Raw genomic sequence first — 144179 nt, 5'->3', positions numbered from 1 at the left:
CATTTTATTTTTTTAAGTATTTAACATGTTCTCATTACAAAGCTAAAAATAATAATAAAAAAAAAATTATAGGAGCTTATATGAGCTTATACGAGTCGAGCCAAGCTTAAATTTATATGAGCCTAAATTTTTTGTTCAAGCCCTGTTCGTTTAATAAACGAATTGTTACGTGCATGCGTAACGGATCTAGTAACTCGATTTTCGGTAAGGATAGGAGTAGAATCCTGCTTCTTGTTCTTACCTATTTTGCTAATGTGGGGAAACTAGTGGTAGGAAATTAGAGGATCCTAGAACTCTTTGTCAAACACAAGGTTTGGGTTAATACTTTTTATTCAAGAGTTCATCTTCTTAAATAGATGATCACATACTAACGTAGGATTGAACCACGGCTCGAAACACTCTTATTACGACTCAACAAGTGTGGATAAACATCCACTCAAACCTATCCATTAGGAAGCATTAACATATGACTCAAACTTATCTATTAGGAAGCATTAACATATGACTCAAACTAACTTAATAGAAAGCAATAACATAACTCTGCAAATAATGATAACATAAAACTGCAGATAACTTATCCTTCTTAGAGAAAGACTCCTAATTACATACACTTAATAAACCACTCACTATACGACTCCTGCCATACTTCCTTATCCCTAGCACGTCCATATCATAACATGAACCGATCTCGAGCAAAGCCCAATCATATTCACGAGTAGCTCTACTCGCTTAAAGCCCTAACTAAGTGTGATGTAAAGTGTCAAAAGGTGAAAAAAAAAAAAAAAAAAAAAAAAACACACACACACAACGCTGTTTGTGTTGATGCTAAGTGTAACTAAAAAGTTAAAAAGTCTTTTCTTTTTTTCTTTTTTAATTTTAATGAATAAGACATTTCTTTTTTGGTAAGTAAAAAATAAACAAAATAGAAAATAATAATTCAAAATATTACCGTTAGGAAAAAGATAAATATTTTAAAATATGATTCTTAAAGAAAGAATTAATAAATCTTTAAGGTAAATATATAATAAAATTCCTGAGTTGGAGCACCTTTTTTTTAAAAAAAACCCCTCACTTTTTTTTTTTTAACATTGGATCATTTAGTTTTTCGCGAATTTGAAACCAGTCCTCCGTGAGTTTTCCGTCCATTTTCGCAACCTCCATTAGTACCACATCAGCATTTTCGCCACATTATCTTAACATATATTTTTTTTTTGTAATTAAAATTTTATTTTATATATTTTTTAAAAAAAAAATGGAAAGAGGGGTTTGGACCAGCAGCCACCCCCTTTAGGGTAGGGGGTGGCTCGCAGGTGGCCGATGCCATCTCTGGGTGGCTCGAGGCCACCTCATAGGTCCAGGAGTGGCCGCGCTGCCACCCCCAGGACCTGGGGGTGGCTTTCGGGCCACCCTGAAATGGGTATAGGGGTGGCCCAAAAGCCAACCCCAGGGGTTGGGGGCAGCCACGCGACCCTATACTTATTTCAGGGGTAGCCCAAAAGCCACCTTAATGTGAATTTTAATTGTACTAGCTCGCAAGTGTATTAATCGTTTGCAATAAAGAGTTTTGTAAGTGCGATGTCGATCCCACAGGGAATTGTGTTTTTGAAAACAAAATTTATGTCTAAACTAATTAAATCTTAACCTAGTTCCAAAAAAGGTTTGATTTTGATAAATAAAATAAAACATAAATAAAATAAAATAAAACAAGAGAAAAGTAAAGGTACTAAGGTTTTGGAATCCACACTCACCGAATCATAACAACATACTCCATGTTCATCAATATTAATCTGAAGTTCTCATAATTAAAATCCTAAGTATGTTCTACTATGCTTCAAACAGTTAATCAAAACCATCCCATGTATCAATTATTTACACAAATCACAAAAGAAATCCAATTTAAATCAAATTATCAAGTGTATCCGTAAATCACAGCAAGATATTCGATTTAAATTAAAAAATCAATTGTATCCGTAAAATAAATCACAAAGGATATCCAATTGTTTTATAAATGACCAAGCAATCAATTAAGTGAAATTATCTTAAATCATCAAATGTATCATTGAATCACAAAAGATATCTAAGAATCATGTCACACATTGAAAAGAAGTAAAATATTGGAAAAATTAAACCAAATAAAATCGGATAATAAAGACTTGCATGAAAATATTATTGTTCTTCATTGATGAAGCTTCATCCTCAACCTTAGTTGAGAAATTAGCTACACATGATTATGAAAAATTAAACCTAACCTAAAGAAATTTTCTTTGGTCTCCAACTCCTCCTCCTCCTCCTATTTTCTTGAGGCTTAGCAGTCTATTTATAAGGAGCAAACAAACCCTAGAAGCCTTCGAGATCCCATAAAAATCGTACTTCAATCTCCTAGTCAAATTATGAAGCAATCATAGTACAAATCGGAATAGGATTCAACCAGATTTACGTTATTATATTGCGGGAAACTTTTGGCATAGCAGACGTCTGAATTAGGAAAATCCTATTTCACAATGATTTATATTATTTTGAGTTAGCTTTCCAAGGCCACTAGTTTCACTTTAATCCAATACTTGAGTGGAATGTTATGACCGAAATACTAAGACGTGTGCAGAATCTGAAATTTAATCTAATCTGATTTTGACTCCAATTAGAGAAATTCCGATTTAATCCTTTCATTGATTTAATTAAATATAACTACATCATCTAGGTCTTCTCAAAGTGTGCTTTCTTTCAAACTTTGCATTTTTCACCTTAAAGCTGTCGTTTTGCTTTAGCAACCTACAAAACAATGAAAACACAAATCTAACACAAAACATTAGATTAAGACACAGCTAAAGAATTGACTAATGTAAATTAAGAGGTTTAAATATGCAATATTTTACACTCATCACACCCCATGGCCTTGGGGGTGGAGCGCGGCCACCCCCCTCCCTAATGTTTGCCACCCCCAAACCCCACTTTCCATTTTTTTTTTTTTTTTTAAAAAAAAAAAAATTTAATTACAAAATAAAATAATATAATAAAAAATATATATTTTAAGATGATGTGGCGAAAATGGACGAAAAACTCATAGAGGGACTGGTTCCAAATTCGCGAAAAACTGAAGGATCCAATGTCGAAAAAAAAAATGTGGGGTTTTTTAAAAAAAGCGCTCCGACTCAGGGAATTATTATATATTTACCCAAATCTTTAAAATATAATATTTAAAAATAATAGTAAAAGTAGATAATTAAAATGTTGAGATTGATAAGGTGCTTTGAAAAAAATGAATAGCTAAAATATTTTTTTTTTTAAAAGAAAAGAGTAAATTTTTAACTATTTTGACTAATAATTTTGTTGAGGCTATGTGAATGCTACTTCTTCACTTTTTCTTTTGTTTTTTTTTTTGTTTTTTTTTTGTTTTTTTTTTTTTTTTAAATAGATGAGATGAAACCAGAAACATTGCATATAAACCATAACATTAAAAATACAAGAAAATAAAATGACAACAAAAACAGACCAAACAAACAAAACATTGTACTGTGGTTTGCAACATTACACAGCAACAGGGGCCGGCTTGATAAATTTTGAGGCCTAAAGCGATAAGTTTAAGTGAGACAATTTTTTTTAATTAAATATTAATTAAATTACATTTATTTTAATATTTATATATTTATTTTAATATGTCAATTAAAGCACTTTCTTCTATTTGTAAAATGTATTTTAAAACTTTTTTTTAATAACTTATTAGATATAGAATGACTTATCACTTGATTCAAAGACATAAAATAATAAGATTTAAAAAAAAAATAAAGAGAAAAATTGAAATAAGTTATATAAAAATTGATTTGTAATAAAACATAATGTGCGTGGAAAAAATTGTTGGACATTGAAGACTCACTAAGAGTGTAATTCTATTTATTATGCACAATGCATACAATGAGAATTTATGCACTTTAAATACTTTTCATATTTTTCTAAACATTCAATTCAAATAAACGTTGGAGAAAAAATTATGCATGTTTGACTAATTTCATAAATGTAAAAATGAGACATTTAAAAAGAGTAAATAAGTGAGACTTTCAATTTGTAATTATTTTTACCATGATTGGGGGCTTTAATTAGAAAATATTTATTAGATTTTTAACATATTAAAGTCTTAAAATTTGTTTTGGAAATAACTTGTATTGTACAATTATTAAGTGAGGGCCTTAATTAAAGTGTATTTTATATTAGAGCCTTATATATATATATATATATATATATATATATATATTGTATAATTATTAGTTGGGGTTAGGTTAGCATGACCTGCTTATTTAATCGTGTCATGTTCGGATTACGGGTTGCAACCCAATTAACAATCGTGTCGGGTTCGAGTTGGCAGGTCAAACAAGTTGACCCGAACTTGACACGACAACCCGAATTGCAAACCCTACGCCTAAGGCTCAAGCCGCCCATGCACAGCAGGTCCCATATCAACAATCCAACTACATGAGAAGGAGGATCCAAGTTCCAATTAGGCCAACATATTACCAACTTGATGGTTTGAAATTTTCATCAAGCGCAAATAGCTAGGTTACTTTTGCCAGGCTTAGGATGTAATTAAACCTGTCTTTTTAGGTGTTGAATAATACAACCGGTGGGTTCTTCGAATCTTCATTGGATAGAAGATTATTATAAAAATGCCTCAAGATTCAATAAGAAAAAGAAAAAGAAGATGATATTTTGAATAAAGCTGAGGGCCAATCACAAATTTTTGTCTTCTGTAAGGTTAACGGCCTGCAAAAGTAACAAATTGGTAGGTCTTGCATGATTAAAGAAATATGGTTAATTAACAAAATAGACAACTTTCCTTTTTTGGGGTTCCAAATTTTTTGAATTAATTAATTTGGTTATGGACCCTCTCCAAAGTATATAATTTGTGACATATAATTTGCACATGTTTTAATAGTGAGGCTTGTAATTTGTGAGTGGTGGGTATGGTGGAATCCAACCACTGAATATAATAACATAATATATATAATATGATATTAAGATGGGTATCTTTTGGTGTACGTCATTAACCAAATCTTTGGCACATTATTGAGATGAGTGAGAGGGAAAAGGTGTAGATCAGTGATGATAGCAGAAATATGGGGAGGGATGCTCATAATTCCTTTGCACATGGACCAATTAACCATTGTTGTTGCATTCTTTATCCTCTAATCAATGGATCCTCAATGCCAGAAATACACTTAATTTGCTTTTAATTCAAATTCAGAGCGGGATTTACTCCCTTTGATTGGAGAAATGTCAATCTATCCCATGATGTTTCTGGACCTTGCCTAATGCCCTATTCCACCACCAATGAAATATGTTTGGGCCAAATCTGAAAACTCTGGATTTTAGAGGTCCCTCCAAACTGTTTTCCTTTTGGTATAATCGATCGCTTTCAGATACATTTTAGATGAACTCTTTCTTTTTCAAAGCCCACTATACTACCTCTTTACGTATCCTATAATAATTAGGGATGAATGCATTTTCAATCCATGCGGTGTGAGGTTTTGACAAATAGCTCATTAGATTTTAGAAAGTGATTAATTAAGAATAAAAAACAAATTAGTCTTTACCGTTAGAAAAGTTGATAGAATCTATTAATGTGTCACATTAACACCAATCATAGGGTGACACAATAAAAAATAACTTTTTTTAAAAAAATAAAAAATAAAAAGCTCAAGGACAGGGAGTACTGGTTAGGCCACCCCTTTGACCAAATGGGAGTGGCCGAACCACCTCATGGCCTTTGATATTTTTTCTCGAACCCAAGTGTTGCAAGATAGTTTCTTGAACTTGGCCTTTTTTCTCTTGGTTGCTTTCAATCACAACATTCCTATATATAAGCCAAGGATATATAGTTGCAGTGGTGATTTATCTTAACTAGCCATATCAATTTTGTTTCCTTTGTTGTGGACCCAAGTCTCAGTTTCAATGTGTCATCTGTGTTCTTGATCCTTAGAAACTACCTAGAGGTAAAATGGTAGGTTATTGAAACTTTGAATATTTCACTTTGCAACGAAAAAGCAGCACTTGAGTTGGAGATGGCTATTGGATTATCACCTGAGTTTTGTTTTTTTAATATATATTTTAAATTTTTATATTGTAAAAATGACATGTGTCACACTATGATAGGCGTTGATGCAACACATTAACGGATTCTGACAACTTTTATAATGGTAGGGACCAAATTGTTTTTTTTTTTTTTTTTTTCTTATCCTATAAAGTGATTATTCACTTTTTAAAATTTAGGGAGCTATTTGTCAAAACCTAAAACCACATGAACTGAAAATGCATTCATGATTTATCCCTAAAAACCATATGAGATCTTTACTCATTTCTTTATATTCCTCCACTAAACACCTAAGTAAGAGAATCGTGTAGATCGTCTTGGCATAAGATTTATTGTTGCATTATGTCTTAAATTATGTTTAATCACCCTCTAAAAAGTTTCATGGCGTAACTCATAAGCTTAATCCCATGATAATTCATGCAGCTGCGGATTTTTAATTTTGTTATTGTATATAGATTAGCAAAGTGCTTTTCCCCACTCATCAAGCATTTGTTTAGCACTTAAGATGTTATTAAGAAGATTAGTCAATATCCTACACCAATATCACCTAAGTACTTCCAAAACTTCAATAGAAGTTCCATCAGGCCTAAATTAAGCTTTTCCTGTTTTCACCGTTCTCAAAACGTCAGTTACCTCAACTGTTTTAACTTTGTTTATGGACCTACGATTTTTACTCCATATAAACTTTAACTTGGTACAAATATGAAAAACGAGGCTTATTCGATATACCTCACTTCAAGCAAATCCTTCACTGGTCGGATTCATTACTTGCCTTACTGCCAGGGACGGAGCCAGAGCATATTATGGGTAGGGGCCAGAGGCCAAAAAAAAATTTGTTGCTAGTGATAGTAAGCTATAATATATATGTATACCTTAAAAAAATTTGCTTCTTAGGATTTGGGGGACCATGGCCTAAAAAACAACAACAACGAGACCTCAACAACACTAGCAAAGTTTGGCACCTAAAAGCCTGCATCTGATAAAAGAGGATGAGGTAAAACAGAAGACTGGGTCTAGCATTTGGATTAGCGATCTGAAAGCTATGTCCTAAATCGGCAACCCTAACCTGTCCGAAACGTTGTAGCATATGGGGCTGCACTGTAAGAAATTACATATGTGTCCCTTAGACACATTTAATTCATTGTAACGGTTGGAATTTAAATAATTATCATAACGGTAATTATTTAATTTGTAACGGTTGGAATTTTAAATAATTATCATAACGGTAATTATTTAATATAAAGATTAAATATGATTTATTCCACATTAAGTTATATGAAATCATAACGGTTTAAAACGGTTTTTTATATTAATTTTCTGATTTATTCTTCTTGATGGGAAGAGAATAATCAGCCATCTAATTAATAACGAGGGTCCCTAGCCTACCTATATAAAGAGCCATGTGTATCCATCTATTGGCACACTCATAGGCATAGGCCAGAAGAACTCTCTAAATTTTTGTTAGAATACTTTATATTGCAGAAAATTCATTCGTTTCTTTGTTCTTTGTTCTTCGTTCTTCATCAAGCTTGAACAAAATATGGCTGGAGGTATTTATAATTCCGCTGCTTATTATTTTATAGCATTTTATTTATATATTATGTTTACATGCACGACCTGCACTTGATGGTTCAAAGAAGAGGAATTTGCCCCTTGTATTTGTGGTCTAGTGGAAAAACTGCTCCAAGATATGGGTAATACGATAGGAAGTGTTGAAACTGTACACTGGCTGAGAATTGTGGCCTGTTGTACAATATGATTCTTCGCATGTTATGGAAGCTGGATTCGAGGTTGTAGGGGTGAAGAAAATTGGTTGTGAACCGAAGGATTTTGAGTCACTGTCAAAGCTTGACTTTTGATACGGATAAGGTAACTTTCTTGCACTTTGCATCAAACCTAGGGGTGTAAACGAGCCGAGCCACTCGCGAGCTTATTCGGGATCGGCTCGGTTTAAACTCGACTCGTGCTCGAATCAATTATTAAATGAGCCGTTTGTGAACACGAAAATAGGCTCGATTATTAAACGACACAAACTCGTATAAACTTGGCTCGACTCGTGGATATATATATATATATATATATATTAATTTGTTAATATATAACTTATTTTTATAATATAATATATTAATAAACAATATACTATATGTAAGCATAAATTAAGTAACAAATAAAAATGGTAAGTAAATATTAATTAGTTATAATTGTTTGGTTATATCAATATGTATATAAAATAGTAAAAGTGAATAATATCAATACTTAATTGTTAATCACTTAATCATATGAGATAATGACAATTCATATACTTAATCATATGATTCATATTATATTATTCATGTAATATATTAGGACTATGTGATCATATAATAATATAATATTGCGGTATATGATATGTAATCATTGATTCATTATATTCAAATTCCAAAGTTATAAGTATTAGGGGTAATTACCTTTTCCCCCCATGAACTACCGACCAATGTCATTTTGCCCCCACGAACTACCACTTCGACCAAAAGAGAGCATCAAACTACCATTTTTATACACTTTGCCCCATTCCGTCAGGAATTCCGTTAATTTTGGATGGAATATGCCATTTTTTACCGTTAATTTTGACTTAAAGACCAAAATACCCTCTACAGTAATTAATAAAAAATGTTAAAATTAATATATTTAAAAAAAAAAAAAAACCAAAAACCAAAAACCTGAAGGAAAAGGGGTGGCTGCCGCCACCCCTGAGGTGGCCGGGTGGCCTGCGAGCCACCCCTAGAGGTGGCTTCGGCCACCTCTGGGGTGGCTCGCGGCCCACCCTGGCCTAAGGGGTGGCCGCACGGCCTCCCCAGAACCTGGGGGGGCCGCGCGGCCACCCAGCTTTCGGGGTGGGCCGCGAGCCACCCCAGAGGTGGCTCGCGGCCACCCTAGGTCATTTCTAGGGTGGCCGCACGGCCACCCAGCTTTCGGGGTGGCCGGAGCCACTTCTGGGGGTGGCTCGCAGGCCACCCGGCCACCTCAGGGGTGGCGGTAGCCACCTCTTTTCCTTCAGTCTTTTTTTTTTTTTTTTTTTTTTAAATGAGGGTATTTAAGTCATTTTTGAAATTGAGTTAGGGCATTTACGTCTTTGCATGAATTAGACTGACAGAAGGGGGCAAAGTGTGTAAAAATGGTAGTTTGATGCTCTCTTTTGGTCAAAGTGGTAGTTCGTGGGGGCAAAATGACATTGGCCGGTAGTTCATGAGGGGAAAAAGGTAATTACCCATAAGTATTATTATTAGATACTTATGAATCATTACATCACCGTCATCAAGTGATCTAAGATCATATGAATTGTTAGTTAATACCTAGATTGTATGATCATATGATTTATATGATATTAATATTATTAGTAGATAGTTAGGAATTATAATAATTATGACTTATAATGATTATACTTATCAATGTTATCATAGATAATTTATAATCTCATAAGTCAAAGGATATGATATGATTCATATGAACATACACATATATATCAAGCTATAAGTATAAATTGTAACACATAATGTTATATAAGTATATAAATACAATGATTAAGTATTAAGTATTTAGATACTCAGATACACTGATTAAGTATGATGTAAGATTTTAAGTATCTAATAATTATTAATCATACTTAGATACAATGATTAGATATATAAATTACATAAGTAAGAATGAATTTACATTAATCATATGATATAATGACAATTATGAAACTTAATCATATTATTAATACACAATGACAATGTGATTCATATAATCCCAAATTAAGTGATTATGATTGGAATCAACAATATGTTAATTAAAATAAAAAAAAAAATTAAGTGTTACATTTAGAATTTAGATCAAATGATTATATGATTGTACATATTATCATTATAATTTAGATCACATTATCATATGATTTAACATTGTGCCATATAAATCATTAGATCATATGATCTAAGTATTATAATTGGATAAAGAACAAATATTATCGTGATATATATATGATCATATAATTAAATAATAATTATCCTTGTTAATGTTATTAACTTAATATATGTGTTAGGGATAAAATCAACCCTAGAGACACGTGGATCCAATGACACCTCGGAGTTATGTCTCGGCTGCTTGTTCCGCATGGTTCCATCCAGCGAAGGGAAGGTCGTTTATGACCGAAGACATCTCGGAGATATGACGATGTCTCGGTCTTGACATTCCAGGTTACGGTATGTAAAATATCCCGAGATCTCCCAGCTAAGATGGAGTCAACATATCTCGGATATTTGTGCCTCGGAGTAATAACACCTCGGTATGATATCGAGTCGGTGCGGTATCTCCTCGGGATGATATTCATTGGATGAGTCAACATCTCGGAGTATAAACATCTCGGACTTACACAACCCTGTTATGATGCGGATATATCCCGAGATCCCCAGGTAAGAGTAGAAACGTCTCGGATATCATCACCTCGGAGGTCAGCTGAAATGTGCTACAGTCTCCTAGGAAGGTGCCATGCGCCACACCCGTCTCAGAATTCGATAAGGATAGAATCCCAGGAGATCAGGGATAAACTACAGATCCATGATTTATGGGATAAGATGATTATTGACATGGAATCGAATTTAAAGAAGTACAAACGCAATCAACTGCGGATTCAACACTCCTACTCAAATTCCCAGAAGATATGATTAAAACTCAAACCGGGCTAGGACTCCTCAAACTCCTAATCCAACTCAATGTCAAGAAGGTCCGGCCTATAAATAAAGACCGTCACACCAGGTATAAGATACGAATTCTCTAAGCTCTTGAGATTAAGATTAAGGATTCTATACAGAAAACCTTTTAGACTGACTTAGGCATCGGAGTGGGCGTGGTCGGCACCCCCGACGAGTTGTTTGTTCCTTTTTGCAGGGTTGAAGTGTTCGGTAAAAAATCAGGCAGCGAATCCTTAGGCGACACGTCACCATACCGGAAACTGTATCAACAGTTTGGCGCCGTCTGTGGGAACGATCAATTGTTCTTACGAAAAACAAATCCGCAATGGTGACAACGAGACGTTCCAAATCGATCTTAAACGAAGTGCCGCCAATCAGCCGAGACGATGCTCGTGGAGAAGCAGAATCTGCGGATCCAGAGGCCCGGATAACCCAACTGAGTCAACAGTTAGCCCAGGCGCAGAAGAATGTGGAGGATTTGTTGGCTCAGAACGCTGTGCTCCTAGCTGCACGAACTCCGCCGCCCAATCATGACGTAGCCGATGGGACAAACCATGAAGGTTCAGGAGAGAGAAACGGGCGGAACGAGAATCATGACGGGCGGAACGAGAATCATGACGGGCGGAACGAGAACCATGAAGAGAGAGCCGGGCGGAACGAGAACCATGGAGAGAGAGCCGGGCGGACCGAGAATCGTGGAGAGCCCATCAATCCGGTTCCACCCACGGAGGCAGAAAGGAGGTTGCAGAAGATGGTCCAGGATCTGGGCGCGAAATATGATATGCTGTCAAAGACGATTGACCAGAGGCGTGATGGGAAGGAGTCCCTTGTTGACAACCTCTTCCAGCACAAGGAGTCCATATTCACCGAAGAAGTGTCCAACTACGACTTACCTGGAAGATTCAAGGTACCTGACATTCCTGTCTTCTCAGGCAGCGAAGATCCAGTGGAGCATTTGGACAATTTCAGGTCCCATGTCTCCCTGCACAAGACACCAGATGCTGTGGCATGCCGAGCTTTTCCTCTCACCCTGTCAGGAAAAGCCCGAGACTGGCTCAGGAATCTCGCACCAAGGTCGATTGATTGCTTCGACACCCTTGGACGAAAATTCCTGGCCCAGTTCGTATCCGGGAGAGCTAGAAGAAAACCCCGAGGGTACTTACTCTCTGTGCAGCAGGGACCAAATGAGTCTCTAAAAGACTATCTGTGGAGGTTCAACCAGGAGAAGCTGAACACAGAGAGTGCACCAGACGACTTCATTTACGGTGCAATTTTTCAAGGCTTGAAAAAAGATGGACCTCTGATGGCGGAATTGGCGTTGAAACCGCCGAAGGATCTCCAAACCTTTATGGTGAAGATGGACAGGTACATCAACCAGGAAGAAACGCTCCGAGCCCTCCTCAGTAATTCCCAGCAACAACAGCAGCCGTCCACCGAGAAGCCTAAGAAAAAGAAGAATCCTGAGCCCGTACAGGATGCTGGTCCCGCAGAATATAAGAAGGTAAAGAAAAATTTCGGAGATTACAAGTGGACACCGTTGAACACCTCCATCACCGAGGTGCTCATGGAACTCAAGAAAGATCCGAATTACCAGAAACCGAGACCCATTCAAGGAAATCCCCCTCCGTACTTGGCTCACAAGTACTGCGCTTTCCACGATTCACACGGTCATCTGACCGAGCAGTGTGTTTCATTGAGGCAGTTGATCGAGAAATTCATTGAGAATGGGAAGCTAATCCGATTCCTCGCCAATGAGAGGAATCAACAGGAGCGAGATCACTATCCGAGGCCTAGAAGGGAAGAAGATCGGGATAATAGAAGAAATTATCAACCGAGACAAGATGAAAGAAGAGAAAGAAGCCGAGAGCCAGCACCTCGGCCTCGGAGGGACGAAAGAAGAGAGAGAAGTAGAAGCAGGCCTCGAGGGGCGCAGCAAGGCAATATCCCTATCATCCACACCATCTCGGGAGGATTCGGAGGAGGAGGCGAGTCCAACTCGGCTCGGAAAGCATACGCCAGGCAGCTCGATGATTTTGAAGTTTACTCGGTCCAAAGGCCCCCAAAGTCTCGGAAATATAACCCTCTGGTTATAGGGTTTTCTGATGATGATTATGCTGGAGTCTCGCTTCCACACACAGACGCTCTTGTGGTCACCTTGACCATAGCAAACTATCAGACCCGGCGGATCCTCATTGACACTGGGAGCTCGGCTGATATTCTGTTTAAATCAGCTTTTGATCACATGGGTGTTCCATTAGAGAAGTTGGTTCCGGTCTCGTGCCAGCTACAGGGTTTTGCCGGAGAGAAGGTGTTGCCTCTCGGTTCTATCGATTTACCTGTGACAGCCGGGACCTACCCAAGGCAAAAAGTCATTATGGTGAAATTCCTAATAGTTGATAAGGTCTCGGCCTACAATGCAATTATAGGACGTACGGCTCTTAACGATTTCAAAGCGGTGACTTCAACACCACATCTCAGCATGAAGTTTCCAACAGAAGAAGGAGTTGGAGAGGTAAAAGGAGACCAGAAGGAGGCTAGGAGATGCTACAATCTGTCCTTGAAAGATATCCCGAGGCAGCACGGTCGGGGGGAGAAAACTAAGGAGGATGGAAAATAGCAATCACCGTTGGGGGAGCCTGTGGAAGCCTTGGAGGAGTTCGAGATAGGCGACTCGGGAAACAAAATTCATATAGGCTCACAACTCCCTCAACCCATGAAGGAAGATCTGGTGGCGTTCTTGAGGCGCAACAAAGATGTATTTGCCTGGAGCCATGAAGACATGCCGGGGATTGATCCCTCGGTTATAGTCCATAAGCTGAATGTGGACCCAAATTATCGCCCTGTGAAGCAGAGAAGAAGAGCTTTTGCTGCCGAACGAAATATGGCAGTTGCTGAAGAAGTAGAGAAGTTGCTGAAAGCTGGATTCATCCGAGAGGTGGATTATCCCGAGTGGCTGGCTAATGTAGTGCTGGTGAAGAAGTCTAACGGGAAGTGGAGGATGTGCGTAGATTTCACCGACCTGAATAAAGCATGTCCGAAAGATAGCTTTCCCCTGCCTCGGATTGATTTATTGGTGGATTCGACGGCTGGGCATGAGCTCTTGAGCTTCATGGATGCCTTCTCGGGGTACAATCAGATCTGCATGGAAGAAACAGACCAGGAGAAAACTGCTTTTATTACAGACCGAGGACTTTACTGCTATAAGATGATGCCATTCGGATTGAAGAACGCTGGAGCCACATATCAACGACTGGTGAACCGGATGTTTCAAAGTCAAATTGGCCGAAACATTGAGGCATACGTAGATGACCTGCTGGTTAAGAGTGTTCGGGCAAACAAACACATAGAGGACCTCCGAGAAACTTTTCGGACTCTAAGAGAATACAACATGAAGCTCAACCCCGCAAAGTGCGCTTTCGGAGTTTCTTCAGGCAAGTTCCTGGGGTTTATGGTGTCACAAAGGGGCATTGAAGCTAATCCAGAGAAGGTCAGAGCTGTCCTCGAGATGGAGGCCCCGAGAACAACAAAACAACTTCAACGACTGACAGGGAGAATTGCAGCCTTGAACCGTTTCATATCACGGTCGACAGATAAGTGCCTTCCCTTCTTTAAAATTTTACGAAAAGCATTTATATGGAGTGAGGAGTGTGAGGAAGCTTTCGAAAAATTGAAGGAATATCTGGCCAACCCACCACTGTTGAGCTGCCCAACCGAAGGGGAGATTCTCTATCTCTATCTGGCAGTCTCTCCCTCAGCAGTAAGCTCGGTGCTAGTCCGAGAAGATTCAGGGGTTCAGAAACCGGTCTACTTTACAAGCAAAGCACTTCATGGTGCGGAGGGGAGGTACCCTCGGATCGAGAAGTTGGCGTTCGCTTTAATCATTTCAGCTAGAAGATTGAGGCCATACTTTCAAGCTCACGCTATCCGAGTTTTGACCGAGTATCCAATGAAGAAGGTGTTGCAAAAGCCTGACCTCTCGGGAAGGTTAGTCAACTGGGCGGTGGAGCTCGGACAGTTTGATATCGAGTTTCATCCTCGGACGGCTATCAAAGGACAGGCTTTAGCAGATTTCCTGGTAGAATTCTGTAACATTCCTGAAGCAGAAGAACTACCTAAGGAGTCAACCTGGGTTGTGTTTGTAGATGGCTCCTCTACACAGAGCAGAAGCGGAGTAGGAGTCCTCCTCAGGAATCCCGAAGGGCAAGAATTCGGTTTTGCTGTGAAACTGGACTTCGTTACAACAAACAATGAAGCTGAGTACGAAGCGGTGATAGCAGGTTTGGCATTATCCCGAGAGATGGGGGCAACCAATGTCGAAATCCGGAGTGACTCTCAGGTGGTCGTAGGCCAAGTCCAAGGGCAATTCGAAGCACAAGAAGATAGAATGGCCAGGTATTTGGAAGAAGTACGGAGATTCCAGTCCTATTTTGAAAGGTTTGTCATCACAAAAATACCTCGGGAGGAAAACATTCGAGCTGATGAATTCTCAAAGATCGCGTCGGGAACAGAGGAAGAGATGGAAGCGTCAAGAAGGCAAATTATTATTCTGACCGAGCCTTCGATAGCCCCGAGGACCAAGGTTATGGAAGTAGACTCAGCACCGGAGGAGCCAGAGTGGGCTAGGGACATTATCCAGTTCCTTAGACATGGGTTGTTGCCCGAAGATAAGGTTGCAGCTCGGAGGGTGAAGATACAAGCAGCACGGTTTTGCCTCCTCGGGGATACACTGTACAAAACAGGATATTCCGAACCCCTTCTCAAATGCCTCTCCAAGGCCGAGTCGAATTATGTCCTCAGGGAAATTCATGAAGGAGTGTGCGGAGACCACTCAGGAGGAAGGATGCTGGCGCAAAAAACCATCCGAGCAGGTTACTATTGGCCCACGATCAAAAAAGACTCAGCTCTTCTTGTCAAAGCCTGTGATAAATGCCAGAGATTCGCAAGAATCATGAAAGCAAGTCCCGAGAAGCTCATCCCCCTCACTTCCCCATGGCCATTTGCAAAATGGGGGGTGGATATAGTTGGTCCGATGCCGGTAGGAAAAGGTGGACGGAAGTTCTTGATTGTAGCTGTAGACTACTTTACTAAATGGGCGGAAGCAGAAGCATTAGCAGCTATAACTACTGCGAATGCCATAACCTTCCTCTGGAAGTCAGTGGTGTGCCGGTTTGGGATTCCCCATGCTTTCGTCACAGATAATGGGAAGCAGTTTGACTGTGAACCGTTTCGGAAGTGGTGTTCGGAGCTCCGTATCCGAAACCATTATGCTTCGGTACAATACCCGAAGGCAAATGGTCAAGTAGAGGCGACAAACAAGACCTTGGTAAAGATCCTGAAGAAAAAGCTTGATAAGAAGAAAGGAGCATGGGTTGATTACGTTCCAGAGGTGCTGTGGTCGTACCGAACCACCAGAAGAACTCCAACGGGCGAGACACCATTCTCACTTACATACGGAACCGAGGCGGTGATTCCTGTGGAAGTAGGATCTCCAAGCTTCCGGGTGGCTCACTACAATCCAGGACTCAACGACGAGAATGCTAAGGTACACCTGGACCTGTTGCAGGAGAAAAGAGACGACGCTCATGTCACATGGGCGGCATATCAGAATCGAACGGCTCGGTACTTTAACAAACAGGTGGTGCCCAGAAAGTTCCAAATCGGAGATTGGGTACTCAGGAAGGTGAGCTTGATGACGAAAGATCCAACGGAAGGCAAAATGGGACCCGGATGGGAAGGCCCCTACAAGGTAATAGGATGCCATCAGAAGGGAGCTTATCGCTTGATGACCGAGACCGGAAAGATACTTCCAAGATCATGGAATGCCGAGCACCTGAAAAAATATTTTATGTAGTTCATTGTTCTCTTTTTTCAGTTTTTTACAAACAATTTCATATTCAATAAAGAATGTCTATTCCCAGTATCTACTGACAATCGCAGAAATCCAAGAATCAATCCGATTTACATACTTAGGAAAAGTCTCTCGGTCACTCAGTACCGAGAGCAGGAAAAGCCTCTCGGTTTGTCCAAAACCGAGAGCAAGAAAAGTCTCTCGGTCACTCAGTACCGAGAGCAGGAAAAGCCTCTCGGTTTGTCCAAAACCGAGAGCAAGAAAAGTCTCTTGGTCATTCAACACCAAGAGCAGGAAAAGTCTCTCGGTCACTCAGTACCGAGAGCAAGAAAAGCCTCTCGGTTTGTCCAAAACCGAGAGCAAGAAAAGTCTCTTGGTCATTCAACACCAAGAGCAGAAAAAGTCTCTCGGTCACTCAGTACCGAGAGCAGGAAAAGCCTCTCGGTTTGTCCAAAACCGAGAGCAAGAAAAGTCTCTTGGTCATTCAACACCAAGAGCAGGAAAAGTCTCTCGGTCACTCAGTACCGAGAGCAGGAAAAGCCTCTCGGTTTGTCCAAAACCGAGAGCAAGAAAAGTCTCTTGGTCACTCAGTACCGAGAGCAGGAAAAGCCTCTCGGTTTGTCCAAAACCAAGAGCAAGAAAAGTCTCTTGGTCATTTAACACCAAGAGCAGGAAAAGTCTCTCGGTCTTTCCAAAACCGAGAGCAAGGAAAACCTAAAGGTCAGTCCAATAAAGGCTATCAATGCAGGATTGCAGGTTTTCGGAAGGACAAGAGCATCCAGGAAAGAATCTGCCCACGTCCTTTCTTTAGACAACCCGAAGTGGTTATGAAGAGAACACTAAGACAAGAAAACCTCTCGGTTGGAGGTCTCCAAATGTTGAAAGATTGAAGCCTTCAAAGATAAAGAAGTTAAAAGGTGAATATTTCAAGTTATGATTTCATTTCAGTAACATATGAGGTCTCTTACAGGTTACAAAGATTTCCGAACAGAAAGGTAAAGCTCAACAACCTTACTACCTACCCCGAACGAATTAGCCTGCGGTCGCAGACTAAGGTTATGGGGGGTAGCTCTTTAAGGTGAGCAGAAAAGTCTCTCGGTTTGTCAATCACCAAGAGCAGGAAAGGTTTTTCGGCTTGTCCAACACCAAAAACAGGAAAAGTCAATCCCTCAGAGAATACGAAAAGACCACGGAAAAGAAAATGCCTAAGTAAAAGGCTTCTTTGAACACCATGATCAGAAAGGAAAGAATTAAAAGATAGAAATTTCATCCAAAATATATCATATTCAAAGTTTTGTACAGGTAAAGGAAAAAGAAGATAAAATTCAAGACAAGAAACAGCGTCTAGCTGGCAGGATCATCAAGAGGGTCATCCTCGGGATTTGGCGCGTCAAGACCCCAATTCGGGACGTCAGGCATGAACTCCTTACCAAACTCCTCCATCTCCTGGATGGCTTCTTCAGGAAAACCCACCAGCATCGGACCAACCGTCTCAGGATCAAATTTGTATTGGGGATTCATCACCAAAGTTCGAAAATTTTCGAAACCCCAATGACAACCCCGACACCAGCTCTGATCCCGAAGATGTGGTGCATAGCTCAACTGCTTCTGGTAACGCTTGAGCTTTACCCGATTGGCGTCATATCTGGTCCTGAGCCGAATCAAGAGACTCTCCGAGTGATCCTGCGCTTTGAGAGCTTTATCCCTCTCGGCTGTTAGTCTTTCAACTTCATCTTTGAGCTTGTCCTTTTCAGCTTCGGCACTCAAAGCATTCTTGCACGCCTCGGAGCATTCGTTCTGCACAGCCGACAAACGGGTAGACAATTGATCTGCGCGATCCAGCTCGGAAGAAAGACTTTCAACAGAGCGAGTGTATCGATCGTTGGCCTCCAGTACTTCTTTCCTCAAACGAGTGTTAACAGAACGCATCTCGGATATAATCGAGTTCCGGGAGGCGAGTTCCTCGTCCTTGGACTGAAGAAGAGACTTCAGCGTCGCAACTTCATTCTCTAAACCCGAGATACGAGCTTGCACTTCGGGGGCAGGAGTAGGCGAAGGCGCAGGACGATTCTCGTACTTCTGCCAGAGGGCTGTCATCTTCACAAGGAGCTGTAAAAAGAAAAGTAAGCAAAGTCAGAATCAAGATGCAAGTGGAATGAAAAGGCCCAGCTCCAGAAACTTACTTGATAATGAGAGATAAGAATGCCTTGAGCAATTTTCTCGGGAGAAGACACCCCTGCACTCCCCAGATATCCCTCGGGGATTAAGTTCTTTATGGCCTCCATCGGATGACCCAGAAGACCCCTGCCCAAAACATCGAAACCGACCGAGACCCTAGGGGAAGGGCTGGGACCCGCATGAGGTTCAACCCCTACATTTGGAGCCGCTTCAGACCCGACAGATCTTAGTCCAGAAGGGCCAGCCTCGGCACGAACAGAAGTCTCGGGAAGCATACCTGCTTCAGGGATAACGTTCTCGGGGTCGATCCGAGGCTCCTCAGGCACTTCGGTATGGGGAGTTATTTCGGGCTGACCAGAACCTTGAACTTCAGAAACAGAGCCCAGCACCTCCTGATCAACCGCTTCCTGAAAGGTGCTAGGCTCTTCGACATCCTCAGCCTCGGGTACTCCAGTAGGAGTCTCAGTTTCTATAGGCGCAGAACATGAAGCTTGGGGGGTGGAGTGCCCCGTTTCACGATTTTCTTCAGGGGGTGGTGGCGTCTCTGGACGTTCTGAAGAAGGAGTTCGGGGAGTACTTTCTACTTCAGACTCTTCAACCAGAGGCTCGTCTCGGGGGGTACCAGTTTCCTCATCCATCTCTTCAAGAGAGTCACCACCTGAAGCGACAGGATCGGAAGGTATTATAACCGCTTTACCCCACAAACGCCCGGCGTCCGCGAGTCTTTGAGCCATTCGATCCTGGCCTGTGAGTTTCCGCTTCTTGGCCAGATGTTTCACCCTACGCACGACTGGGACGTCTCGAGCCTCAGGTACATTTCCTTCTCCTTCTCCAGAGCCCTCAGGCGCCGCACATTGTTCACCATGGAATGAAGCCTCAGAGCCAGATTCATCCCGTAGAACAAAAGAAGGAGCGGGGCTAACCTCGGGAATGAAATCCCGAAAGCTGGCAGACCCCTCTTCAACGCTCACCCTAGGTGATGGAGCCGAGGAAGAAGTCCTCCTGGCACCCGAAGCGGCCAAAGGAATCTTCTGTTTCTTTTGTGCAGGAACATCCCCGAGAACTTCCTCAGAATTTTTGAACGATCTCTTCTTAGTAGCAGGCCTCGGAGATGAAGGGGCGTCATTCCTCTTCTTGACAGCTCCCCTCTTGGTGATTAGCTGTTTATCTCTCGGAATGTCGTATCCGAGAAACTGCCTCAGATTCTCCTCGGTGACGAGATTATCGAAATCAACCTCTTCAAACTTTTCGGCTTTGACCCTGGCAGCGGACCACCCACTTATCTCCTTAACGTCCTCCAGTTCGGATACAGTGAGTGAAGGGGGGTCGCTTCGGTCAGACCGCAGCAATTGCCAAGTTCGAGGCATCATACGGTCTTCAGGAAGAAGAGTACCTTCGGGGCATTCCCATTCCCCGGAAACTCTGAAGAATTGCATCTCCCAGAACTTATTGTTCGTCAGCCCACTCTTGAGCTTGATGAAGACAGGCGGGTGACGAACGCAGAGTTCTATCATCCCCTCTGCAGTCTGCCTCGGCCTGTAGATATTGAAGAACTGCGGAATAGTCATCTCCTTCTTCAACACAAGCCTCCACAGAATGTAAGAGGCAAACAGATATCGCCAGGCATTGGGCATTACCTGACTGGGCGCGATCATCAGAAAGAGAACGAAGTCTCGGGCAATCTCCGGAAACGGTAATCGGAGCCCGGCAAGAAACATCCTCTCATAAAGGGTAATGTCGCCGCCATTAATGGACCGAGCTCCAGGCGCCTGATAAAACATCTTCACAGTTGGAGAAATTTCATAGTTCGAGCGAAGGACACCCTCATGCTTCGCGAAGATGATGGAATCGACCCTGTTCTCCAAAGGAGAAAGATCCACAGAGCCGTCGGATCTCTTTGTCCGAGCCCGAGACGAGGCTGAGACAGCTTTCTTGGGAGCCATGGAAGAAAGAAGAAAGGCAGAAACAGAAAAATACAGAGAAAGGAAAAGTTTGGGGAGGAAGACGACAATGGAGTATCGAGAAAAGGAAGTATCAGTGAATGAACAGTAAAATATCCCAACTTTAAATGCCCCCACTACCACGTGTCCGAAATGCCAAAGGGCGCTGTCGATTCAAAATTTCCGAAGGTGAAAAGGCGCGCCTTCCGTAAATTCAGCATTAAATACGCTGCCTCGACAATACCATTTAATGATGACAAAAAGGCGGCTGTGCAGAGATGACGTCGACACTGAGAAAAGGAGCGGTCAAATTTAAAATTTGAACTGTTGAAAAGACGCACCCTGCACAGACATCAGATACAGACTGGCAGCCGGAAAGTAATTCTCTTATTTCCGTTTATTTCTGAAATTAGAGAATTAGGGGGGTAACTGTTAGGGATAAAATCAACCCTAGAGACACGTGGATCCAATGACACCTCGGAGTTATGTCTCGGCTGCTTGTTCCGCATGGTTCCATCCAGCGAAGGGAAGGTCGTTTATGACCGAAGACATCTCGGAGATATGACGATGTCTCGGTCTTGACATTCCAGGTTACGGTATGTAAAATATCCCGAGATCTCCCAGCTAAGATGGAGTCAACATATCTCGGATATTTGTGCCTCGGAGTAATAACACCTCGGTATGATATCGAGTCGGTGCGGTATCTCCTCGGGATGATATTCATTGGATGAGTCAACATCTCGGAGTATAAACATCTCGGACTTACACAACCCTGTTATGATGCGGATATATCCCGAGATCCCCAGGTAAGAGTAGAAACGTCTCGGATATCATCACCTCGGAGGTCAGCTGAAATGTGCTACAGTCTCCTAGGAAGGTGCCATGCGCCACACCCGTCTCAGAATTCGATAAGGATAGAATCCCAGGAGATCAGGGATAAACTACAGATCCATGATTTATGGGATAAGATGATTATTGACATGGAATCGAATTTAAAGAAGTACAAACGCAATCAACTGCGGATTCAACACTCCTACTCAAATTCCCAGAAGATATGATTAAAACTCAAACCGGGCTAGGACTCCTCAAACTCATAATCCAACTCAATGTCAAGAAGGTCCGGCCTATAAATAAAGACCGTCACACCAGGTATAAGATACGAATTCTCTAAGCTCTTGAGATTAAGATTAAGGATTCTATACAGAAAACCTTTTAGACTGACTTAGGCATCGGAGTGGGCGTGGTCGGCACCCCCGACGAGTTGTTTGTTCCTTTTTGCAGGGTTGAAGTGTTCGGTAAAAAATCAGGCAGCGAATCCTTAGGCGACACGTCACCATACCGGAAACTGTATCAACAATATGTTAGTTGATATTTATATTGACTGTTGTTACAATTTTCTATCATTTGATACTTAGGAATCGTTAGATGATATGATCTAGGATCAAATGATTGATCATTAGATCTATATTAAGTATGTAAGTATATAGAATCTTATTATAGATGAAATATCTAAGTATGTAGATTATGATTAGATATTTAGATTATAATTTGTTGTATCATAATTCATAAATATATAATTAGGAAATAAGCTATAAATTTGAGTTCACATAAGCACATTATTATAAATATGAGTTCACTTAATTATAAATTAAGCTATTAAAATTAAACAATTAAGTATAATTACATATCATATTTATTTATAACTTAATTAATAGTTCACACAAGCACAATCACATAATTTTGATTAATATTTATAACTTAAATATTATTATTATTGTATCATAATTCATAAATATATAATTAGGAAATAAACTATAAATTTGAGTTCACATAAGCACATTATTATAAGTATGAGTTTACATACTTATAAATTAAGCTATTAATATTAAACAATTAATTATAATTACATATCATATTTATTTATAACTTAATTAATAGTTCACACAAGCACAAGCACATAATTTTGATTTATATTTATAGCTCAATTCATAATTTATAACTTAAATAACATTATTATTATTATAGTATAATTTATAGCCAAATATAAGAAGTTAAGATTATAAATAGCGTTAATGCTAAAACTTAGTATGTATATATATATATATATATATATTATTTTAATGAAGATTATTAGAAAAACTAGATTATTTTGTTAGAAAAAGTTTTTAAAACCTCTAAAATATTGCATTATAAAGGGCCTAAAACGCGGCGTTTCAATGCACATGAAGCTCAAAAAAAGGCAGCCTTCAAATGATTTTTATTTTTTAATTAATGACCATTGGATATGGACTGTTCGCTTTTTTTTTTTTTTTTTTTTTTTTTTTAAAGATGTGGGCTGCTCGATTTTTTTATTGTGGGAACAACTGCTACGCTGCCTACGCGTGAGTCCACTGTCCACGTGAGAGAGTTATGGTATTTCCGCATGCAACTTACAGCTTACAGCTTACTGATCCAACAACTAAGATTGAACCATCTAACTCAAAATCATAATTGACGGTCAGGATTACCTATTCGGCTGAAGTGGCTCCGGTTTCACCAAGAGACACGAGTGGAGGATAACTATTTAATCACATTTTCGAACGTAGGCACGCGAACCAAATCTGACAGCCCCATGCATTTTTTCAGCTTTTTATATGCATAATTCAGCCGTTGGATAACTTTGATTAAACTTTGGTCGTTGGATTTATTTTATGGGTTACAGTTGTAATGCATAAATAGGTGTAAGGATTATATGGTGTTTTACATGACTCCATGAGGTCATTGATCCAACAATCTGTATTGAATGATAAAATAGCAAATATTAATCAACGATCAAGATCACTGATTGGCAAGATGTAGCTTCGGTTTCACTAAGAGAAGCGCGTGGAGGATTATTTAATATTCCTTGTTTTACGCATTCACGCTTTTCGAGTTTACTGTAGCATTAAAAAAAGGAGATATCATCGTTTCACCTCCAACGTCTCTCCGCTTTTCGAGTTTGCTGTAGCATTAAAAAGGAGATTTCGTTTTACCTCCAATGTCTCTCCAGTATTGACTCTTCACCATTTGATCCATAAAGTGTAAGTCATGCTCCCTCTACTTCTCTCTCAGACTCTCATTGTCTCTTTCTATTTTTTTTTTCCTGCAACCTTTTTGTCCCAAGTTTCCTTCCTCTCTCTCTCTCTCCAACATTTCAACAAGCCCAACCATGGTTGAGTGCGGCGGTAGTGACCGGAGTGGACTCAAGCGAGGTTTCGGTGGTGGTCCCCAATAGGAGATCGTGGTGGGTGCAAGTCTTGCCGTGACAAGGGGAAGTGGGTGCCGCCGTGCCGGAGACAAAGTAGGGTGCTTTTGTCTATTATTTTATTTTTTACTTAAATCAGAAAATGAAAGAATATTACTCGAGTCGAGTGAGCCGAGTACTCGATAAGTTACTCGGCTCGCACAAGGATTTCTCCTAAGCGAGCCGAGCTCGAACCAGTTTCTCAGCTCGTCACGAGCTCGAGCTCGAGCTGGACAAAAAATCAAACGAGCCGATCCCGAACAACCAATACTCGCTCAGGATCAGCTCGTTTACACCCCTAATCAAACCAGACTGCATCTTGTTTTGTGCAAGAGGGGGTAGCCCAGGAAGAGTTTGAACTGCTGGCTATCATGCAATGGAGGCTGTGTGGGATGACCTGAAGCTTGCCGAATATTTGGCATCTGCATCTGCAACTGCAAATTTTTTTTTCAAGAAATTGGGGGGGGGGGGGGGGGGGTGTGGGCCCTTCCTCCGTCATTGCTTACTACCCATGCCTAATGCACGATCTCACGAATTAGAGCTCTTCTTTGTCACCTAGGAGGCTACTAAGGTCTCCTTAGAATTTTCACACTTCAAGTTCTAGGGTTCTTGATGGTAACCTTAGAGATTATGGATGTAGAGAGAGAAACATAAATTTTTATCTGTTTTCTGAGTGATTTCATGAACGTTGGTTTGGTTCCTTTTATAACCAACGCAGTGTTTCTCTACTAGAGTCCTAAGAAGGGAGAAGTTCTAGTATAGAGATTTATCAACTCATGATCATAGAGTTCCATCGAATCCAAATTAGCATAGAGTTATCAAATAACCACCTCACCTACTTTTTTTTTTTTTTAATCTCAATTTGGATTCTAACTCTACTAACCCATGTGGATGTTCCATTAATTTCCAATATCTCCCACTCGTTCACATTGGGCGCCATATCCATGAATTGTCTCCTCTTGATCTTTTATCCAATCATCTCCTCTTACAAAAAATGAAGCTTCTAACTTGACGAAAAGGCATAAGGTAGAAGTGCTATATTAACTTACCATCGAACTAAAATAGCACATCACCCGTTATATCTTGTCCATGCCCCATACTATTTGATCATACCAAATCAAGCATCTTTTATCCCTCATGAGCTTACAGCTCAAAGCAATGCTCGACCTTGTACTATGTGATATGCTTATAATTATATATATATATATATATATATATATATATATATATATATATATATATATATATATATATATATATTTAAAAAAATTGCATAATTGACCGAGCTATGAGCTATAAAATAAAGGTGTGCTTCAAACAACCTACCCTAGACACTCATCTCAATTCATTTAAACTTGACCGCTTTCCTGCACATGCTCTGTGAGACTGTATTAATCATGGTCCTAAGATAACATGCTAAAGTAGTGACATCAAGTTTCCCTTCATAATATAGTTTTAGGTTCAAAGGGCATATGATATACCATCCTTTTTACTCTATCAGGGCTCACATGGTGATGGAGCAGGGATCCATATAGTCACTCCCTTAATTAGTTGTTTATAGGCTATAACACATACAATATGAAATGTTTGCTATGACAGAGCTCCCACTCAATTGGGCTTGTTGCGCTCTAACGTCGTACGAAACTAAGTTTAGTCACCATAATGGCACCCTAACTTGAGTTTCTTAGCATAGTAGTTTGTTGAGCGCCTGTCTAAGATCTCACATTCGGCATTATTTGGGCTTCATGAAGTTGTAAAAAACTTCATGTGCGACTCTTATAAGTCTCATATTAGCCGAGCTAAGGCGCGCAACATTTCAAGAATTTATCTTACACTCTCTTGAAGTGCCAAAATAATTACTTGCTCTCTTTCTAAGCATCAAAGTAATCATTTTGTCTCATCTAACCCACTATTCAAACGCTAGGTTGTTCATCCATGTGAGTGAACTAATCTTAGCCTGGTGACACGTTAGTAATGTTTGCTTTGCATATAGTATCAAATCACAAAGTGAAGCAAAATGAACAATTCCATTAATGCAAAAGATACTAATAATTGCAAATGTCCAGTAAGGTATCCTTAAGAGAACACATGTCAAATCCTACAAAGTCCTATACTTCAAACATGAGTTTGAAAAACATTTTTAGTAAGATGATCAACTACCATCTTGTTAGTAGAGATATGTTGTAGGATCACCTCTTCTCGCGCAACAACATCACGAATGTAGTAATCTCGAATGTGTGTGTTTGGTTTTGCCATTGTATTTGGTATAATTAACCGGTAGCGAATCTAGGAGTTTGATTCACAGGGGCAAAATTATATGTCGGATTTAATATGGCCTTGGCATGTTCCTCCACTAGGAGTTTTAATAGTGTTCAAAATGTTTGATTTTTATCCACGACAAGAATATATTGTAATCTGGCCAAGGCATGTAATTCCTCAACATGTTTTACACCTAATAGGAGCTTTTTTTCTTAATTTTATTTTGGCAAGGTCATTAGGTGTGTATATATATATATATATATATATCTTTGGAACTCTTAGAGCACCCAACTAATCTCTTATGAAAAATTTGAGTTCAGAACAAATGCATAGTATATACTTAACCTTTGGGATTCAGGCTTGAGGAAATTTAGGAAATATGTGTTCCAAGGGATGCGGTAGCGCCCTTGTAATTCTACGGAGAGGGCTAAAAGAACCAATTTTAGTAAGTGTTAAAGAGTAGTTAAACCAAGTGGTTCTATGATTTAAGAGATCATTATTATATGTTTTAACTTGGCGGGTTAAGGGGGTTGTATGCCCCTTCTGAGCACCCCTGGGTCCGCCATTGTCCTTGACATATACCTGAGTTGTCATACTGTCACTGTGTACCTTAAAGACATCATCTACAAGAGCCATAACCCTTAGGTGTTGAAATAATCTCCTCAACCAAACAACCTCTTGTACTACTGTTGAACAAGCAAAATACTCTAACTCTATCGTGGATAAAGCAATGCATGATTGTTTCTTATTGCACTAGGAAATAGCTCTGCCCCTAATTAGAAATGTGTAACCCGTAACGAATTTACGCTCATCTCTATCACTGGCCTAGTCAATATCACTATATATATCCTTTCAATCTAAAATATCCACCTTGATATCAAAGAACGAGATCCGATGTCCCATGAAGGTATAAAAAAATCCTTTGAAATGCTTGCCAATGAATAGCTCTTGGTTACTCTAATAACGACTAACCATACCAACCGCAAAGCAAGTGTTTGGTCAACATAGCGCACATCAGACTTTCAATTGCAGTCGCATATGGAATCTTAGCCATTTCTTTCTTTTCCTCATCATTCCTAAGGCAATGTTTATGTAGTACCCCTCATTGAATTAGAATTAAAAGGACTCCCTATTAAGTGCCTAAGTGTTAATATAAGAAAATGAGATTTTAAACACTTACAGAGAATTTCACTTAAAACCGTTCAAAGGGTATCTAAAGGGAAAATAGGAAAGTCTTTTAATCACCATCAAAATGATCCACATTTGAGGTGACACTTAAAAACCATCCTAATGGTTCAAGGCCTGTTCGAATGGTGATAGTCTACGCGCAAATCAAATGAAGCTAAGTCTGCACAGACACATGGAGAGTTTATGAAAAGCCCTCGAAAAAACCCAAAATGACACTTAATTTGTTTCTCAGCCTCTCAGACACCAAAGGGAGAGAAAGAAAGAGAGGTGGAGAAGATGTGATTTTTGGAGTTTCGATCTTCTATCTTCAAAGAGGTAATCCCTTACCCTAACCCTTGATATATTTCGACTTTACCTTGTGTTTAGGTTGTGCTTTAAGTTTTGTAATATGTTATTTTTCGTGGGTGTGTGTTAGAATTTTTGAAGAGAAAGTAATGGTTTTTCTTAAGAAAAGCTTTACCTTTAGGGTTAAAATGATGAGTTTTGAGAATGGTGTGTTCTAGAATGTCTTCCACACTACAAAAAAATAGAGCTTTAGCTCCTAGATATGTTGATGTGTAGATCCTTCGATCTTTTGAGGTTTTGGTAGAGGAAAGTTGAGATTTTGTTTAAGGAATATGTGTTCTTGGGACCAAAACTTGTGATTTTGTGTTAAAGGTTTCATTTTTAGGCTTTACAAATAGTATAAGGTAGGAAATGAAATTGAGCAAGAGCCGTCCTAATGCTTCAAAAATTATCCTAACGGTTTTCAGGCAAAATGCAGAAAGTTGAATTTCTTAGTTATTAGGTTAGACTTTTGTAGTTTAGAGGCTTAACTAACAATAGAATACCTTAAAGACGGGAACCAACCTGTGCAAGGGAGATCTTTGATTTCTTGTTCTTATGAGTGCAGTCCTTAATTTCATCAAGGCTTACTACGTATAATATGAGTAATTCTCGCATGGACCCTAATAGGTTATTTTTTAGCATAATTATCTTGATATGAAACGTGCATCTTTATAATATTGTAAAATTCTGTCTGATTTGTTATTGTGAGCCCTAAAATTTCTAAGTATGATGAAATGTCACTTACAATGGTTGATTGTGTGATACTTACACTATGATTTACATGCATAAATGAAAAATAAACCTATAATTGTATGACATGGCCACCATGTTAAATGATGAAAAACTTTCGCAAGTGACATATGCATAACAGCTATATAGACTTGAATTTATGGCCTATAGTTTTGTGAGTAAGTTCTACCCTAGATTTGATGGCTATTATGACTAGCGCAACCACCTATGGGTGGAGTCACCCCCTACAACATCACTAGTTGAGTGGATCACTCAAGGTAGGACTCGGTCGGGTAACTAGGGAATAGCTTGCTATGTATATCGTCGGGGTGCCGTAATTGTACCAGAGGTTTCACTTCGCAAACTCTATCATGAAGGGGTTAAGGGCACAAATATGCCATATCAAACATAATTACGAACCTTAATATACATATGTACCTATGTATTGCATCATCATGATTTCCTAGCTTATCATATTGACATGTGTATTGTTGCATATGATGTTTTACTTTTATGACTCAAACTAACGAGGGTTCACTACATAACTGTGTTTCGCGCATGATTATACTCACTAAGTTTTGGACTTATTACTTATGTGTTTCCACTGGTTTAATATCATTATTTTATAGATAAGCCTTATTTTGACAATGGTCTGAAGCAACCCAAACCCAAGGTTGACACTCAGGAACGTTATCAAGATGTTGCGACCTGAGTTGGCAATCTTAGACGAGCATGTCATGGAGTAGGACGACCCTATCCTAATATTCATGGTGTTATGTTACAAGATCTTTGGACATACTCCACTTTGATGATTGAGTTTATATTATAACTTATGATGTCCTCGTACTATTTGTGTATTTGATGACTTAGCGTATCTATAATACATGACTTGTACTTATGAACAAATTGTGAAAAATACTATTATGATTACGATATTGTGAGATATTATGGTTTAGTCGTTGCTATAACTTAAATTCAAGATGATTATTTTATCTATGTAATAGGAAAAAAAAAAAAATAGATATACACTTTCCGTTTCAATTATCTAACAATGAGGAGTTAGTTATAACACTTTAGATTATTTATTGTTAAATAATATGGGGGTGTTACAGGCCGGGGCTCAATGCATATCCCTTCTCAATTGGAGTGCCTATGAGTTTGAAATTGTGCATACGGAATCGCTTTAAAACCTTCTTGATATAAGTCTTTTTAGACAGGCCAAGACGTTTTCTAGATTTTTAAACAAATAAACACAATGGTATTTTGGAAATTTTGATAGGATTTAACAGAAAATTCTAACAGAGAGTTGAAATTGAAAAAAATTAAAAAATTGATACCTAAATTGATACTTTTTAAAGTTTGGGTACTTTTTTTTTTTTATTTCAAAAGTGATGAAAGATCAGGGGTTATAAGTGAAGTTTTTCATTATTTTTACTTAATATTGCAGTGGAAAATAACTTATCTTTTATTTCCCACTCTTTTGAAACCATAAGCTCATCTTTAAAAACGTAATTTAAACACTAGAGCATATAAACTATATGGAAAACTACATTTTACCCCCCCCCCCCCCCCAATGTTTCACCTAAATTGCAATCTTGCTTCCAAAATGAAAAAACTTGCAATGTACCCCAACCAAGTTTTAAAAATTTGCAATGTAGCCAATTCTTCCAAAAATATCCCTAAAAAAAAAATCAATTTATTGCTAAACACCTCTTAGCACACTCAGAATTCTATACTGAATTCCTTACAAAACAGCAAGCTAGGAGCCCTTTAAATAGGCTCTGGAAAACCTAATTTTATATAAACTCAGATTTCTCTAGGCGGCGTTCGGAACTGATCTCTCGCGTCCGGACTTGCAACTAAAACTGCAGGCAAAAACAGAAGCCTGCCCGAACTGAAACCCTAGTGTCCGGACAGTTGCGCAAAGTACTTCCAACGTCCACAGTCGTTGCATTTGCGTCTAGACCTTCATGCAAACAGGTGCTCTCTGTGACTTGCGTTTGCTGGGCCGTCCAGATCTTCTTAGGACTTTTTCTCTCTATGGCTCGTGTCCATTGAGCCGTTTGGACCTTCATAGGACTTTTACTCTCGGTGTTGAGCGTCCGGACTCTAGCATCTTGGCGTCCGGACAGGCTGAAGGGAAAACTGACTTTCTGAGCTGTAAAGTCTTCAGAATCTTGAGATCTTCAGAATATTGCCTTCTCAGTGATCATTCTCTGCAAAATACTTTCTTATTCAGCCATTTCCATAATAGAAAATAGATTCTGCAATAAAACTTCTGGAATTACAGTATCCCTGTTATAGTAGTCCTTGAAATGAAAGTCCCCTGATATAGAAGTGTTTTTGTCGACTATAATGTAGTCAATAAAAATAAACCAACAAAACTAAGAGACAGTTTTTGACTCAAAACTTTTTTACAACATAGAGAGTAAGAACATGATGAAAATATACTCAATTCTCAGTTCTAACATGTCACATTTTTAATAGGTATCATTTTCTAAACGTTTTGATTCATAAAAACGGTCTAAATTTCATAATTTGATCCCGATCCCAAAAGTTCATTCAAGCTCATGAAAGTTTTTAGCGGCCGCTAGATGTTCATGGTAATTATTTTTTGAAAAAAGGTTTTGTGCATAATTTTTTAAAAAGTGTTTTGTGAAAAATGTTTTTTTCTTTTTTTTGGAAAATATTTTGTTGTTTGTTTTGAAAAGTGTGTTATTGGTGTAGGACACATTTAAAAATCCATTTAAATAACTGATATTTGAAATAAAAAATAAAAATAAGCGTTTACAAATAAATAAATAAATAAATAAATAAATATATATATATATATATATATATATATATATATATATATATATATATTTTAAGGAGTTTACCAAACAGACCCTCTATTATTGTTTTAACTTTGTACATTTTCGCGCCATCTTGTTCCTTCATGACACGTTTCCATCTCACAAAAACTCCGTAACACCTCTGGTGACCAAACATTTTAGTGGCACGTGTTCCCACATGACCAGGGTCGCATGCATTACCTGTGCACCATCGGTAGAAACCCTAGCTCGCTGGTTGTTAGGGTTTTAAGAGCCAGAGCTATGCTCGTCGTCTAGGGTTTTAGGAAAGCTTCGAGTTCATTCGACTCTACGAACCGTTTTTACCAGAAAATAATATGGGTTTCTGGGGTTAGTTTCCGGATCAATTTTCATTATTCCCCTTTAAATTTTTGCCTCAATTTTTATTTTTTTTCCCTTTACGTGTTTGGTAGCTAAGAAACTGCCCGAAAAGAAAACATAGGAAAGAAAAGTGGGGCTTGTAATAGGATTCCCGATTCCATAGCTTTCATACATTTTGCCATGATATCTCGGCAACCGAACAGAGCGTTATGTTTTTGTTTGCTCATGAATTATTCATTGCTTGTATTTATCTCTGTGCACGTGTTTCTCTTTTTGGTCCTCAGGAATCGAAGTCAAACCGGGCAAACCGCACCCTTATCACTCGGACAATGTGCAAGGAAAGCTTCACATTACTCAGGTCTGTTCCCGCAGCCCAATCAAACTCATAGTTCTTTTAAGGTCTGGAAAACTATTACAAATTCGATATTGACATTTTGAAAAAAATTAGCTTCTTCATAGCTTTGATTATTTGTAAAAAAGAAAGTCTTATGATTTGATATTTTTCCCGGAAAAGAAATGCATAAGTTTTAATTGGAATATTCACCGAAGGTAATATTGGAAGCGCAAAAGACTTTGAATTTCTTTATTATGTTTTGGAACTATGACTTAACTTACCTGTACACGCTTTTATTTGGCTTGAATTGGGGTCATATGAGACAAAAATCTGATCTCTGTTAATTTTTCTTTTCAATGCAAAATAAAGGTAAAAAAGATAATTAAGGAACAAATTTGCTTGTTTCTTCTTTGAGAAAATAATTTACTAGGGTATGAAGATCATTCAGAGTTTTTACAACTGTATGAAACTATATGCTTTTGGGGGATTGAGATTTTTCCTGAATTGGTTATTTGAGAGTTTGAAAATTAGTTTTAAACTCGAATGGCTTATATTAGCTGCTATAATTTGTCCGTCAAAGTTTTGTAAGTAGGGGATTTATAAATTTTCTTGAACTGGGTGTGTTATGATCACTGAAGGTTTTAGATATATATATATTTTTATTATTATTATCTTAAATTTATTAATTGTCAATCTGCTTGTTAATCTATGTTGTTTGCTAATTCAGGCAACATTAGGCCTTGGCTCGTCGGCAGAGAGGTGCATACTTCAGTGTTTTAAAGGACACAAGAATCCAATTTTTTTGTGTTCTTTGTTACCGGATAAGAATGAGTGCTGCCCCTTAAATCTTGAATTTGAGAATGATGATTTATTTGCCTTCTCGGTGATTGGCCCCCGAAGCATCCATGTCTCTGGTTATTTTGTGGCTGATGATGGAGGTTTCGTTCAAGATGACTATGAATTGTATCCTTTTGATTAACATCTCAAATAGATTCAAATGTAATTTTTCACTGTTTAAATTGCTTTGTTTACTCCTGTGTATACTGGGGCGCCTTACGCTTTTTTAATAAAATTTCTTACTTATCAAAAAAAAAAAATTCTCTGTTTAAATTCCTTTTCTTTTCTTTTTTTTCTTTTTTTTCATATAATTGGTGGGATATTGTTGAAGGGAGTAGGTATTAATATTTATGATTTTGTTTTGCTGTTGTTATATATTTCTCTTACTACTATGTGAAGAGATACTTCTGGGGAGGATATTGCTGAGACTGAGACAGAGGACTCATCTGAGTTTGATTCTGAAGGTGATTATGACGAAGACTTCATTGATGACAGTGATCTTGAAATTTACCCGACTTCACCTGTTCCAAACAGTGGAGGTATTTTGAGACTTCTCTAACTTTGACCAGCATATAATTCTAAGATTCATTTTTCTTCTTGCTGCTTGTATGGTCTACATCTTCCAAGCTACGGTATATGAGATATTTACTGTGTTTCATATAAATTGGTATAGCCTTGTTAACAGTTGTGACTGACTTAAAAGAATTGTGTTTGGTCTTAAAGGAAGCATCAAGTTGGTGGGAAGTTTTAGATAAAAAAACTTAGTCTCAGACTTTATCAAAGTTTGTCCTGTTTCTGAATACTGGAGGAGACATTTTCTACAAGATTGTTTTGACATATGAGCCAAAAACTAAAAAGGGATTATTTGGAATTATGGATATTGGCTAGGTTTGTGGTATGTCTGAGGTTCAAATCTTAACTATTACAATTTTAAAAGAGGTTTGAATCTTATCTGGGTTACGGTGTACATAGACAGAGAACTTAAATTATTCTAATTGTGAATATTGGAAGTTGAACCTGAGAGCACGGTGTTTTAGGAGAAGCTCCATGACCATCAAGCTTAAATGGTTTTGTTGGCAGTATCTATATTGGTATTGTTTTGTTGATATTGTGATATGTTTTTGTTATTATCATCATTATTAACTATCGCAAAGTGTAGAAGATCAGATTGCTTGGCTTTTCAAGCTTGCTTATCTAGTGAGCGTCTATTCAATATATATAGAGTCTACACAGAATACAAGATAAGTTCTATCTTCTAGCTTTCTAGTCTAACACTAACTCTTAGAGAACCTGATTACAAGTATTCTATTCTAATACAGAAACTGTAATCGGCAAACTAAATACAAGTAAAACTCTTCCACTTAATCTTAGCCTTATCAACCGATTGTGTTATCAACACTCACTAGGAGTTTGATCAACCGGGAGTCTTCTCAACACACTCACTAGGAGTCTTAATTGTTTGAGAACCACTAGGAGTCTTAATTGTTTGAGAACCACTAGGAGTGTGTTGTGCGTCAATACAAAGAAACTAAGGTAACAAGGAATCAAAGTTGGATGATGGAAAACAGTAAAGAGGTGCCCCCTCCCCTGTTATTACAAAAGGCCATCTGCCATGGTTTCCTTGTGTCAATGTGGAGTCCTGTATATTCACCAGCTTCCTTTGATAATTAGTGTGCTTGCCTCTCATCATTTTGGAAAAAGCTGGTGCTTTCTGATCTATAATATAGGATGGGCTCCCAGAACCTGATGTGAGCGTATATGCGTGCATGCATGTGAGTGTTAATCACAAGCTACGGAGTGGTCTTGATTTTGATTGGTTCAGTTTTTAGAAGTTCTTTGTTTGGTTTTGGCTGATATTTTTCGAACCAATCATAATTTCTTTGTTTTACAAGTTTTGAAATTCAACCGAACCTGACCTAACTTGCATCTCTATCATACATCATGTACTCTAAGCTGATGTTTTAATATTTTTCACCACATTAGGATAGTCTCATTGAACTGCCTTTGTAATCATGTACTTTTGCCTCAGAAGTTTTGTGTTAATTCTTTGATGTGCAAGACTTACAATCAAATGGTCATTAGTATGTTGTATATTGCAGTTAAGATATATGCTGTCTCTGAAATTTTTTTATCGTGCAGTTGTAATAGAGGAAATTGTGGATGATGATAAACCTACAAATGGCAATGGTCAGCTACATCGAAAAAAGAAGAATCAATCAAGTGACTCCAGGGATCATAGAGAATCTCAACAACAAATTGTTGTCAAGAATCGTGGAGTCTCTGTTTTGGAAAGTGAAGATGAAGATGGTTTTCCTGTTTCTACCACACATAAAAGCAACTCAAACATTCAGGAGCCTGAGGGAGAAGCAGAACAGACAGAAGAGAAAACAACTGAGAAAACCAAGAAGAAGAAGAAGAAGAAAGCCAAAGATGATGATAATGCTACTGGATTAAAAAGAAAGGTTGAAAGCGTTGACCAGGATGATCATCAAGAAAGGTGTGATGGATACACCATTTTGTGTTACCGTTTATGCTTGCTTCCATTTGCTACTTTTTGTTGTTTCTGTCTGTCTTTGTTTTTACTTTTATCTTTTGTTATTTGTTCTGTACTTGATGCATACGGGGAGATTGTTACTTAACTGAGGTTGCTTCTCTCTTACTATTTGTCATGTGAGTTAGGAAACTTGTGAAATAGTTAATTCAGTGCATCACTATACTAAGTTATTCCTGAAAACACTGTCAGGCAAAAAAGGAAAAACAAGAAGCAAAAAGAGCAGGTTAAAGGGGGAGAAGCTCTTGAATCTGGTAATGACACTGAGATCAATGTGCCTATTGAGGATGAAAAGCGGCCTGAGGAGTTGAAAAGGATCCCCAACCTGAACCGGGTTTCACCTGTTGTGAATGACGGTGATCAGAAGCTATCTAACAAGAAGTGAGAACAGCTCTCTCTCTCTCTCTCTCTTTGAGTGTGTGTTATTTATATGTTAATTATTTGGACGTTTTGCTGTCCACTCACACAGGGGCCTTGATGTTAATGTGGATGTTGTTCCTGGCAAAAATTCCTTGGAGGAGAAAAAAAAGAAGAAAAAGAAGAAGAAGAAGACAACACAGGAGAGTGAAGGGGGAACTAATACAACTCAAACTGCTTCAGCTATGAAAAATCAGGAGATAGAAGAAAAAGAAAGTGAAGCCAAGTCATCTCAAGTGAGAACCTTTCCGAATGGGTTGATTATTGAGGAGCTAGCAATGGGCAAACCAGATGGCAAAAGAGCTTCTCCTGGAAAGCAGGTTACTCTTTGTTAACTTTTTATATGTTCAAGTGTCCTGTTTAAGCCTTGGCCATTCATGTATCCCACATAAGGGAATTGATGTTGTAAAAAGAGTCGATCTATATTGCCTTTTGATTTACTGACTTTTGAATGCTTCCTTATAACAAGGGGAGATATTTAAAGTACGATTTTTAGAGCGAGTACCGATTCCCTCTTAGCCTATGGCTGCTAAGAAACTTTAGTGAGGAGAGATGGGGAGTTAAAACTGACCGAGTAATCACTCCAGTCAGTGTTATGCTCATCCAGTCCATTGCTTCAATGGAGCTGGGGGGCTTCTATTGTTTAAGCCTAAACACTTACTCGCTATAAACACCAATAAATTACATGGTGTAATTTGGCCCGTTGCATTCTGGGTTCTTTGTGGCTGCTGTTTTATCCAATTCATATGACCATGTTTCTGAAATGTGTGCATGGCATGATATGTGAAAGAGTTTAGTGAATCTTTAAAAATTTATTGATTTCCTGCATAAGCAGTGGTTGTTTCTAAAACATTGCTATGGATATTTATATTAAGCTCTTTAGGTTTGTGTAGAAATATGCATGTGCAGAATCTTTTTCTAGATTTATTTGGATGTTATTTCCAATGAATTTTTCTCCTCTTTCAAGTAACAGGAAAGTATTATTTGATTCCAGGTCAGCGTCCATTACATTGGCAAGCTAAAAAATAGTGGCAAAATTTTCGACTCGAATGTTGGAAAGGCACCCTTTAAATTCCGCCTAGGTACTATAAAATTTCATACGATAAATGACACAAACTCAATTTGTTATCTGTGTCAAATAATTTTCTCTTGATCTTGCAGGTATAGGACAAGTTATAAAGGGATGGGATGTTGGGGTTAATGGTAATTTTCTGAAGAATTAAGACTTGATTCTGCTTTTTATCTGTACATTGAATATCCTTTGCAAAGTGGTTATTACATATTCTTGTGTGTACTAAATCCTCAGGCATGCGTATTGGGGACAAAAGAAGACTCACAATTCCACCATCAATGGGGTATGCAATTGCTATCATATATTTTTCTTTGCAATTTATCGTCTTGTTTCTTATCTAGTTCGACCAAGTCCACTGTAACTTTCTTTTTGGCATTTTCTCACTCGTTGATATTATGATTACTGTTGATCCATGCCCCTGGCTCCACTTGTTTTTGAGTCTAACAAAGGCCTTCCTCTGCTCTTTTTGGAGATGCAAATCAGGCATATTGATACAAAATCTTTTTATGCAGCTATGGAGCTAAACGGGCTGGGGCGATACCACCAAATTCATGGCTCATGTTTGATGTAGAGTTGGTTGATGTTCGTTGATCACACTGCTTTCATGATTTTCCTTTCAGTTTTTTGAGGTTGTAAAGGTGGGTCTTGAGAAAAGGAAAAATATGTCCAAGATGAGAAAATTTTGTATCCATCGTGTCTCAATCTGGGAACTTGTTATGCTACTGGTTGAGCAAAAATTTTGTGAAATTTCAGGTTTTTGAACTAATATTGTTCGTTACACAGTGAGTTATGTGAATTACTTTTTTGAATAGAATTATCCAACTACATTATGCAATTAAAATGGTTTTTGCTATGGATCATGGATTATATACAATAATCCTCCTAGAAATGTTTATATATATATATTTATTGATTTATGGCTTGAAGTAATTGGAATATGTGAAACTATTTTGGAATTAGAGCTTTGAACTTATGCGTATATTTTCCAATGTAATGAGAGTATTTCTAGCGACACCCGCTATCTTATCTACTCGAATATATATATATATATACATTGAAAAGAAAGTAACAAACTATGAAACCAGGGAACTAAGAAAGAGATAGAGGAGTCTATTCCAAAACAAGTAGGAGCAGATCCTGAGAATAAAAAAAAAAAAATGGGAATGTAGCTAGAAAAACTTTTGGTCGTGGCCCAGTTTGTTACATGATAGGCATAGAAGTTTGCAATTCACTTAACAGGACTAGCTGTCCTGTTAGTTGTTGATGGAATGATCTCAAAAACTTTAGATATTGTAGTAACAATATGTTAGTCTTGCGTAATGTCTAGATATTGAAGAGCCATGTGTATTGTTTGGATATTGAAGAGCCAAAGTGACTGTGAGAGAATCACCTTCTAAGATAAAAGAAGTAGCATCAAAAGAAAATGCCAAATGAGCTGTCAACAAAGCTGCCAAAGCTTCACCATGAAGAGCTGTACATGGGGGGCTAATTAGAGAGATGCATTTAATAATAGTGCCTGAAGAATTCTTACAAATCTTCCAACAAAAGCCTGGGCTGAGAAAGAATCACGGATAGCAATATCATAGTTGATCTTTAAGTAGGGGGAATTGAGCTTCTTCCAAACCTCTAGGGTTTTGATCAATTTAGAAGACCAGCCAGAATGATGTTCCAAAGCAAGTTTATTAATAGTAGCTGATATAACAAGTGTATTAGGAATCAGATCCTCATGGTGAGCTTTATTCCTTGAAAACCAAAGTTGATCACAAGCAATCATGGCAAAGATTTGAAACAGATGAAAATCTTCCCGAGGAATACCAATGTGCTCGTGATTTGGAATAATAGAAAGCCATTCTGCCATGTTAGTAACATTTAAAGCAAGTATATCCAATGGCCAGAAAAATTGGTGCCAAACTACTCAAGCAATAGGACATGAAAAAAAAGATATATATGTAAAATAGAATCCAAAAGAAAAGAGCATAGAGAACACGAAGTATCTATCAGAGGGGAAGATAAGGTATGTGAGATCCTAGTCTTTGTGGGAATAATTTTCCAAACCATTTTCCACAAAAAAAGTTTTAAGCAATGATTAAGTTTAAGCTTCCATAAGGATTTCCAACTAGATTTGGGAAGGGGCAAGAGTGTTGGTGGTGAGAAGAGGTGAGGAGATGATGAGCTGATTTTGTAGAAAAAAACCCCTGTGGTGGATGGAGTTCATAGCAGTAAATCTTTATCATTTCTGATAGACATTTTCAAAATTTCTAAGACTGTCTAGATGGAAAAGAAAATGCAATAAATGAGGCATCCAAGACACAGTAGTAACATGGATGAGATCTGAAATCATCAAAGGATGCATAGGCATAAAGTTTAGAATAGTAGGAATCCAAGGAGAAGACCATATAGGCAACCTAGAAGCATTGTATGGAATAAAACAAGCACCAAATGATAAAAGTGGAACTGTGGACTTTATTCCATTCCAAATCCAAGAACCTAAAGCAAGAGGAGATGATAAGAGATTACCATATTTGAAATATTTTCTAGGAAACAAGGAGACCCAAAGAATATCATGTTGTGTGAGAAGTTTCCATCCGAGCTTTGAAATGAGAGAAACATTAATATCCTTCATGAGACGGAAACCCAAGTCACCCTGATCCTTTGGCAAGCACAAAGAGCGCCAAGATTTTAAGGAGAGATTTCTAGATTTATCCTTTGGAAATCCTCACCAGAAGTTCTTAAAAGCTATATCTAGCTTATGACAGAAGCCATCTGGAAGCAAAAATGAACTCATAGCATAAGAAGTAGATGCAACAACTTTAATAAGTATAGTTTTACCTGCCTGAGATAAAGTTTTAGATCTCCAACCTTCAATTTTTCCTTGTACCTTATCCAAAATCTCTGAGAAAGCAGCCATTTTAGATCTATCAAACAGTAAGAGGAGACCTAAGTGTTTGGCAGTTGCAGGAGTAATGGCATAAGAAAGAATATTATGGATCCCTGAAATTGTGGAAGCTGCTATGGTTTTGTTGAACAATATATTAGATTTGGCAATATTAATTGTTTGCCTCGATCAGGAGCTGTATTTATCTAGACAATTCTTTATGATAGTAGCTTCACTAGAAGTGGCCGTAGTAAAGATCATCAAATTATCAACAAATAATAAATGATTTAAAGGAGCACAAGACCTAGCAATTTTGAAACCATGTAGATTGTTGTATAGAAGGCGGGAGATTACCTCAGACCCAAGTATAAAAAGGAAAGGTGAAAGTGGGTCACATTGTCTAAGTCCTCGAGATACTGAGAAAAAACCATAAGAGCTCTAATTTAATAGCATTGAAAATGAGGATATAGAGATGCATAATCGAATCCAGTTGATCCATTGAGGATGAAAACCAAGCTTGTGGAGAATATCCAATAAGAAATTCCACTTAATTTTATCAAAAGCCTTATTCACATCAATATTAACAGTCATCAATCCCCTCTACCACACCTTGCTTTAAGAGTATGGAGCATTTCATGTGTCATAATAGAGTTATCCTGGATATGGCGATTAGGAACAAAAGCAGTTTGATATGGAGATATAATATTAGTGAGAAAAGGCTTCAGCCTATTGGCAAGCAATTTCGAAATGATCCTGTAGATAATACGTTTTCAATACAAATTTCAACAAATTATCTATTTTATTCTCTGTTTTGGTTAAAAAAACATTTAATTCTACTGTTTTCTTCTCCCCTCTCCCGCCTCCCTCTTGATGAGACCAGTGGAACAAACCAATCAAATGGATCTCAAACACTCGAACCTTTGAGAACCTAGAAATCAGATCCTCGAAAGAACGAAACCCACCAACCATGGCTGGTAGCCACCATAAGAACTCAACCGGATTTACCTTTACCAACCCCCAAACGACATAAGACCACCACCAAAAGTGATTGTTTGCCCTCTTCTGTGCAGTAACCCAAGTGTTTGCTCTCCAAGCCCACTAGCAATCTTCTTCCTTTATTTTTGGTGAGATCATCAGACTCAACGCCCAACCCCGACAATGAGAGCTCCTTGGGTTTTTGAAGCTCAGAGACGGAGACAGACTCATTTTTTAAAGAGAGGAAGAGACAAAGAGAAAACAATAAAAAAACTTTAAGCCCTCATTATTTTATTCCCTTCATTGTGCTACAGTAAACTTTTAGATGTAGCTATTCACTGTATACTTTGACTATTTTGTTGGAGTAAAATGACTCATATGAGCTAAATATAAGATGTGGCTATTCACTGTAGAATAAATTTACTTTGACTATTTTGTTGGAGTAGATGCTTCATTATTAGCCAAATATGACTATTAACATGATCCATTTGGAGCATTTGCTAGAGATGCTCTAAACATAGAGTCGGGATATAACTGCTGACATTCCATTGGACCCAAAGAACTTCAAGTAAGTCCTCAAAGACATAGGTTTAGAATGGATTGATGAATACAAGGCAGAATAAAAATCAAGGAGGCACAAAGGTTCTTAATTGGGCTTGAGGGAAAATGGCTATACATTATTGCCGATGAAGTAACATGTTACCAACCTTAGTTACTGATATCGTATAACAGGCCTATCCACAGGCAGTTTGCTATGGTTGTGACGGAATAGATGAAGAGTGGACTGGAGAGGTTTTAGAGGTACCTCTAAATTAATGCATGCAAATCAAATTCAAAGTCCAGAGGGGAGATTCTAAATATAGTGTCAATTTAGAAGAGAAAATACAATTTACCCACATTTCAAGGGGAAAGAGCCCCATCCCGTCATGCAAAATTTATTCAAAGATGCTCAATATATAATGCGACTATCATGAAGCAACAACATTGCTCCTGCATATAAAAGATCTTGGATGAAAAGAACAAGTTCCAAAATAGCATTGCCCAAGACAACACAAACCAGTTGGAGAAACACTCTCAACCACTCGCAGGCATATGCCAAAAAGTTCACGCTAATTATAAGTTGTCAAAACCATTTGCTAGTAAAGATGGTTAAGCACCACAAAACTACACATCTCATAAAGCCCAAGATCATAGAAGCTTTATTTAGATACTGCCTAATGACTCTGATAACAACCTCAGTATGGCTCCACAGGTGCTCTGAACTTTGATCCAGCATATACAGCTGCAGATCCAAGCTCTTCCTCTATCCTGAGAAGCTGCAAAATCAAAGTATATTTTATAGTTAACTATAATTAATATTATTATTTAAAATCATAAAAATGAGCGTTTGTGTGCTTTTGTCCATTGGAGAGACATACAGAATGAATTAGAGCCAATACGTCTCACCAAAAGGGGGTAAAATTAGTAACAGTTGCTTTCAGAATCAACAAGGATGATGATGACCAAGCAGATAGTTTAGAGAGAGAGAGGGAGGGAGAGCAGGCTGATCCCAAAAGAAAAGTTTACCTGGTTGTATTTGGCAAGGCGCTCTGATCTGCAAGGTGCGCCAGTCTTGATCTGGCCCTGTTTAACAAATAGGGATAAACGTAAAAAAAAATCACATCAGCTTAAGATAAATCCTATGACTAATAAAACCCAGATGTTAAGCACCATATATAGCAAACATAACTTACACACAAGATAGATTATGTTCTATTCTACAGCTATACAAAGTGGAATCCTTTCCCCCAAACAAATCCTATAAATCAAATTCTCCTATAGCAAGCAACAATGTTCACACAGAAAAAACTGGGAAAAACTAAGAGCAACAACCCTCCACCCAGAAAGAAATTTAAAAGTTACAGCAGAAAAGAATGGCGTATCACTTACAGTTGCCAAACCAACTGCAAGGTCAGCAATGAAGGTATCCTCAGTTTCGCCACTACATTAAACAAAGAGCCCACATCAGAAACACCAAAGCATCATAAGTAACATTTAATACAAGCCAAGATTAAAAACATTTTATGGGGTGGAGTTGGGAACATAATGAACATGACATACCTTCGGTGGCTTGTCATGACACCCCATCCAGCATGTTTAGACATTTTGACAGCTTCAATACTTTCAGTTACAGAACCAATTTGATTCACCTGACCAATCAAAAATAAGGGGTCAAGAACTTTTCTACTTCCAGTCACATGATCATCAACATAATTATATGGCTGCTGATGCAACTAAACCAATGGCCATCAATAACTTATCCAAAAAATTATGTAAAAGCCAATCTATGGCAATAAACAAATGGCTACCTACAAATTATCCTAAAACATCATCTACCAACAAATCCTTACATGCTCGATTAATGAGAAAGGTAATGGATACTACCTTCAACAGAAGGGCATTGCAACTCTTCTCCTTAATTGCTTTTGCCACACGCTGCGGCAGCAACAATGAACAAAGTCAAGTCAAAAGACTGCCTCTTTTCTAAATCTGAACTCCAAAAACTGTTTTTCTTTTTGGTACCTTAGGGTTTGTGACAAGAAGATCATCACCAACAATCTGCACTTGCTCGCCAATTTCACCGGTAAGCTTTGCATAGTGCTCCCAGTCATCCTGATCAAATGGATCCTCAATGGAGACAATTGGATAATCAGCCACAAATGACTTGTAAACATTCTTCAAGCTGTCCCCTGATATTTTTTGTGATCCGTCATTTTTCTGCATCAGACAAAGTAATCATTCAAAATGAAGCAAATCTGAGTAGGAAAAAAAGAACATAATACACACACACACACACACACACACATATATAATGTATGTATTACCTCTTCCTTGAAATTCAAATCATAGGTCTTATCCTTGTGATCATAGAATTCTGATGCAGCAACATCCATCCCAATCACAACCTGTTAGGAAAAAGAAATGCGGCAAAATTGTCAAACTAGCATTGCTACTAGTGGAGTTGATGAAGTAACAGCACTAAATTAGATTAAAAAAGATGAATGAACTAACCTTTCCAGTATATCCAGCTTTTGCAATAGCAGTCTTTAGCAGTTCAAGACCCTCTTTATTTTCCTGAAAGTCAAGCATCAAAACATTATTCTATCCACATTATACTTGTTGTCTTGTTTTTAAATCATGTGAAGCAAAATTGTCACTAGTTATGTAATCAAAAGGTGGAAATACATATTAACAATTAATTTGCAAACATATTTTACTAAATGTCCGCCTTAACTTGTAGTATTAGGTTTAAACAAGGCGCAACGAATAGAACAATGGAGGGATTGGCTTAGGGGCTTACGCCTATACGATTTGATGTGATAAGCGTTGAATGTTTACATTCAAAGCCTCGTAATTCACATATGTTAAACCTTAGTATTTTAGCTTATTTTTAGGTCCTAATGGAAAACACAAGCAAAATCATTGAAGTTAGGCCTAAAATGCGTCAAAGAGAGCTAAAGATCGATCACTGCCAAATTGAAGTCGATCGAGCGCCTAAAGTAGTCGATCGATCTTCCCTACGATCAATCGCCAAAAGATGGCGATAGAGCGCCACCGGTTCTTCCAGAAGCGTCAAATATCTGCAGAATTTTTGTGCGGTGGAAATAAGATGTTGACACAATTTTTGTGCAGTGAAAAAAGAATGACGTCTCCTTTTTGATTGTGCAGCTGAAATTCCTCTTTCTTGATATTTTGTAACTCTTCTCTCCCCTATAAAAAGACCACAGCCGAGAGAGATATGGATGCATAATTTTTAGTGCATCCTTTTGTAGTATAATTTCCAAAGGATATCTTTAGATGCTTAGCCTTAGTTTTATTTTCCAGTAGCTATAGTTTTTCTTTGACACAACTTTTAGTTCACTTTTTCCAGAGAGCTGCTTGTATTAGTGTTTTTTTTTTTTTTTTTTTAAATGTTAGTAATTCTATTTTCATACTACCCATAGCTTCCAAGTGTTCTAAAGAAATGGTTTTCTCTTCTTCTATAAGAGAGTTACTTCTTCATGAGTAACTAAATTTATTTTAGGGTTTTGATGAAATTCCTTCCAAGTGTCGTGGCTTGATTAAGTTTCTCTAAGGATTTTCTGAATATATATAATGATTGTGTAGCCTAGAGGATTGCAAAACAATCGTTCTTAAAGTTTATATTTATTCTTGAAGAAAAGTTATCTTGTCTATGAGAACTCATTTTAGATTGAAATAAATTAAAACGTTGCATTTTTATGTGGTTGAGGGAACGATGGCTATGCAATGATGCTTTTTGACATAAGTTTAAGTGAGTTTGATGAGCCATGCTAGAGAACACGAATCACTCCACATCTTTGTAGTTTAAATAAATGTATTTCATTATAGTATAATTTAAATGTGTTTTCATTGTAGTTTTAGTGGATGATTCGTGTGAAACTAAGATGCATCATGTTTATTTCTTGAAATATGTATGCTTATTAGAGAGATTTTATAAGGCATGCCAGGGTCATGATTCGTTTCACAAGTAAATGTTAGGTGAACGATTAGTGCGTAAAATGCTTTATCATTACTTCCTAACAAAATTGTTTTCATGTCGAGGGCGTCGTATGGTTGACAACCATTACGCGCTCATATTATGCATATAAAGATAATCCATATGCGAGACTCAATCTACCATTAGTATGCGGTTTGGATGAAATCAATTCCCTATACTTCTTCTAACTTTATCTTTACTTTTCTTGCCATTAGTTTATATTTTCTTTAGTTTTAAATTCGAAAACAAAATAAATACCGTTTCCTGAATTGAATTGGATAAAGTCCTGAATACTTCATAATTAAATAACCACTACAGTCCTTGAGGTTCGACACCCTCCTATAGTCCTATTCTGCAAAGATTCGTTCTATTGCGAGTGGTTATAAATTTAAAATTCATGTGTTATCAAAACCAAAACAAGTTTTGGTACCATCATGATGAAGGGGAGGACATGAGTTCAAGTCTCCATGAGCACAATGCTAAGGGGAAAAGACTCATGCCATTAATCCCTCACCAAACTCATGCCCATTAATCCCTCCTCACCAAACTCATGCCCATTAATCCCTCCCCACCAGACTCCTATCACTATGCCCTAGATGGGTCTGGGATCAAGCTATGGCCCGATCTTTCTTGAGGGAACCCGTGCAGATCCCCCACATTGCGAGCTCGTCTAGGCCCCTCTAATTGTGCCTCAATGGGTAAGATAATACATTACTACTATGGTTATGCCCAGGTACAGAGTTCCAACCTTACGCTTTTTGCCGAAGAAAGAAAAAAGACAGGGAAGGAACAAGTACAAAAAAGTGGAAATTGAGTCAGTTTTCTTGCTTTTGAATAACAATTACTAATAGCCTAACACATCATCAAAAGACAATACTCACCTGAATATTAGGAGCAAAGCCACCTTCATCACCGACGTTAGTTGCATCTTGTCCATACTTCTTCTTAATTACAGCCTGGAGGAGCAAAACAAGTACTAGCAAGATAAGCCCTATGATCATGCCAATTTATTATTAAAAACAGGAATCCAAAAACAGAACAGCCACCTTCAGGTGATGATATACTTCTACACCCATCTTCATGGCTTCCTTGAAACAAGATGCCCCAACAGGGAGAATCATGAATTCCTACATTAGAGACAAATAGTGAGAACTTCCACTGATAACAATGAATAGAATATAAAAGGTAATCGTATAAAATTGAAAGCATGCGCGGTGCAGCACTAAGGTCTATCATCAAAGTTCGATCATAAAAAAGTTACCTGCATTGCCAGTTTATTGCCCGCATGGGAACCTCCATTAATAACATTGAAAGCAGGAACAGGCAGCACTAAGGTCTTGTTCCCAGCAAGATTGGCAATGTGCTGCAAGGTTAAAATAACAAAAACAATGAACAAATAAGCATGCGGCTAAAATTAACAGGGAAGTTAATCACAATCTCTAAAACCAAGTATACCTGGTAAAGGGGGATCTTCTTCACCAAAGCACCAGCCTTACAAACAGCAAGGGATACTGCCAAAATAGCATTTGCTCCAAGCTGTAAAATAAAGAGGGAATAAATATCAATTAGCATGAAGTTAATGAGCGTCACAAAATTTAAACAATGTGCTGCAATAGGACTCATTACAGCCACTGAGTTCAATATACCTTTTGCTTGCACCAACCCCATTCATTAACAGTTCCATCAAGCTGCTGTACCATATAATCGTCAATTTTGGTCTGCTCTGTTGGGTCCTGCAAATCCATAAAACAAAACACCGGTCCGGGTGCATCAATAACAAATCACTTCCAAAGATATAAAAATAGTATTTCATAGAATATAACATTTATCGTACCTTGCCAATCAGAGCAGGTCCAATGATTTTATTCACATTCGCCACAGCCTAAACCATCAAGAAAACAAATCATCATTATTAGTTTCACTCACTCCATCCCAACAAAAGAAAGGAGAAAAGAAAGGAGAGAAGACACTTAATGAGAACAAACACTGCAAAAAAGAACAAAAAACTAATTGAAACCTGAGAGTAGGTAAGCATCTCATTTACAGAGACGCTCCGCTCCTACCATGCAAAATATGAGAGAGAGAGAGAGAGAGAGAGAGAGACGCAAAGATTTTTAGTTTCTGAACTTAAAATCAAACCCATAGAACGCTTGTGCCATTAATTTGGAGACAAGATTGCGGCAGTGATGATTGATCACATAATAATAAGTAGGACCACAGTTGTTAACATCGAAGAGTTCAAAATTAATTCAGAGAACATAAAAGTAATCGAATACCTTGAGGACACCTTTTCCAAGGTAGTCTGATCCTCCATCCCTCAATTCCAGGGCTTCGTAGACACCTTTTGAAAATAAATCATGTATGACTCAGTAAGCACTGGTTTTTAGACATTCCAACCCATACAGACATAAGCATATGCAAGCAAATCCACATGCACAGATAATAGACATACACAACTAAGACAATAAAAATCATGTAGTCGAAAAATAAAATGAAATGTGGCAAAAAGAGAGTTAAATTTAAAAGAAAAAAAAAATCAAGTTCCTAAACACTACCCTTCACACATTAGGCATGAATGAAAATAACTAATATCAAATATAAATAAATTTGCCTAACAGTAATATACAGAAGAAAAAAAGGATACATATGCATGCTTACACACTAAACAATTTCTTTGACATAGATATTAATATATACATGCACATACATGCAATCCATCCATGATCTATCCAGCATGCACACACAGATTTAAGAAATCAAATATAAACTGGCATAATGTGCATGAGAAATGAATAAAATACAATAAAACGGAAGAGAACACTAAGTGTTTACCAGTAGAAGCACCACTTGGTACAGCAGCTCTAGCCATTCTATCATCGGAAAGAAAAACTTCAACCTGAGAATCAAGTGAACATTCAGACTTTAATATTTTCTCTTCTTCTTTTTTTAAAGCGTAATAAACTAATTATTAATTTCCTTTCTCTTCCCCATTTTTTCACAGAAAACAAACAAAGTAGTAAAGAAGAACAGAAAACGGATCAGACGGGTAAGATGAAAGGAAAACTCACTTCAACGGTGGGATTTCCACGGCTATCGAAGATCTGACGGGCTTTAACAAGCTTGATCGTAGCCATTGTTCGATCCGCTCTAGGTTTCTCACACTCTAACTGTGTTCTTTTTTCTATAGAAAATGACGACGAGTAGGTTCTGGGATTCACAGACATATATATATAGTCGTGGCACGTGGTTTTCAACCATAGGTTATTAGATATCCGCCGTTGATTGTTTGAAATACGTGGACGGCTGCAATTGGTATTTCTTGGGCATCACGAGAAGCGGGTTGAAAATCCGAAATTAGAGGGGCATACAGAAGCGCACGGAATGGAATAAATTCAGAATATGCGGTAAATGTTAGGTACAGTATCGCGGGGCTGCGCAAGAAATGATTCTTTTCCAAATAGTTGAAGGGTAAAAAGGGTAAAAAGTGCAAAATTTGTTTCTGGGTCACTAATGGTTTGGGCAAACCCAGGGGCCACTAAGACGGTTTACTTTTTAGCTTCGATTGCTCGGTAGGGGCAAACCCAGAGCCCTACTGTCGGTGATTCCTAGCAGCCCCGGCAATTACTGTTGGAGAGAGGTCTTTCGGTGGTGGTGGCGCATGATCTTCACGCGCTGTCATTGACGACTCCCAGCCCCTTCTCTCTACCAATGTTGTGTTGTGTTTGTTTTATCTCTGTATTCTAGGCCTTTTGTTTTCTGTATTTTCTTCATGTTTTTCTTTGTATCGGTGTTTGGATCATCTATATTCTTTATGCACTATCAACCACCTTTACTAGTGGCCCGAATTCTTAGCATTCGTGTCAAGCATCAATAAGCCTGCATCTTAATTTAATGCATTGCTTCCAGGCATTTTCATTTCTAATTATTGTTGGATAGCCCAAGCCCCTTTTTTTTTTTTTTTTTTTTTTTGGTCTTTTTCTTTTTCTTTCTTTCTTTAAGCCGCAAGCTTAGCTTTGGCTTTAGTTTGTAGTTCTTTTTCATGTATCTATAAAAAAAAAAAAAAATTATCCATAAGAGCATTCTTAGTAATTTCATCATATTTTATTAGTCAAAATATTTAAAAATTACTTTTCAATATTTTATTAACTATTCATTTTTTTAAAACACGCGCAGCAGTCTAACTATTTTAACTAACTACTTTTACAATTGTATTTAAGTGTTAATTTTTAAATATTTCTTTATTCTTTCTCTAACATTTATATTTTTGAATGTTTATCTTTTCCTAGCAGTCATATTTTTTAATATTTCCTAACATTCATATTTTTTAAATTTATCTTTTTCTAATAGTCATATTTTTGAAATATTTATTTTATCCTAATGGTCCTTTTTTTTTTTTTTTTTTTTTTTTGTAGTGGTCATATTTTTTAACTTTTTTTTCCTTAATAGTCACATGCTTTCATTACAAATAAACGTTAGTATAAGAAATATGGGATTTGATTCATGCACTACACCAACACAACAAATGCACAACAATCCCTCACATGAGAGTGGACCCCAGTGTGTGGAGCCCACCCTCGTGTGAGAGGTTGTTGTGCACTTGTTGTGTTGATGTTGTAAATCTAACATTTTCCTATATATAAAGAAAAAAAATAAAAATAAAAATAAAAATAAAAATAAAAGTTTGCTTTGACTATGAAAAAAAAAGGAAAGGAAAGAGATAAATTTTTTAATTTTTTTATTATGTACTGTGAATGCTCTAACATGTGAGAAGTAAATATTTTTTCATAACTTAAAGAACATATATCACTTGTTTGTAGGAGTTTTACAAACTAGTTTCTGAGATATTTTTATCCTTATTTTGGAAAGTGTATTTTTTTTCATTCGAAAATGTATTTTAGTATAATATAAAGGTGAAAAATATTTTTAGTTGATCTAAATTTGAGAAAACGTTTTATGTAACATTTGCTTTTTAGGGATTGTTTGGTTGTGTTTTCGAAGAAACAAATACTAAAAACATCTTTATTTTGATAAAACACAAGCAAGTAAAGAGCTGACTTCTTACTTGTGTATATATATACATATATTTTTAAAAAAAGTGGTTGTATGGCCACCTTCAACGGAAGAGAGAGGTGGCTTTGAAACCACGTCGATCTAGTTGGGGTGACTACCAGTCATTCCTATTTGGCCAAGGTAGCCATGCGAGCACTCTTGGCATACTATGTGTTGGAGAATATATTTTCAAAGAAATATATTAATATGATATTGTACGTTACTTATATTTTATAGGATTTATTATAATAAGGTTTGACAGTAATCAAAATTAATTGATTTGATTACCATATTTATTTGTATCAACTCTCTTTTAAATAGGTTTATTCTGTATTGTAAAATCGTCAAGAGAAATAGCATAATGTAGCCCTTTTGGCTTTATCCTATGAACGTAAATTATAGACCGAACTACGTAAAATCTCTTGTCTCAATTTATCTTTATTTCGCTTTACTTTTATTTTTCTATTTGATTATCAATTCTTTCACTATGGTGGTCTTGCAGCCACCACTCTCCTCCAATAAGGGTGGCCACCCATCTCATCCAACACAACTCATCTGGCTCTCTTTTGTAGAGCTCTTTTGGCACATAAGAAATTTCATATTCCAATCTAGGCCTAAAAGAAATTTGATCTTGATGTTTCTCTTGCCACTCCGCCCTAAGAGTCTCATCATCTGTTGTTCATCTACTTCTTAGTCTCTTTTAGAAGCTGGACATGAACTAAATTAAAATGGGTACCTTTTGTTGGCACCCAAAATATTCATCAAAGACAGCTACAACTAGCTTTATGGCAGTTTTTCCGATCACCTCTTCCATCTACTAGGATTTCCACCGGAGGTGTGGTTGGATTGCTGTAAAAGATTCCCCCGCACGCATTGCCTATCCATAATTGTAAAACGCTATAAATAGGCTTAAAAGTCTACTATGTTAATTAGTTGCTCTCTCTCATTCTCTTCCAGCTTTTGTTTGACTAAATTTTTACAACCATGTTAGAGTTGGTAACTCAGGCTGCTTCCAACTCTGTCTTCATCTTCTTCTTCTGCAATTTCATCATTGTCGTTATCTTGGTGGGCTCCAAATCCAGCTCCAGCTATGGGCAAGAAGGAGAAATCCCTCTCTCAACGTTCACAGACACACCCACAAGGCATAAACGAGGAATAAACAGTAAGCAGTCTTTGGATGACAACCAAATGCCAAGAAATGTCAATATTGGAGTAAATGGCAGCAGCAATAACAAGGACGAGAATGATGATGATGATGATGATGAGCTTAGGAGAAGAGTAGAAGAATTTATAGAAAAGGTTAACAAAGGATGGAAAGCAGAATTATTGGGCCTGTAATGTTAATTTGTGAGTTGTTTTGGGTAATAAATGCCCGGAAATTTCATATATTTGTAATTAACTCTGATGAGATTGCAATGAGGAAATTTCGATTGTATTCCTAAAAGCAATAATCTTAGGATTAGTGCCTAGTGGTCTAGAGCATGAAATTTTCCCTTGCATAATATTTTTCAATCAAAAATATTTTTTTTTCTATTTTTCATTCAATCATATTAATTTATAAAAATCAATTTTTATTTACAGCATAAAATATTAATATAAAAAAATTAACTTAATAATTTGAGTTATAGCAGTGGTCTCGCGGAAGTCCATCAATAGTTCGGTGATGGAACAGTGGTGGCCAATGATGGCTTGGTGGTGGTTCGACGGTAGCCTCGGAAAGACTCGACTGTAGTGGTTTATGGTGGTCCAATGGTTTGAAAATAAAGAACTCAAACTCGAAAAATGATTTATAAAATTTAAAAATAAAAATAAATTCCCGAAACTAAATAAGCTTTTTGGTCAAATCAAAAATATTTACAATTGTATCAAATATTGAAACTATTTTTCAAAAAATAGTTTTCACTAAAAAAAAAAAAAAAAAAAAAACACCTAACTTTTTCTTCTAAAGGGTAAGTGACCAAACCATCACTATCTGATGTAAATGAATACAACAGAGTAATGAAATAAAGACTTTGTCAGTCAAATTCTTAATTAAGACAAAAAATATTTTAAAACTTATATTGTCTTGACAGACCTAAGCTTTGCTTATTTTGAAATCAATCTTCATTTTACTTTCATTGGCCGTTCTTAAGGCTTCTTTAGACTTATTGTAATACTTTATAGGGATTAACCCTTCTTGTACACAGTTTAAATTAGCATTACTGTTGATTAGAACGGTAGTCGTGAACTCAAAATCTTCAACTCAGATCTTAACTCTCGAATACCATTTTCTAATCTGGATTCTGTTAAGAATACTTAGACAATTTTCTTCAAATTGTGATATGCTTGCTGTTGCAGTTTTCTCAGGTGGCTCTTCATCAGAAGATCCAGCATTGGTTTCATCATCCTGATTACTGGAAGCTTTCTTAAACTTTTGATCAATTTTCAAGAGGTTTACGTCTTATATATATATATATATTTTTTAATTTAGGGTCTCTAAACTCTAGCTCACGGTTAAATTATAATAATCAAATTTAACCGTGAGCTAGACATGTTAATCGAAGTGCAAACTTCTGTGCCCATCATGTGGCAAACTGTAATATCCCATATTTTAAGATATTGAATAAAATATCTTAAAATATGATTTATGACCTAATATTAATGTAAAAGAATAAATATGAATATTTATGAAAATAAATATTCATTTAGAAGCATTTATATTTTTAATTTGATAAAAATTCAATCGAACTTTAAACTTTGGAATGATGGAAACATGGTCAAACGAACTTCGTTTTGGTCGATTCAAAGTTCAAAACGCTCATCTCAAAGTCCTCTAGCTACTCTCCGAATTTCATAATTTTTTTGACTCCGTTTAGGGTGCGAAAATACTTGTGAAATATACCACTCCTGATTTGGGCGAAAATTGGATATTAGTAATATGTGGGCCCATTTTAATTCTTCATAAGCCTAGTCCACGCGTACAGCCCAGCCCAACCCACATCTGGCTTCACGTTTAAGCCCAATCCATTTTTAAGTCATTAGAAAACTAAAAACAAACAACCGTAGCTTAGTTAATAGATTAAGTTAGATTAGTTGAATTTGAACTTCTTGTTCGTTAGAGAGATAAGTGATATTGGTCGATTTTGGGATTGCGATTTCGTAGATAATAAGTGCAATTTTAAATCAAATCGCAGAACATAAATCGTTTGAGAACTGTGTTTTTAAAAATTAAGATTTTTTTAAAACGTAGAAAATCTGTTTTTTCAAATCGCAGGTAAGATGTGTTTTTTTAAAAACGTAGAATTTTAAAGACTAATTTGTAATTTTAAATGCTTATCTGCGATTTCGCCAAACGCTTAACTGTGTTTTTAAAAATCACTTTTTTCAAATCACACATTTTAAAATAGTGATTTTAAATCGCAAACCCAAACAGACCTTTTAATTTTTTGAATCTACCATTGATCACCTGCAAGGCTCTGTCCATAGATTGAAATTGTGCCGGATGATCCTCACCTTTCAGGTCTTCTATGTAAAGAGAGCATGGGCAATGGGTCTTGCACACACAAAGCCGAAGCTCTCTTCCCTTCTTCCCCATTCTCTGTTTCTCTCTGCAGGAAGTCTGCTTCTCTCTTTCTCTTAGTTTTTCTTTTAGTTCCAGCAGCAATTCTCCCTCTCTTGCTCACGGTTTGGAGCCCAGAAAAATAGAAAAGAAAACAAAGCGGAAAACTAGAAAATTCTCTCCAAAGCTCTCCCCTTCTTCCTTGATTATTTTTCTGCAACTATTTTCTTTCTCTCTCTCTCTATTTGAACTCTCTGGCTCACTCTCGGTTTTGGGTCCAGCAGCAAGTAGAAGATCAGAATACAAAAGGTAGTCTCTCTCTCTCGGACTTTCTTTCTCTCCCTTTCTATTCGCTGTCTCTCTCTGGTACGTGCTGTGTGTGTGAGTCTTGGTGAATAAAAGAATAGAAGAAGAAAGAAACAGGAAAGAAAGAAAAGAGTAGAAGAGGAAAAGATAAAGAAATAAAAGACAAAAGAATAAAGACCCACTTCTCTCTCTCCCTCTCTCCCGTAAGTCTCTTTTCTCCTTTTGTTTGGTTTTAAGTATTTCCTTCTAGATGTAAGGGACTTAGCTAATGTATATATTTATACATATATTCTCTTTGTGTGTGTGTGTCGGTGGGTAAAATAAAAGGAACAAAGAAATGAAAAAGAAGAAAAGATACAAAAAAAAAAAAAAAAAAAAAGGGGGATATTTAGTTTTATGTAAAATGTTATTTTAATATTGGTAATTTCATGAGCTTTATTTATCTAATATTTTGTGTTGTATTTTAAACAGGGTTTTTTAAGTGGTTCGAATAATTTATAATAAATCAGTCATTGTGATGCCCGAGTAAAAAGTAATATTTTACAAAAGTACTGTTATGTCATCAAAAAAATTCTAAAAGTATTTTTAGGCATTAGTAACGTTATTCCACTCAAATTTTATAATAAGATTAAAATAAGAATTATTTATATTGTACTGTTGATGTACTTTTAAAATATAAAACCCATTAATGCTTATGAAGCACACAAGAAAACTCATAACTTTTAAATGCGGAACAAAAAATAATTAAAAAAAATAAAAGTGAAATATTAAAATTAGAGAAAAACTTAAATTTTCAAGAAATAATTTTTACAATTACTTACCTTTAACACAGCCTAGCATATCCTGCAATAGAGAGTCTGGAAGTTAAAAGGAACAAAGAAAGGAATCCTGCACCAGCAGAATAGGGGGGTATATTATCGTATCAAGGAAATACGTGTTCTTGTGTTTTATACCGTTGACAAACTTTTTAGAGATATCCTCCTTGACATCAGCGGACTAACGGTCAAAATAGGGACATTTTTGAAAGACTTTGGTCAATTTTGATTTTTTTCTTTTTTTTTTTTTTCTTTTTTTTTTCTAACATAACGGTCAAGAATCATCATACTTGTCGGTTCGTGATTCTTTATCAAAAATAAAATTAGTTGAGAGGACTAAATAATATTTAACTATTTTTTTTTTAAAAAAAAAATCTCTTTCAAACTTTTTCAATAAACACAAATTCTAAAGGAAAGGAAGGCTTTAGAGGAAACTATACTTGGAATGCCTTTTATTACAGATTAAGGGGGCAATTAAAGCAAAGAAAAGAAAAACAAAATAGATTCTTGCTTGCCGCCCACCACAAGTTCACTAACATCGATTAGAAGCCTCAAAACTTCACTAGAGAAAAATGGAAGAAAACACAAGGCAACTGAAATAAGATGCTAGACCCACCAGAGAAGGAAAAATCTGTCTAATTAAGGAATCTTATGTGTCTTTGTTACCTTTGAAGGCAAAGCAGCAAGAGGAGAGTGCAAGCCTCAAGGCACCCCAAATTTTTCTAAGGTATCAAATGCGTACCTATATATATATATCATCACTAAATGTCAAGCATTATAGCAAGGATCGATACAACCAAACCAAACACCATCTACGTACGCTTATTACATCTTTTTTAATTTCCTTCAGCATCAATGGCAGAGCAAAGGCAACCATTCCGTTTTCGACTCCCTTGGCAATCAGCACAGAATGCTCCTCCACCTCCACGTCCTTCAGTTGGATCACAGCCCCCTCGCCCTGCAGTTGAAGTCCAAAGACCTGCCCAACCTACCACCACTGTTCTGCCTCAGCAGCCGCCCTTTAGGCCACCCGGGATAGCCCCGGTACAGCCCCCTCCTTCCCAAGCTCAAGCACCACAAAAAACTGAACCTGCGCCACCACCATCTAGTGCATCTGCCGAAACTCAAGCTGCTGTCCAGCCAGCAGCACCTGCATCTCCTTCAAGAACGCAAACCCGGGCAGCGGGTTCTCTGCCTCCATCACCACCATCGCCTGCAGCACCTCAATCCCGAGTTGCCTCCGTGCCCTCATCGCCATCTCGCACATCTCAAACACAACCAGCACCGCAGACAACCTCTCAGCAGCTTTCGTCTCCCCCGCCTCGTTTTTCCTCTCAACTTGCTGGCCAAACGGCATCACAATCCTCTTCTCCAACTCAAACAGCCACTCAGTTACAACCAACAGGTACTGTTAATTCGCCATTTATCCCAAAATCTTAAACTGATCGGAAATGGTTAATTTGCTCATTTAATTAACACTTTAATTGAAATGTGGTGAATTGATAGAGACAAAATTTGAACTCAAAACTTTACACGTTGATATCATGTTAAAATCATTATTTATCATAAAAACTTAAGTTGATAAGAAATTATTAATTATTAATACTTTAACAGGTACTACAAAATTACAACAGACAATTCAAGAAAGCTCTCAGCCTACTCCCACTCCTACTGATCCCCAAACATCTGTTTCTGAGCAAGAACCAAAGCCAGCAGTGTCTCAGCCCCAAACATCTGTCTCTGAGCAACAACCAAAGCCAGTAGTATCTCAGCCCCAAATATCTGTCTCTGAGCAACAACCAAAGCCAGTAGTGTCTCAGCCCCAAACATCTGCCTCTGAGCAACAACCAAAGCCAGCAGTGTCTCAGCCCCAAACATCTGTCTTTGAGCAACAACCAAAGCCAGCAGTGTCTCAGCCCCAAACATCTGCCTCTGAGCAAGAACCAAAGCCAGTAGTGTCTCAGCCCCGAATATTTACCTTTGAGCAACAACCAAAGCCAGCAGTGTCTCAGCCCCAAACATCTGCCTCTGAGCAAGAACCAAAGCCAACAGTGTCTCAACTCCAAACATCTGTCTTTGAGCAACAACCAAAGCTAGCAGTGTCTCAGCCCCAAACATCTGCCTCTGAGCAAGAACCAAAGCCAACAGTGTCTCAACTCCAAACATCTGTCTTTGAGCAACAACCAAAGCCAGCAGTGTCTCAGCCCCAAACATCTGCCTCTGAGCAAGAACCAAAGCCAGCAGTGTCTCAGCCCCAAACATCTGTCTCTGAGCAAGAACCAAAACCAGTAGTGTCTCAGCCCCGAATATTTACCTTTGAGCAACAACCAAAGCCAACAGTGTCTCAACCCCAAACATCTGTCTCTGAGCAAGAACCAAAGCCAGTAGTGTCTCAGCCCCGAATATTTACCTTTGAGCAACAACCAAAGCCAGCAGTGTCTCAGCCCCAAACATCTGTCTCTGAGCAAGAACCAAAGCCATCAGTGTCTCAGCCCCGAACATTTGTCTTTGAGCAAGAACCAAAGTCAGTAGTGTCTCAGCCCCAAACATCTGTCTCTGAGCAAGAACCAAAGCCACTAGTGTTCCAGCCCCGAACATCTATCTTTGAACAAGAACCAAAGCCAATAGAGTCTCAACCCCAATCATCACAAGAACCTCAATCAAAGGCACGAGTACTGCCATCTGAAACTGTTTCCAAGCTCGATGGTGGCGATGCAGAGCCCCTACCAGAGAGAAAGCGGGAGGAAAGTGAAGGAGGGAAGAAAGTTGTGCGAGAAATAATTGAAGAAAAGAAAACAAGTGTTCCAGCTAATGAAGAACCAACAAAGAGCACAATCACGGAGCTTCTTACTTCAACAGCAGTTGCTGCTGGAACAAAGACTAAAGAACTCCTGAGTGCAGCATTTCCGGCTAAACAAAAGCAGAAGGAACAGAAGGAAGAAGCTTTTGACAGAAAGGAGGCAGTGGTCATCCAAAAACAGAGGACAGGAAAACGGATGGACATTGCAAGTTCAACACATTCGAAGGACGGGAAAACTACACAAGAACCCAACGAAGAACGACTTCCACTGCATGAAGAGGTAAGGAAAGATATTTCCAAAATTGTTCAAAAGCTGTCCACTGGCCATCTGACGGCAGAAAATCCAGCAAGTGTCGTAACCATAACTGGTGAAAACAGAGGAGCATCAATGCACTTAGGCTTAGACTCGGGCAAGAAAGAAGAATCTGTCCACATTCACCGCGGTTACAAGCTCAACCCAGATGAGAGCTCTGAAGCCACATCGGACGAAGAGGGGAGCTCCAAGGTTAAAAAGTCCAAAGATCCACAAAATCCGGCGCCGTCAAGGGTATATATCAATAGCAATATACAGAGTGTCAATAACTCGATTTTGATCAACAGTTCTGTCACTGAAAGGAACCCTGGCGTTAATTTAGTTGTATCTCATCGCCAAGAAGAGCCCATCAAACCAAGTGGTAAATTGGAGCCTCTTGAAGCTCGTAGGGCTGAATTCAACATCACCCCAGCCGAGAAGCTTACATATGATCCCGCGGTAAAAAGACGATGCCTCAGAGGCCTTTTTATGGAATCCAGTGACTCAGACCCGGATAATCCTGAAAAGCCCCGACGTCATGGTTGCCGGTATAACTGTGAAGTGAAGGACAAAGATGAGGAGATTGGGATTCACTGACCAAGTGAAGACGAAGAATATATATGTTTGTTGGAACAATAAGATAATAATGCATGTTACGTATTGATAATAAGGATGCTACATCATCCACTGACGTTCGTCAGGCTTTCTACTCTGTTTGAGCATGTTATCTAAGAAATTAAATATGCTGTGTACTGTAATTAGCATTCTAATATCAAGAATATATTGTATTACAATTTACACCAAATTCCTTTTGCACTGGTTTGTTCGTCGTCGGGGAGAAATGATAGGCTACCAAAAGGAGTTCTCCAAACTGACGTGGTACTATTGCATGGCTTGGCATGCAGCGACATGGATGGTTCTTTGGAGCTGGTTGTTGTGGGTACCAAACATCGCCACCGTAGACTGGAGAATCAGAAAACAGAGCACATCCATAAGCCAAACAGAGGAGATTGACAAAGATCTTCTTTCTTTTATCAATTTAAACATATTAGATGTCCTTTTGGCATTTTTCTTGAGGCTGATTGAAGTTGAGCACCTTCTGAACGAATTTTCAGTTGTTTATTAGTCTGCAAATAGGTTTCTTTGTCTATTATTCTCTTATTTATGGTGCTTTCCGAGTGTCTCCTTAATCTCTTACTCTTAGTCCTGTGATAGGTTTGATCAACCAAGCTCGCCTGGAGCTTGACCCAGATTTTACATTTTTACTAGTGCAATGACTTGTTGTTCAAGTATATTGGGGTAGGTGCAAATTTGTTCATGTGCTGATTGAATGTTTTTTCATTAGCTTCTGTATTAAATGTTAAAAAACTAAATTCCATAATTGCCAGCGGTATTATGGTTTTACTTTTTTTAAAAATAAAATAAAATTTTATGACTATGTACCGGTTAATTCCGTGACGGTATGGATATTGTCGCCCACCAAATCAAAAAAGTCGGTTAATTAACTGATTTCATTCATATTGACAATAATAAATTTCGACTATTTCGGTTAATTCGGTGAAGTCCGTTAGTCGTGGGCTTTTTATATTGGGCCAAACCTATTTTAATGGGATAAAATAGTTGTTTTTGGGTCCAAATGGTTGTTTTTTTGGACTGAACAAGTGTTTATCAAACATATTTTTGGGCTCAACAAGCGATGCAAGAAACTACTAAAGGTCAAAGTCGGTTCGGTTCAGTTAACCGACGAAATAAAAATTTTATCGCCTATCGAGCCGAACCGAACCAACGTTGAAACAGTTTTTTTTATTTCGACTATCAACAACCGACAACTGAAAGTTAGTGGGTGATCCATAAACGGCAATCGAACATTCTGTCCAACCCTACCTTTTTTTTTCTCTTTTTTTTCAACGTTTCCAGGAAGATATCGTTTGTGGTGTAGCATTAGGCTCAGTGGTTAACTGTGACAATGCCCAAAGATACATCTTTCTCGTATAAATAAAGTAGATTCAAGGCAAGCCAATTTTATGGGCCTTTGTTTTTGTACACCACAATCTCAACTCAATGGGCTTCGTTGAAGATTTGTGAATCTCTAGTTGCTAATCTCTCTTCTCCCTAAATTCAGATCTTGACCAATTGCTGATCTTATGAGCTGTGAGAATACCCAAAGATATAATATCAATTTTTTTTTTTTTTAATTATTATCTCCAACCAAAAAATAAAATGAAAGACAGACAGACGCAGACAGAGAGAGAGAGAGAGTCCTATGGGGGTCATCACTTCTCAATGTTCTCATGTCTTCTATTAGCTTTAGATAATTATAGGAATAGGCTGTTTGTAAAATGATGGCCATAAGGGCCCTGAAAGGAAATAAAAGTGAAAAAGGTGGGAACATTTTCGAGAAGAATAAGGCACCTCTGATTTATGATCTCATGAGCTGTATTTCTGAAGAAAAAAAATTAAAAAAAAAAAAAAAAAACAAAAAACAAAAAAGATATTAGCATAATAATAATTGGATCGCAAAAGCCAAGGGGGTCTGCCATCTTTTATATTCTTAGGATATATAAGACTAATCAATCAAACAGAGGCCAAGTTGTTGAGCATGCAAAGATGGGTCTCACTAATTAAGCCAACACCCGAATCCAAAAATATTCTTAATTATATATGGTTCAAATTGTTCGCTTTTTAGAACTATTTTGTGCAAAAATATTCAGGAGATATATGCCAAAATCAGCCAGAATTATACTGCTCTTTGTATGAAATGAACCTGGAGTTGGGCCTAGTCAGTTGTGACTCTTTTGGACTTGGGTAACAACAAAGTCTGTACCCTCAATTACCATATGCTGTAACTCTTCTCAAATTAATTGATCAATAATTAACTTAGAGTACTACCTTTAAACCTTAATCGAGATTAATGCAGCTAAATTTAGGTTTTTTTTTTTTTTTTTTTTTTTGGAACTATTGTCATCCAATACTATTACAAAAAAAGTATCTAATATTCATCATCACAAAATATATTGAAATTATTACACCTCATTAATCCTCGGTACAATCAAATCTAAATTATACAGGAGAATACATAGTTATAACTATCACATATCAAATAAACCCGCTATTCCAAATTATACACGGTTATAACATTCTAAATTCTTCGGTGAGTTCTTGAATGGTAATGAGAAGTGTTACAAAAACACGTATTACAAACAAATTACACACTGTTCTTTCACATGGAGTGGGATCAACCATCAAATGGGCCCCATTCCATGTGAGTGAGGTTGTATAATTTTTTTATTTTTTTTTTAGGTAAAGGAAACTAAACAGACTTAAGGAATTAAAAAGGAAGAAAGAGAAGCATTTCCAAAACAGGTGGGAGAAGGTTCAACTACAAAAGGTAAAGAGATGGGAATGCAGCCAGAGTGTAGTCTGGTTGCGGCTCAAGATGCCACATAATGGGCACAGAAGTTTGCACTTCGGTTAATGAGACTAGCTGACCAGCTAGTAGAAGATGGGATAGTAGCTCGGATGTGGGAGATCATAGAAGAAATGCGCCAATCCTGTATAACAGTAAAATTTTGGAGAGCCCTAAAAACAGTTTGAGAGTCCCCTTCCAAGATAAAGGAAGTAATATTCAGAGAAATGGCTAATTGAGCAGCCAAAAGAGCCGCACGTGCCTCCCCATAAAGAGCAGAGCATGGTGGGCTAATAATAGAGCTGCAACCAATAACAGATCCAGAGAAGTTTCGGACTACAGCAGCTTGGGCAGAGAATGATGATCTTATAGCTGTATCATAGTTTACCTTGTAGTAAGGAAGACAAGGTTTCTGCCATATCTGAGGGGATCGAATCATAGATGAAGACCATGCAGAATGGTGAGGTTGTATAATTGGTATGTAATGTGAGGTTCTTCTTTTTTTTCTTTTTTCTTTTTTTTTAATCATTACTCAATGGTAATAGGGCCTACAACATATTCTTAGGTAGCTCCGTGTGACTCTGGTTCCTCCAGCACTAGCCTTAAGGCAACATTCTTTGTCAAACATATTTATTTTATATGGGGAAAAGATTTCGATAAATTCACGATTTAATGAGTAGATCATGCGTGAAACACAATTATACAATGAATCCAATCATTTTGAAATAGAATTAAAATCACACATGCAACAATATTTATCAATATGGAAAAACAAATATACATAATAATTAATTGTACTATAAGTTATAACTCTCGTCACTATGACCTATTTGTACTCTTAACCCATTTATAGTAGGGTTTATGCATTCAAAAAGACATCTGGTACAACCTCGATGCCCCAGCATTAACCGATCATCCCTTCGTTGATCGACCGAGTCTGACCTCGGGTGATCCACTCAACTAATGATACTACAGGGGGTGACCCTATGTTTTAGGTGGTTGTGCCAGTCGCAAAAGCCCTTGGATCCAGGGTAAAACTTACTCCTCGCAACAATGGGGCCGTAGAGTTAGTCTGTCTAATCTAGTATGCACATGTGACAAATTTTCTTCACAATAAGTTTCAAAGTATTTAACATAGATGGCCGTGTCATACAAACATATTATCATTTTTTTTTTTCCGTGCATGTAAAATAGCATTGAGAGTCACATTCATTCATTTTGCAAAATTAATTTATTCTTTAATGACCGGTGTTTGTGCTGTTCGATTGCTAGGGTTTTTAAATTTATCTTACGTGGTTTCACGCCATATCGTCTGATCGGTATCGCCCCTCCACTTGAAACAACCATTCGAAATCTCTCCTTCACATGATTTAACTGTTATGGACCATGTTGACCCACACTACCAATGTATGCTCATTCTGCCCTTTAATTTAGTCAATACTTTGCCATTTTTTTCTGTCCTCCCTCACTGACTTAAGCATCGGAGTTGATCTTTACTGGTCCCCAACGAGCCACTAATAAGAACTCTAGCATTTATCTTTTTAAAATCTCTTGGATCAAGCCATTGGTGGGCAATCACTATATCAACAGAACGAAAAACGCATTAAAAAAAAAAATTCTTGTTTTGTCAAATTTACACCCCCACACTGATCAGATGTCTCCTTAATGGAAGAGGTCATCCATCAATGAACAAATCAGGGGAAAAAATGGCACTCATCACATATATATGTAGCCAAATTAGTCTCCTCTTTGGCAGTTGCATTATCTAAAATAGTTATAGTCCATATATATACCTATATATCATCATCATAAAATAGTGTTATAAGATCCGATTGAAAAATCACTAATCTCAGGTAATAGGACCCACCATCCATCTTCCCTATTGATTAGAACTGAACTTGCAATTAGAGGGGAATCAATAAATTAGATTTAACTAATTAATTCAATTAATGAACTGAATCTGGATCCATTAATGGTGCCAACATATTTTAATAAAAATGATGATAAATAACAATAATTTCACATGCATGACTGAGAAATGTATATTTAAAGCCCCTCGCATTGTTTGGATTACTCAAAATCATTTACAGACATTTGTATTACCATATACATGCAGATCAGGGTTACAAGCAAAACAAACCCTTAAAGATTGATCTGGAACTCAGTTTAAACTAAAATCAACCAGGATAGAATATCAGAAATTAACAAAATTAGAACCCCCCCCCCCCAAAAAAAAAAAAAAGAAAGAAAGAAAGAAAGAAAAGCCATGCATTATCTCCTTAGCTGGACTTCTTCACATTCAAGATCCCATTGAAGTTGGCGGATTCAAACAAGGCCTTAGCAGTCATCTCCCTCTCAAACCTCCAAATGTAGTTCAGACCCACTAACAGCTCAGCAATGGCGGCCTCGGTCTTCTCCTTGTTGGCGAAAAACAGCGTCTGTAGAAGTAGAACATTCGTTTTGGGCACCAAATTTTGCTGCTCAAAGCTCCTTTCACTTTGCCATTTTATCATATTATGTGCCAACGGCGACAACCAGCCCAAGATCCTTCCCAAAGCCTCCCTCCACTCTCCGGCAAGCGCTGGATCGCTCGCCGAGAATCCCACGGATCCCTTCAACCTTGCCCGCAGCAAGGATCGTATGCTAATCGGCAACATCGCGTAAAGATCGTCCCTCGCATCCACGCCGACCAATTGCGGTGACTTGATCATCTTCTCTATCACTACGATCAAATTCGCGTAGTGTAGCGCTAAAGCTGCGGAGCTTAGCGTCGTTTCCGGCGGCTTTAGGAGCTTGGAGTTAGTCTCGAAAAACCCATCACCCAAATCTTTCGACTTTTCCTCAGGCTTTGAGCTTTTCATTAATGGGTGCACGGCGGCCGAAGCTGAAAGGCTGCGAGTCAGAGAAAGTGGAAATTGTCCTATACCAAAAACATGTTTGATCCTTGCCAGGACGGTGAAAGTAGACCGTACAAGCATGGCGGCAACAGTATCAAAGCTTCGATTCCATAGCGATCTGTCTTTCATATACTTAACCTCCTGTCTTTGCCAGAAAATCTTCTGCTGGAGATCACAAATCGTTGACTCCTTTTCCTTACACTTCAACGATTTGCTTAATCCACTTTCCATAACAGAAAGCTCGTCCATTTCTCTGTACAGCGTGGCCGTGACGGTGACGTATCTGTCCATCTTCTTAACTCTGGCTTCCATTTCTTTCAAGCTTAGAACCCAGCCGTGCGGGTCCGGGCCCCAGTTGGCGAACTCGTCGAACAACGGTTCGAAGCGCCGGATATTCGGGTCGTCACATTTCTTTGTTATTCTAGAGACCGACTTCGCGACGAGCCGGAGATTCTCCACCAGCTCTGCGCACGCAAGGCCGAGGAGGAAAGCTTCGTCGTTGGAGACGATCTTCTGGACTCCCTCCAGAGAGATTGACTCGTTGCGGAGGCGGGCTGTGTTCTTGTCCGACAGGGCTTGCCACAGGTGGAGGAGCTTCGACATGAGGCCAGCGATCTCGAACGCCAAAACGCCGACGTTCGTCTTCTTTAGTAGTTTTGGCTTCGGTGCTGACGGTCGCACCACATCAAAACTGCTGGATATCGCCGTCTTTACCTTAATTAGCAAAGTTTCGAGAGCCATATTTAGAAATCTCTGATAAGAAGAAAGAAGAACAAGAAGAGGAAGAATTTGGTGGGTAAGTTTGATCAGAGAGAGAAATAATTGAAGAATGCGAGTGGCAGAGATAAGGATGAAAGAGGAGCTTGAAGACGCAGGTGTTAAGCTCGTGGCCTCGTGGGATGTTTGAGAGCGTTACACATATTCTAATAAGAGAAACCTCAGAGAGAGAGAGAGGGGTTAAAGAAGAGCATACCACCCACGCGCAATGAGAGCGAGTGAGAAACATTGTAATTGAAGGAAATTTTGTCTTTTTGAGTTTGAGACTCAGACGCTTGAGAAGCGCGTAGAATCTAAAGAGCTGTATGTCATGTGTTTTTTTTTTTTTTTGTTGATGAATTATTATAATTTATCATCTCGCTTAGCAATGGAAACTTTTTCTGGGGTGTTTGGATGCAGGGAAACACTTTTTCTTAGATGCTGTTTCTGTCTAAACGAAGGAGGGCCACATCATCATTGGCATTTTCCCTTTTGATCTCTCTCTATATAAAAAGGATCGATATTTTTATTTTTCCATTAACTTTGAACTAACAACTCTAATTGGCGTTACTTGTGCAATTTATGCAAACAAAACATTGAATCTCTAATATATCTTTAGGGCAGCGTCAACTTACACTTATTGGTAGCATTGCTGGCCTCCATTTTAGAAAAAATATAGTAAGCTCCAATTAGATGTTGATAATAAACATCACCTCAATGTCAGAAACTTTGTTCACTTTATAATTGGACGCACCCCATTGAAAAATCCCCTAGCCTAGCTAGTCAAGATTTAACCTTGCAAATTGAATTTAGGCAATAAATTTATAATTTTACCCTTAAGATTGATTAGATTATATTAGTAAATAAGGGCAGTGAATGGAAAATGAATGTAATTTATATTATAATTTAATATTTAATATATTAGCATATTTGTAATATATCTTAGTATATATATATAAACAAATTCAAATACTGATCACTTAAAAAATGTGAAGGATAAAAAAGGTTTACACAAAATAATTAAAAGGAAAGGATTAGAAAATAAAATTAAGTTTGAGGAATTAGAATATCCAAAGAGTAGACATGTTCGTAATTAGCATGATCAAGTAAAGCAAATTTAAATATATGAATAAAAAATATTAATTAACGCATTTGATATAGGGCTTACAACAAATCTCAAAAGATCGAAGATATGATTTGTCAATTCTAAAGCCTCTAATTCAACAAAAGCTTGAACGAATAATCACGGCAGAAAAAAACATGAATCAATAAATCTTTTGGTACAATTTTATTTTAGTCCCAAACTTATAAACTTTTTATTTTTTTTTTTATTTTTATTTTGTAAAGCAAATAGAGAAATTTTTTTTTTATTTTTATTTTGTAAAGCAAATAGAGATCAAGTAAATTTGATGTACATTTTTTTTCGTGTGGAAAAATTTCAGGAAACCAATCCAATGACCAAATTAAGTTCAACTGGGAAAAGTTACAAAGTTGAATTAAATATAGAAAAAATATTTGTAGTGTAATAATTTTCTGAAGAATACAATATTACCAACTGTTAACTACTATAAAATTTGAAAAGTGTGATGTCATCGAATTGAAATTTGTGAAACCTACTTAATTTTATACAGTGTAAAGTCACAAACAGGAGAATTGTACCCATAATTATTTAAATTTGTAGGATCTATACCAAAAATAAAAATAAAAAAAATTCCTATTTGAATTAGATTTTTAATATATTTTGATTTATGCAGCTTCTATGTTATACAATATACAAGTATTCTAGGAATACATTAAAGAGACACTTGTTAGTATTTTAGACTTAATTCAATAGTAAACTTGAAAATGAGATGGGTACGTAAAAGATGAATAGATGATAGATTTGTATCATTTTGGTTCTATATATATATACATGATTTAATATATTTTGATTTATGCATATTTATTATTATATAAGCATTTTAAGGAACAGTAATTTGTCAACATTTTAGATTGCCACCTGTCTAGCTAAAATGATGATTCAAAGGTTTTCTGTCGTAGGGGATGCAAAAGGGGGCATAGATGCTATCAAAGGTTCAACAAAAGTAATTAAACCAAATCAGGAGCCTCCAGTAAACGACGTTCACACTTCACATGCCATGTTAATTAAGTACACAGTCAATGCATCTAGACCGCACAATTGGCAAGGCAATCTTTTAATTGATCTGTTTCGATCTAAACATCTATCCCACTCAATGCCTTTAATTGTAATTGATTTCTTATTACACGGAGCATGCTCCATTGATTATCATGATTCATCTGTTTTAGGTTTATCTAAAAATCTTTCGGCCATGTAATTATAGCCTAATAGGGTTAATTGCCAAGTTGAACAACCCACCCTTGAAAATCGGTTCGTAAAGGCAGAGTGTTCAAGAGCTTATATATATATACATGATTAAGATTATACTTAAGTGATTATGTGAGACACTTAGGGTGAATTTGGTATTGCGATTTCGTATACAATAAGTGCGATTTTAAACCAAATCGCAGAACATAAATTGTTTGAGAACTGCGTTTTTAAAAATTGCGATTTAAAAACGCAGAAAATTTACTTTTTCAAATCGCATGTGAGATTGTGCTTTTTTGAAAACGCATAATTTTAAAGGCTAATTTGCAATTTTAAATGCTAAACTGCTATTTCAAACGCTTAACTGCGTTTTTAAAAATCACATTTTTCAAATTGCACATTTTAAAATCGTTATTTTAAATCGCAAATCCAAACGGATCCTTAAGATTGTAACATATCACCACAATATTTTGCATGCAGTTAACGTCCACGACGACTCACTCTATCGATACTAACCAAATGATAGCACTTTTTTTTTTTTTTTGACAGCTTCACTTATCTGTCAATATTCAATGACTTAACACTATGAATATACATAATACGTGCAAGACATTTTAATCAAGCTTATAAATTACTCTTTTTGTAACGCGATTACAAAATCACAACTCATTCAATCCACATACTTAACAAGTTGCGTCCCATCTCACATTCGAAGCACATGCTATATAGAATACGCATGTTAGAATAGAAGGATAATGCATTTTTTTTTTTGGTGGTGGGAAAATAAAGAAAAATCCACTATCTTACTCATTCACACCACATGGTTAGTGGGCGTTTGTTGGGTTAGTGGATTTTTATTTTATAGATAAATTTAGTCAAAGAGAGAGATTTTACAATTTGACATTTCTATGATTAGTGTGAAGGTAGAGAGGGCTTCACTTGATGATCTCCAAAGGTACACTTTCTTTTTTTACTGTGCCTTACCTTTTTTTGCCTACCAATCGAAGGGCAGTGGGGGATTTCCTTGTTTACTTGTCGGAATATGAATAGGCAGCCATCAGCCCTTCCTACATTTCCATATCTTGATAAGAGTGCCTCTAAACTCAAAAGCAAATCTCTCTCTCTCTCTCTCTCTCTTCTCCCCTAGTTGTACGTGTTATTATATTTGGTAATATATAGTAGCATCATACTTCAATGTAGGAGGAAGTCCTTAATTAAATCGAATCTTGAAATACCTTCATTCAAGTTGTTATGATTTTAATTGTCTTATATGATTTAAGTACAAGTTTATATTAATTATATATAGGTATATAAATTCTTTGACATCTTCTCATTTCAAATCGATTGTTAAGGATAAGTTTTAATTCAAAATTTATATGATCATTTGGTATTAGAATTAAATATCACGTCACATTTTCAAATTACGAAAAGAGCAGATGATGAGATAGAGTAGACAACCGTGTAGATTCGAAAGCGTAATGGTTATTAGAACGAGGACTAATATTCTACTTAATTCATATACTTGACAAAAAAAAAAAAAAAAAAAAAAATTGAAACAAAATTCGTGGATGATTAAAGTTGGCCCGGAGGCACCGGGATTTGCAGTAATTAAACAAGAAGATCGACAGAAATGTTCCATTCGAGGGATAGCTGTTCAAGAATTGTTGGGAAAGGAAGCCTCCCAACACTTGATGCTAAACTGTGTTGACATGAGACTCAAAATGTAGACATTTGTCATGCAGTGAATGGCTAGATATCAAAATGAAGATCCTGCGACGTGGATATTTTTTTTTTTTTATTTCTTTTTTAATTAACTAGCTCATTTCGTAACTCTAAATGTTCTATTGTTCTTAATTTGAGTCAAACATATATCCAACGTATTGGAGCTGTAAAGAAAAGGACGGCAGATTGTGATTTGGATAAAAGATTAAAGAAGATGGTAATTTTGACGTGCTTTTTTGTACGAATCCAATGAACCGCGATAATCCGCAAACTCTATGAAGAACGTGGGCAATATTTTTTTCATTTCAAAAATTGAAATGGTCTGCCGATTTCCTTCACTACTGTTACAACAATTCGATTCCGGCCTGCTTAATTAATGATTTTTTTTTAAAAAAAAATAAATTTATTTAATTAGAATGATGCTAATTAAGGTGCTGCATTTTTATAACCATTGTTTTATATATATAACGTAAGGTTTACAATTAATTACAGCGATTGTGTGTTCCATTGTCAATTATATTGGAGATATATATATATATATATATATATATATATATAGTTGCGTAATATGCATGACATAACAACTCAACAACAGCATCAACTAGGAAAATAAAAACAACACACACATTAATGTGTTGATATGGACCATATGGTAGAAAAATTTGCATTTTCCTTTTACTAATTTTATTTGTAGTATTTAAACTACTCCGTTTGTTTCGACATAAAAGATTTTTCGTGAGAAAATATTTTGAACTAAATCATTTATCAGAAAAAATGATTTTTTTGAAAATAATTTTCGGCGTACTCATATAGAAAATTTGCGACGGCTAAAAATGGCCGGCGACTTTCGATGAACATTGCAATGGATTTCAGCAACCATAGGTGGTGGCAAGTGCTGGCGGTCAGTGGCGGATTCTTAAATATTGCAAAATCTAGCGATTGGCGGCGGCGGATTTTGGTGGCCGCGATAGATTCCAGCAGCTGAAAAATAGTTTAGGATTTAAAAAAATAAAGGAAACAATTTTACCGAAATTAAAGAAGGTTTTCTAGTTAATCAAAAATGTTTTTGATTGGTTTAACCTTGATATTTTCATTATTTTATCGTACCAAACACTGAAAAATAAGAAAAATATTTTTCGCCGAAATAAACGGATCGAGCCAACACAAAGAAATGGCCAGATTCTCCTCACGATGAGAAAGGAAAAAGAAAAAGAAAATATAAAGGCAAAAAAGGTGAGGAAGATTAAGGATAGACACTATTTCCTTTTCCTCGATCCTCTGTTCGGCGTGTTCGCTTACTTGTTCATGCATGCACATAGATGATCGCTTGCACAATAGTAGCCAGTGAGATAAAAAAGACAAACCAATAAAATTACTCAAAAGTACTGTTGTGTGTATATATATATATCAATATATGGTGCATGTTGATGACACTTTGAATACGAGGTGTAGGTGCATGTAGACCAAGTACGCATTTGATGATGGTGGCCGGGAAGAACATTATGGGGAGAACAAGGTACATGGACCAAAAACGTTGCACGTGCATTATAATCAAGTATATATATATCGTGCATATCATGCGGGGCTAATCGATCTGATTCCATGGATCGGATGGGTATAGCATGCATGGTGGCTAGCTCCCGTGCTGCCACGATGGCCACTCACTCGAGAAGAAATAATGAACTAGCTAGGCCGGCCGGCCAGGGCTTCCATTTCCATGGTCAGAACCAGCTGAGTGTGAGATGAAATATCCCGTATAATATTAATGGGGGCCGCTGATCGATGCCATCATCGATCCATGTAAGTGGGTGATGAATATTCCACTAGCTACTTGCTAACATAGTCTTCCACTTCAATGTGATCAGTATGATGATGGAGCCACTGTTCATGAGATCGAAAGTCATGACATAATCAAAGGTTATATGTGGAGGCTTGTGGTGACCTTATTTATACATAATTAACGTTACTAGCAAACATTATTTATTTAATTTGGACCACACTTTTAAGGTCAAAGTGGTTGTCTTCGATCATGACTCAGTGACACCGTCACCCATGCTGCAATTTTCAGTTAATTTATCAACTACTATCTTTAATTAAATTAATTAAGCATTAATTTACGCGTTCACATTACTGAAACAGTACTGGCATGCATGTTTATGATCAACTATTGGCATTTGTTATCTCCCTCTAAACTTTAAGAACATCCAAATGATCCCTTAATTCAAAGAGTTTATTATCAATAACAACCGATCGATCTACTTTCATATATATTGTGAATATTGTGAAATTAAATGATCAAATTAATTACTCCCCAAAGATTGCAAGTGGTTTTGGTCATATATGCTCTGTGTTGCAAATAGGGATTAATTAAGGTTTCATGTCATTCCTTCAATATTAATCCAGACCGTTCATTGTAAGTGAACAGACAGAATTATGCCATGTAAGCATTAAAAAAAGAGAAAGAAAAAAGAAAAAAGAAATCATTTACAAAACAAAATCCAGAAGAAGTGGTCGATTGATCACCCCATAATAGGCTTGAGTGTAATACCTCAAACAAACACGTGGTACTTCATAAATAAAATCTAATAACACGTACGAATAGTAATTAATAATAATTAAAGGAAAATATTAAATTCACGACAAATAATATTTGTGAGTAAATAAATTCTTTATGGTGCTTTGAGGTTAAGGGAGGAAAATCCACGCCACTAAGGATAAGATCTGAAACCCTAACATGTATTTCATGTTATTAAGTTGACTTTTCGCTAATAAGGTAATTAGTATGTTAAAAGTACTATAGATCGAGCTAGAAAATGAGCATTTTATTGAGAAAGATTGTAAATTTTTGAGCCACACGAAAATTTATGGCTAGATAACTTATGGTTTAAACTAGGTTAGTAGAATATCATGCACACCCAACCCTTTTTATGGGTCAGTGTTGTTTACGAATATAATGGAAATGGATAGGAAAGTTAGCAACTTTAAGCGTTTTGATCAGGTAAATTTAGTATTTTTAAAACCCATACGTACTCAAGGCTCGTAAAGTAGGTGCCTTTAGGACCATAAGACACATGCATAAGAGACGGGTCACGGGTAGATGGTAAAAAGTTGGGAGCTTGAACAGAGAAAAAATAAATCAATTCAAAAATGGTTTATGTTCAGGTCCCGACAGAACGATTTCTTTTACTGATCGGTTGATGCTCGTGGACCGATATATCAGTCACCGACAGAATTCCGCAGTTCATGCATTGGTGATATGTTGGTTATATCGATCTGTTGTTTGCATATCGAATGTCATCTGTTGAGCTAAATTTGTATGGGCAACCATTGTTGCGAGTTGCATAGGATGATGTCGGCCTTGATGGCTATAGTCCATCCTATAAAAACAGTCAAGAGCATTGTGGTTTAATTTACCACATGTCTGACATAGTGCTTTGTTTGACTGAAAGATGGAACGAGAATATTGCTCTGTAGAGTAGTTATTGCTGTGTAGAGTAGTTAATGGCTCGTTTGGGTATTGAATTTTTAGAATTAGAATTGAATTTTATTTCTATTTACAAATATCGAGGTAAAAAATTGTGTTTGGGTGTTGAATTTTGAGATTGAAAAATATTATATTTTAATGGTAAGAAATGATTGGAAGTTTAAAAAGTTGTGTATAATGATTGGTATTTTGAAAAGTTGTGTGAAATAATAATTTATTATATATTGATTATTTAATTAAAAAAATAAATAATTTTTTTTTAAAAAAAAATAATTGAAATCAAAATTAAAAATTAAAAAAAAAAAAAAAAAATGAAGGAAGGGGTGGCCGCGCGGCCACCCCCAGTACTCGGGGGAGGCCGCGCGGCCTTCCCCAAGGGTCGGGGGTGGCCGCGCGGCCTCCCCCAAGCTGGCAGCCACCCCTCTGTTTTTTTTTTTTTAGTTTTTTTTTCTTTTTTTTTTATTTAAATTATTAATATTTTATTATTTAAATGTCGGACCCACGCATTTTTTAGTCAACTTTTCCTGCGCGTGGGTCCCACCATTAATCTGAAAGACAGCCTTGAGTGGACTCAAAATTCGGGTCAAAATCCGAGTTTTATGCGGGTGGGTGGGTTTTAGAAAAAACCCGAGTGGAATAATTATTCCACTCAGTTGCCAAACACTCCAGATTTCGACTTGGGTGGCTGAGAAGAAAACTTGTTTTGGGGTGACAGGTACTTTGGTGGGAAAGGTTTGTGTTTTTCGTGACCTAAGCTGAAAATGATATCCAAGATTCTAAATTAGAGTATACATACGAACGGATATTAATTGTCCACATATGTTACCCGCACATATCCGTTATCCGCACATGTGGATGCGATTAGCAAAAATCGATAGTTTTAGAGTATGTGGCTACCGTTAATAACCACATCCACATATCATTTTTATATATATATATATTTTTTATATATTTTTATATATATTATAGTTAATATATTCAACACAATACCATCAATGTCCACTTACGAATATGTTATAAATAGATAATTTATGTTTTTATGCTATAAATTTTTAATATATATATATATATTTTTTTATGTTGGATTTGTAATTTATGTTTTTTTATGTTTTTTTTTTATTTTTTATGTTTATGCTCATTGAATCATGTATAAAAAAATATATAATTGTTTTTTATGAACATTGATTACTAAATATGAATATTTTGAGGTCGTATTCATCATTTTATTTTATTTTTCAGTTTAAAAACTTTTAAAATAGGCCCGTTACCTATTGTGAATATCAGATAATAACCGCACGGATGCGGATAGTAAAAAAAAATAACGCGGATAAAAATGCGAATATCTAAAACTGATACTCACATTTTGCAGATGCGGATGAAAATGCGGATATTGCAAATAACTACATCCACATGGACACTCTTACTCCAAACTACACCTAGAAATAGGATTGTCGGGTTGAATAGATATGTCAAAATAATGTGGAACTTAAAGCTAAGCAACCATGCATGTGCACAAACATTTATCAAATGTAATGAAAGCAATAAAACAATCTAACACAAATAATTTAGTGACGAAGTGAAAACCATTTGAGCTCGTCAAAGAAAAAATTCACTATGAAACAAAGTCGACTGTTTTAATTGAAGAGGAGCTGATCTGTTGTAACGTTTTTCATCTGTTGGTGTTTCTCATCCGTTGCTGTTGTGCACTCATTTAGTTCATGATGGTTAACAATATCATCATGAATCCCATATTAGGATATCCAACTCGAAGACTAGAAATCCTAAGAATTGGGTTCAATATGAATAACGAATCATAAGGTGACAGCAGTAAGAAATGCATTATTATTATTATTATTTTAATTCAAATTATGATAATTATCTTTTTTATTGTGCCAATGCATTTATTCTGTAATATTTGGAAGGTTTGAGTTTGTTTAAAGACTCTTATAGCTCCATGTATTCTCTAAAACTATTTTGTGCATGAGAGGGGCATGAATTTTTTTTTGGGTGCAAACAATGCTTTGGGATCACGCTCGGAGCAAAGCCGAGTCTAATCCGATTTGTGTGGAGGGTGCCTTGCACTAGTCCGAAGTTTGCCCTTTAGGGGTAAGTACACGAAGTGGTTTCCTTGAAGTTTCCCATCAATAATAATTGTAATAGGAAAACACTTCACTTATCAGTACTCCTGATCTTTCATCACTTTTATAATCATAACATCAAACTTTAAAAGATGTCAATTTAGGGTCACCATCTTTCAATTTTTTGCAATGTCAACTCTTCTATCAAAATTAAAGGTTAAATCAAACGGTTGACAAGTAAAATGTCTCTTATGCCCCTAAGATGTTTATAAAATTACAAAAATATCTTGATTTAATTATTAAAAATTATTTTTAAAAAAAAAAAAAAAATCAAGTCTGACCCACCGCAGGTCACGAACCTGACCCACCGGTGGGTCTTTGTGACCACCGTGGGTCGGTGCATGGGTCATATTTGTTCCAACTTTTTTTTTTCTTTTTTTTTCTTTTTTTTTTAAAAAGAAATGAAGGTATTTTGAAAATTTTGATTTTTCTGTTAAATTTAACGTTAAATTTGAACATGCAAGAGGGTTGACATTGTAAAAAATTGAAAAATAGTGATTTTTTAAGTTAAAAGGTATGATTATAAAAGTGATGAAATATCAATAATGATAAGTACCAATGAAGTTTTCCTTAATTTTTTTTTTTTTATAGAAAAAAAATGTCATGAAATTCACATCGAATCTCAATCTTTGCATATACGAAAATGTGAAAAATATTGCATATTGGAATAATGCATGATTGACAACAACACTCATTTCTCAACGTCACAGATTAATTGATTCTTGGCTTGCTTTAAAAAAGCTAAGAAAACCCATTCATCTGCATGTGATCAGCTTGCATTCGCTAGCGACATTGGCCTACTACCTCCTCCCTCCTCTTCCAAAACCCAAAACAAATACAAATCAACAAGAAGAGAAAAGACGAACCCCAAAAACCACTCAACAGTACTGAGAGTTTCACTCCTTGGCCGGGACAAGGCTGCGTCGATCAGTTTGCCGAAATGGAATATATATATATATATATATATATAGATGGCCGAGTGACTCAAGATTAAAGCTTGAGTTGACAATGGCATTCTACTGAGTATAAAACCCGTCGAATGTCTTGTCGACCTTCGTTTGTCTGCATACGGCAGCACGTCTGGCGGTGTTGACTAGGGGCCACCATGCCCACCATGGCTGTGGGCATTTGAAGAAATGAAAGGCCCTCTTTTGTTTTCGCCCCCCCCCCCTCCCTCTTTTAATCTTGATGGTGACCTTAGTGTGCAATCACTAAGATCCCACTATATAAGTGGGTTTTGGAAATTAAGAGGCCCTCTTTGTAGAATGTCTTTTTGTAGGCATAGGATGCAATAAAAAAACCTAGAAATTAAAGAGGAGTTAAAAACATTGGTGCATGAAGGGATGAAATAGGAAGAGTTTTGTTCCACCTTTGTTAGACATTCCTTAAAGAAAATGGACCCCAAAACCGAACACTTTAGAAACATCCCTAATGAAGATGATGCTCTCTAGCTATTGGCTTTGCCCCGAATTGATGAACTATGCGCACGTGTGTCATCATCATTGCGCATACGTGCGTGGTAGACCGAATTATTCTGTCACCCGCACGTGCATAGGCCCCGGACACGCTCGGTTTTGGGGTGTTCATATAAAGGGCCTTGATCCGTGCATAAATCCCACATTTGTGGGCCAGAGGCCCATTTAAAAACATTTGGACGGACTTGATTTGCTTGAAATTTGAACCGTCCACGGTGGGTGGTGATCGCAATTTAGACATGCTTAGAGGAAATTGCAGAAAGTTAAAATGATGAGATAAAATGCTTTAACCGATTTTGACTTTTGTTCAAACTCTGGCCCACACGCAAATATTGCATTGGATTCACGCTCTCAACTAAAAAGAAGAGATAGATAGAAAAAAAAGAGAGGCAAAGTTATAGTTTTCTTAATCTTGTTTGGGAGGGGAGAAAAGAGACATCACTTATAGCTCAAACAGTGTTAAGAAAGTTTTGTGAAAAGTTCTTCATTCTCCCTGTAAAACGATAAAAATTGATAAATGAGCTTGTTAGGGTGCCAGCTAGTCCCACTCTAATGCTCAAGTTTTTTGAGAGAATGTGTATGGATGCTTAATAACAATAATTTCAACTAGAAAATACTTGAAGGTTCATTTGTATTTATATTGAGGAATTGAATCGGTTTCCCTTAGATATGGAGGAAATCGATTCTCTGATCATGGGTCTCCATGTATCTGGAATGTGGGTCTTCGCCTGTCCGAATCGTGGGTCTCCATGTATCCGAAACATAGGTCTTCACCTGTCCGGATCGTGGGTCTTCATGGATTTGGAACGTGGGTCTTTATGTGTCCGGATCATGGGTCTCCCTGAGACACTTCTGGGTATCTCGGAATCTTGATATTTCCGTAGCTTTTCTCAAGTTGTTCCGGGATGAGCTTGGGCTTTGTCACCCAGTAGATCACGTAACTGGGCATTTTCTTAGGATTAATATAAGTAGATGAGTTGAGATAAGTTGTAGGCCCATTTACTAACTATTAGGAATATTTCCCAACAAACAATATTTAAATTAATTACACAAATGCAGTGTAATTATCGTTGAGACTTTTGAAACTGAATTTGTATTGGTTTCTCTTTTTTCTGCAATCCCTTCATTGGACTACGACAGTGCATTTTTGGCTTCAGACTCTTTCCTGTGGTTGTTGCTAGTTTCAAGTAAGGGTTCTGTCGTGGAGACTTTTGTAACCAAATTTGTGTTGGTTTCTCTCTTTCTTGCAGTCCATTCATTGGACTACAACAGTTCATTTTCGGCTTTAGCCTCGTTTCGGTGTTTGTTACTGGTTTCCAGTGGGGGTTCAAATAGGTTCGCCTTAATTTGTGCTTCATTTTACTTCTGTAACCGCCTTGTGCGGTCCTTTGAGAAGACCAGGTCACTTGTTTAACCAATTTCCTACTATTTGTATTAATTTTTGCACTCTCTTAGTTTGTATTGGTTCTGTTATTGGGGTCCCATCCCATTTTCATTTTTAGAATCATCCGAAGTGGGAAAGATCCTCCATCGTACCCATTTTGTTATTAAATTAGAAAAGAAAAAAAAATTACACAAATGTTAAATGATTGCAATTGATTGTTAGGTCAGGTGTTAAGTGATTGCACTCTTGAACGTTAACTTTTTTGGCAGTGTCAAATAGGAATTTGAGTCATTAGTCATAACTTATCCCTTAATCATTCCTTAACCAGACTTGATACCTCTATTATATAATTGTGTAGTCATTTCACAGCTAATACAGCTAATTAGGTTCATTTTTATAAGTTTTAGACATTATTAGTGCAATTTATTGCATGGACCAGCTCTATTGATGTGGCCCTTATGAACAAACCCTAAGTGATGCGAAAATGGAAGTTTCCTTTTGGATAAATTTCATATATAATGTTGTCTCATATCTTTGGCTCTCCCCATGTAGAAAAAATTAAAAGAAAAAATATCAGAAAAAAAAGTGGGGAAAAATATACTTTGAAACCCCCCCCCCCCCCCCCCCCCCCCCCCCCCTTTTTTTGTTAAAAAAAAATAAATAAATAAAATTCGCCTCCAAACTACTAAGTGTGACTAGGGTTGTAATTGATTCGAGTCGAGTATTGAATGTTTAAGCTATATTCCTCTAATTTTATTCGAGTTCGGCTTATCACTAAGTTTAATAATTTGTTCAAGCTTGACTCATTTATTATTCGAGCAAACTCGAACTTATTCACGAGTTGCTCAATTAATTAATTTATTCCTTATATAAAGAAAATACCATGATTGTCTCTTTCTTTTTCTTTTTTTTGTAAGTCCATATTATTTATTACTTAATTCATTATTGCTAAAATTTTATCATTTGAGTTAATTAAACAAATTACCTCTTGAATCTTAAATAATCCAATACTGAGTTTATATGTATGTCCATAAATTCATTATGTACACACAAACACATAATTAAGATAACACGAACCCAAGTCAAGGAAATTAGAGCAGTATTAATAACTATTTCAAAAATATGCTGAGGTGGATCTTGTGTTGGGGATTTACCCGGCCGGTGCAGCCATCACTTGGATCTTTGAGCAGTCTGAAAGATTTCAATAAAATGAGTCAATTAACATACATTCTCATATGAAATTTCTCGCCGACGTACGACAAATACAATGAAGCAACTATTTGTCTTTTGCTTCTTTCACGCTTCTCTCTCGTTACATTAATGTACAACAATTGACACTTGTCTTGAAACTAGTTGCAAGTTCAATGGTATTTTACATTGATTTACAACAATGAAACTACAACTACTTTTTGCTTCCTTTACCCTCCCACTCTTCCTCACTTCGATGAACATTTTCAATTGAAAATTCTCATTAATGTACAGAGTCATTGCAGCTTCCCTCCGCCCTCCTCTTTTTTGATTGTTAGCTTAGCTGTATCAGAGATAAAGGCTTATTCAACAGGGCCGTAGAATGGAATGCAATGGCTGTAACAAGGATGGCTGAACAGTGACCTGCTTCAGATCGGCTAATATCACAAGAAGCTCGTTCCTAGAGAGAGGTCACTCAAACTTGAGAGGATTTGTGAGCGAGTTGTTCCAATCTGATGAGCAATTTCAAGCTGTTCCTCCAACGGAAGCATCTCATAACTGGAAAAGGAAGACATTACAGAGTTGCTTGAGCATTCAACATCACATAATTGCAGAACCAAATAATAATAACAATCACAACAACAGTGTACCTTTGTACCTTTGTTTTTTAACAAGATAATTAGCTAACACCCATTGTCAGACACAGAACAGAGTAGAAATAAAAGAAGGGGATACGAGAGGACCTATAGAGAGAAGACACGGATAATAGTAGGGATAAAAACAAGGTTATAAGATCATGAACACATCTCATCATTTTACAAGATTTCTTCTGATATTTTCTGAAATTGAAAGACTTTGACCTCCTGGGCCTCTCCCAAAATGGGAGATCTGAATGGGAATTTTTTTTTTTGTCTTTTTTTTTTTTTGTAATTTCCTTCTATCTGCATCTTTGAAATTTATCCATCTCATTATTTCACCAGACGTTAGATCAATCGTACCTCGCAAGGCATAGAAATGTTTGGAGGAAGATAAAACTTACTGGCATAGCAGCTCACAGTCAACTATGCTGTCAGGGCCAGGTCGATGAGCCTTTCCATTTGAGCAGAACTGGCGAAAAGATCTTGGATTTAGGCCAGCAACATGGGGAACAGCATCAACAAGCTTTCTTTGTAACGACTGCAGCCTACGAAATGTGAGTTCATCAAGAGGCGCAATACAACCAATGCTGCCATCCAGGGTACCAAATAACAAAGCAAAGCGATTGGTTTTGTCAGAGCCTGCAGCTGCACTACTACGATCAGATGAAGTGGAAATCATCTGCAAACGCAAGAACTTAGTCACATGGGCGCCAACATGAAACTCAGCCCTTGAAAGAAGCTTCTGTCCTTTCCAGCTCTCGGACATCTTTGGTGCATAATAAAATATCTGTTTTGGCACACAGAATTTGAGTCAATCGTTTCACAAACTGCAGCATTGATGTCAACTTTCTTATTAACAAGTAAACAAAAATTTATAAATAAATAAAAGGGTAAACTACGCTTAACCCTTCCAACTACCACATAATTTGCAATGTCCCCCCAAACAACAAAATGTTGCACTTGAACCCCCAAATTACTTAGCTCTTTCACTTAGCCTCCTCCGCTAGGAATTTATGTTAAATCCGATGGAAAATGAGTCACACGTGATACACATGATGTAAAATGTTCATTATACCCCCTATCAAATGTGTAAAAATACAATGATGCACGTAAAAAAATTATTTGTTGTGGGGATATAATGGACATTTTGAGTCGTGTATTGCTCGTAACAGATTTTCTATTGAATTTAAGAAAAATTCCGGGGGGCTAAGTGAAAATGCTAGATAGTTTGAAGGGACATTGCAAATTGGGTTGTAGTTTGAGGGGTAAGTGTTGGTTCACCTAAATGAAATAAGAATACAAGCCCTAGAAATGCAAGGCAAAGTTGTAAATATACACTTCATAGATAAAGCATCACAAAATCTAACAAAATCTGATTAAAAATCATTGTTATTTGTGAATTTTGCATAATTAAGGAGTGACTTATTTTCCATTTTCTGCTTCTTTTTGTTTTTTTTTTTTGATAAATAATGTATATTTATTCAAAGAGCAGAGGATCGCAACCCAAGCACACAAGATGTATACAAGAGAATCCCTAATCCATAGAGACAGAAAAAAATAAAGCTAAAATACAGAAAAAGTAGAAACAAAGTATTCCAAGTCACTCTTCATGTATACAATATTTGCAGCACCAACTTCTTTAAATTGAGCAAACCATTCTCACAATCGTCAAAGCTGCGTGCATTCCGCTCCCGCTGTAGACACCACATCAAATACAATAAAGCCATCCTCCATAAGTGCAACGCCAGGTGGTTGCCCAGCTGTCCCCTCCAACTTCCCAACAACTAGCTCACCCTTGAAGGCATAACCCAAGCAACACCAAAGAGCTAAAGAAGCGCACTCCACATCTCTGTTGCAACCACATACAACACCACTCCATCACAATAGTATTCATCTTACGTAAGTTATCCAAGGTTAAGATTTACCTTAGAGTTGCCGTCCACAAAGAATGCCACTCTCGGGAAAACCGTGACTTTCCAAATACTCTTCCAAGGAAGAGTGGATTGTACAAGAGTAGACAATATCTGATAGTAAGACTTCACTTTAAAGGACTTCCTTTTTTATGGGATCCAACAAATTGTATCCTTGCCTTCATACCTCACTTTTTGAGAGTACAACTCAAAAAATCGAGAGACCACATCCGCCTTTCAATCATGCACAAGTTGAGTAAACAAAATATTCCGTTAAAAGTTACCATTTTGGATTTGCATATTCTCCTCCACCCATGCATCCTTACCACATGTAATAGTGAACAACTCTGGAAAGAGGATCTTCAAAGGTAGTTCCCCACACCACATATCATGCCAAAAGAACACTTTAGAACCATCGCCTACCTCATATCGCACATGATGTGCAAAACCAGCCCACCCCCTCCTTATACATTTCCACACTCCCACTCCAAAGGGTCCCCCTACCTTCTTGGAGCACCAACCACCCCTCATATTGCCATATTTGATGTCCACCACCTTCCTCCACAATGCATCATTTTCCATAGCAAACCTCCATAACCACTTACCTAGTAATGCTCAATTAAACTGAAGCATGTTTCTCACCCCCTAACCCCCCCTAAGTCCTTCGGAGTACATACCTTGGACCAATATACCAGATAAACTGAAGCATTTTCTGCTTCTTTCTATTGTTACACATGTCTACATGTTAGCTCCTGAGATAATGAGGTGCACATGCTGCCATTCTATTTTATGCAAGTTACTAAATAATTAAATATCAATGACAGGCCGAGTGACGCAACTAACATAGAGATTTCTCAAGGTGAAAGGGAAACAATTAAGGGGATGATTTTGCTGCAGTTCTGGTTTTCAATTTGAAGCTTATTCTATTTTACTATGTTAGGTGTATTTGAGGAAATTTATATGTAGATGCATTAAATGTATTTACCTTCTATGATTTATTTCTTGGTCATGTGCTCGCTGAGCTGGGTTTGATCAGGGTTGGTTTTAACTTTTATTTAAATAGCTAGGCACTTGGAGCCCCAATTTGTCATTATATAAACACTGTAAATAAAGGTAACCACAGCTTCGAGACAAAGTTCAAATCATATAGTTTTTTTTCTCTTTATTTCATCGCAAGGGTTTTTGGTTGGAAACCCATTGCTTGTGAAAGTCAAGCCTTGCTTGATTATTGCTCTTGTTTTACTATCAATTTACCTCATTCCTGGATTATTGACACTCGCTTTTGCACCAAATCAAAATATACTTAGCTTATAGTGAAGACTGAAGACTAAGAGATCTTGATAGGTTCTGGTACCAAAACAAAATGTAATTTTTAAAGAGACAAGATCTTAGAAAACCTTTTTCCCATAAAAAGATTTGTTCTTCCAGCAACTATTGACAGTGACATTGAAAGTGCTGCTAGTACAAAGATAAAAAGTGATTTTCAGGTCCTAGGGATTTGGAAGCAAGACTAAGGAAGAAGATAAGACAGAAAGATGGAGAGGTAAGAAGGAGATACTGAAGGTCAAAGGTACACATTTTCTGAAGTACAAGTATAATCAACAGAAGATAGCTGAAAGAACAAGGTAATTTGCCAAAAAAAAAAAACTTCCTACAGGAAATCAATAACTTTATGCATGATGACTGGGTAGATTGCAAGGGTAGACTTGACGAGACAAAACTTCCTAAGTTTATGAGTCAGGCATCAATCAACATGTAAAACATGTTCCATGGAATCTATTCATTTACGCCCACAAATTCAGAATTTCTGCTGACAAAAGCATTTTCTCCCTTTGTTTTGAATTTCGCTCTTTATCTAATGTTGGTCCATTGAAGAACATTATCGCAAAGGCCTAAGCATAGAGACTTAAAACTCAACCTTACATCTAAAACCATCTTGTGCTTACACTTCATAGCTGAGACTCTCTTCATGCTAACTCGAACGCTACATCCTACCCAGTATTGTTTTTAATACACAAAAAAACAACATACTCTCATGATATGTAGTCAGTCTTTTTCAAAGAAATATTTCAACGTCATATTGTCTCTAGCAGAGTTACTTAATATTGTCACCTTAGACCAGGCAAAGTACAAACAATACAGCTTATTATAAGGTGCTAACCTGTATGTTCTTTTGATCATCTGAAACTATGAGACTCAGAGTACTTCCATCAATTAAAAACTCCGTTGCAAAACAATCAAGGGAGCCAAAATCCTTGGCTAATAAGCTAAGTTGAGATCCCTGCTCCTTCCAACTAAGGAAGTATATGCTTTTGTGAATGTCACCAAGGAGGATAAAATTCTTGACCTGCAACAACAGTATAGAAATAGAAGAAGAAAAGAACCATTAACAGGAAGCTTATATTGCTCAGGGAAGAGTACACTTAAATATTTATACATATAACATTAAATAAATGTGTGTGTGCGCGCGCGGGAGCATATGCAAAGAGAGGAACAATTGGGCCTTTGAAGGAGTGGAGCTGCAATTACCAAAATGAACCCTTGGATTTCAGTCTCTCTTTGGTTCCTTTCAGTTTTTCTTTTCTGTTCCTTTTTTCCCTGGGGGAAGTGTGTTCTCTTAACCCTATTAATATCAAAAACTACATTTTCTTTCTAATCTTCAAATCACTTGGTACTTCTCTTGTATACTTTCTATGTATTATGACGGTGCTCCCTTTTAGGCATTTTCTGCTCAATGAATTTTGTGTTTAAGAATACGCATTATGTATTTATCTGGGTCCTTTTTTCTTTCTTTATTTTTTCATGGGTACCTACTGATTTCTATTCTTTTTTGTCTGTTGTCTTCTCCCAAAAAAGTAATTCTTACAAACATCTGGGAACATCAAAACATTGCAAAACCACATAATTTGCAGACATATCATAAATTCAGGCCACTGAAAACACAATGTCAAGGACTGGATCCAGGCTCCTAAATGTAAAAGACCAAGTAAAAGAGATACTGATGTTGAGAAAATAAGACATACAATATTTAAGACCAAGTAAAAGAGATACTGATGTTGAGAAAATAAGACATACAATATTTAAGCTCACGACATATAATGGAGGAGCATCAAAAAATGCAACGCCATTCAACTCAGTGCCAGTCCACTTGTGTAAAATTATTTTAGGACCTGAAGCTATCAACAGATGGCCTTGAAGAGAAGCTAAAGCAGATATAGCACCCTTCAATTCCTTTGAGTAAACCTCTGAAACCTGAAAAAGTAATGACTACATTAACAAAACAGGTACGTTTTTTGGTAACAATTAGAAAAACAGATATTATAGCAAAAATACAATGAGGGTTAAATGGAATGGAAACTTCTGACACAGGTTGGATCATCTGGGGTAAAAACGCAAAACAACATAGAATTGAATCAAATCATTAGAGGTTATTGGATTCAAAAAAAAAAATACCAAAGTTTGAGGATTATCAGTGTTCTTCCCAACAGAAAATAAAAGCACACGTCCTCTTGCAGCAACATCTTCCCCTTGGACGTAAGCAGTCCCAATGGCCAAAAGAGTTTCATTCTCTTTAGTATTTGTATTCTGCAATAAAGAGCTAAACAAGTAAAACAAGATTTTCCAGGCCAAAAATAAGAGACATGGTTAAGCAGACACCAAAATATCCTATCCACCTCTCTCCAGAAACCAAAAAGGCAAAGGTGTGGAGGGAAAAAGAATCAGTTGGATGGCTAAGAAACAAACTAACCAACAGTGTAACCACTCGCACGGTTAGGGCATTTTCAGAACTCTGCATTGGAATTGTAGCCTTAGTTTGCCACGGGCCACCAGACTTTTCTGGTTCCAGAATGCGGACCTCAAATTCTTCTACTGTGTAAGTTCGGTGCAGTTCATCAGAACCCAAATTATGATTTTCAACCTGATGACCAACTTCTTGATCAACCAGGGATGAAAGAACTTGATTCAATGGCTTATGAACCTGATCAAATTAAATAGAAATTGCATTACTGCTGAAAATAAGCTCCAGAAAAAATAAACCAAAGCAATTGCATTAAGCTTCAAAACACTGAAAATAAGATTTTAGCTTGCCATATTAGTTTCAGTGCAAGAGAGATCTTAGCACACTAACATCAGATGTTTCAAAGAAACAAACAACTTGTTTGTCTTTCAGTATGTATGAAAAAGAGCAACATACTCTGCATCGAAGTAGAACTTAAGAAACTCAAAAGGCGTCAGAAATTCAACAGACAAATATACTAACAACTTGATAAATAAAATTTGTGTAATAGAGAATAAAAAAGTAAAGGGAATGCTATTGTCTGCATAGATGCATTATGTTCCATATGTCTGACATGTGCCTCTGTCAAATTTGTGTAATGCATTATTGTCTGCATAGATGCATTTTTTTTTTGCTGCTTTTGGCAAGTAATATGATGCCTTATCATTGCCAACCATGACTGAAAGTAGAAATCAATAAACAATCACCTATCAATTTCTCAATCAAGCCATGTGCCGAATGGACTGAAATAATTTTTCAGCAACTCATGCTGTGAATGGGGCAAGCAATAAAACAATTTACAGTGACACCCAGATTTAAGTTAATGGATGCAGTAGGATGAAGAGCAAAAAGGACATGCTAATTGATAAAGGAACACTACATGCATGCTATCTGCAAGCTTGAATTTCATGGGACGAAAATTGTCCCTAAAACAAGATAGAAAGGATAGCGCACCATCAATGTGCAAGGAAAATTTATGTGCATGCATGCATACTCCAGCTTCTAAAAATTTAATCATAAGATTTTTTTTTACAACATAATGTGTGTGTGTGTGTGTGTGTGTGTGTGTGTGTGTGTGTGTCTTTATATATATATACGAAAAGATGTGAATGTACTCACAGGAACTGAAACTATAAGAGGGTATAAATTCTTCTCCGCAAAGTAAGTGACCTGATGTGGAGTGCCTCCCAGTGGAATCTAAACATAAGAATGAAAATTGCCAATTGCAAAATTGCTGATGTAAATAAGTGTGACTTTGTATAAGAACGGAATTGATAAAAAGAAAAAAATATAAACGTACTTTTTGCACTGGCCAATAGTTGTCATAGGTCAATACAGATGGCAGTTGGCAAATTTTCAAAATACCCTAGAAAGCATAAACATAAACATAATGTATTAAAATGTGTAATCCAGATTCAAAAAGAAGGGAAAAGTATATATATATATCCACAGAAAGGATCCGTGATATTCCCATGCCTGTGATGTAACATATATGAGCCCATGATTGCAATTAACATTGTGAAGAACAGTGAAGGCAACAATAGATCCATCACATAGCTGCAAGAGAAAAGGTGGAACTTAATTAGAAAAAGTGCACATTTAAGAACATAATAAAATTCAAAATTTCCAGACACCAAAAACTAGACAACCATTTTCTTTTTGATCTGAAATCTACACAATGACTGAGGAACTAAATTTATAAGCAAGCTTTCTGCAATGTATAATGATACAGTTAAAATTAGATAAAATACACTCAAAATGTCAATTTTGTATAATGATAAAGTTAAAATTAGATAAAATACACTCAAAATGTCAATTGCTGACCATTTTCTTTTTATAACTGACAAATGCAGACAATTTATATATGCACTCTATAATAAAGAGAGTAATATGTCATACTTCTCTCAACTTCTGAAATTCAGTTTCAGATTTCAAGTGGTCAAAGCTGGATGGCCTTGCATTTGAATCCATAATATGAGGAGGAGACCACTTGGTTAGAGCATTTGTTTGAGAAAAGTGAAGTTATGGAGGTGGTGAAAGGTATGAACAGGAATAAGGCACGAGGCCCTGATGGTTTTACTATGGCTTTCTTCCAAACTTGTTGGGATGTGATTAAAGATGTTATGAGGGTGTTTTATGAGTTCCATGCTAGTAGCAAGTTTGAAAAAAGCTTCAATGCTACATTCATTGCACTCATTCCGAAGAAACCTAGAGCTGTTGATGTTAAATATTTTCGACCAATCAGCCTAGTTAGTGGATTTTACAAGATAATTGCAAAAAGTCGTAGCCACTAGATTGAAAAGGGTTGTAGAGAAGATCATTTCAAAGCCCCAGAATGCATTTGTCGGAGGTAGGCAAATCCTAAATTCTTTTCTTATAGCAAACGAATGCCTAGATAGTAGGATTAAATATGGTGAGCCAAGTGTCCTTTACAAATTGGATATTGAGAAAGCCTATGATCGTGTTAACTAGGAGTTCTTATTATACTTATTGAGGAGGTGTGGCTTTGGGGAGAAATGACGGAATTGGATAGAACATTGCATCTCTTTGGTGCGCTTTTCTGCTTTGGGGAATGGCACTCCTGATTTTGTTTGAGACAGAGCGATCCCTTATATCTCTCCTTTGCTATTTTTCATAGATAAAGGCTCCAAGTAAAATGATATTTGCTACTGTAGATGGGGGCTTTCTCTCAGGCTTTTCTGTAGGGTCAGAAACTCTAGTGTGGTTCATATTTACCATCTTCTATTTGTGGATGATATCCTACTTTTTAGCAAGGCAAACCCAAAACATCTACGCTTTCTGTGTGCCTTATACTCTGAAGCTGTCTCCAATTTGAAAATTAACCTCAGCAAGTCAAAATTGGTTCTTATGAGTAATATTGGCTTGGCCAGTAGTCTAGGTTGCATGGTGTCTTCTTTGCCTATGAATTATCTCAGCCTTCTTTTGGGAGCTCCTTTTAAGGCCAAGGCAATTTGGGATGGCGTTATTTAAAAATTTAAGCATTGTTTAGCCGGGTGGAAGAGGATGTACTTATCTAAGGGTGGAAAGATTACCTCAATAAAGAGCATATTGTCCAACTTGACTGCATATTTCTTGTCTTTTTTCCCCATTCTTGTTGGTGTTGCTAATCGCATAGATAAGGTTCAACAAGATTTCTTATGGAGTGGGTTGGGCGATGAATCCAAATTTCACCTAGTAAGTTAGTCCAAGATTTGCGCTCCGTTCTATGAGGGAGGGTTGGGGGTCCGAAACTTAAGCATATTTAGTTATCCTCTTCTGGAGAGATGGCTTTGGCACTATGTGCATGAAAGAGAGACGTTACTAAAGCTTAAAGAGGAAGTAGTCGTTTGTCTAGAGAGGTTGGACACAACTGTGGATGGGTTACTGGGCAGTGGGCCTAAGATTAAGGTTGTGGATTTAGACAAGCCCAGCTTTCAGGATCGGGTCCCAAGTTTCTACTGAAGAATCCTTTGGGTTCTCAACACAATGGTGGAGTTTTATCCACATCCAAGGTTTGGGATGGTAAAGGGTCTAGTAAGCCTTCGAGGGCCATTGGTTGTTCAAATCCCAAGGCTAAGGTTGTTTTTAAACGTAAGCATATGTCAGGCTTGGGCGTGAGTCAAGTTGTTTTTAAGCCCGACCCAAAAGGTAAGGCCCCTGCCTCCAGAGAGCAGCATTCTTCTCCTGCCTCGTCAAGCTTGGCCTGTCCGTTGGTGAGGTTGGACGCGGGTCAAGCCAGTGACCCAGGTGCGATGTCGTCAACAAGTGGTTTTCACACCGCGCTGCGAACGCCTGTCCACGGGTGGTTCTCTCGCGGTGGGTGTTCCAGTGGGGACCTCAGTTTGTCCTCTTCTGGTGGGTTTGTTGTCTGGTGAGTTTTTCGGTGAGAGATCGGGGGTCGTCATTTTGCCAGAGAGGGACCATTCAGAGCAGAATCAGCCGATGAGTACGATTTTGGACACTGATCTTGCAGTATTGCCTCAGATGACGACGGTGGTTGAGGCACTGCATCCTTCAATGGTGGAAGTTAGAGATCGGGTGTCGTGGCCTCTTGGTCCCTGTTCAAAAGTGCTAGTGGTGGGAATTCTGGTTGGCAGGGGAATTTAGTAGTGGATTCGAGTGTCTCTCAAACGATTGGGTTGGGGTTGCCGATAAACCACCTTTAGTGTTCTCATTCTTTGGAAGCAAGGGTTGATGCTGGGGCTTCCAACAGCCTGCCTCTCGAGTGTTCAGATCTAGTGTTTCAGGAGGGTGGCCAGCTTATTGAAGAGGCAGGCAGTGGGGGGGACTTGCGTGTTACGGCTGAGATGGAAGGTGAAGCTGGTATGGGTAGGTTGCCGCCTCTCAATACCTATTCTCCAACCTCGGGCGGTCTATCGGGGTACTCTAATTGGGTAATTCAGGGTGCAAATGAGATTTATCCCATTGTAGGGATTTAGTATGTGGGTCATAAGCTGCAACTGTTGGCCGTCTTGAGTTTTCTTGAAGAGGAATGCCGTAACGGAGCATTGGGAGCCTTGTCAAGCGGTGGTACGAAGGGCAAAAGGGAGGTCAAGAATCTGGAGAGTTCAATTAACTACGATGCTAGAGGTTCTTGCTCAAGCCGCGGTAAAAGGAAGGCGAGGAGTCATCCAGTTGTGTTATGAAGCTGAGGATTCTCTCTCGGAATGTGACGGGGTTGAACAAGAGGAGCAAACGCCTAAGGATTAGTAACTTGCTCAGAGATTGGAAGGTAGATATTATTTGCTTCCAAGAAACCAAGATTCATGGTTTGTCACGTAGTTTTGTGCGCAGCTTATGGGGGTGCAATCATGTGGACTGATGCTGTTTGGATTCTAGTGGGCCTCCAAGGGCATCGTGATCATGTGGGATAACAAGGTGGTGGAAAAGGTAGATGTGTGTATGGGGGATTTCAGCCTCGTAATCTCCTTCAGGAACATTGTGGATCAATTCATCTAGGCCTTTGTAGATGTTTACGGTTCGAATTTTGGTAAAGATAGAAGACTGCTTTGAGATGAGTTGGCAGGCATTATCAGTTGGTGGAACATGCAATGGTGCATAGGGGGTGATTTAAATGTAACTCAATTCCCTAGTGAAAGATCTGGTGAGGCTCGTCTTTGTTCTACGATAATGGACTTCTCTGATCAGGGTCTCAGGGATCTCCCTCTCACTGGGGGCTCTTTCACTTAGTTGCTCTCTCAAGATCCTCCTGTATGGTCTAGGATTGATCAATTTCTTGTCTCCCCAGATTGGGAAGCTTGGTTTCCTAGGGTTTCTCAGAAGAGGCTTTCTCACCTCTATTTGGGCCACTTTCCAATCCTTCTTGATTGTGGTGACGTTTGTAGGGGGAGCAAACCTTTCAAATTTGAGAAAATGTGGCTTAAGGCAGAAGGTTTTGTAGGGCTGGTGAAACAATGGCGGGATTCTTATTCGTTTCAAGGTACGCCTAGTTATGTTTTAGCATGCAAGCTCAAGGCTTTGAAACTAGATTTGAAGAAATGGAATAAAGAGGTATTTGGTAATGTAGAGAGGAACAAGAGGAAGCTTTTTGAAGATCTTCAGGCTCTCGATGTTGTTGAAGAAAGTAGGGCTTTAGTTGAGGAGGAGCTACTAAAGAAAGCAGAGGTTGTCAAAGAGTTCGAGAGGTGTTCTCTTATGGAGGACGGAGGCAAAAATCTAGGGTGATGTGGTTAAAGAAATGGGATAAGTGTACTAGATTCTTCAACTCCATAGCCAATCCAAATGGAAGGTAAAATTCGATGGATTCCTTATTGATTAGTGATACTCCTAATCAGACAGAAATAGGCAAGCACATTGTAAAGTTCTATCAAAAACTCTTTACCAAGCCGAGTAGGTGGAGGCCTATGGTAGATGGTATTTCCTTTGATTTTAAGGTTAAATACATTATTGGTACCTGTGGTTTGGAAACTTTATTTTTTGTCCCATGTGCTTTCATTCGTATCACAAATGGTACTTGTGGTTTAAGAAAAGACCAAATTGGTACTTTCGTTAGTTTTTCCATTAAAAAACTAACAGTTGGACACGTGTCAACTCCTGAGAGTAGACATGTGTGAAACCGGCCATGGGGTGGCTCAGCCACCCCTCTTCTTTTTTTGTTCTTTTTTTTTTCATTTTTTTTTTAAAAAAGTTTTTAATACTTTTTTTTTTCTTAAGTTTTATTATTTTCAATTTTTCAATTTTTTATTAATTTTTAAGGTTTTTTATTTTCTGTTTTTTTAATTTTTTTACATTATGACACGTGTCTACTCTCAGGAGTTGACACGTGTCCAACCATTAGTTTTTGGATGAAAAAACTAATGGAGGTACCAATTTGGTTTTTTCTTCAAACCACAGGTATCATTTGTGATACGAATAAAAGTACAAAGGACAAAAAATAAAGTTTTCAAACCACAGATACCAATAAGGTGTTTAACCCTTGATTTTATTTTGGAGTCTGAGACCAGTTGGTTGGAGAGAGCTTTCAAGGAGGTTAGGAAGGTAATGTCAGCTATGAATGGCGATAAGGTGTCGGGTCCTAACAGCTTTTCTATGGCTTTCTTCCAAGCGTGCTAGGATGTTTTGAGTTTGGACATCATTATGAAGGTGTTTTACAACTTTCATGCTGGAGGTTTGTTTGAAAAAAGCCTTGATGTTTCATTCATTTTGCCTATTCCAAAGATTCCAGGAGCTAATTCCCTCAGACTTTCGACCTATTAGTCTTGTGGGAGGAATTTACAAGGTTATTGCTAAAGTTCTAGCAAATAGATTGAAGTCAGTTTTGGAAAAGGTCATATCCAAATCTCAGGGTGCCTTCATCAAGGGTAGGCAGATCCTCAATCCAATCCAATCCTAATTGCCAATGAATGCCTTGATAGTAGGTTTTTGAAGATATAAAGACATCTATCGTGGAGCTACGGAAGCGGTTGCTCAATACGTTATATATTTGGATAGCGTCCCATCATAGTTTGAATGTTTTCACTTATGTAGACTTTTTAAATTTATTCTCTGTTCGTCCCTTTTAGGGGTTCTCTTATATACTTCCTGTGTATAAGGGTTGCGCCCCTCTGCGCTTTTTTTTATAAATTGCAATTACTTATCAAAAAAAAAAAAAAAAAAAGATCTGGAGAGCCAGGCGTCATCTGTAAAACGGATCTGGAGAAAGCATACGATCATGTAAATTGAGATTTTCTTTTGTATATGTTGAGGTGTGGCTTTGGGGGAAAATGGTGCTCGTGGATAGCTCATTGTATTTCTTCTATGCGGTTTTCGATGTTAGTCAATGGCTCTCCTAATTGGTTTTTTCAGTAGCTCCCGTGGGCTGAGACAAAGGGATCCTTTGTCACCCCTGTTGTTTGTTTTGTAATGGAAGCTCTGAGCCGTATGATTTCTTTTGCGGTTAGTGGGGATCTACCGGAAGGTTTCAAAGTTGGTAATGCTACTTTTTCTTATCTTCTGTTTGCCGATGATACATTGATTTTCTGTAGTCCTCGTTCATCTCAGCTGCTTCATTTGCGGAGTCTCTTCCTTCTGTTTGAAGCTGCTTTGGGCTTGAAAGTTAATTTGGCTAAGTCAAATTTAATTCATGTGGGGAATGTAGATCAAGTGGGAAGGTTAGCCGGAGTTCTAGGGTGTGGGGTTGCCACACTGCCGGTAAAGTATCTTGGTCTTCCTTTGAGGCCTCCTATAAGTCTACTCATATTTGGGGCGATGTCATCGAGAAAATAGAGCATCAATTGGCCAGTTGGAAAAGGTTATACCTTTCCAAGGGTGGTAGAGTCACCCTTATTAGGAGTAACCTCGCCAATTTACCAACGTATTATTTGTCTTTATTTCCTCTCCCGGGGAGTGTTGCTGCTCGCATTGAGAAGTTACAAAGAGATTTTCTTTGGGGTGGGTTTAGTGAAGGGTTCAAATATCACTTGATGAGTTGGTCTAAGGTTTGCACCACAATTTCAGAGGGAGGGCTGGGTATCAAGAACTTGGTAATGTTCAACCACGCACTTTAAGGTAAATGGTTGTGGCAGTTTGGGATTGAGAGAGATGCTTCGTGGAGAGTTGAGATAGACTCCAAGTTTGGCAGTTTGTGGGGCGGGCGGTGCTCCCTTGAACCTGTAGGTACCTTTGGGGTGGGGTTGTGGAAGAACATCATGAAAGGGTGAGAGACTTTCTTTGGTTTTGCTAGATTTGAGGTAGGAGATGGGGTTAGGACAAAATTTTGGCATGATTTGTGGTGCGGGGATACAGTTCGAAAGGAAGCGTTTCATGTTCTCTTTGGTATTGCTCGTGCGAAGGATGCCTCAGTTGCGGATAATATGGAGATTTTGAGCAGTTCTACTCAGTGGAACGTGAACTTTGTTAGAGAGGCGCATGATTGGGAAGTGGATATCTTTGCTTCCTTCTTCAAGGTGTTGCACTCAGCCATTGTGAGTACAGGTCATGAAGATAGGCTTTGGTGGGTCTCTTCCAAGAGAGGCATGTTCAAGGATAAGCTCTTCTTTAGCTCCTTGGCTTGCTCTAAAGGAAGTCGCTTGCCTTGGAAGAGTGTGTGGCGGACTCGGGCTCCTCCGAGGGAGGCTTTTTTTTGCATGATCAGCGGCCCTAGGTAAGATCTTTACACTAGATAATCTCAGGAAGAGGCATGTTATCATAGTGAACAGATGCTGCTTGTGCAAGAGTAATGGGGAATCAGTGGAACACCTTCTTCTTCACTGTGATGTGGCTTCCGCTCTGTGTAATGCTCTCTTTACTCGATTTGGTATGTCTTGGGTTATGCCTAGAAAAGTTATCGACTAGTTTGCTTGGGTTATGCCTAGAAGAGTTATCAACTAAGCCGAGAAGTGCTGCGATTTAGAAGATGGTGCCAATCAACATTTTCTGGTGTTTGGAAGGAAAGAAATCTTAGGTGTTTTAAAGATTTGGAAAGTTCTATGGAGGATATTTTAGCTTCATTTTTTCACTCTGTATCGTTGAAAGTTGGTCTCATTGTTTTTAATTAAACAATATTGCTACTTTTTTGTCGAGTTTATACACTCTCTCGTCTCCCTTAACAAAAAACCCTTAGGTCTCTCTAATAACTTCTAGGGAGGAGGGAGGAGAGGCTCTCCTCCCTCCCTCCTCCTCATCTGGTTCTCATCCAATCTAGGTCCTCTAGTGTTTTTTCTTCTTCTGTTTTGTCTTTTAGTTTTGGGTTACTCTACATCTTGGGAGTAGATATACGATGGTTGGGCCATCTTCTGTCGACGTCAATTTTGTGGATGGCCGTTGCGTCAGTATGCGTGGCTGATTGGTTCTTTTGCATCTTGAGATGTAGATCTACGATGTTTGGGACCTCCTCCACGTGCACGTGCCTCACCGGGAGACTCTTCGTCGTGTTCTAGCTCTACCACACCGTCGGCGTAGCTGCGGGTGGCCGCCACGCGCCGTTTTGAAGCTTGGGAGTTAGATCTACAGTATTTGGGACCTTTTCACCGCACGCGTGCCTCTTTGATGGCTTCTCTGACAGATTCTGCACCGCTTCGGTGCGCGTGGCGCCACCGCCATTGCAGTTTTTTCTTCTTTCTTTTTTTTTCCCTGTAGCTCTGGCTTTTCTTCTGTATTTTGAGTTTGCTTTTTATTTCGGCTTCCGTCAACTCGGGTTTTGGGTGTCTCACGTGAGTTTTGGGTTTGTGGGTTTTTTTTGGGAGGGTTGTTCGGGGTTTCTAGTGGGTTTTGGGGGGTTTGTTGGGTTGGGATGCTTTCGGGGCAAGCTTGGGTGTTTGATGGAGGCTTCAACTGTTTTTTGGGATTTGGATTTCACATAGGTTTTGGGTGTTGTGGGTGCTTTCTGGTCCGGAGGGTCTGACAGGTCGTTATACTGTTTCTGGGTTTTGGGTTTGTAAGAGCTCTATTATATAATGCGTGTACATAGGGGCGTCTTACGCTTTTTCAATAAAGTTGCATCATTACTTATCAAAAAAAATATTTGTATTCTTATCCAATCTGTAACTATGATGCATATAATACTTTAAGCTGACCACAACTATTTCCCTATCAGCAAGAAGAGAACCAGATATCTGACCTGTGGATGAGCTCGAAGCCTTTCCCTGAATACCATAAACCATGCTGGTCTTGATCCAGAAAGGAACAAGCCTTGGTGGCCACCAATATTCTTGAAAATGGTAATTCTTTGGCATGGCGATCCACTTGGTGTCTCCTCCCTTGCATAAGTGTCCAAAGGGGTACGGACAAATCTCAAATTTCTAAGCCTAGAACCACTAATGCTGTTTAGACCAGAACTCTGTACAGAAACTGAATCCTCAATTTTGGAGGTACCCTCTGCACCTTCATATAAGTAAGCATGGTAGCAAAGAATCGTTCCATCACTCAGTATCCCAAAAAGGAAAGGCCGGCTATGCTGTCCGGCCCATCTCTGCATGGCCAACTCAACAACCTTCATGTTCTGTGTACTTTCTTTTCTGCCTTGGCCAGTAAATTCTTCAGAACTTATATTTTCCACTTCGACATCTTTGGCAGGCTCTTGCTTTAAGGTGTCAACAAGGATGGTCTTTCCAGACATAAACTTCTCCACAGAAAAAACACAGTTGAAATTAGGCACATCAAATATTTCAAGTGCACCACTTTCGTAACAAACAACACAATATATATCACCCTGATCATGTGATGCACCATCACCACCATCTATGGCCTCACTTATGCCTGTAGAAAGCCATGCATCAGTACTTGTCTTCCTGAGCCATGGCTCAGGTCCTTTATCATGATAAAGTGTACAGGCAGATACTGATTTCCTAGTCTCAAAAGAAGATGGAGTAAGTATGGAAACAGTGCATGTAGAAGGATCTGTACATGAAAGAAAAACAACAATAAAAAGAAGTGAGCAGAGCAAAAAGAATGGCAAAAATATTTTACATGTTTAAAATAACTGGAGTTCAACATGGAATGAGATTTCTGATAAATGTTTGACACAAATATCTTTGCCTGTAATAGGATTTCTGCAAGTGAAGCCTCCCACTCGGTAATCCAAACACCAAATAAAGTGACAGAAATTGAAATTCAATGGTCACAACCAATCTTAACACTTCATATCATTATACAACAAAACTGTCAAACCGTTACATAAAATAATAGCATAATTCTAATGTATAGTTAAGATAAGAAAAAGAGCTAATATAGGAGTCAATCAGCAAGTACATTTTTATTTACTATTCATTGTGTTATAAAGTCAAGTAGCACCTCCTTGAGGCCGCCATAGTATGTTTCAGCACATCATATTATGAAGTCTGATTCCCATAGAAATTAACAATAGTTTCTGCTATAGAAACTACATCAACTTACAGTTTTTCATAATCATAACTTCAATTATTCACAGTAAGAGATATTTAAGTTTCTTAAAGATTTTTATGATACAGACATATAGATAAGCCTCTATAGACCGGCATAGCATAGTGGGTAGCAATAGGAGTGTTGTCACAAAAAGCTACACAAACTATAGCCACAGACATCTAAATTAATCAGGAATTTTAACTGAATTAGCTGGACCCAACACATGGTTGGAAGAGAAGGAAAAAATGGAGGAAGAAGAAGGGAAAAATAATCTTATTTTCCTTGATGATCAATCGATTCCGTTACATCATTTATATAGAGAAGTGATACATCTAATATGGAAATATAATCAAAGAGAAATAAATTGATATTAAATCAAATCAGCTGTTTGGGAAGTTTCCTTCTTCAACACACATTGCTGTAATTAATTTAATCTCCAAAGCCATCATGAACAAAACCACATCAACAAGCACATAAAAGGACAAAACTGTTCAAGGACAACTAATTCAATCTTCAAAGCCATCACCGAACATAAAGTGCAAATGCCACACAAATAGTTTTGATAAGGGACTTATATGTTATGTTATAAGCATTAGAAGTACACAGAAAATCATTTATATAAAAATAAAAAATTCATGAGTAATGCTACTGAAGAGACATGACAAAGCATACCTCCGACAAGAAGCCGAATGCTTCCATCAGTCAATCTCAGTAACACATATGGATCCGCAATAGAGACAGACAACACTGTTGAACTCTCAGAACCAGAACCAGATTCTGAGTTTGGAACTCCAAAGTTTAGATCTTGAGTCATAAAAGAACCATCTAAAATTCGTGCACCATGTTCAAAGACCTGAACAACTCGACGCCTGAAAGAGGAAAGTAAATCTCTGTAGATCAATTCACAGCAAATATCATGTAATTACCCTCAATGAAACAGGAAAACAAAACCACACAGAAAATGCATGATAATAGACTGCAGATGGAGCCAATAGCAATGCCCTTAAGTTGATGGCAATATATGAAGAAAAAAAATATATATTATATGCGAAGAACTTAGAATGATATTACGTTTTCAGCATTTTAACACACGCAAGAACTTAGAATGATATTTTATGCGAAGTATTATGATTATAATTGCTTCTCATTATAACATGTTAACGATAATGTTTACTTCCTAAGCTATGTGGACTCACATCTCCACTTGTAAAACTTTGTTTTTTTTTTTTTACAAAGTTCGAGCTCACTAAGTTAGCAAACAAGCAACCGAAATGATCGATAGACAAAAGCTTCGAGGGTATTAGGATTTTGATATTTTGGCTTTGTAAATGTAACTGATGTAGGAAGTGATATTATAAATCAAACAGCTTATGTGAATAAATGAAATTATGTTTCAGTTGGTGCTTTGGTATAATCTTTACAGTTTATAGTTTGTTTATTTTAGAAAAGAAAATTTTATAGCATTTACCATTGCAAATTTAATATTGAGGCATAGTAGTAGCGTCTCATGGTATTTCAAGTAGGTGAATATGTTGGGGCATTACAATACAGGTTTGGGGCCCAAATGGAGCGAGTCAAACCAATGTCCTGCCTGAACCAACCAAGCAACCCACAGTCATCGATTTAGAGGTGACTCATGTCGACAAACATCTGTTGATTCAACTGTATAAAATGACTGGAAACCAACCTGAGGGGGTCAATGCCCAATCCTATATGTAAGGTTGATGGCATGGTACGCACTAAAATAATCATGTCAATGGTTTCCCCACTTCTTGTCAATCTTATTTCTTTTCTTGATTTTAGATTTAAAAGAAAGAATCCACAATTGTACCACCAGATATCATGCAACTAGAATAATTCGTAGGCCAGTAGACAACGATCTGGTAAATTATAGACAGTATATCTAACAAGAAATAAAAGCATTATATCACTAATGAAGTAAGCCATGACATGGTAAGATGGGTAACAAAACTTTTTAAAAAATCATTTTTAGAATAGTGTGAATCATAATAATCTTTAGATTAGAGAATAATAATAAAACAAATAAATAAATAAAAAAACATGGTATTAACACTGCAAGAATTTTAGCAATTAAAAAAAATACCACCATCAAAAATTAATCTAACAGAAGCAATATGGCACAAAATTTATGGGGCAAAAAGAAACAATTAACCGAATGCATTTACAGTAACAATCCACAAGTTAAAATATGGAATTTTTAACAAATCAAAAGAAATAAGCTATAATGTCAAATTTGCCTCATGCACTTTCTTACAAATACTAACCAAGTGACTGAACCTATTACTAAACCCAGAACACCAAGAGAATTATAAGAAACACAATTATGTAATACATAAAGACATAGTTGTGCATGTTTTAGAGTGGGTGAGTGTGTCACGCGCACGCGCGCATGTGTATCAGTGCATGTATAAAGAGAATCAAACCACAAACCAAAAAAGATATGAACAGGACAGGGAAGGTGATCAAATTCCAAAACACATAACTAATAACAAGAAATATAACACACACACACCTTCCAAATAAATTCCCAGCAGCAATTGTTCTTCCTTGCACGAAGTAATCAACGCTTTCAGTAACTTCTGTCAGAAGATCAGCCGTTTCAAGTACCTACGATAAAACATAGCAACCATCAACACAGAGAAACAAAATGTGATTTGGATTGCAACTTACATGATGATTAACAAAGAAAACCACCCCCACCCCCTAAAAGATGAAGAAAAAAAAATGCGCATATTTTTGCATGTATGTGCAATTATTCTTTTGGTAGGGAAAAATAGTAAGCCCAAGAAAGGCAACCCTGAGAAGAGTATACCTTGCTGACCCATATAGTTGTATATGTGTTGTGAGCTATAGCTTGGTTCGTCCATTTCCTAACAGTTAAGGCTTTTGGTGGAATAATGATTCTTCAACATTGTATCATAACCTGGTTAACAGCAAGGTTTTGGTTTCTCTTTGTGAGCCCCATACTAGTAGTTTTCTTTCATCCTATACACAGTTCAATATTGTGTATGCATCTACAAATGCATGTATATATGCATGTCTGCATATTTACTTGTATGGAAATGTCAACAAATGAAAAGTCAAACTTTTATTTCCATATCTTCTATATCAGTTTCCTAATGTTAAATCGATGACTTCTATGATAATCAGACAAATAGAGATTAGCCGTTAGCATAATTAAATTCCTCCATGTGTATTTAGAGATATAAGTACAGCACAGACATGAGAGTTACCCACCTACATTAGTACATTCTCAAACAAACTATTTATATGATGTACATTGTCCTCTAGCCACATGCATAAACACACTGATTTCCTTTATCTACATAGTTAACTGAAAATAAATTTGAATTACAATAGATGTTGTGCTTCCTCATAAAGGGGGTTACAAAGGTCTCCACAAAGTCATGAGATCATGTCGAGGCTTGTCCAAAGCCAGAAAGTCAAGCAAGTTGATATGATGACGCGGAAGCCGGAAAGCGAAGTTTAGATGGTCATAACCACAAAAGTTCAAAGGTAGCAAAATTTCCTGCAAATTGTTGTAGGGTTTGCATGGAAAGAAAATAGAGTACTAGGAGGCTCACTTCATAGTAGCTACTAAAACAAGCAGTTTATGCTTTAGTAGCTACTATTTCACTGGCTCTCAAGGGTCTGAATATTATCTAGCAGAATATCTATCAATGAATTGGAATAGAGTCAGCAAGATCTTGGCATTTAAGGGATCTTCTTTATCTAATGAATTGAGTCTACTCTGGGCTCAGGGAAAAAATATTTTTAAAATAAAAATAAAAAGAGAGAGTGAGAGTTGAGTCCGCTTTGGAACCAGTAGCCCATTCACCAATCCAACAACTACAAGCATCAAATATATATCCTTCAACAGAACATTCATTTTACTAGTAAAATTCCCACCCATAGCCTGTCACATAAGTACATTAAGTGTCCATTTGAAAGCTAGCGGCTTAAGTGTTTAGTGGCTCAATGAAGCTTAAAGAGAAGTAATATTTGATTGCTGCTACCCAAGATTTGATTGGTGTGGGGAGATGTCCCTCAAGGAAGCTTTCCCAATTCTGTATGAAATAGCTTGTGTCAAGGATACTCTGGTGGCAGACCACTTGGTAGTGGTAAGTGGATCCTATCAGTGGGATGTCAGATTTTTTCGAGACGTACACGACTGAGAGGTGGACGTCATGGCTTCCTTTTTCTCCTTACTGTATTCCTCCAAGGTTGCTCAAGATGGGGGAGACCGGCTCTGGTGGTCCCTTTCTCACAAAGGGTCTTTTGATGTTAGTTCTTTCTATAAGGATCTTGCTTGCAAAGATGCTATTTTATTTCCCTGGAAAAGCATTTGGCGGACCAAGGCTCCATTGAAAGTGGCCTTCTTCGCTTGGACGGCAGCGCTAGGGAAAATCCTCACCTTGGACAATTTTAGAAAGAAGCGTGTCATTGTGATTGATAGATGTTGCATGTGTAAAATGACCGAGGAGACTGTGGATCACCTTCTTCTTCATTGCGAGGTTGCACGCCCTCTTTGGTATGTCATCCTCAGTCGCTTCGGTTTGTCTTGGGTGATGCCTTTTCGGGTGATAGACTTATTTGCCTGTTGGTGGCCGGGGGGACGCTCCCGAAGCGCGGTCGTATGGAAAATGGTTCCTTGTTGTCTTATGTGGTGCTTGTGGATGGAACGCAACGATAGACAGTTTGAGGACAAAGAAAGAACCATAGAGGAGCTCATTTCCTTTTTTATTCATTCTTTGTACTCCTGGACGGCTGCGTATCTCGCACCTCTAAGGATTAGTTATCACGATTTCCTTGTATTGCTTTCTTCTTCTTCTTAATTGTCTCTCTTGTATACCCCCTGTATACTTGATTGCGCTTTGCGTTTTTTAATAAAATTCTCTTACTTATCAAAAAAAAATATTTGATTGCTGCACTTGAAGAACTTCACATCAAATTTGTATGGCAAATGTGTATACAAATTGGATATAGCCAATTAGTTCCAAACTATTTCAGATAATAACTTGTCTGCTAGCAAAATTATGCCAAGAGTAGTCAACAGCATGTGCTAACATGATAAACATCGACTTAGCTCCAAAAAAAAAAAGATTCAGATTTATACTAACTTCAACTAAGGCAAACTTTATTTTTTTTGATAAGTAATGTCAATTCACTTAATAAAGTGCAGAATGGCACAATCTTAGTACACATGAAGTATACAAGAGAACTCCCAATAGGAACGAAAAGAAAATAAATTTAAAAAAGAAAAAATTGCAATTTAGCCCCCCAAACTACCAGTCATTCTCCGGATGGCCCCCTGAGCTACTAAGGCTTAGACTCTGGCCCCCCAAACTACCAGTCATTCTCCGGATGGCCCCCTGAGCTACTAAAGCTTAGACTCTGGCCCCCCAAACTACCAACTCCTTTGAAAATGGCCACTTCGTTAGGTCTTCCCGTCATTTTGGATGGAAAAATGACCACATGCCGCGCACATGACTGTGAAGACCAAAAAAACCCGAAATTGTCCTTCTCTTCAGGTTTGAAACCCATCTGGTTCTTTTCACGGGAACTTACATGCCATCCACGGAGCTCACCGGGGATTATCGTGTCCTATCGTATCTCAACCCGTCGGAGCCGAGCCACGGAAAGCTCAAGCGCCTCTTGTTCTTCCTCCTCAAGTCCCGTCACGACCACATCATACCTAAGTTCCATTCCAGCTACACAGAGCTTTTCGAGGGCCTTGAGAACGAGCTCACAACCAAAGGCAAAACCGCTTTCAAAGACGCCAGTGATCAAGCCGCTTTTAACTTCCTGGCTTGTGCACTCTATGGGTCCTCTTCCAGCTGGCCCCTCTGCTCACTCTCGGCCACCCTGTGGCTCTTTAGGAGCTCCTCATCCACGCCTTCTATCTCCCTTCATTTCTGGTGAAAGCCAATTACCAAAGGCTTTGGGTGGTTTTTTGTCTCCGACAATTGTCGTACGTATGACTGACGCCATTTTCAAAACAATTCCGGCGGTGCAAGTCGTCACGATATTCATTCTTTGTAACAACAAAAGCTAGATGCTCATGAACGAATCTGTCATTGATTACTCAAAAGCTGTGAATGATAATATTCTCTCAAGTCTCAACAACTATCTTTTGATTACGGCAATAGACGCCACAGATCTGATCGAAAGGTATAAGAAATCATACTGGAGATTGGGAAGACCCAGGAGTTGACTTCAGGTTAACCACTAGCTTCCTCTGCACCTTAGACCGAGCTTTTGCGCTTTCGACTATACCCATTTCTTGATGTACAACCTCCTAAGCGATGAAGAATTATCTTTTTCCAAGAAAATAATAAGAAGCGGGAACAGAAGAGAAGGCTCTGAGGAACGTAGACGGGGGTATATTCAACGGGTACAAGGAGTTATGGAGATTCCAGAAAAAGATGGCGAGTCTAGAGCTCAACAGGTACTCCGCTTTTATCCAAAAGAGATGGGGTTTTGAATTTACAAGACCTGTTTCAAAGATTTACAAGACGTGTTGCAAATGGAGAACACCCGGAGCTGGGCAGTTGCTTTAAAGGGCTTGATGCTCATGCATGGCGTTTTCCATTGTAAAACCCAGGCCGTACAAATGATTGGCAGGCTGCCATTTGATCTATCAAATTTCAGCGATGGTCACTCCAAAATAGGCAAGGCATGGGGATACAATGTTTTCATTCATGCTTATTTTCTGTTTCTAGACCAGAAGTCTACGTTCTTGGCATCGAAGCTGAAGCTTCAAAAAGGATGTATCAGACAGATGGAGGAACCGTTTACAGAGGAGCTCACGAGGTTACAAAAATGGCAATCTTTGCTTGATGTGCTGCTTCAAATCAAGCCACAGGTTGAGAATATGATTGTCACTCTTATTCTTGAAGCCATGGAATGTGTAGCCGTAGAGATTTTCGAGGTTTACAGCAGAATCTGTAGTGGGATCGCGCAGGCTCTGTTGAAGGTATACGAGGCTGGTGGGAAGGCTAGCATACATCTTGTTCTGTGATTTTTCAGGAAGATCAGACAAGGCCTGGCCAGCCTGGTCAACCACCTCGTCCTGCTGGTGAGGGGAACCCTATTCGTGCTTAAGATGCAGCAGATCAATTTACTCCATTTGCAATACTAATCGTAATTGGTGTTTGAGTTTCTTGAACTTATCAATTGAGGCACCCATTAATCTCTATTTGTCTGCTGCATTTTTTGTACATGTTTGAACTTTCCTCACTATTAAAAAAATTGTGAAATCAACAAATTAATCCGGCAAAATCATTATCCGTTGATTCATCGGCTCATCTCTTATCCAAGTTTCAACCCCATTTTATAGATTTATTATTTATTGCAGAGTGGGGCTGCACGTGGGCAAGCCTATACTATTGATAGGTAGGTATTAGGAAGGAAAGGATATTCGGCTTTGGTGAAATAATACAGTTCGGCCACTTCCTCTGTTTTAACTTCCATAAACAGAGTGTAACAGAGTATAAGTGATGGGTTGTATTCATCCAAAAAAAAAAAGTGATGGGTTGCCCACATTGACAATGTGTGCAATGGGTGTGTGGTGTGTGTCGTGTTTAATATTGTTCTATATATATTGTTTATAGAGTAGCAGCAACTAGCAAGTGTCGTATATTGTAGAGTCAAATTGTGGTATAACTCCTACCCAAAGTGGAGTTCATTGTGTATCGTCTTTCTCATTTTAGTGAACTCTTATTTGATTAAATCTTCTTCTCTGATTGGGACCCAAAAGATAGCTTCCAATTTGACCAAAACCAAAAGCTATATTAAGGTTTTGCCACATGCAAAGGCCTTTGTATCTTTAACTAGGAATCATCAATTTCTTTCACTGCTGCTCTGGCCATACTTTCTGGGATTCTGAGCAAGTGGGCAGTGAAGCTGAGAGCTACCTAGCTCAGCGACGACATCGTGGTTTGAATATTGGCTTAGCTAGCGGTGGTGTTCATGTCTTGATGAGTTTGATTTAATAAAAGAATGGATGCCAAAAGTGGTTGGCCAACCATAAGAAAGACGACATTATGGCAAGGTGGGTTCGAGTCAGGGTGGAGGAGGAGCTTGCCAAGCTCAACGTCCATGGAGATCATGAGTTGGGGTCCAAGGGTCCTTTTTTTTTCCTTCATGTTCCAAGTGTTTTAAGTGAGGAAAGTTCAAACATGTGCAGAAAACTGAAGCTTCAAACAAATAGAGATTAATGGGTGCCTCAAATGCTTGGTGTAAGCTCTGTGCTACTTTATCCAGTAGAGAAATATGGACTTGGCGACACACCAAAAAACAAAGTGATGAAATCCATAACAAGATAATGATATCTCGCTATAACTTCTCTTTTCTCCATTATTCATTTCCTTCCCGTACAGAGGGATGAAATTGTTGGGACAGTCGTGCGGGGACGTCCTTCTGGTGATGCAGCACGAGCCAAAGCTCATGTCCGTGTCAATTTTTTTAAGCTTTCTTTTTAATCAATGTGAAGGGCATTTTCGGGTTTTTCTGGTCTTCACAGTCACATGCGCGGCACGTGGTCATTTTTCCATCCAAAACGACGGGAAGACCTAATGGAGTGGCCATTTTCAAAGGAGTTGGTAGTTTGGGAGGCCAAAGTTCAAGCCTTGGTAGTTCGGGGAGCCATCCGAAGAATGGCTGGTAGTTTGGGGGGCTAAATTGTAATTTTCCCTTTAAAAAATCTGCATAAGTAAAAACACTCAATCTACGATGAACCGCTACCCAAATATATAACATGTTAAGCAAACGCTTCTGTAACTCCAACATCGATGTCTCTACATCTTCAAAGTGTCGCGCATTCCGTTTCCGCCAAAGATACCACATTAAATACAATGGAATCAACCACCACACTTCCTTTGCTGGATCACACCCAAACGAAGCGCTTCAACTAGTCAACAATTCCAGTACCCTTCGTGGCATAACCCACTCTACCCCAAATATAGTAAGAATGTAACTCCATAGATTGTGAGCAACTTCGCAATGAAGTAGCAGATGTTCAATTGACTCCCCACTCTTTTTACACATACAGCACCACAACATTCCTCTTTCGTAGATTGCCATGGGTCAAAATTTTACCTAACGATGTTGTCCATACAAAGAAAGCCACCCTCGCCGGAGCCTTAACACGCCATATACTCTTCCAAGGAAATGAAGGGCCATCTTTTCTATTTAACAATTCATAAAAGGACTTCACTTCAAATAGACCCATTTTGGAGAGGCTCCAAACTAACCTATCATCCTCTACAGTCAAACAGAAATAGAATAAAGCTGAGCGAAGAAAGAAAGTACCATCTCCATCTCCCAACCCTGGATTGGACGTGTAAAAAGGACATTCCATTGAGTAACTCCATTTTGAACAACCAAATTATATGCCACCCTCGCATCTTTATTCCTCACAATACTAAACAAAACTGGAAAATATTACTTCAAAGATCTATCCCCACACCACAAATCATGTTAGAAGCTTACATGTGACCCAACCCCAACCTCAAAACGAACAAAGTTGTGAAACTTATCCCACCCCCTTCTAATATGTTTCTATATGCCCACTCCAAAAGTACCCCAACCTCAAATTTGAGTTCAATCACCATTCTCCATAATGTCTCTCTCTCTCCATAACACTAAACTTTTATGTATGCTTGACTATAGTATAAGGATGCCAAACAATGTTTTTTTTTTTTTTTATATATATAAAATTCACATTTTTATTTTAGCCACAATTACATTGACTTTGTTAAATCATCATTTGTTCCAAAAGCTTAAACTAATAGGAAATGGTGAAATTTTTTTCATTAAATTAAATATTCTAACACTCCATTCCACGTGTAAGCTCAAACTCTCTTTCAATAATCGAAGCCAACACAAAATATTTAAAGAAAAGTACACATACCCCCTTAAACTACCACTCAATTGTCAATGTGCCCCCCCCAAACTACCAATTGTGTCAATATCCCCCCCTAAACTCTCAAACAATGTCAATGCCCCCTAATGACAAAAATACCCTTCATAAAATTATATTAAAACTATACAAAAACACTAAAAAAATTATTTTAAAAAATAAATAAAAATAAAAACCAAGGTTTTTCATTTTTTTTTAGATTTTGTTTTATATAATTTTCAGTTTGGGCTACCCCCCTTGGATTTTCATTTTTCTCGTTTTTTTGTTTTTGTTTTTTTATTTTTTTTTTTTAAAAAAAAATCAATCTTTCAAAAAATATTCACTTTTTTTTTTGTTTAGGGTTTAGGGTTTAGGTTTTTCTTTTTTAGTTTGAGTCTTTTTTTTCCGCATTTATAAGGATATATTTGTCTTATTGAAACTTTTTAAGGGTAATTTTTGTCTTTTTGTTGGCTTTAGGAGGACATTGACATAATTGGTAATTAGTGAGGCACATTGAAAATGGAATGGTAGTCTGAGGGGGAAATGTATACTTTTCCCAAATATTTAACTATAATAAGAGATAAATTACGAAATCATGGAGCAAACTCAGAACCATTATTCTGCTTCAATATTAAATCACCACTTGCTCCAAAAGCTTAATTTAATTACAAATTGTGAATTTTCATTTAATTAATATTCTAACAGAGTTGATGAAGAATTGAAAAGGTTGTAATAAAGCAAAAGGGTGGGTGGGAATGGCTACATATTTCCAATTTTGGAACTTTAATCTACTAAATTAACATGGTCCGCTAGTCCCAGCCCATCATTATAAATCCACAATAAATAGGGAAAAACCAAAAACAAGAGTCCAAGTTAATTATTGTCACATTTACCCCATAACAGGTATGGCATACAACAGAGTTATTTTATCGATCACTCAACATTTCACCCAAAGGAGTAGTTTTCTTTTTTATGACTCCAGAAATAATTGTTGCAACGCTAAAATAAAAACACTATACATAACGGGAAAGAGTGAGAAGATGTTAAAAAAACAGCTCCTACAACTACAAAGACTTTATTTATTGCTCGTGTTAAAAATGTGATGTTCCAAGACAGGGAAAGGGATACAAAGTAAACAAAATAGTTTTCTGACTATATGATAACAAAAACACATTTAACATGCACTCAAATTTATTTTTGATGAATAACATGCACTCAAATTTTGTTCAGCCTTAAACTATCAAAACCATGACGAGAGACAAAGAGAAACAGCAATAAGAGAAGCACGGTTATAACTGAATGACAAAATATATTCCCACCATCCCAAATAAGTGTCTTTGTCCTTGATGCGATTAATTATTAAAGAAAAAAAAAAGTTTATTTAACCATCTAAAAATTTCTTTCACATTACAATTTTTTTTATGAATAATAATAAGTTTTATTGAAGAAAGAGGAAAATCCTCGTACACGAAGAGTATATAAGAAAACAAGAGCACCAAAGAACTAGCTGCTATACAAGAGAAACATGAGCACCAAGAGTTAGCTATTGTTACACTCTAGAAAACAAATCAGATCTACCAAATCCCAAATAAGTGTCTTGTTAGAAGAGTATTACATTTGTTAGAAGATTTATTAGGGTTTATGAGTCATTAGGGTTTCGGGGCATTGTGGTCATTGTAATGTTCCCCTAAACCTATATAATAAGATGTGTGGTAGGCTACTACAACAAAACAATAGCCTCCACATTTTCTATCTAAATCGTATATGCAAACAACAACATGGTATCAGAGCCTTAGGGTTTAGATTCTTGGTCCCTTCGTTTGTAGTCTTTGTTTTCCTCTATATTCTTGGTTTTCTTCCCTAATCCTCTTATGTCTTGGTGAGTTGTCTTTGTTGGTAGCACCGCTCGTGTGGGCACTATGCCCACACGGGCAGTGCCTGATAAAGCTGTTTGTTGCAAGGAAAAAAAAAAAAAAACTTGTGTAGTTGATCCGTAGTAGAGTTTGAAAAAATAAAAATAAAAAAATTTGCCGTGTGTTTTCACGGTGGTTCTCGGTGCTTGACTATGTGCAGTGTTCTTTGGCCATGTTTGTGGCATTATTGTTTCTCAATGGTCGCTTTCCTAGTTATCTCCTGCACTTGCTGATTGTTTTTGGCGACATTTGCCTATATCCGGTAAATTTGCGGCAAAATCTGGGTGATTTTCGGTAGTTTCATCGCTTTCTGGCAACTTTGTGGTATTTTCGACGCCATCTGGTCGTCTCCGACGACTTTCCAGCGAATTGTGGTGTTTTTCGATGCTGTCTAGTAATCTCCGAGGATTCCAGCAATTCTATGGTGTTTACCAGCGGCAGCTATTGTGGTGTTTTCTGGTGGATTTGTGGAGTTTAATAGTGTTTTTTTGAGTTCTTCAACGACTTCTGTAGTGTTCTAAACTGTTTCCGGCGAGTTCTGGTCGCCGGCAGGTTACCAAAAAGTTGGTTGGAGAACACGACCTTGTTTGGTTACTGGTTGCTCCTAGTCGGTAGCAGGGATAAGGCTATCCTCTTCGAGATTGGGAATAGTTTAATCCCGGTTTTCTTTTGGATCTGGTTCAGGCAGTTTTCTTGGTATTTTTGGAATGTTTTCTTCTGGTTCTTGCTGTTTTGCGACTGGTTCAGCTTGTTTTCAGACAGGTTCAATGTGTTTTCAGACCGGTTCAGTGGTTTTCAGACCGGTTCAGTGGTTTTCAGTCCGGTTCAGTGCCTTGCAGGTCCCGTTCAGTGGTTTTCCAACCGGTTCATTAGTTTTCAGACCGGTTAAGTGTGTTTTAAGACTGGTTCAGTGCCTTCCAGGTCCGGTTCAGTGTGTTTTTCACCCAGTTTAGTGGTTTTCTTTCCGGTTCAGCACATTCTTTGGCTGGTTCTTGCTATTTCTTGACTGGTTCAGCGAGTTTTCAGCCAATTCAATTGTTTTTCAGCCCATTCAAGTAATTTCTTCATCAGTTCAAGTGGTTTATCGCTCGAATGGGCTACATGGAGCACCCATCGAGTTTGTTGCTCAAGGGGAGTAGTTCCCGTTCAAGTTTTTGTGGTTTCCAACCGGTTAGTTGTTTTCCGGTGAGATTCTACCGGCCATGGTCTTTTGCAGTGAGATCCGACCAAGCTTGGTGTTTTGCGGAGTGATCCGATCCTCTTGGTGTTTTGCGGCGAGATCCTACTGGCCTTGGTGCTTCTCGGCAAGATTCGACCACCCGTTGCAGTTTTACGGCGAGTTTTCGACCGGCGTTGAAGCTTTTAGCAAATTTAGTTGTTATTTTTATTTTTAATCAGTCTTTGTATGGTTTGCTCCAAGCTGTTCCAGCTTGAGTATGTTTTTCTAGGTGTTTTTCGTTTGGTCATTGTAATGGTCCCCTAAACCTAAATAATAAGATGTGGTAGGCTACTGCAACAAAACAATAGCCTCCACCTTTTCTGTCTAAACTGTTTATGCAAACAACAACAATATTAAAGGTGGACACAACTTTCAATAAGAACCTTATTTGCTTTTCTGAAAAAGATGTGTAGCGTACGAAAATGCCAAAGCTAATATTTCAAATTTTAGAAAGAGGACATTAGTTTGAGACATTCCAAAATGTAAAGCATGATATTTAAATTGTGACAGATAGAGTATAGATTTGCAATAACGTTCAACTTCCATTTAATATAAGAAAGTAAATGAGATTACCATTGTACGAGCCTCAAGACTTATAATCAAATATGCATGATACTCATTATCATCAGCAGCCACTTTAGAAAAATCTGCATTATGACCACGAGCATTCTTGTGGTAAACAGTCCAAATTCCTTTGCAACCTGGTAGTTCAACCTGCATACAGGATGGGTATGAATCACCACATAAAAGGAATAGTACCAAATTAAGATAGTATCAACTTGTTGATCGTCAAGGGTTACTTAACCAAACTTACCAACAACAATGTCATTCATGTGAACAAAAGTAAATTGAGCACTTATAAAACAAAGTTACAATTGAACTCTCTATTAAAAAGACAATAGCATGATTAAAGGTATCTTGAGAATAATTTTGTTTGGTTTACTGATGAAAGCATTATTAAAATCAAACATGCAGCAACTCATACAGGAAAAATGACAATGTGACGTCAACAAAAAGGTCCTTAATGCACCGACAATCATAAGGACACAGCCATATACATCACAATCAAGAGATACTTTCTAAAATGGATCTAAATCATTATTTTACTAATATTTATCACACAGTCACAAAAAGTCTGTTATATTAATCACAGAAAGAGTTCATAGTATAACAAATAAAAAATAATTCTTATTATCACATATCAAAATTATTATATTTTAACCTCAAATTATTTAAATCTAAGAATTCAGCTGGGATATGTTTTAAGGTACCTTGATATGCAGTCATCTGATCAACCAAATTGTTTCAGTACTTATCATAAAAAATAGTTCCAGAGAAATCACCAATAACAGAGGCAGCAAGACATAAGTCCTAAATTTTATTCAAATGATAATAGAATGGAAATTCAGAGAAGTGGCAAACCTCGGTAATCATTTCTGGGCGAATTGACTGTCGAAGAACGCATAAAGCACCATTCTTTCCATGACCAGAACAGCACACCTGAAATTTACTCAAGACAGAAATAAACCTTTAAGCAATAAGACCAGAATGATGTATAGCATTTTAGATTAATGGTCCATGAAAAATCATACAAATAAAGAAGGAGATGAATGCAAAAACAGCCAAGGTTGAATCCTTTTCTCTCATAATTTTTTTTTCCTTGATTAGCCTAGGTTGAAGCCTTCTCAAGCAGTAATAACTAAGCGTACAAATTCTACAAAATGAGCACAGCTAAACTTCTATCTTTTTGTTCCTTGTTTGCTGGATAAGATTTGAACATAAATATACCCCAACCCATTACCACTTGAGCCAAAGTCTAAGTGGATAAGGAGTGCAGCAAAACATGCTAAAGTTGGAACCCCATAAGGCAAGATTCTTCTTCTACCCCTTTTTTTATTAATTTATATTTCCGTGTCTTCTATTCATTTATTTGTTTGGTGTCTAAGGACCTGTACCACATTAATCATGCAGAAGGGAACAAGTTGTAAGCTAAGTCACAAAACTGACCAGTTCATAGTTACTTTGTTTGGCAATTCCAGTTGCATTTGCGTCTGCATTCATCCTTAAACCATAAGAGAAGTCCTTCAAAGGACCAACATTAATCAACGAATCCCTCACAGCAAATGAGAAAGTTTTCTGCATGTCAAAAAAGAAGGAAGAAGAAAAAAAAGACAACTCTTATTTGATATATTCAAATATAATACATACATCAAAATATGTTCGAATATACATAAAGGAAGAGGAGAATATGATCAGCATTAGAAACAAACACTGTACATATTGATCAAATTATGACAGCTTAGTTAAAAGGCTAAAAGATAGACTTTATCGGGATGGTTGCGATTGGTTTATCAAATGAAGATGTATGAATCTACAACTATTGTCAAACCAACTATACAAAAAAACTTGTATATATCAGTCACTATTCACCAAATTCCGAGAATTAAAGATAATAGTAGCTTGACATCTATAACACAAACGGTAAAAGTTCTACAAGATTCTGATGATGTGGCTCAACTAAAGTTACTCATACACCGAAGTCAAAAATGCACATACATACACTTGATGCAATCTAAATTATTGGGAAAAGCAGCACTGTTTTAGATATGAACGAATAGGCAAACTATTTAGCAGGCTCCTATTAAGTTCCATAAGCAGATGTAGAGCTAACCAAGTTTTCTCTTCGATAGGGATATCCAGCTACCATTTTAAGAACCTAGCATCTGGTCTTATGGATACTTAAATTACCAGAGGTGGGTCTTAAATTATTGGGTAGAAAATAACCAAGCCAAAAAAAAAAAAAGCCTGCATAGTTGACAGAGTGGTAGACAACCTGTGTTGAATCTGCATTATTTGGAGCTGAGCCATACAAGGAGAGCTCCTCACCACTGACCATATCTTGCAAGGCATCTGAAGATGACCTTCGCAGTCGCTTTACTGGAGTGGCATCAACTTCAATATCTCTAACCTGTAAAGATAAGGCTAGCTTAAAAGTTTCTACTCAAGTTAACTTGAGAATTTACAGAAAAATAATCACAATAAAACATAAAGACAACAAAGACAAGTTATTTGAAATTTTCAATGAATTATGAAATTTATTGCAAAAAAAAATACAATGCAATGTATTGTACATCAGCGACTAAAATTTGAACACTGATCGAATGATATTTTAGGAGACACAGATTAACTTGGACAATCAAATTACAGTGCTCAAGAAATCAAATGGTAAAACAACATTCCGTTGAACCTCATTGTAGCTAAGTAGCAAAGAGAAAATGACTTCCAATACAAACCTCTTCCTTTAGACCAGATGACAGCATGGAGGCACCCAATCCACATGTAAATTGCACAAGTAAGCTATCTCCCAACCGACTGCCCAGAAAAAATAATGAATTCCCAATCGTTGTAATGCCCTATAAAAGATTTGGTAGATTTCAAGTACTATAATTAAGCATTAGAAACATAAATAAATAAATGCTAGGTAGTTCAATTCTAAAAGAAAATTAGCCTGAAAAGGTTTTAAAAAATGTAACCAACCACTGTAAGCACTGAAGAAGCTTTAGATTTTGAAAGATCAAGTCTGTACACAACCCTGCAAAAGAAAAACAGAGACATCCAAATTATAAGCAAAACAACATGTAATGCAAGAGTAGGATTATTACTTTGCAGCCCATTTAGTTTATTAAGAAGGATAAGACAAGCTTTATATGTAACAACCCAGGAAAAGCGCTAGCCAAATCTGCGCTATCACTCTAAAAAGATCAGTCAATTTGAAGCTTTGCTAGAATCATTTATAAAGCTCGGTCTCACCTATCTCACCTAGTACAGAACTTATGTATGACTTAACACACATGAGTGCCTTTATAATCTACCCACTCAATGTGGGCTATTCATATTTTCAATGTAGGACTAAGGTGTTACAAGCTTCCCCTCCCCCCTAAATCTCTGACATCCTTGTCAAGGCCACGTCATGCAGTGCTCAAATACCGCATTGCAGTATTAGGTTGGTCTGATATCATTTATAAAGACTTAGGAAAAGCGCTAGCTACATCTACGCTATCCCTCCAAAAGAAGCGGTCAAATTTAAAGCTTTCATCATCCCTAAAATCACTTATAAAGCTCACTCTCATCTAGTAAGAAACTAATGTGAAACTTAACACTTATGACTGCTTTTATAATCTACCCACTCTATGCAAGCTATTTATCTTTCTAATGTGAGATTGGGGTGTTAGAGCACTAGCAGTAGTTACCCTATATTGGTTCCCTTCCCTATATTTAGGAAAAAATTCATGAAATTAATCAAAAAAACCTCCCACAGCAGATGCCCTATATTTAGATGAGGGGGTTGGGAATGAATAGTAATTCTCTATGTATACATGTCTACTATTCTTTCCCTATGCATTATTTTAATATTAAAAAAAAGTATATTTAATTGATATAGGGAAGAAAGAAAAAGTAGGAAAGAGAGAAAAAGAATAAAATAAGAGTAAAAAAATAATATTTAATTGATATAGGGAAAGGTAAAGGAATCTATTGTGGGGTGCTTTTTTATAAGGAAACAAAAAGTAGTTTTGTTCCCTAAATATAGGAAAAATGGTTGGAAATCTGATACTAGTGCTCTTACACTATACAAGCATTATTTTGGAGTGAATTCAGATTTCAAACATCTTTAGTCATTTATTTGTCATATAAATCAACAACTGAACCAAATTGGTGCGTCAAAAGACAAATAATATCAATGCTTCCCTTTTTCAAGCAGCAGATAGTAAAATGATATAGATATCTGCAAACAATGGAGACCACAATACAACTGAGTATCCACCCTATGGTTCACCGCGAGCTGATAAATTGTTTTACTTTTTTTTTTTTTTATGAGTAAGAGAAATTTCATAAAAGCGCAAGTGCGATCAAGTACACAGGGAGTATACAAAAACGACAACTAAGAAGAAGAGGAAAACAAAACAAGAAAATCATAATAACTAATCACTATAGGGGCAAGGAACGCAGCCGTCCAAGAGTACAAAGAATAAAAGAAAAAAGAAATGAGCTCTTCAATGGTTCTTTCTTTGTCCTCGAACTGTCTATCGTTGCGTTCCCTCCACAAGCACCATAAGAGGCAGCAAGGAACCATCTTCCACACAACCGCACTCCGAGAGCAACCACCAGTCCACCAACAAGCGAATAGATCTACCACCCAACGAGGCATAGCCCAAGACAGACTGAAGCGGCTAAAAATGGCATTCCAAAGAACGCAAACGACCTCACAATGAAGAAGTAGATGATCCACAAACTCCACATTCTTTGGAAGGGATAGTTGTGGCTCTCTCCCTACCTCTCTCATCGGCGCGTGTTAACGCGTCCCGATTCTTTTCTTCTATCTGGTGTCAGCATCAAGCTAGTTTCCCATTCTAGTTATTTTGGCCATGGGTTTTTCAATATGGTTTTTTGTTGAAGTTAAATATTTCAAGTTTGCAATTAAGGAGGTCTCAGTCCTACGGATCTTCGAAAGAAGCATGGGTGTTTTTCAATTTTTTGGGAAAAGTCAGCGTGTCTTGGTTGTTGGCACCATGGAGGCTTTGTCTCAAGCGGAGCCGATGAAGGAGTTTGAGAAGTCATCCAGGGGTGGGTTGGTAATAAAGCAATCCTTGCCAAACATTGTTCTAACAGTCATGGGTGTTTCTTGGCTCTTGTAGAATACGGAGGTCGTGGTCAGAGTGTTTACTGTGATACCGAAAGGTAGAGAAGGTATGGGGTGTAGGGGCTTCTCCCACAAGCTGCGAAAGGCATTAGATTTTTTTTTTGATAAGTAAGAATTCATTAAAGAGCGCAGAGGGGCGCAACCCTAGTACACAGAGAGTATACAAAGGAGCCCCTAATTAGAGGACCGAAACGAACAAGAAAGTAAAAAATCAGCGTACGACATACTACCCATGCCATTCGCCGACACCCAAAAAAACAACATATTAAGCATAATTCTACAAAGAGCCCCAGCCTGAACCTCCACATCCTCAAAAAGCCTAGAATTTCTCTCCCGCCACAAGCCCCACAAAACACAAAGAGGAACCTGCTTCCAAACACGGTGAGCAGGACCACGACCCAGCAAAGTACCCCAAGCACTCAATAAGTCCAAGACGCTCCTAGGCATAACCCACTCCACCCCAAACAAACCATAAAAAAAACTCCAAACAACTCGAGCCACGTCACAATGGAGAAGAAGGCATTAGATTTATTCCATTCATTTGTCGGTGTTGGGAGCAAAGTGATGTCAACCCAGAATATTTAAGGTGGTTCTCATTCGAAAAAAAATGGGTGGTGACCCATCAGCATTGGCGCTAAAAGCTCCGGTTGTGGCTGTCAATAAACAAACATACACGAAGGCGCTAGTAGGGTCTAGGCAGACTATGGCAATTTCCACAAAGCATAGGGGCACTTTCAATACTCCTGATGCAAAAAAACTGACAGCACAGGGTGCCAGTGGTAAGGTAGCGTCTGGAGTATGCTAAGAGCATCCCCAAAATCCAGCCAATGCAAACTAGTCGCAGGATGCTTGGGGTGACTTGGGTAAAAACATGGATGTTTGTGCCCTTAGGAAGCTGCAAGTTTCTGTAAAAGGGGTAGTGGACCGTTTAATTGTCAGATTAGATGCAGCCCAAGGTCTTCTTAGCCCTGTATGCAGTGTTGGCTCTGAAAGAGCTGTAGTAGATGAGTCGAATCCCAAACTAGCTGAGAGGGCCTGTTCTAATGGTACGCAAGTTTTAGAGCCAGCATTGTTGGCCCAGTCCAATAGGGTGAAAGCTAAAGGTGTAGGCTCATTTTGTCTTAATGGGTCACAGGCTAAACTCTAGTTTCGGCCTAGATCCAAACTAACTCTCATGTGCAGAGTGAAAAATAGTATTGGGGCATCCTCTTCGGGCTTAGGGTGTGGATGAGAGCTCGGGTGTCCCTTTGGCTCAACCCGTTGTCGTGCTAGTAGCTCCAGTGGAATCGTGCTAGTAGCTCCAATGGAATTCCCCTAAGTCATTGCCGTTCATTCTAGTGGAGATCAAATGGGGAGTCTAAGCCTCTTGAGGGGCATATTAATAGAGAATCTTGTCGACCGTCCTCTTTCACTGTCATCTTCTGACTCCCAGCCACCCCTGCCGCTTTAGGCACCCTTCTCTAGGGAGAGTTTCCACCCCTTCGACAAGGTTGAGCCATCACAGCCTCTCCCTCAACACCCAATCTCGGATTTTGCCCGCGTTGAGACACCATTGGCTGTTTCCAGCTATGGGCTCCCCGATACTGATTCTACCGTTGATGTTTCCAATCCTGGGATGCTTCTTGGCTTCATCAGGCAAGGAGGTTTTAGCTTCGACAAGAGCTAGTGGACAATGGCGATAGGGCTTCTGAAGCAAGTGCTATTGCAAGATCTGTCTATCCTTCCTAGTTTAGGTCACTTAGGCAATGAGGTAGTTTCTGAACTCTTATTGGGCTTTCGTAGTACGAGGGTCCCTATTTTGGGCTTTGATCCTTCCATTTTGCCTTCTTTTCTGAGTTTTTTTTTCTGTTTTGGGGGGGCTGGGGGGGGGGGGAGGGGGGGGGAGGTGGTTTCAATGCTGGGTTATTTATACAGACCAGTTACACACATTCACATGACTTTTTTAATTCACTATTAAAAAAAAAAAAAAAAAATCTATAGAACAATCCTTGAGGAAATGTAAGATGAATCGTCAATACCTTGATACATATATACCTCTATGCACTACATAATGGTGTAAGCTATACTATCCACACCCAAACAAATACTATAGAATACTATTGTGCCAAATGTAAATACTTTTTCTTTGATAAGTAATTGATTAAAAAAAAAACATACTCAAGCACACGATGTCTAAAAAATACCCATAAAAGAAGTACAATCTAAAGTTCATAAAATCAAGAAAATCCAAAACATAAGTGGAAGAAGTAGAAGGGGCACTGCCTAACAGATATCCAATATACAATGACCTCAAGAATAAAGACTTAGCACCATAAGCAAGTGCTCAACACCCTTAAAAGCCCAATTATGCAAAACATAGAATATTGAAGAGTAGTTATTTTTATCAAAATTTGAAGATAAAAGTTAAAATATCAATACTAATTCCCAATGATCTTCAAATATTAAATTAGTAGTTGACATGAATGATTAACAAATAAAACTTTGATAATGAAAGAGAAGAACGACATCTCAATCATTATATTAGGCCTCAAAATCTTAACTAAAGGATCAAATGTCAAAATATCCAACCTTATACAAACAAACCCCTCATCTCCTCTGTGCGACCTTCCCACCTCATCTATGAGAGCTTTCCATCTCCCAAGTGAGGCTTTCCTCTGCCTCCTCTTTAAGTGCCCAGGAAGGCGGGAAGAGCTCCACCTCTTCTCTTCTCCCCAACTCCCTCTTTCTCGCTGCATGTTTCTCCCCCATCTTATTTCTTTCTACCTCTCCCATTTATGTGTTTTGTAATCCAGATTACCATGTGAGCATCGTATATATGCAAGCGGATGGCAATAGATCAAGAGGACTTTTGGGTTACCCATCATAATTAAATCGATCTCTTTCATAATTATCTAACAATGTGCATATAATGAATTGTCTATTTGTGCGAGATTTATAGTGTTAGGTAAGGTTGAAGAGAGACTTTTATGCTCGATTGAGACCAAATAGACCAAAAGGCTCTTTTAATTTTAGCCACCGCCATGTCCAGACCTTTCATGGTGAGCCAAAGAGCAACAATCCCTGTTCCCTTGGCCCTTGTTGTTTGGCGCTTGGAAAGGTCCCATAACCTCTGCCCACGCGCCCCTCCTCCACCAAGGTCAACCTCCTCTCCGTCTACCCCTCCCCGACTTCCTTGCACATGCACTACACGCACCGCCTAGGGTGGCAGATCTACGGCATTTAGGTTGTAGATCTACAGCTCTACATCTACCTCCTCCCACGCACCCCTCGCCCGCCCTCCACAGCCTTAGCCCCACCCCACCCCTCAACATCCCTCACCACCACGCGTGGGTCCGACACACCTCCCGCACGCACCATCTTCTTCACGTGTCTCCCCAATCGAGTGGCAAATCAAAGGCTTTTGTGTTGTTCAACCTCTTCTTCCCCTCTCTCCCAAGCCTTTCTATAGTTGGTGCCTCCTTTCTGTCTACAGAGTTTGCAAAGAATAGATGTCTCCACCTCACTAACCGTCGGGCATCTCCTTTGTTGGACATTAGAGTGGAGTTCCGCTACAGCAACTCTAGCTCAGTTGAACCTCCCCACTGTGGCAATCAAGACCCCTAGTTGTTGCCACATGTGTGCCTACAAACAACCAATCTTTTGGTCTACTACAAAAACCGCCTTTTCTAATGGCCTTTTTCGGCACTGTAACATCTGTATTGGGGAGCTTGTTGGGGTCCCCCACCCTTCTATGCGTATCTTGCTTCTAATTAGTCAATGAAACTTAATCTTACCAACAAAAAAAAACCTTTTTATAACACCCGAGGATATTCGGTAAATTTTAATAATTTTTTTTATAAGCAAAGAAATTTTATAAAAGATGTAGGCACCCTGAGCATACAAAGAGTATAAAAAAGGACACAAAAACAGAAAAGGCAAAAAAGACAAGAAACAAGAAAAAAAACACCCACAAAGACTCAACCACAACAGAAAACCCAAAGCACCCCAACAAAAACCCAAAAACCCTCTGTAACATCACTTCACAGCAAGAGCCCTCTTGCTTTTGCCCCGAGTAGAACCAAGACTCCTAGCATCATAATCAATATCGCACTCAAGGTTATGTATTTCTCTATTCCCTAAAATCTTAGGAGTGAAGACTGGGACCTCAAGACACTGCCCCTCAACCACTTGAGCTATAAAATCCAAAAAACCCTTTACATTCCCCTCAAAGGAGATCCCCACAGCTTGGAGGCACAGCGTAGCGTCAAAACCTGCCCCAGAAGATCCTACAGCCTCTTCAGAAACACATCCCCTTGAAGATTCTCCCACCTCAAGAGATAGGGAAGAATGACTGTGCGGAAGAAGGAACCCATGCCGACAAAAGCTGACCAAAGGTTCCTTAACTGCCACGGACTCCAAAGGTGGCGAAGGATAAAAACCTAGTGGAGAAGGAGAGGCGGTGATCGCCGCCAAAGACTCAACTATCAAAAACTTGTTTAGTTGCACATCCTCTAATAATTGAAAGAGTGCTTTAAAATCTCACGCTATGATTATGGAAAATTATGAACAATATTTATATCATGATTTGCACATGTTATAGGTATAAATGAAATGACTTCTCAAAGTTACAAGATATGTTACATGTGCATTATGTTTATAAGTTTAACCCCACGGCACCATAATGTTACGACCGGTCACTTATATATATGGATAGCATGACAACCACACCGAAAGACGAATACAAGAAGGTGTAAGCTATCAGCCGAGGTGGTCTTCACCTAGCGAAACCCCCATCTTGGTAGCTCTCACATGTGACAGCAGGATGAGCCTATAGGGTCCTTTGGGGCAAGCCAACATGTGCCGCTAATGATTTAAGACTAGTGGAGTTGGGTCAAGGGGTAAAACTCACATGACAGTTTACAAAAGAATAATGAATGGAAAGAAGTCTTAAGTTATTTATTTTAAAGCAAAAACATCAGTCACTTCATTCTTAATATTCTGTTCACGATTTAATTGCTACCCATGTGATTTATTTTATTCTGCAAAGTTTATTGTACTCTAAAGTACTTATGATATAAGCTCTGCATTACTTGTGACTTAAACTCTCATCCAATTTAAATCATTTATTCCATATTACTATTGTTGTTTTGTGTTTACTTACTGAGTTATCAAACTCATCCCCCCCCCCCCCCCTTTCTCTATAAAAATTTTCAGATGGCACTTCTTATCATTGTTCTGTTGAGGGAACACCTGTGGGTATTGTGGTTGCCCATGACCCAAATATCTGGCCCTTCGAATGGGACTCTTGGACTTATTGTACCCTGGATTAGAGTAGCAGTAGCGCCTGGGACTCCTTTTTGTAGACTGTACCGCCTTGGGCTCATGTCATTTGTACAGCTTTTGACATGTAAACTGTACAGCATTTGACTTATGTATACTGTACAGTTTTTTGTAGTCCTGTATAGAGGAGGCTATTGATGTATGGGAAGGCTATGACCTCCCTGTAGCAGCTTTACTTCTTGTTATGCCTCCTAGCTTTTTTTTGTAGGACACTTGTTGTATTCCGGGTCCCAGCTTTTATCGACTGATGTAATCATGATATGCGTATACTAGAACTCTTTATATTCCTGTTACCTTTTATCTTTTCTTGGGCTTGCTTGTTAGATTTATTTCGTGACATTTTTACAATACTAATCAGCATAAAAGTTAAAGCAAATTTTGTAAATTATTTGATCAATCTAAATCATTCCAAAGAGTCACTTCTACTATTTGCATTTTGTTTTCAAAATTGTTGTTACCAATTTTTACTATTTTTAAATTATAAGATTAAATCTGTGTAATGCTGCACAAATCACCAATCAATACCAAGTCTAATCATGTACATCAAGTTATGCCCTACTTCAGTATCTATCAATTAGACAGCACTATGGTAAATAAACTACCTAGATTATACACTCGACCATGTGCAAAGTAGCAAGATCCTGTCTTCTGCCGAAGCAGATTGCAATAAGTAAATAAACTTGAAAGAGAGAGAAAAGAAGAGCAAGTAGAAGAAGAAGAAGAATGTAATAACCTACCGGCCATCATAAACAAGGCTCAGTAAAAGCAGTTCCCCAGTTTTTGTTGACAGCAGGGCGACGTCAGTCAATAACCAAGTTGCGTTGGCAGCATCAAGCTCCACACTGAAACTTGATCTCGGCATCTCCTGACTAAAATAAAATTGGAATGTATTTCAAACATGAGGACTCTGTGAATTCAGCTCAACTAAGGGGCATTAAAATCAAACCATGCATTCAAATAATCACCACATAAATACAAATATGACAAAACCAATAAGTCTGAGATGAAGAAGAAAGGGAAAAGGAAAAAAAAAATAACTTATATAAAATGGAGAAAGAATAAATAAGGGCTGATGAAACTTAGTACCAAAGGTATTTTGCATTTTTTATAAACTAGCCAAGTATACATAGAAAGTACATACAAGGGTATAATCACATTACCATCTTCTATAGACAAAGCCATGAATTGATTTAAAAACCAAGGAGAAAGACATAATTGATTCTTCTAAATGTACTGAAGACAATGAAATGGTTTTCATTTCCCCAAGGTTTCAAGACACCACCCAAGTCAAACAATTAGCACTAATATTGACATAAAATCACTTGAAATGCTACCAAAAATAAATTGAAACCCTTATTAGATTACATGTCAAAATTCAAGAGAAGCCATTAACTAATCCAACCATCTATGATAATCCCCTAGCAGCTACCCCTGCAGCTTATGAAAATACTCAATCAGCTCATCACCATCATAATTCAATAGACAGACATGACCCGTCGAGGAGCGTGCTCCAACAAGAACAAAGATATTCTTGAGCACTAAATTATCACCTTGAGAGAACATAAATTCTCTAAACTGAAAGAATGGAGGCCAAAAAGCTAACAACTCAGTGCTAGAATATCTTCTCTCGCCTCCAAGTTCTTTGACTACCCATGGTTGAACATTGACAATCCGCAGTAAAAGATGGAAGGATTTATGACAACATCGACTACCAGAGTTATGATAGACAAGCATAATACCATTGTGCCACTCGATCACTGTTTTCTTTGGTAGTAATACAATAGGCAGTATGCCGAATAAATCGAAAGGGCATGCATTTTATGTTGATGCTGCCGTTCTCACTGGCAAAGAAGCCAAAAATCGTTCTGGCATCTTTAAGAGGTCATAAGCAATAGGAGACTAAGCCCCTATCTTCTTCAACATAGTCACCAATGTCAACAGTGTCATATGCACCATTAAAACAAAAGTAATTAAAAATGGTAGCAGCAGAAACTTCAAGATTTAGAAGACAAGACCATAATATAGATCATAGAGGGAGAATAATATCAACATCTAGGTATTAAAACTCCGCTTTATTCATATAAATTACTTCAAGCTACATCAAGAGAAATGAGCTTGTGAACTAAAAAAAAACCAGCATAAAGTTTCTTTTTTGTATTTATTTTTAGGAGAGGGAAGGAGAACTAGGAAGAACAATCCAAAACCATCGTGGATGAAACAACCATGAAATCTCAAGCAACAGGTGAATAACTCAACCACAAGGAAACCATTCAAGCATGAGAATCACCAATGACAGGTAATCATGTGATGAAACAATAAAAAGAAGGAAGCTTTTGGTTTTAGAGGGTCGGTGATTGAGAGGAAACATAAAGACAGAGAGAGCATACTGTCACCTGCCATCAACAGCAACAGCATAATTGTTCAAAGCCAATGCACATGAGGCAGACTGCACGAACAGGAGATCAGTAAATTGTTTTAGAAATGTTGTGAACTAGTAGATATCTAAGAACTTACAACATGACACTGTATCCCAGAAAAGAAATGGTGATAATCTTAATCTCAATAAAATAATGATGACAATCATGATGATGATGATGATGATGATAATAATAATAATAATAATAATAATAATAATAATGAAGCAGGAAATTAGCAACTATGCAATGAAATAATACCTGACTATGATAATGAATAGAATTTGTACCAATCACAAGCACACCACCAATAGGTGATGGGACTGCAAGTAGCTTGTACGCATCATGGGGTAAATTCTAACAAGAAGAAAAGAAAAGAAAAACAAACATTAAACATGAGAATAGCTTCCAATGCTAAAAATGCAGGAATTAGGATAATTCTATTTGTTTCTTTTCTACCCTTTTCAGAATGCTACAAATTCATGTTATATATCTTAACATTTGGTCCAAAGACCATCCACTATCTAGCAAACACTTACAATGGCTGACCATATAAGGGGATGCTGTTTCATAGTTGTGCTGATACTGAGTGCAGAAATCATGCAAGTATTCTGCTTCCATGAGACACGCCCAGCCCAAGTAAGCTCCCGCTCATGAAGAATCACCATCACAGGTTCAATGTAACCTATAGAGTACATTATCTCCAATTTAAAGATGCACTGAGCTCTTTTGAAGTCATTTCAAGGCAACCCAAACCATAATTATCTAGTAGGACCACTGCTGTTCAAATACTAATTTTAACTACACAAATCAAGAAAAATTTCCAGAAAACTGATCCAAGCAACAGATTGAAAATTATCAAAAACATAAAAGAAATTAGAAGTATGAAAAATACAGAAGTCAATCAAGTAATGCCCAGTCTAATTAAGATTGTAATGTATTCCACTTTATATCATGCCAGTACACACCGGTTTTAGATTCACATCTAGAAACTCCCTATTTGCATTTTCAATCTGCTCTTTGGTATTGAAAATTGATAAGTGAACACCTTCACGACAATATGGTTTAGAGGGGAAAAAAAAAAAGTGGTTGATTGAAATTTCCATTCCACAAATTTAAAACGAAAGGATAATTGCTTGGTAACACTCACCATGTACAAATATAAAGTCTTTCACATGCTTCATGTCTAAATCTCGTAGATTAATTATGTAAGATGACTCAATTCGAGCAGAAACAGCACCTCCAGCACCAAAAGCATCATCATCTCCAACTAAACCAGAACCATCCTGACATAACCAAAATTCAGAGAATTAAAGCCAAAAAAAAAAAATTGGTGCATCTATTTCAGAGAAATCCATCAAAAGCTAAAATGCAACATGCGTACATATAAGCTCTGCATATTTTTATAGAGAATTTTGGTTTTCGAAGATTTAAAATTTGTCTCAATATCTATGTGCGCAGAAAGGAGGACCAACCCTAGTCATCCTACCTTAATTCTACTCAAATTTATACAGGATATCAACATATATCATTATATATTAGAAGTTAACACACAATGAACAAAGCTGATGATTGATTTGATGTCTCAATTCCAGGAATTTTGCAAGATTACTTTGCAGTTGTAAAAACATGATGTACATAGAAAGAAAGGATTATATGTTTCTCCAATATTCTGCATTTAAAATGCTCACAGAAAAAGTCATTTTCACTTGGTTGAAACAGGAGCGTATCTGTAACATTTCAAAACCTCATCCCACCCAAATCCCAACCCCCTCCCCAACAAATAGAAAATATCAATTGTGGAATAGGAGTAATGAAAATGTAACTATTGTTATGAGTCTCTCTGACATTAAGTACCAAGCAAATTGTTCAATTTAGTGATAAATGAAACTTTTGAGGAGATGTGAAAGATAAACATTTGCCCAGTATAAACTTTGGTCGTTCCAAGGGCACACTCAAATATTTACTAAACTAATTCTATAAACTATGAATAAAGAATAATGCAATAGGATTTGAATTAAACTTCTATAAGACATAAGACACTCACATATACAATCCAAATAGTAATTTCCTTTACACATAAATATTAGGGAAAAGTATACATACCCCCCTCAAACAAACACACAATTTGTAATGTCCCCCAACTAAAGATTGCGCCAATACCCCCCCCCCCCCCCCCCCCCCAAACTACCAAAAATTTGCAATGTACCCCCAGATGATAAAAATACCCTTAATAAAAAATAAATACTTAAAAAACTAAAAAATTTGTGTGTGTGTGTGAAGGTTAAACCAGGGATGACCAAGCCACACCCTCTTTCTTTCTTTTTTTTGGCCATATTTGGGGGTGGTTCACCCCAAATAGCCAAAAAACCACCCCCAGTGGCCATGGGGATGGGGCCAAGAGGTGGCCCCCTGTTCCAGCCTCTCTTTTTTTAATTTTTAGTTTATCTTTTCCCCTTTTTTTTCAAAATTATGGGGGCATTGTTGTCTTATTGAGAATTTGTTAAGGTCATTTTTGCCTTTTTGCAGGACAAAATGGGTACAATGCAAATTGGGTGTTAGTTTGAGAGGGATATATGTATTTTTCCCTAAGTATTATTACTAGGCTACTTATCAAAAAAAAAAATTATTATTAATAGGTTTTAATGTATTGTTTGAGTCTGACAGTATGTCTTATCTCCCAGACCTGTCTTAGAGGGTCCCAGAAGTCTAGCACTTGAAACTATGATACTACAAAACCAGACAACCCAATTGCCAGAACAATTGCAAAGCCAATAAGTTCTCTTCCCATAATTTCTAAAGCATAAAATGTTGAAATCAAAATTAACCTATAAATTTAACACTTCAACATAAAACTACGAGAGGATACAGCTAAGACTTTCAGTTGCAAAGTATAGGAGGCAAAAGAAACCTGAGCAGCCTTAAGTATTATCATTTGCAAATCATAAACAAGCACGACACCACACCTCCCTTGAGGATCAACCTTTACCAATGGGCCTCTTGCAAATGATTCTCTACCTCTTTTCAAATGAAGCCACTCTGGACCCTCAAAACAGTGCATAGAGCTGAAAGCAGGATCAAAATCTACGAATTAGTATGATTTTCCAAAGAAGTAAAAGAGACTTTAACGATATGTACATATATATACACATACATACATACACACACCTACTGACAAGTGCTTCTGCGTGCTCGCACACACATACAAATATATTTTTGCAAAAATAAAAGTACATCTGCACCAAAAGTGTGCTCATAAATTAAAAAACACATTAGAACACTTATCTCAGATAATGATTGTGGAGAGAGAGAGATTTTGCAAAATTCATGATGACCAGTTGACCACATACTAAAATCTTAATAGTATTAGGGTCATCATTCTTGTTCGGAAATATTACCGTGTTTGGATCAAATTGGATTCATATGTTTGAGAATGGTGCTGAGATATATCAAGGTGAAGTATGAGAGCCTGAGAAAGAACTTTAAGCTGCCACAAAAAATAACTTATGGCAAAGGGTAAAAATGAGAGGAACACTACGTCATAACATATCTTTGGAAATGAATAAAGTTTCTTATCGCATACTAGACATAAGTACTCCAGCAAATAATCATAGACATCATACATTTGGGAATAATATACGTATCTTTACCCTATAATTAATTTATCTATCTCATGTTAGTAGTTATATCCCCTTCATTATTTTTTTTCTTTTGTTCTTTTAGGCTCTTGTATTCTTCCCTGCATCTTGCCTAGTATAGACTTGTTTCAAGACCACAACTAAAACTTAATGCCATAAGCCCCCACTTTAATGTTCTGTTTAATTTTTTCTTATATAACTAATTGAGATATCATTAAAAACGTAAGGCACTCCCATGTACACAAGAAGTATACATGAGAAAACACCTAACTAGAAGGAGAAAATAGAGCAAGGAAATCATGGTAACTAATTACCACAGGATAAACAAAAGATGATGCCTAAAGATACAAAGCATAGAAAATAACATCTTAAGCTCTTCCAAAGTCCTCTCACGATGCTCAAAACTTCTATCATTCATTTCCCTCCATAGACAATACAAGAGATATGAAGGCACCATCTTCCACACAACAGCACTTTGAGCGCTTCTGGCAGTCCACCAACTCGTATATAGGTCGACTACTATCTAGGCATAGCGCAAGACAACCAAAATCGACGGAAGAAGGCATCCCATAAGGCACTAGCAACCTCACAATGAAAAAGAAAATAGTCCACAGACTTCCCATTCCTTTTACATATACAGCACCAATCAACCACAATGACATGTCATTTTCTCAGATTGTCCATGGTAAAGATCTTTCCTAGGGCCGCCGACCAAGCAAAAAAGCCGCCTTCAAAGGAACCTTAGTCCGTCAAACACACTTTTTCTTTTTTTTATAAGTGCAATTTTATTAGAAAAAACAGCGTAAGGCACCCCTAGTACACACGAAATATACAAGAAGCATAAGCCTCACCATTGACCCAACAAGGAACAACCCACAAAACAACCCAACCCTAAACCCCTAAAGCTCACAATCCTCAAGCTTATCCCACCACCAATGATCCTCAAACACACTTCTAAGGGAAACAAGGCATCATTGCTAACCGAGACACAGGAAAATGATCTAACAACGAACAAGCCTCTTTTGGAGAAGACCTACCAAAGCTTGTCTTCATCTTCCCGTCTCACTCTACCTGAAAACAACAGACCTTTGTTCTTTGACTACAAAAGCATGACATTCAAATGGAGGTAAAATAATTTGTTTGATTTCCACTTCACACTAAATGAATTTTCATGGCATCTCCATAAATAATTCTTGTCCAATCCTCTCTTAACTTTAACTGTAAACCTAATTTCTAACATATGACCTTATAAGATTTGCTATTTTAACTAGGAAATATATTGCTTAAATATTAACAGCAAATTCTAAGCAAAACTACGTTCTTTGACCACAAACACATGACATTAAAATGGAGGTAAAATAATTTGCTTGATTTCCACTTCACACAAAACGAATTCTCATGGCATCTCCATTAATATACAAATAATCAACATCTACAAAGAAATTTTCAAAATTTTGGTTGCATAAATTAGTTCTAGAGACAAACATCTATTTATGGATTTGCAATATCATCCTGTGCCCTTGTTCGATCATCGAATTCACCCCATATAGCAACAACTCAACTCCACAATTTCATTATATATCCACCAAAAAAGAAACAAATAACTTATCAAAGCACATCCCAAAAGGAACAAAAATAAGACAATGATGCATTATATATTCCATAAAAAAAAAAAATTAAAAAAAAAAAAGGCCATCATGCATGTTTGCCCTATAGTTCACCGATATCATTCGTCAAAAAAATGAAAAGGTTACTTTGTACATGAATGTTTTGTTTATCAAACATAAATCCTCTAACAGAGAAGAATGCACCAAAAACACTCTGCTGAATTCCTTCAACACCCTCCCCACCTTGTACGAAGACCGTGGATTGAATCATCAAACTCCAGAACCGAAATTTTTGCGTCCTGAAAGGCTAAGATAATAGAATCTCTTCTTTTTCTCCTAGACCCATCACCAAATCCAATGGACAATACTGCCATCGATTCCACATTACCATGCAACCTGCAAAACATAATAAAAGTGGGACACCAACATATTAAGATTGCAATGAGGTACAAAATACCGTAATTATAAAGAAGAGAAGAAAAACGTTAATTACAATATATCAGTAATGATTTCGTCTGCTTAATGAAACTTAAAATCCACTTAAAATGGATGCTCAAAGTAGATGCATTTACAGCACAATCTAGTCAAATTTTGTCATCAACCATTAACCTAATATTCCAGTCACTTGGGTTCAAAAATTTTAAGAGTCAAAAGTAAATGGCTACATGTCATAATGCAAGCTGTTAGTATTACATTGGCCTCTACCACAAAATCAGAAACCCAGTTAAACAATTACTCCAAGATTTACCTGTAATGGGAAACGAGCTCGAGGGAGGCCCCGGAGAGGCCATCCATGAGGCCACCGCGCTTGGGTTCGGCGGAGGACCTGGAGTCTCTGTTGCCCTCTTCTTGGAGTCTGACGACGTAGAGCTCGAGGACGTTAGCGGCAGTGACGACAAGGTTGGGGACGGGGCCAATGTCGCCGCGGTTGGGCCAGTCGGAGTCGAGGTCGTCGTTCTGGATGGGAGGGATTCGGGAGACGAAGTCGGCGCGCGAGTGGGTGATGAAACCTGACGCGCAGTTCTCGATCCCCGTCGGCCACTGCATCATCTTGTAGGCCGCAAAGCTCATCTTCGTCTACTCTAAGGTTTCAGAGTGGGGGGCTGCAGGAAAACGACGACGTAGTGGAAGCCAAAGGAGAGAGAGGACGTTAGGGTTTTTGAAATGAGGGGAAACGTACGGGCTTAAACCCCTTCTATAGTGTGTTGTTTGGCGGGAGGATAGCGATTCGTTTATGGTGAGGTTTTGTTTTTTTTTTTTTTTTTTTTTTTATAGATACTAGCTTGTAACTCGCGTTATGCGCGGTATATTTATTAATTGTAATTTGAGTAACAAATTTCCTTCCCCTTAGTCAATTAGCTAATTGCCTACCAAAATCTCCGTTGTTAATTGTAATTTGATTAAAAGATTGTCATCTTTGATCTCAAAAATAACGATAGGAAATTCTCCTATCTCACCATCATTTTTATGAATTGAATGTAAAATTTTGAAAAGGAAAAACAATCAATTTTGAATACAAAATAATATATAAATTAGAACCAAAAAATTAAAATAATAAAAATTTATGCAAATAAGTAAGAGATAGTTAGAGGATGAATGCTTAACATGTCCTTATATCTTCACTCAAAAGCATAAGCAAAACCCAACGAACAAAACAATATATCCATCATATCCCAACTTAATATCACTTTCTCTCCACTACAAAATACCTTGTTCTCTCGAAAATTAATAATAATGTTAATATGGTTAATACTCCATGCCAAAAACAACATAGTAATCTCTCTCGCTCACCATCATTTCCTTAAATTTACTGTCATATTTACGAAAAAAACAGAACCACAAACAATAAAAAACCAAAAAAAAAAAATTGAAAAATACTAATATATATAGAAAAGAAATGCCTTTTCCATATGTTTTTTATGGTTTCAATGAAATTCATAAGTATAGGAAAAATTCATATCAAATAAAGATTTTTTCGACGTAACATAAATTACTTTTAGAACTGAAGTTAAAAATAATTTAAAAATTAGAAGAAAAAGGCAAAAAATGGAATCTGAAGAACAAAACCACATAAAATAAAGACAAACAAACAAATTATTTACCATTGTCTTTGAAAACAACCCCTGCAAACACATTTTCCAAAACCCAATCAAAATAAATACTTATCTAACAAAAAATTAACTGTCTTTTCCATACACCTTTTTTTTCTTTTTTCTTTTTTGTTCCAATGAAATTCATAAGTATAGGAAAAAATTTTGTTAAATAGATATTTTTTCTTTCGATCTTCATTCGCATATATAACGTAAGAGAAGATACTTTTAAAACAGAAGTAATAATTAATATAAAAATTAAAACAAAAAATAGAATCCGAAGCACATAATCACAAAAAATAAGACAACCAAACAGATTATTTACCATTATCTTTGAACACCACCACTGCAAACACAATTTTCAAAACCCAATCAAAATTAATACTAATATAATAGAAATTAACTTTCTTTTCCGTATACTTTTTTATGTTCCAATGAAATTCATAGGTATAAAAAAAAGACCTGTCAAATAGATATGTTTTCTTTCAACCATCTTTGGCATATATAATGTAAAAGAAACTACTTTTATAAATAATAATAATAATAATAATAATAATAATAATAATAATACATAAATTATAACAAAAATAAGGACTAAAACAAAAGAAGAAAATGAAAATCTCTTTCTCACCATCATTTTCTAAATTCAATGTAAAATTTACCAAAAAAATAATTGAAGACAAAATAATATATAAATTAGAACAAAGAAATAAGGACAATAATAATAAACAGAAGAACAGAAGCCAAAATGTTTGATACATCATAGAAATCTGAAGTTGTAGAGATCGAAATGCATTACATAAAAAGTTCGTAGAATGCTTACTATTAAGTTTACACTTGGTAAAGTAATACTTGCATAGTTGCTTTGCGTATAGTTTATGAAATGGCGCATAAGGGATATGAGGGTATCAGTATTTGGTTTTAGACTTACATACTACAAAAGGCTTCTTGTGGTTTTCATATCGAAGAAACGGTCTGTTTTTATTTGTAGTTTTTTAAGGCATTTAAAAAAAAAAAAAAAAAAAAAAAATGAAAATGCTTTTATATTGAAGTAACGGTTTGGCTTTATTTTTTAAAGCAGTTGTTAAAAAAAAACAAAAAAACAAAACAAAAACGTTACTTATCTAAAAAATAGGATGCCATGGTTTATCAAGATCTGCAACTGCAACAATAACACAACAGTTTAAATATCAGGGACGCAACCTCTTATGATCTTATGTTTTCATGGCAAATCTATACCTGTTATAGATTTTTCTGATTGTGGGGTTTTTTTTCTTTTGTTATTTCTCTTGCCATTTAAAAAAAAGAAAATCATTTGCTATATGCAATAGATTTCTGCAGAAAATATTGAAATAGTCATAGAGAGAATTTGAGAACCTTCTTTCTAAGAGACAGAGATATAACGAATTTTAACGTTCGCGCGGCTCTGTTGTCCTTCGTCATTGTTGCCTTCTTTTTTCTGATCGATTCAATGTCCTGCGGCTTTAACCGTATGCTTGAGGAAGATGTACACATCACATATGAGTGTATGGGTACCACAATTTTTGCTATCATTCGACACAAACAAAAATCACTATATGTTCATGAGAGTTGCAGATCAATTGCTGATTTATTGTTTCATGCATCATCTTAAGTTTGAAATAATATCAAGTATACTAAAAATTTGGAAATTGCTAGGTAAACATACTGCCTGTTTGTTTGAAGGACTACGTACGGCCCCAAGAAAGTTGATTATTTTGTTTACCCAACCCAACAAATATCTGGAAAATGTTGCAGCAAATGGACGAAGATCTTCCTTTTTGTTGCAGTAAATGTCGCACATTTGACAGTTTGTTATGAGGGCTGTGCTGTGAAGAGTGGAAGAGTGTGAAGAATAGAAGCTCACAGAAGATTATGGAAGAAGGAGGAATTCGGACACAACCTCTTGATACCAGGGCTCATGAGGTGTGGATGAATGACACTTGGAGCTCTCAGAGTACAAGCTCGAGTACGTGGCCAGCAGTTGAAGGAAGGATAGGATTGTCAGTTTCATTATGTTTATAGGGGTTTATTTGTCTATTGCTTTCAGTTATTTAATTCAGTCCGCATGTATTTCCTTAAAGAACTCCAGTCAGTGGCTTAGTGGGTAGTTATTGTTAATGGGGAGTCAGTTATGGTTAGTGGGTGAAAATGGGTAAACATGGAGAACCACTTCAGATCGTGGGAATCCATAATTACTGTATTTAAACACTAAGCAATGAGATGAGAAGTAATCTGGAGATTCCACACATTGCCGCGTGCTTGTGTAGTTGGAGGATTAGCCCCTCGAAGTGCAAAGCTTTTATTTTCTGTTTATCTAAAATCATAACACAGTTAAAGACTATGACTTCAAACGTTTTAGTTAGTTTGAGGAAGAAATAACTGAACGCATGATGAGGTGTTTACAGCATGTTTAACACAAAAATAAGGGTTCAGTTATCTGCCGCATTTTTAACACAAAAATAGGAATTCATTTCACAACTGCATTTCTAACACTAAAATAGGTGCACTTGTCAGTTTAATGAAATGCCACTTGTCGCAATATTATGCATTCCTCTGAATGATTCCCTATTTATATATATATATATATATATATATATATATATATATATATATATATATATATATATATATATATATATATATATATATATATATATATGATTTGTCGTGAGGTTTATTAATACACCTTCTACCATACATATAATATAGTTTTTTTCAAAAATAATAAGTGCTCCTAATTTTTATATTTAAATTTTTTGATCTATTTTGCATGAAATTATGGGAAAAATGTGCAAAAAATGGAAATTATTCAAAAACTTCTTGTGCTTTCTCGGTTTTTGTGTTTGACACTCCGATTTTTATTTTTATTTTATTTTTTTTTAAGTTGACACTGATTTTTAATTTGGTCAATTTACCACCTCTAAGTTTTACGCTTCTCAAATTGTGACCCCTTCTCATTTTCCGTCCAAACATAGATTGAAGTTGATAACAAGGCAACGACAAAGATATTGTTGTCTAGTGTGACATTCAATTAAATGACAAAAAATTTTAATTTTATCCACGCCATCTGACGTACAATCCGCTTAAACCAACCTTGTCAAATTAGAATTGAACAATCGACATGGAGTCATTCGATCAACTTAAAGCAGTCGTTCGATCAAAACCTCGACAAAGCTTATAGTCATGGAGCCATTGGATTAAACGCATACAAGACGTTTGATTATGTTGATAATGATATGCCACAATCAAACCCTCCAATAATTTGGACTTCCTGAGCATATGCGTTATTTTCTTAATAATTAACATATGCGTTTCATTTTCCCGGGCATTACATATTTGTTGGAACCACTCTTTTGAAAATTAGTTTTTCAAAAACTAAATATTGCATGAATTTCCCTTTTTTTTTTTTTTTTTTTGTAAGTTGAAAAAAAATCAAAAATCATGACATATACTTTATATATATTGAATGAATAAGCTAATTAAGTAGCTTGTAAACAAGTTCGAGCTCATTCAAAAAATAAATGAACAGAGCTTGAACAAATTATCGCTCGGTGGTAAAGCTCAAACTCAACTCGTGTTTGAAAAAAAATTAAAAAAACTAAACTTTAACATTTAATACTAAGCTCAACTAGATTACAGCCATCGAGACAGAGGTCTTACATGTCATAAGTGTATATAAGTGAGATACTAATTGGCCAAATTCAGGGGCGGAAAGTCACGAGATACTAAACAGAGAAAGAGAAGTATAAAAGGAACGGAAAATACACTGAGATTCCTTCCTAAACGTAAAAAATATAAATACATGATCCTCAAGCTCTCAAGGAAATTATTTTCAATTCGTTTTGTTTTGTTTTATAATTACGCTGCAACTGACACCACATCTCAAGGAAACGGTGAAGAAACTTACATCAGAATGTAATTGAAGAAAGGGTTCTAAGAATGCTTTAGCTTTCAGAAGATAAATCTGTCCAAAAGATACATTTCGATACAACAGTTATGTGATTTGTGAATATAGATCAAGACTAAGCCATTTAAGGCAGGGATAACGGGAAAATCAAAAGCTATGGATAAAATCTATCAATAAGAAAGGTGCCTGCCCAAGATTTTAGATCCCACAAACTGCCTTGTTCAAAAATTTGCAAATTTCAACACCTTTAGATAAGTTAAAAAGCATTTGGTATGTAAATCTGAAAGGTATCCATGTGTAGAACAACTCCCTCACTAACAAAGTCCGCCTGGAAGCAATATCTTCAGGGCATGCATTGTAGAAGGGTCCAAGCAACGAGCAAGTAGTATCCCAAAAAGAAAATCTTTTGACCTCCCTACTTATGGCTCAAAACAATATCCTCATTCATCTGCATAAGCAAAAGATTCATTAATAGTCATATTAAGGAGGCTACTCACTCGTTACAAAAGCTTAAGACTTACGGATTTTGCAAGCTCTTTGGCTTTCTGATCATCAAAACCAAGAGAGGCCATAATCTTGTGACCTGCTGAATCTTTTTCCGACCAAATTCCAAGAAGCAGATAAGTTGCTGTTATTTCCCCATTTTCACCTACATTTCAAACGATGTCAAGAAATTTTAAGGCACAACTTTAAAAGTGTGGAACATCATTGGCGCAAGAGGCAGAAGACAATCTCATTGTTTACAATAGCCAGCCCACTTTGGTTCAAGCATCTCAATGTCTGCTCCATCGTACAGAAGTTTGATGTTTTAAATAGTATTCATCCATTACAAGGCAAATAAGTATAAACCACTTTCTATGCTTTGCAGTGTCAAAACGTAAGGGCCTGTTATTTAAAAGCTCTTGACATCAGTAATGTAATCTAACAAGTTGATCTAGAGAAATATTGAAACAGTGATAGGGTAGTTCACTAATACCACTCAGATAACTTAAACTCTATATATTTCCACCAAAAAAAGGGAGATGATAGAATTATGTAAATTCTTCACTGCCTGATCTCATAGAAGTGGTCTGTAATCCTTTTCTTTCTTAGGCCAAGTTGTTATCATTGGAGAGACTTCTGAATGCACTAGCATGAATTAGATATGATGGAAATATTCATACTGCTGTTACAAACTAAACATTATTACAAGAAGATGGAGACTCCTCAATTTCTGTGACACCATATGCTCGTCTACAATATTTATAGGCCCAATATTTATCCACAATGATATTAGCATCACAGGTCAATTCAGATCACTGAGTTCAAACAAATAAGAAAATAAGGTACATGAAAATCACATAGAGTAAAAAGGTAATCACCATAGAGAAATGACTTAAACACATAACATTCATAATGCTGCATGATTCCCATTTTCATCTTCTTAAAATAAACTTTCCTAATTCACAAACATCTAAATCTCTTTATACTGTAAACTACAACATTTTGACTGTAGTAACAAGAGTTTTTGAAAGCTTAATTGGAGCCAAGCTTGCAATTATGATTTGCTAGGTTAGAGGGGTTTTCTTCTCTGTGATTGTACCAATGTGTTCTCCAATAGCAGTTTTGTGATTCACGTTTCACAGTTGAGCTCTTTCCAAGAAATTGAAAGCATGTGTTAAGTAATGGCAGGATTAACATGTCAATGAAATACGGTTTTCTGGGCCACAGCAGTAAAGAAAGATATAATGGCTTACATGACCAAGTAAATGTCCCTAAATTTTGAGCTGAATCTCCCAGACGATATTATTATCTACAATTGCTGCCAATATGACCGTAAACTTTTAGTTTTATGAACTCCCACTCTTAGCAAGTCACAAATCAGGTTGATAAATCCAACAAAAATAGGTGCGCGACCACGTAGTAGTCTTAGGTTCACTTAAGTGTGCAATATGCAACTTCAAGTTAATTTTCTATTCCCAATCGTAAAAAGCTGGATATGACTTTCTAGTTTCTACTACGATCATATCAAGCTTGCCTTTAAGAATACCACAAAATTAATATCAATTTGCACAATTCATGATATATATAGCAACTATCGTTGTACAATATCCATAGTGAAAGAAAAAATATCATGCAAAATTTAAAGGCAATCGAAGTAATATAATATTTGGAAATCAAAATACGACAAAATCACAAAATCCAGACATTTGGAAAATAGAATCCTAAGACTACCTGACTTCAATTTCTCATCAACAGCCCAATCAAGGGCCCTCTGAGCTGGTTCAGTTAACGGAGGATGCTCAGGGCTGAAATAATACATGTCCGATTTTCCAAGTAACTTTACAGTTTCTTCTCGCATCTTAAAAAGTGTAATTCCATTGGCCCTCAAAAACTTTGCAGCTATACTTGTTCCTGTAAAATACAATACAAGAAAAATTAGGGAACATGAACAAGGTACAAAGAGCATCAAAGAAATATTTCTAGTTCAGCAGAGCATGCAGCATCCAGTGAGGCACCAGGCAAGTTTATAACATGAAATCATTCTTTTACTTCATTAACATTTAACAAATCCACCTGAGTGAAAATTTCAAATGGAAATTTTTTACCAAAAATATGAAAAGAAAGCAATCCCACGCTTTTAACAGCATTAAATATTTACGTTAGAAGATCCATAATTTCAGGGATCCCAATCATCACAAATTTTGTGGGAAGATGACGGATCGCTTGGTTATTTGCTAACAAGAATAATTTGTTACTTTCTCTTATACACACTGATGGTACATAATATACATATATACATATACCATGCGATGATTTAGAAACTCTTCCTAAAGAAATAAAAATTTGATGTAACAAATAAATAGTTCGATCCTGCATGGGGGCATTTTTTTCAAATAAATATTGAACTTAAATAATGTTTACTTATAAAAAACAAAGAAGCTCAACTAAATCCTAGCTCAAACAGTTCCTCAAGTTAATTGAGCTAAGCCTGAGCACGCCCTCTACATAGGTAGTATATAGCCCCAGTTACCAATTTTTCCAAACCTTCTTTTTTTTTTTTCTTTAGATTTCAGAAATTCCGGAAAATACGATTCTTAGTTCGTGATTGCAGTACACAAAACTTTAGTTTCCGCGGTTGCAATTCAACATTTTATGAAGAAATGCGACAAATGAAATCAGGATGCAACTTGAAAACAAAATACAAACAGAAAACAAGCTTAAGAGTTGGCGAAAATCACTAACCCTCAACCAGAATCCCCATTAGAAGCACTTCGGTCCCAGTATTCGGATACTTGAGCTTCCTTGCCTCCAATTCCGCCATAGCAAACGACTTTATTGCCCTCGCCGACCATCTGATCACATCACCCGAAGCCCAAACAGTCACTCATAGAAAACCCCTAAAATCAAAACCCACTCACACCGCATAAACTTCACCACATATACGCACGGAAGCACATACAAAATTGAAATTCACTCACATTGGGGTTTTCTCAGAAGAAGCCCTCTCTGGTTTCCTGCAAAAAGAAGCAAATAAATCATCTCGACCAAGGCCAAGAAGGAACAAATCCCACGCATACATACGTAACATACACATTGAAATCACTTGAACATACAGAGTTGGGAGACTAGAGAGCACCGTGGCGATGGCTGGTCGATGCTTCGAAACGAAACGTCTCGAACTCGAGGGCCGAATCGAGAGCTTCCTTCCAAACAGAGAGGTCGCTAAATTATGCGGGTTGAGACGCCATGGAAGAGTTGGAGAAGAAGAATTGGTAGGGTTTGAGATTATTGGGAGCGAAGAGAGCGTGCAGGAGGCCATTCCCGCTGCCACGAAATGTGAAAACCCTAGCTGATTGGAAGGCCGTTAGGCTCAGAAAGACGGTGGGTGTGATTGGGTTTAGGAGTTGGGACTTTTTTTGGCGGGTTTAGGACTTTCTTCTAAGTATTGATAATTGTTACGAAGATAAGGATGATGAGAATATTTCCCTAAATCTAAGATTTGAACATTTTCCAATTTTATCGAAATTGGATGTGTTAATTGAAACGGGATTTTGGAAATTGTTCACAACTTTTATCGGATTCTATCTACCTCCCAAAATACTTAACAAATAATTTATTTTCGAAAAACATAATATAAAACACTTCTCAAAAATCAAAACAAAACATTTTTTTTAAACACTTATGAAAAAAATATGTGCTTAATTTTTCAAGTGTAAGGATTGATTTCTTATTCATAAAAAAATAAAAATAAAAATAAAATAAAATAAAATAAAAAATTATTTCTTTAAAAAAGAAGTTGCTACACGACCACTCCTAGTGAAGGAAACTGATAGAGATAGTCGCACGGCCACCTTAACTGGCCAAGGGTAGTTGTGCAGCCAATTCAACCAAAAATAGATGATTGTGCGGCAACCTCAATTTGACAGGGGTGACTACTCAGTCACCCTTTTTCTCCGATGATGGGTGGTAGTATAATGACTCCAATTTTAGGCAAGTGTAATTCCTAGGCTTAATCAAAGTAGATGGGCTTAGAGAGTGCAAGCCAAATTAGTAAGGCTTGTGTTAATTAAATTAAATGGACTGTAAGCTCACTAAGCATGTGTTATAAAATTATCTTCTTAAATTTCTCTCCAGCCCTAATACTAGCCTTGTATGCATGGTTATATATATATATATATATATATATATATATAGTATGTTTGATTTAGTTGCCGTATCCAAAACAGACAATTAAGGAAATGATACTTGTATGAAATCAAATTCTTAACTCAATCGTTTTCTGGTTGAGGGTCTTCTTATTGAGCCTATCTCGCCCACCTTTATTATGTTTGTTTTTAGGCTTTAAGTAGCATGGATTAGGAGGCTAGGATGGAGACTTAGGAAAGCTGAGACTATCTCATGGAAATCATGTTTATTCTATATTAGTGCCTTAGCATATAATTTACTTTTATGAATAATCTTTAGAGGATAGCTTTTGATCTTATTTAGACAAAATTTTCCTGCATTTACTAAATTTTTAATTTGACACTATTTTCTTTTCTTTTTTTTTTTTTTGAAGGAAAGTTGAAACTTTCATTGATATAACAAAACATTACAACAAACATTGCAGCATACATACAACATACAACCATTGCAGCATTCATCCACCCTAGGTGTACATTCAATTTGAGTCAAAAGACTCAAATAAATACAGACAGTTGCAACTAAAAAAATCCAACAAATAGAATGGTGCATCTGCGTTGACATACACCTTTACTTGAACAAGGAGTCGGTCACATAAACTGGACAAAAGCCAATGACTGAATTAGAACACGCACAATGCAAACTGTCAGAGAAACCCACAACTAAATCAAACACAGGAGAGCTCAAAGAGGATTCTGTCTTCCGGGAGAGCCACCATCTGTGGCGGCGCGTGTAACACACGCGCCGGCGCCAGAACATCCCTTCAACCCCCAAACACCGAAAATCCTCCGATCACCACCAGCCCCACCATACACGCCGAAAAACACACGGTTTGAAGCCCTCACGCGCGCCCAAATTAGAAAGAAAGCACTAGCGCGTGAAGTCCACGCACCGACCACCGTGAAACCGCACGGCCGTGAAGAGCGGCAGAAGCACCGAAGACTGACTGCAAATAAAGCTAGAAGGCGCGTGTCCACCAGAAGACGACGGAGAATCGTAGATCTAGCCACCAAAATCCGACCATGAGAATGCAAGGCCACTGAACTCTGCCGTCAACACGCCGAGATCAACCACACCCCTCCGACATCTTCCACAGAGAACTCTCTTGCCACCACAAACTAAAAACTAGAAGAAAAAAAAAAACAAGTAAACTCCACCGGATCAACACCGAGGAGACAAAACTTCCACACCCCTAAAGGGTGGGAGACTAACCAACACCCAAAAAACCAAGGGAGGAGGGAGGCGTGAAGCCTCCCTCCCCCACCACAACAACCAAAGACGCCCTCTCTCTCTCTAGTAAAATCGAGAGCATCTCTCTCTAAGTTATCATTTAGTTAATTGCTCTGATAAATCTTATAATACTTGGCACCTCTAAGAGAGTAAGTTGACAAACTTGACTCTAACGGGCTAAGGAGTTACAGGCTAATAACCTCTCTATTGTTTTAAATTTTTAATTATTTTTTTCAAGTACGGAGTACTTTTTGTCTTGATTTTGGAAGGGAAAAACCATCTACATATTACTTATCGGGAAGGGGATCTAGAGGGTGGATATGAGCTGCATGGGCATAATTGGGAAGAAAGGAATTCAAATTTCTTGGATAAGGGTTGTATATCGTGTATTCCACCGCTTTGTATCTTCGTCTATGAGCTCCGCTACCTTGGCATTAGCCGGTAGAATTCGCCGTGGGATTGTATTGAGTAAGAAATTGGAGTTGGAATCCATTTGTTGGCCCAGATTCATATGTCCCTTCCATCCCCCACCCTCCAGACAAGTCCATGTTTCAGAACATCACATGCCAACATCAAGCTAACCCAAGCGAAAGATGGTCTTCTAGTTGAAGATGTTGAGTTTGCATAGTACAGTTAGGGAGTTCATTAAGTTTGAGGTGGGAAATGGCAAGCTCATTCATTTGTGGCTCAACAATTGGCACACTTTTGGTCCTTTACATGCTAAATATGGGTTCATAATTATCTATTACTCACAAAGTTGTTTGGAGGCAAAGTTGAATTCTGTTATCTGGAATGGGAACTGGTGCTGGAAGCCGGCTAGATTTGATGAGTTGGTTGATATACAGAGTATACTACCGAATGTGCCTATAGGCGATATGGATAAACCCATTTGGACTATCTCTTGGAAAGGAGTTTATGTGAATGCTGATACTTGGGACCATATGAGGAAAAGGAAATAAGAAGATAGTTGGTGGAGTGTAGTCTGGTTTCCCCAAGCTATTCCTAAACAAGCATTTATTATATGCAGGGGCGGAGCCAGCTTTTAGGCTTTGGGGGGGCCAAATTGAAAAAAAATAATTTGGGGGGGCCAAAACTACAAATTTTTTAAAGAATAGGGGTAAAAATTATATTTTTTCTTTTTTTAAAAAAAATTTTTTTAATTTTTTTTGAGGGAGCCCTTTGGCTTGGGGGGCCCAAGCCCCCCCAAGCCATAATGTGGCTCCGCCCCTGATTATATGGTTGGCTATCCTTGATCGTCCTACTACGGGAGAAAGGCTTATGACTTGGGGGTACCAGAGAGACACACAGTGTGTGTGATAAGCGTCGAATGTTGCATATTTAAGCCCCATAACTTATATATGTTAATTCTTTAGCATTATTATTTGTTTGATTTTGTGTTGTTTTAATGTCTTCAGGTTTTAAATAAATATGAAATTAATTCCATTAATTTTGGGCTTAAAGCACACTTTGAGAAGGCCTAGAAGATATGTTTAAGCTTAACCAATCATAATAGAAGACCTATATGATGTGGTTAAGTTTAATTAAATCAAGATAATGATTAAATCGGAATTTCTTCATTAAGAGTCAAAATGGGATTGGATTCAAATTTGGATTCTGCACATGTTTCAGTGTTTTGATCATAACTTTTGACTCATATATTATATTACAATGAAATTGGTGGTGTTGGAAAGATAATAAAAATTGAAACAAATATGTCAGAAATATATTTTTCCTAATTCGGACGTTTACTTTGCTAAAATCTCCCCGCAATAAAAGACCGCAATTCTGGACGAATTTGGAATCATTTTCCTACTTGGATTGAAGTTTTAATCTCCTACTTGGACAAGAAGACTTAATAGACGATTTTTATGGAATTTCAATAGCTTCTAGGCCTCTCCTAGTCTCTATAAATAGACCCTTAAGCTTCAAGAGAATGTGTGCTTGTGCTTGTGCTTGTGCTTAGTTTTATACCGTAAATTATTCTTGAAGGCTTGACAAGTTGAAGAGGAGAAGAACATGGCAGAAGGCCATCCCAGCACCACGATGAGCAGCTAAATTCGTCAAAGATTGTTGATGTAACAATTTCCAAGTAATAATGGTTTAATTGTATTTTAATTTGATATTTTCTATATGCATGATGATTGTATAACTGTGAGAATTGATCTTAATGTTTGTATTCAATCATTATGAATTTCTTATATTGTCTTATAAAGTCTTTTATATTGATTGAACTCAATCCTTCATATTTTCTATGATTATGTGAATGATTGTTATACAACGGTTTTATAGACGATTTTTATGGAATTTCAAGAGCTTCTAGGCCTCTCCTAGTCTCTATAAATAGACCCTTAAGCTTCAAGAGAATGTGTGCTTGTGCTTGTGCTTGTGCTTAGTTTTATACCGTAAATTATTCTTGAAGGCTTGACAAGTTGAAGAGGAGAAGAACATGGCAGAAGGCCATCCCAGCACCACGATGAGCGGCTAAATTCGTCAAAGGTTGTTGATGTAACAATTTCCAAGTAATAATGGTTTAATTGTATTTTAATTTGGTATTTTCTATATGCATGATGGTTGTATAACTGTGAGAATTGATCTTAATGTTTGTATTCAATCATTATGAATTTCTTATATTGTCTTAGAAAGTCTTTTATATTGATTGAACTCAATCCTTCATATTTTCTTTGATTATGTGAATGATTGTTATACAACGGTTTTAATTGACATATAATCAAGAGGGTTAGATGGACCATGCCTAGGGAAGACGGATTGTACTATACCTATACCATAGTTTAGTGTAATTTAGGTAGACAATTCGTACAAACCGAATATGGGTTATACTTTTCAATTGATTGTGTGTATCCTATTAAAGACGTAGCTAATCCATACCTAAGGAAGACGGGTTGTACCATATCTTAGTGGTTAGGTGGACGGTTCGTGACAACCAAAGATGGATTATACTTATTCTTTAGAGTTAATTTTTTGACTACTCGAGTGAGACGAGCCCTATATTATGCATAGTATGAATTTTCCTTGTTAATTTATGATTGGTCATTGTTATGCAGTGGGTGGTGAAATCAATCCCCTATTCTTTATCTCATCACTCTAATCTTTATTTTTATGTTTTTAAGTTTATGCATTTAACTTATCTATAAACAAATATCAAATCAAATATCTTTTTAATTAAGTTATATTTAATCTTGAAAAACTTGATAGCAATACCCATGCAGTCCTTGAGGTTCGACACTCTCTCTATAGCCTTATCCTACAAGGATTCGTTATATTGCGAGTGGTTAATTATTATTATTATTGATATATTTTGGGAAACAAAAGACCCCATCAGTGTGTTCTGCATAAATGGTATAAAAAGATGTGATCACCTTTTTTTCTCTTGCAATTTTAGTTATCGTATCTAGAAAACCTGCATGAACCGATGCTTCAATCAACATCCTCTCCTAGATTGGCCAAGTATGCTTGATGAAGCGTGTAGTAAGTGGAAGACTAAAAAGATGTTAGGTGTTTGTGTAGATTGATTATGAGTTCTATCATGTATCATCTGTGAAGGACTAGGAATAGGATTAAAGTTCAAAGCCACCAAAGAACGGAATAGCAAATTTTACATTTGATATTATGGGAAGTTAGAAACAAAATCTTTGGAAGGGGCAAGTTCATCAAGAATATGTCGAATGTGGCTCCGTGTCGAATGTGGAATATAGATGAGGCTATTATAGTTTGAAACCAGCGTTTTTATTCTTTATGCCTAGTTGTTCACAGAGTTTGCACTCTGTTTTGTTGGGTTGTTTGGTCTGTTTAGACCATTTGTTTGCACATTGTTGTTTGGTTTGATATAAAATGATCATTGATTCATAATAAAAAAGAAAAAGATGGTCTTCTACCCAATGTGGCCTCTAGAATTGGATTATAGTGCTCTTGATATATAATGAATTGTGACATTTGTATGATAGCCAAAGAAAAAAAAAAAAGGAAAGAAAAGAGAGCTCATTCTATACGGACCATCCGTAAAACAC

The 144179-nt window shown here is 37.3% G+C and overlaps 6 protein-coding genes across 7 annotated transcripts; 2 read left to right on the top strand and 4 right to left on the bottom strand.

Annotated features, from left to right (window-relative positions):
• Positions 1–31547: 31547 nt before the first annotated feature.
• LOC133859205 (peptidyl-prolyl cis-trans isomerase FKBP53) lies at positions 31548–37756 on the top strand. Its single transcript, XM_062294528.1, has 11 exons — positions 31548–31701; positions 31977–32050; positions 32754–32989; positions 33263–33402; positions 35003–35360; positions 35607–35795; positions 35884–36151; positions 36826–36913; positions 36993–37034; positions 37138–37186; positions 37416–37756. Exons 1-11 carry the CDS (start codon positions 31689–31691, stop codon positions 37492–37494), a joined length of 1536 nt encoding a protein of 511 aa, XP_062150512.1. The 5' UTR covers positions 31548–31688; the 3' UTR covers positions 37495–37756.
• Positions 37757–41687: 3931 nt separating this feature from the next.
• On the bottom strand, positions 41688–48515 carry LOC133861869 (enolase). The gene is made up of 17 exons (XM_062297688.1): positions 48359–48515; positions 48123–48186; positions 47567–47631; positions 47125–47172; positions 46937–47023; positions 46746–46826; positions 46552–46653; positions 46337–46417; positions 46172–46246; positions 43805–43867; positions 43618–43698; positions 43316–43510; positions 43178–43228; positions 42854–42942; positions 42683–42734; positions 42320–42376; positions 41688–42069 (listed from the first exon to the last, which is right to left on the bottom strand). The coding sequence occupies exons 1-17, from the start codon at positions 48512–48514 to the stop codon at positions 41989–41991; spliced, it is 1428 nt and encodes a 475-aa protein (XP_062153672.1). The 5' UTR covers position 48515; the 3' UTR covers positions 41688–41988.
• Positions 48516–55790: 7275 nt separating this feature from the next.
• Positions 55791–58895, top strand: LOC133862076 (pollen-specific leucine-rich repeat extensin-like protein 1). Its single transcript, XM_062297940.1, has 2 exons — positions 55791–56403; positions 56613–58895. The coding sequence occupies exons 1-2, from the start codon at positions 55854–55856 to the stop codon at positions 58685–58687; spliced, it is 2625 nt and encodes an 874-aa protein (XP_062153924.1). The 5' UTR covers positions 55791–55853; the 3' UTR covers positions 58688–58895.
• Positions 58896–63446: 4551 nt separating this feature from the next.
• LOC133859286 (protein PSK SIMULATOR 1) lies at positions 63447–65299 on the bottom strand. Its single transcript, XM_062294628.1, has one exon. It carries the CDS (start codon positions 65132–65134, stop codon positions 63776–63778), a length of 1359 nt encoding a protein of 452 aa, XP_062150612.1. The 5' UTR covers positions 65135–65299; the 3' UTR covers positions 63447–63775.
• A 13578-nt stretch (positions 65300–78877) lies between these two features.
• Positions 78878–129436, bottom strand: LOC133861864 (cleavage and polyadenylation specificity factor subunit 1). 2 transcript variants are annotated; one of them, XM_062297683.1, is made up of 26 exons: positions 128990–129436; positions 128485–128637; positions 125908–126061; positions 124147–124282; positions 123536–123681; positions 123258–123353; positions 122976–123028; positions 121320–121451; positions 113103–113157; positions 112859–112978; positions 112399–112533; positions 111573–111701; positions 110988–111065; positions 110139–110279; positions 99045–99139; positions 97184–97380; positions 95250–96028; positions 86669–86749; positions 86493–86558; positions 86312–86389; positions 85163–85393; positions 84868–84999; positions 84490–84666; positions 83576–83761; positions 79906–80291; positions 78878–79424 (listed from the first exon to the last, which is right to left on the bottom strand). In XM_062297683.1, the coding sequence occupies exons 1-26, from the start codon at positions 129310–129312 to the stop codon at positions 79310–79312; spliced, it is 4374 nt and encodes a 1457-aa protein (XP_062153667.1). In that variant the 5' UTR covers positions 129313–129436; the 3' UTR covers positions 78878–79309. The 2 variants fall into 2 exon arrangements, with proteins under 2 accessions (XP_062153667.1, XP_062153668.1); XM_062297684.1 differs by lacking the exon at positions 128990–129436 and having other exon boundaries at positions 126015–126061; positions 128485–128574.
• Positions 129437–134271: 4835 nt separating this feature from the next.
• On the bottom strand, positions 134272–138229 carry LOC133859187 (ATP-dependent Clp protease ATP-binding subunit CLPT1, chloroplastic). The gene is made up of 6 exons (XM_062294515.1): positions 137856–138229; positions 137721–137756; positions 137485–137594; positions 136474–136653; positions 134781–134908; positions 134272–134707 (listed from the first exon to the last, which is right to left on the bottom strand). The coding sequence occupies exons 1-6, from the start codon at positions 138059–138061 to the stop codon at positions 134675–134677; spliced, it is 693 nt and encodes a 230-aa protein (XP_062150499.1). The 5' UTR covers positions 138062–138229; the 3' UTR covers positions 134272–134674.
• Between the last annotated feature and the right edge of the window lie 5950 nt (positions 138230–144179).

The sequence above is a fragment of the Alnus glutinosa genome, chromosome 2 (assembly GCF_958979055.1).
Source record: "Alnus glutinosa chromosome 2, dhAlnGlut1.1, whole genome shotgun sequence".
In the NCBI taxonomy this organism is placed as follows: domain Eukaryota; kingdom Viridiplantae; phylum Streptophyta; class Magnoliopsida; order Fagales; family Betulaceae; genus Alnus; species Alnus glutinosa.
Note: the sequence above shows the minus strand (reverse complement) of the source record. Positions and strands in the feature narration are given on the sequence as shown.

What these genes read in the sequence shown, in the direction of transcription:
- LOC133859205 (XM_062294528.1), top strand. An exon ending in CAGAAGCTATCTAACAAGAA is followed by an intron (nt 35,796 to 35,883) that starts GTGAGAACAGCT and finishes CCACTCACACAG; the next exon opens with GGGCCTTGATGTTAATGTGG. An exon ending in GAGCTTCTCCTGGAAAGCAG is followed by an intron (nt 36,152 to 36,825) that starts GTTACTCTTTGT and finishes ATTTGATTCCAG; the next exon opens with GTCAGCGTCCATTACATTGG.
- LOC133859187 (XM_062294515.1), bottom strand. Translation starts at nt 138,061, where the DNA reads ATGGCCTCCTGCACGCTCTCTTCGCTCCCAATAATCTCAAACCCTACC. An exon ending in TCTTCTGAGAAAACCCCAAT is followed by an intron (nt 137,595 to 137,720) that starts GTGAGTGAATTT and finishes TGATGTGATCAG; the next exon opens with ATGGTCGGCGAGGGCAATAA. An exon ending in TGATGAGAAATTGAAGTCAG is followed by an intron (nt 134,909 to 136,473) that starts GTAGTCTTAGGA and finishes TTTGAAATGTAG; the next exon opens with GTGAAAATGGGGAAATAACA.
- LOC133859286 (XM_062294628.1), bottom strand. Translation starts at nt 65,134, where the DNA reads ATGGCTCTCGAAACTTTGCTAATTAAGGTAAAGACGGCGATATCCAGC.
- LOC133861864 (XM_062297683.1), bottom strand. Translation starts at nt 129,312, where the DNA reads ATGAGCTTTGCGGCCTACAAGATGATGCAGTGGCCGACGGGGATCGAG. An exon ending in AGCCTTGTTTATGATGGCCG is followed by an intron (nt 113,158 to 121,319) that starts GTAGGTTATTAC and finishes TTTCTTTTGCAG; the next exon opens with GGTTGTGTACAGACTTGATC. An exon ending in ATGTCGTGAGCTTAAATATT is followed by an intron (nt 83,762 to 84,489) that starts GTATGTCTTATT and finishes CTGTTGTTGCAG; the next exon opens with GTCAAGAATTTTATCCTCCT.
- LOC133862076 (XM_062297940.1), top strand. Translation starts at nt 55,854, where the DNA reads ATGGCAGAGCAAAGGCAACCATTCCGTTTTCGACTCCCTTGGCAATCA. An exon ending in CACTCAGTTACAACCAACAG is followed by an intron (nt 56,404 to 56,612) that starts GTACTGTTAATT and finishes ATACTTTAACAG; the next exon opens with GTACTACAAAATTACAACAG.
- LOC133861869 (XM_062297688.1), bottom strand. Translation starts at nt 48,514, where the DNA reads ATGTCTGTGAATCCCAGAACCTACTCGTCGTCATTTTCTATAGAAAAA. An exon ending in GACCTGCTCTGATTGGCAAG is followed by an intron (nt 47,024 to 47,124) that starts GTACGATAAATG and finishes ATGGATTTGCAG; the next exon opens with GACCCAACAGAGCAGACCAA. An exon ending in GCAATAAACTGGCAATGCAG is followed by an intron (nt 46,418 to 46,551) that starts GTAACTTTTTTA and finishes TCTCTAATGTAG; the next exon opens with GAATTCATGATTCTCCCTGT.